The sequence below is a fragment of the Equus quagga genome, chromosome 4, assembly GCF_021613505.1.
Source record: "Equus quagga isolate Etosha38 chromosome 4, UCLA_HA_Equagga_1.0, whole genome shotgun sequence".
NCBI classification, from domain to species: Eukaryota; Metazoa; Chordata; class Mammalia; order Perissodactyla; family Equidae; genus Equus; species Equus quagga.
The window spans coordinates 76,741,751-76,885,929 of NC_060270.1; the positions used below are offsets into that span (position 1 = coordinate 76,741,751).

At 37.8% G+C, this 144,179-nt stretch overlaps 1 protein-coding gene across 1 annotated transcript; it reads right to left on the reverse strand.

Annotated features, from left to right (window-relative positions):
* Positions 1-23,876: 23,876 nt before the first annotated feature.
* On the reverse strand, positions 23,877-80,500 carry ACTR3 (actin related protein 3). The gene is made up of 12 exons (XM_046658906.1): positions 80,201-80,500; positions 57,764-57,819; positions 54,034-54,158; positions 46,787-46,897; positions 43,681-43,776; positions 42,202-42,309; positions 37,034-37,177; positions 35,107-35,280; positions 29,836-29,928; positions 29,506-29,631; positions 26,232-26,315; positions 23,877-25,109 (listed from the first exon to the last, which is right to left on the reverse strand). The coding sequence occupies exons 1-12, from the start codon at positions 80,242-80,244 to the stop codon at positions 25,014-25,016; spliced, it is 1,257 nt and encodes a 418-aa protein (XP_046514862.1). The 5' UTR covers positions 80,245-80,500; the 3' UTR covers positions 23,877-25,013.
* Between the last annotated feature and the right edge of the window lie 63,679 nt (positions 80,501-144,179).

The window sequence follows — 144,179 nt, forward strand, 5'->3', positions numbered from 1 at the left end:
AACATCCCTTTTAAAAGGTAGCCAGATTTCTAGCAACTTCAACTCTCCAGAACACAACCAGGATCCTGGAGGTCAGGTAAAAACATCACAGCATCACTGCCTCCCTGAACCACCAACTGGTGTGCACTCAAGGAGGACAGAATCATTGTAGCCTGAGCAAACCATATGCTCACAGCATTGTATCAATTTTTGAAGCCCATTCAATCTTCTGAGAGGCCCTTTTGTGCTGCAGATATAATCCCGAAAAGTGATGCAAACAAGAAGTGCTTTTGAGTTCAGAGTCGGGCATTTCCCAGTTTCGCCTTGCCAATCTTCCCAGGCAATGCTAATCTCAATTGCAGTTCTGTCCCAGATTAATATGATCAAAGGACTTGTGCCCAGTGTCTCTTGTTAACACATCATCGTTTGGTTCCTAACCTAGAGCTTGCTGCCGTCTGCCACAAATCTGATAGAGTGGTTATAGGTTGACTCGTGGGAGGGCGATCTCAACCATTGAGCAGTTGGGAAAGTCCTCCTTTATAATGTTGCTTTGGAAACCAACCTCGTAAACCCTAAAGGAGACATTTCATAAATTTCACGTATTCAGAGCAAATAGAACAAAAAATCTCTTAAAGAACCATGTCATGCTGAGGACAAGTGACTAGAGCTGGAACTGCTCCATCCTCACCCGGGAATGTCTCCTCTGTCCTCTCCTCCTCTACTGCTTTCCTAGAAAAGGACCCACCCATCACTCTTTTCCGGAGTTAACCCGCCCCTCTCTCACTTTCCATCCCATCGTCTTTTACCTCTTCTGGGAATTTGAGTCAGAAACCACTCTTTCACCCCATTTCCTTCGCCCAGCCCGTGCGCATGCTCAACGCTGCCCAGGAATTAATCCTATGCAATCTATCCTCCAGCCTTTCCTTCCACCCTCTGGCTATCACTGAGCCCTTTTTTTTTAAAAAAAAAAAAAAAACTGCTTTAAGTTTACATTTCTTGAAAACAGCTAATTATAATTATTGGGTCTGTCTCAGCACCCTCTCTTACTCCACAGCTCCTTGCAACCTGCTTCAATTCCCATTTCTCTTCTGAAGTTGATTCCTCAAAGGCCACCAGTGATCTTCCAGTTGGGAAATTTAATGTCCTTTTATTCAGGCTTTATCTTTTTCTACTCTCTGCAGCTTTTGGCATTTCTGCCAGCTATTTCCTTAACATCCTTTGCTCTCCTGTTCCCCAGGTACTCCACTCTCCGGGATTCTCATCCTGATACGGTCACCACCCCTGCTTCCTCCTTTGATTCCTCCTCCTGCTTGAGCTCTCTGAATGCATTCTGCAAAGCCCTGTGCTTGGCTCATTTCTCTCCTTTAACTGTCTTTCTTTTCTCAAGATTTCAGCATCCACCTCTTTGTGTATAACTCTTGGTCTTCACCTCAGTGCTGATGATGCTTTGAGCTAGCAATCTCCATTTCCACCCGTCCAGTGGACATTTCCATGATTACCTCCCATACACCCCTCAAAATCAAAGATACCAAACTGAACTCATCGTTTTCCATCCTAAACTTGTTCTACTCCTATCTCTGCTGTTGGCACCAACATCCATCCTCACCCCAATTCAGTCATCTCAGTCACCACCCAGGCTAAACTACTCAGCGTCGTCCGTCCTCCGCCTCTGCCCTGGTCTAGTTATGCGCTGAACTCCATCATCACCACCTCTGCACTCGCTTTCTCATAACTGTTCCCTCTGCCCTGGCCTCATGCTCCACTCTAATTCAAGCACTCATTGTCTCTTCTCTGAATGGCTATGTGGCATGCTAATTTACTGAGACGTTAATTTGTGTGTTTACGCCTTGCCTTCTCCCTCTTCTGTTCCATGAAGACAGCTGAACACTTTGTGCGTCCTTGTCTCCAGTAAAGATTTTCTGGCTTTTATTGATGAAAGCACACTTACTACCTTTGAGGGAAATAAGGGGAGAGAAGGGATGCTTTTAAGGAAAGAGGAGGAGAGACAGGGAAAAACTTAAAAGATAAAAGAAGTGACATACTATTCAACAACAACAAAGTAATACTAAGCAACAAAAAATAAATGAATATTGGTATACCCAACTATATGGGTGAGTCTCACAGATACAATGTTGAGTGAAAGAAGCTGAGGATTCTATTTATAGGAAATTCTAGAACAGCCACAGTAATCTATGGGGATAGAACTCAGAAGAGTGATTGTCTTGGGATGGGGGTGATTTACTAGAAGGGGGCACAGAGAACTTTCTGGAGTTCTATATCTTGATTGGGATGTGGTTATATGGGTATTCCGTTTTTCCAAACACATCCAACTCTACACATAAGGTCTACAAATTTCACTGAATGCAAAGTTTAAAAAGAGGGCAGAGATTGGGAAAGGGGGATGGGAGCGATTACCTGAGCAATACTGACGGCAGCACCTTGAAGAGGAAACTCCTCAGAGGAGATGGCTGTGTGGTCCAACCTGGACCTTGGGCTCCACGGGCCCTAGACTTAGTAAAGCTTCCCATATCCTAAGTCGTAGGAGGCCACCAGGCTTTACAGCTGTCAATGGAACTATGAGGAAGTGAAGGTTAGAGGTCCTTCCCAAGCCACCCTGGCACCTGGTAATCTTTCCAGATTCAAGAGCATCGTTAGGAAGGCAGGAGTGCCAAATAGCGATTGAGGTTGAATTTCTTATCAGTCCACAGAATAAAACTGGAAACCCAACCTGAAGAAAATAAAAAATGAGCATTTTTTACATACCAGACTTGGTGGACCTCAAGAGTCATAACTCCTACAAATGTGAAGACCTCTGATTTTTCTCTCAATAAATTCTTATCATTCACTCTGACAAATTAATCTTCCTAAATCACAGTTGGGGTCATCTCTTTCTCTGGCTAAAATCTTCAATGACTTCATACTCCTTAAAGAAAACTATAGTCTATACCTCTTAGCCTGAAATTCAAGGGCCTCCTCAATCTGTCTACCCTCCCAGACTCATTAGCCACCACTCCTCAGTAAGGAGAGAGTGAGAGGGACACTACATAAGAAAAGACTATTAACATCAGTCAGAGGAACTAAGTTTTAAATGCTTGTTGTCCTGTTGCTAAGAAGTCACACTCTTCAAGATTGTAATTGCTCCACAGACCATGTGGCCAATGTTCAGAGAAAGTGAAGAAATTTTAATATTTATCTAATCCAAATATAATTACAAGTGCAAATCTCTCAAAAATTTGGATTTGTTCCAGTCATGTTTTTCATAATAGCCACACACAGTAAAACCTCATACTCACATGAGTTTGGGGAATAAGTGAGCCAACCCCAGCCTTTGGGATGAGACATACTGGGTTTGAATCCCTGCCCTGCTCTGAGCATAGCAGACATTGTTGGTTGTGGATCCAAGAATCCAACATGTGCACACACACACCCTCCAAACAGCCAGTTTTGTTTCAGGGGGCCACCCTCTTCCACTTGGTCTCTCACTAAGCCAATGGAGTCATTGGAATCCATTCAACTTAGGATAGACACGTGTTGCAAATCTGACCATTGAGACATAAGGAGAACTATTCTGGGAGGCTTGTAGGACATTTTCCTTTCCCTTCAAAAGACCACCCAGAAAGAGATGTCTCTGCTGCTGCTGGATTTGATTATGTCTGGATATGAGGCCTGAAACAGCAACTGTTGTCTATCACCCATGGAAGGAGAGAGCCTGAGGACAGCCTCCAGGCTGAGAATGGTACAGCCTAAAGATGGGAAAAATGGGGTCCCTGATGATGCCAGTGGATGGCTAAACTAATCAGTCCTGGGGCTACCTGCCTATAGACTGCTTCCGCTTCCGTATAGGATGACATTCTTATTCATTTAATTAATCCATTTGAATTGGATTTTTCTGTTACTAACATTCAAAAGAATGTTACCTTGGTCAAGTGCTTCACCTTTGCTAAGCTCCAATTTTCTCTTCTGTAAATGGAGGTAGCGATGCCCAATTCATGAGTTGGTTGTTGGTATTCAATGGGAAGTATCTAAAACACTGCCTGGTTCTAGCATATTGGGTGTTCAATAGATAGTAACTATGTTTGTACTCAGCAGCCTCGTCTTCCAGGTAGCAAAAAATATACTTGTTTAAGTATTTTCTTTTATTAACCATTTTTAAGAAATTCTATTTGTTGAACAGAATTTAGTCTCTCTGAGAAAAATTACCAAGACCAGGACTTACGATCATGACTGGGAATCTCAGTTATTTTTTATTTAAGATGGCGCATTCAGGCCTTACTGACATGCACAGATCCCTCCTGTCAAATATCAGAAGAGGAGCTCAAGACACAGGTTAGAACATCTCTGGCAACACATCTGGTCCCAAAAATTAGACCCACTCCTGCAGTGGACTGGGGACAGGCAGGACTTGGCACTAAGTATAGAAAGCGATCCACCCAGGAAGAACGCCATCCTGGCGACAGTTCAGCATGAGGAAATTCCATCAGGAGCCACATAAGATGGTGATCTATAAAGCAGTGATTTATAACGTCATTTAACAATAGGGGTACATTCTAAGAAAGGCATCAGGCAATTTTGTCATTGTGTGAACAGCACAGATTGTACTTACACAAACCTAGATGGTACAGCCTACTACACACTTAGGCTATATGGTATAGCAGCCTATTGCTCTTAGGCTGCAAACCTGTACAGCATGTTATCGTACTGAATACTGTAGGCAATTTTAACTCAGTGGTAAGTATTCGTGTATCTAAGCATAGAAAAGGTACAATAAAAATACAGTATAAAAGATAAAAAATGGTACACTCCTAGAGGGCACTTACCACGAATGGAGCTTGTAGGACTGGAAGTGGTTCTGGGTGAGTGAGTGGTGAGTGAGTGTGAAGCCTAGGACATCCCTGTACACTGCTGTAGACTTTGTAAACACCGTACACCTAGGCTACACTAAATTTATAAAAAGAAATTCTTTCTTCAATAATAAATTAACTTTAGTTTACTGTAAACTTTTTACTTTATAAACTTTTTAATTTTTAACTTTTTGACTCTTTTGTAAAACACTTAGCTTAAAACACAAACACATTGTACAGCTGTCTAATAATATTTCCTTTCTTTATACACTCATTCTATAAGCTTTTTTCTATTTTTACAATTTTTTATTGTTTTTTACTTTTTAAACTTTTTTGTTAAAAACTAAGGCACAAACACACATTAGCCTAGGCCTATACAGGGTCAGGATCATCAATATCACTGTCTTCCACCTCCACATCTTCAATAACACCACGAACACAGGAATAATGCATCATGCTAGGGCATTACAACTTACAGCTATGACGTCAGTAGGCAATAGGAATCTTTCAACTCCCTATAAACTTTTTGGACCATCGTGGTATGCGCAGCCCGTCATTGACCAAAATGTCATTACCCGGTGCATGACTGTATAAAGACAGCTGGAGGGAGAGAGAGTTACTACCTCACACAATTTTTTCCTCGAGAATGTTGTTTATCTCTCTCCTTCCCATGGAGAAAGGGGAATGTTCAAATTGTTCCCAAATTCTCACTCAGGTTGGGGGACTCCAAGAGACTTTTCCCTTGATGTTTGGAGATGTCTGCATCTTATCTGCCAGTTGGATGTCTGGCGAGTCTCATTGTTGGGTTCATGAAAGGTACATGAGGTGGGGGTCCGCAGCTCACCTGGGCTGCCACTGCAGGAGTGCATCTCATGTGCCATGAGCACCTCAGAGAACTGTGGGCACGCCTCCAGGCAGAAAAGGTGGTGGACTCTCCCCAGAGCCTCACGTCAGTGGAGCCCAGGCTGGCCGCATTGTCGATGAGGCCTAACATCCCCCCTCTGGCCTAATGAATCTGTAGGATTAGAAACCAGATTGACAGCAACAACTTGAAGAGGACAGCAAATTCCCCAATCTCTCAGCCCTCATGGAGCAAGAACAGGGAAAGAGGACAAGGGCAGAGGTCAGGCTGTGGACCTCTCAGGCCCCAGTTGCTGGAGCAGCCCCACCCAAGTTGAGCTATCAGAATGGACAGGAGTTTTGAAATGACTTGAGACTGAAATTTTAATAAGCCAATTAGATCACAAAATCATGGATCACAATGAATTTAATAGAGCTGACTGGGATTCACTCCCTGCTGCTTCCTTCACATGTGTTAGTTGGGGAAAAATAAAACTGTTCCATGTGTGCACATCACTGAAGTGAGCTTGCTCCTCAAACCAGTTAGGGAGCCAAGGGGAGTGTGGGGACAGGCACACAGGTAAGTCCCTTGTCACCAGCTCAAAACTGAATACACTGACAATCATTTGGTACCAAATACCAGACACCAGAGTGTTCAGAACTACACGCAAGCAAGTGTGAACTGAGGGGCACCTGTGAGAAAAGAGCACGGCTAATTTGGAATGTGGACTTTTTATTAAACTCTTTCTGGTTACTCAAAAGTCTGTCTCAGGAGTGACATCAGCATCATGATGGAGGGAGCTTCCCCAGTAATCTCTCCTCTCCAACATACAATGGACATGATATTCATACTCCAACAGAAGACATCCAAACACAACACAAAGTGTCAGAGAGATCCACACAGCCATACAATGGAGAGCAGAGAGGCTGGAGCCCCCCTCAGAGGACGTAGAATGAGATGAGAGAAAACTTCGCTCCCTCCCCTGAAGACTGAGATCTGGGACCGTGGCAGGCCTCTGAGAGGGAAGGAACAGGAGAGGGGACATTTGTTCCCAGGAACATCAAGCATCCCTGGTGGGCCCTTGCAGCCTAGAGGGAAGCCCTCGACCGGGCCAAAAGCTTTTGTGGGGGGTGACCTTATCAGGCTAACACCCCAGGAGAGCAATAGCAAGAGCAGAGAGAGAAAACTCCAAGAGCATGCAGGAGAAAGCACCCCACCCAGCCCCACTCCACTGCCTGGGATCTCGTGGAAGGTAGAGGGCTTAGAATACATGGCTCTTGACACCCACCCAGTGTCAATAGGTGGTAACTGTGACCCAGTAACACCAGGATGTGAAAAAATGGAGCCACTCTCTCTAGGATTATGAAACATCATATTAGATCTCCAGACCAGAGAGAAAATGACAAGTACCCAGAAATTAGTTCTGAGGACACAGAAATATGTAATATAAATGACAAAGAATTCAAAATAGCTGTCATCAAAAAAACTCAACAAGTTAAAAGAGAATGTAGAGAAACAATTCAACAAGTTCAGGAGCTACTTCACAAAAGAGATCGAAACTGTCAAGAATCAATCAAAAATATTAGAGATGGAAGACACAATGGAAGAAATAAAACAAAATATGGATTCCCTGAATGCTCAAGCAAACATCACAGAGGAACATATCAGCATAATCGAAGATAGACATGTTGAAATACTCCAGATGGAGGAGGAGAGAGAACTGAGAGCAAAAAGAAATAAAGATAGTCTCCAAGAAATAGCTGACTCAATTAGGAAATGCAACATAAGAATTACAGATATTCACGAAGGAGAATGAAACAGAAAGCTTGTTCAAAGAAATAGTAGCAGAGAACTTCCCAAACCTAGGGAAGGAGATGGAAATCCATGTGGAAGAGCTTATCAGATCTCCTAAATATGTCAATGTAAAAAAGACCTACTGCAAGGCATATAATAGTGAAACTGGCAAAAGTGAATGACATAGAAAGAATACCAAGGGCAGCAAGGCAGAAGAAAATAGCCTACAAAGGAACCCCCATCAAGCTTTCAGCAGATTTCTCTGCAGAAACCTTATAGGCTTGGAGAGACTGGAATGACATATTCAAATCTTTGAAGTACAAAAACTTTCAGCCAAGAATACTCTATCCAGCAAAAATATCCTTCAGATATGAGGGAGAAATAAAAACTGTCCCAAACAAACATAAGCTAAGGGAGTTTGTAGCCATGAGACTCCCCCTACAAGAAATCCTCAAGAAGGCACTCATACCTAAAAAAAAGGGGGAGAAAAGGGTTAAAAAGCACAGAGTAAGGAGATAAATAAGTAGACAGAATCAGAGCAGGACAGAAAATACTCAAGGATAGCATTAAAGACAAAGGGAAGGAAAACACCAAAAACAAAGATAATCTTGTCCTTTTAACCACAAACTCATAACACGAGATGGAATAAGATGTGAGAAAAACAACTTAGGAGGGGAAGAGGAAAGGGATTGAATTGGTTTGGTCTAAGGAAATAAGAGGCCATCAGAAAACAGACTATCTTATTCACAAGATTTTGAATACAAACCTCATGGTAACCACTAAATAAAAAGCAGAACAGAGACACAAATAATAAATAAGGATAAAAGAAAGAAACACAACATAAAAAACTATATAACTAGACTAGTAGACCAAAATACACAGGATGAGAAACAAAGGAAATGCAGGAGAACTAGTAAATGAGTGATCAAATGGCAGCATTAAGCCCTTATATATCGATAATCACCCTAAATGTAAATGGATTGAATTCTCCAATAAAAAGACACAGAGTGGTGAGATGGATTAAAGAACAAGACCCAACAATATGCTGCCTCCAGGAAACACATCTCAGCTCCAATGACAAACACAGGCTCAGAGTGAAGGGATGGAAGACGATACTGCAAGATAATCGTAAACAAAAGAAAGCAGGTGTTGCCAGACTTATATGAGACAAAGTAGACTTCAAGACAAGCCAGGTAAAAAGAGACAAAGAGGGGCAGTGTATAATGATCAAAGGGACATTTCATCAAGAAGAAATAACACTTGTAAATATCTATGCACCCAACACAGGAGCACCAAAGTACATAAAGTAATTATCAACAAACCTAAAAGATATTAATAATAACACAATAATAATAGGGGACTTCAACACTCCACTCACATCAATGGATAGATCATCCAAACAGAAAATCAACAAGGAAAGAGTGGAATTAAATGAAAGGCTACATCAGTTGGACTTAATAGACATATATAGATCACGTCATCCCAAAACAGCAGAATATACATTCTTTTCAAGTGCACATGGAACATTCTCAAGGATAGACCATATGCTGGGAAACAAGACAAGCCTCAATAAATTTAAGAAGATTGAAATGATAACAAGCATCTTTTCTGATCACAATGCTATAAAGCTAGAAATTAATTACAAGAAAAAATCTGAGAAAGGGACAAAGATGTGGAGACTAAACAACAGGCTATCGAACAAGCAATGGATCATGGAAGAAATTAAAGGAGAAATCAAAAAATATCTGGAGACAAATGAAAATGAAAACTTACCATACCAACTCATACGGGATGCAACAAAAGCCATATTAAGAGGGAAATTCATCACAATACAGGCTCACCTTAACAAACAAGAAAAATCCCAAATAAGAAATCTCAAACTACACCTAGTTGAATTAGAAAAAGAAGAACAGACGAAACCCAAAGTCAGCAGAAGGAGAGAAATAATAAAAATCAGAGCAGAAATAAATGCTATTGAAACAAAAAAAGGCAATAGAAAGCATCAATGAAACAAAGAGCTGGTTCTTTGAGAAGATAAATTAAATTGACAAACCCGTAGCCAGACTTACAGAGAAAAAAAGAGAGAAAGCTCAAATAAATAAAATTAGAAATGAAAGAGGAGAAATAACTGGATACCACAGAAATGCAACGGGTTATAAGAGAATACTACGAAAATCTATATGACAACAAAATGGACAATCTAGAGGAAACGGATAAATTCTTAGACTCTTATAAGCTCCCAAAGCTGAATCAAGAAGAAATAGAGAATCTAAATAGACTAATCACAGGTAAAGAGATTAAAACAGTCATCAAAAGCATCCCAAAGAATAAAAGCCCAGGACCAGACGGCTTCCCTGGGGAATTCTACAAAACTGTCAGAGAGGATTTAACACCTATCCTTCTCAAGCTATTCCAAAAAAACAGGGAAGATGGAATGCTTCCTAACACATTCTACGAGGCCAACATCATGCTGATACCAAAGCCTGACAAGGACAACACAAAAAAGGAAAATTGCAGGCCAACATCACTGATGAATATAGATGCAAAAATCCTCAACAAAATACTGGCAACCCTAATACAGCAATATATCAAAAAGATCATACACCATGATCAAGTGGGATTTATACCAGGGACATAGGGATGGTTCAACATCCACAAATCAATTAATGTGATACACCACATTAACAAAATGAGTAATAAAAACCACATGATCATCTCAATAAATGCAGAGAAAGCATTTGACAAGATCCAACAGCCATTTATGATTAAAAAACCTCAACAAAATGGGGATAGAAGGAAATTACCTCAACATAATAAAGGCCATATATGACAAACCCACAGTCAACATCATACTCAATGGGGAAAAACTGAACGCCATCCCTCTGAGAACAGGAACAAGACAAGGACGCCACTCTGACCACTCTTATTCAACATAGTACTGGGGCTTTTGGCCAGAGCAATTAGGCAAGAGAAAGAAATAAAAGGAAGCCAAATAGGGAGTGAAGACATGAAACTCTCACTGTTTGCAGATGACATGATCTTATATATATAAAACCCTAAAGAATCCATCGGAAAACTATTAGAAATAATTAACAACTACAGTAAAGTTGCAAGGTACAAAATCAACTTACAAAAATTGGTTGCATTTCTGTACTCTAATAACGAACTTACAGAAAGCAAACTCAAGAACACAATTCCATTTACAATCACAACAAAAATAATAAAATACCTAGGAATAAATTTAACTAAGGAGGTGAAGGACTTATACAATGAAAACTATAAGACATTATTGAAAGAAATAAATAATGACATAAAGAGATGGAAAGAGATTCCATGCATATAGATTAGAAGAATAAACAGAGTTAAAATGTTCATACTACCCAAAGCAATCTACAGATTCAGTGCAATCCCAATCCCAATCCCAATCCCAATGACATTCTTCATGGAAATAGAACAAAGAATACTAAAATTCATATAGGGCAACCAAAGACCCTGAATTGCTAAAGCAATTCTGAGAAAAAAAAACAAAGCTGGAGGCATCACAATCCCTGACTTCAAAATGTACTACAAAGCCATAGTGATCAAAACAGCATAGTACTGGTACAAAAACAGACACACAGATCAATAGAACAGAACTGAAAGCCCAGAAATAAAACTGCACATATACGGACAGCTAATCTTCGACAAAGGTGCCAAGAAAATACAATGGAGAAAAGACAGTCTCTTCAATAAATGGCGTTGGGAAAACTGGACAGCCACATGCAAAAGAATGAATGTAGACCATTGTCACTCCATACACAAAAATAAACTCAAAATGGATCAAAGACTTGAAGATAAGTCCTGAAACCATAAAACTCCTGGAAGATAATATAGCTAGTACACTCTTTGACATCGAAGTAAAGGATCTTTTCAAATACCATGTCTTCTCAGACAAGGGAAACAAAGGAAAAAATAAACAAGTAGGAATTCATCAGACTAAAGAGCTTCTGCAAGGCAAAAGAAACTAGGATCAAAACAAAAAGACAATCCACCAATTGGGAGAAAATATGTGACAATTAAGTATCTGATAAGGGGTTAATCTCCATAGTATATAAGGAACTCACACAACTGAACGACAATAAAACAAATAGCCCCATAAAAACACGGGCAGAGGATATGAGGAGACATTTTTCCAAAGATATACAGATGGCCAATAAACACATGAAAAGAAATTCAACATCACTAATCATCAGGGAAATGCAAATCAAAACTACACTAAGATACCACCTTATGCCTGTTAAAATGGCTGTAATAACTAAGACTAAAAGTAACAAATGTTGAAGAGGGTGTGGAGAAAAGGGAACCCTCATACACTGCTGGTGGGAATGCAAACTGGTGCAGCCACTATGGAAAACAGTATGGAGATTCCTCAAAAAACTAAAAATAGAAATACCACATGACCCAGCTATCTCACTCCTGGGTATCTACCCAAACAACTTGAAATCAACAATCCAAAGTAACATATGCACCCCATGTTCATTGCAGCACTATTCACAATAGCCAAGACATGGAAACAATCCAAGTGCCCATCGACTGATGATTAGATAAAGAAGATGTGGTATATATACACAATGGAATACTACTCAGCCAGAAAAAAGACAAATTCATCCCATTTGCAACAACATGGATGGACCTGGAGGGAATTATGCTTAGTGAAATAAACCAGACTGAGAAAGACAATCACCATATGATTTCACCCATATGTGGAATATAAACAAACACATAGACAAAACAGTTCAGTGGTTACCAGGGGAAGGTGGGAGAGGGGTGAACACAGGGGGTTAAAGGGAGCACTTATGTGGTGACAGACAAGAAATCAGGTACAACTGAAATTTCACAATGATGTAAACTATTATGAACTCAAGTAAAAAAATAAAAAGTCTGTCTCTATTTCTTCCTACTTCTGTTGGTTTCATGAATACTTGCATACCTAAGTCTCCAGGGAGGAAGAGTGTTACTGTAGGTATTGGTAGATCAAGACACAGATCCCTTTCCAGCCACTGAGAGCCAGAGATTTCCGTGTCTCCACCAATCCTCTACAGAGCAGGCAAAGCCCTCCCTGAAGGCACTTTAGTAAACTGAGACTGCCAGTTTTTTTTCCCTGCTTTTTCTCCCCAAATCCCCCAGTACATAGCTGTATATTTTAGTTGTGAGTCCTTCTAGTTGTGGCATGTGGGACGCCACCTCAACATGGCCTGATGAATTGTGCCATGTCCGCACTTGGGATCCCAACTGGCGAAACCCTGGGCCGCTGAAGCAGAGTGCACAAACTTCAACCTCTTGGCCACGGGGCACCCAAGACTAAGGCCTTTTTGATATTGCTATCTCCAGATCTACTAATGTCTTCAGTGGTTTCCCTGAGCTATTGTTAATTAATGGTTTACTTCAGGTTTATTTCACTGTGACTCGACCAAAATTGTGGATGAACAAAAGAAAATACGCAGATGTTTGAAAAACAAATCGGGTTGGGGTAAAGAACTGTGTATTTACTTCTACACATTTTCAACTGCCTATGACACTGTATTTCCTTAGAGTGGAATCTAACAGCTTATCACCTGAGTTCCTGTGTTTCTCTTTTGTCTCTAATGATACTGCTAACGGGGGGCTTATTTGCACTTACTGCACATTATGGCAAACACATCTCTCCATTGACATTTAGGTGACTGCAGACAAATGGAGCTGTAAAAAGCTTCAATTGCACAGCACCTCATTGCTAAGGGTAATTTGTACTTTATTAGGCAGAGATGGAACTGTGATGAAGAGGATACCACAAGCTGTTAGGTTTCAAACTTGGGGAAAGTCTCAAGTAAACAGCTAAGTCATAAAGCTTCTTTGAGTCAGTGTAAAAGGTATTTATTGAAGATCTCTATATGTACAACACTAGTCAAAACCTTGAAAAAGATCAGGTGGAATTTTCAGCACAGACTCCACCCTTTAGGAAGAGAGATTTGTGAATGAAAAGCATCCACACAAAACCATCAACTGTGAAGAAACAGGTTACAGGGATATATGTTTCAGGTATATATTATGTAAATATGTTACACACACACACACACACATATATTTAGTGCTAAGTTGAGAATTGTCAAAATGAAAAAACATCAATTCAGTTTACTTGCTCTCATATCTGTAATATCAAATAAACTGTTAAAAATTGACATCTAATAATTATTGCAGCTGCCTTCCTGAATTGTTCCGAATGCTCAGTTAAAATCAGTTTCTCTATCCCTTTGTGCTTTACACTTGGGATGCACTTCTGTCCTAGCCCAATCAGCCTAAGACTTCCAGGAGTAAACCAAGAGTCTGACAAAGTTAAGTTTATTGACCCACTACTATGAAGGAGATGGCACATGGAGGAAATGTGAAAATTACACGATTTGGGGGAAGGGTGAAATCTAAATCAGTATCGCGATAGGCTCAGAGCACAGCAGGGTGTGTGGGACGGGCTGAACATCAAGTCTGGACTGGAAAGTGGACCTAGAGTCCTGTATCCTTGAAAACTACAGAGTTAAGATAGATGTGGAATGTTGCGTCCCCAAATCCTTTATCTGAAGCTCTGCACCTTGTTTGGAAATCGAGGCTACTTCTCTGTGTCAAAGTAAATTCTGTAAAAGTGGGATGTTTCGTTCTTGGTGCTATAATTCTTAAACAGCAAAATTTCTGAGAGTCTATGACTTTAGAGAACAAAGTTTCTCACTGACTAAGAAAGCAGTAGTCACTAGAAGGGAGTTGTTATGACATGTTACAGCTGCAGCATGTCCTTGGGAGAAATATTGTTTCCTGTTAACTCTGCAGCTGCCTTAATCTGTGTCTGATGGGGGGGAAGGCAGATTTATATTTTCTCAGTCTGAGCTAATTTTACTTTCTCACCTCCTTTACAACTAATATACACACTTCCCTGGGTTCTGGTTAGTCACTTCAGGGCTGTCTCCAAGCCAGGCTATAAATAGTGTTCTGTATCCTCACCAAGGTCTGGTACAGTGTGTCCTATGTGATGGGTGCTCAAAAATATTTTTTGGACTGAATTTTATTACCAAAAGAAAAAGTAATATTTCAAGTTCATCAAAGAGGGAACCTCAAATCCAAGCAGAGTAAGATTAGGCGGAGTAAGCGGCAAGTTAGGGAGCTCTCCCACAACAAAAAGACCCCCCCCCACACTTGCAAAACTGGAGGCAGGCCATTCTTCCTCAGCTGGAAGCAGCATTACTTTAACAGGATTTCAACAGGAATCCATTCAGCAAAGTTGCGCCTACAAAGGGAACTTTCAAAGGAAATACACAGCTCTGAACACAGGTTAGCCTTCTGTGTAAATCCCGCTTACATGAACAATATGATACGTTCAAACCTGCATCTTCCGATTTTGCTCTTTATGAATGGTCACGGTAATCAGTCTTTCTGTCTTATCCTGCCCTAGGCATACAGTAACTGCTTAAAAAGGCATAGCCTATCAGGTTTTTATTGCTCAAATAATGTATGTTCAATTATCCCAGCTCAAATATGTCATCATTAAACAATCACACCCATTATAGAGAACATAATGAAACCATTTGGAGTGGAAAACTGTTCTTAACCTCACAGTACCCCTTAAGTAAAGGGCTTTTGTGTCATAGGAACACTTTCCACTTCATCTCACCATGAGATTTTAACAGACTGCAAGGAGTTGTTTGTAAATTGGTCTGGTGGGTGTAAACCAGAGAATAGACAGTACAAAAAGCCGTTGTTCACAAGAGCTAAAGACATGACTCTAGAATGTTTCTACGCATTTAATAATTCTAGGGTAAACTTACTAGATTTGGTGAACACAAGACTTCCCATATGACATAGCAGTTCGGCCTTCCACCAAATTGCAAGCAAGAGTTCATCAGTCAACATTGAGATTACTAAATAAAAACTAAATTTAACTACTAAATGAAATCCATTCTTAAAGAACATTCCTTACTGACTGTTCTACCACAGCCTATTTATCAGCCACATCTGGGGGAACTGGCCCTCATCTCAGGGCAGACACAGAAGATGCACGTTCAGAGGCAGCAGTCATGACCGATGGATAAACAATTACATTGTTTTCATTCAATGTGTGGACCCCCTCTTGAGACCAGGAGCAACACGATACATGTACTACTGCATCTGTGTCTTAGAGCCAGGGGGCTCCTGCCTGGTGTAATCTGAAAGCTCCCTCACTCCAAAGTATCTCAAGGCTCCCTAAAATACTTATGTACTGTCAAAACAAGACTCCATCTTTCAGAACATTCGTATTTAACCTCAGGCAGCTTTGATCTCAATCTGAAGTGCCATCCCCTAAACTCACAACAGCCTTGGAGAATGGGGCGGGGGGAGACCTTAAGAGTTAGGCTTGTGCTATCCAGTCCATTTTGCAGGTTTTATGAGGGTGCTCTAGGAAAATATAACAGCACACAGACAGAAAAATGCTTGCTTGTTTGATAAAGTATAACTTTAGTTTATTTCTTTGCTTCTTAAGCTAAAATGGTCCGCGTCCACTTAGACAAGGAACTTTAATCACGTCCTCTTGCTATTGTTGATCATTTTGGAGACTCCAATGCGCCCAAGCAGGAAAGCTGCTTGGGAATAGGAAATGATCTAGCCAAGAAAGCAGGTGACCCAGAGCACACAATGCTTGGGGCTCAGAACACCATAAATTCTCAGTTCTTGTTATAAATTTATGACTTTGATCACTTAAAAAAAAAGTTACTGAGATTTTCTGTGGGAAATAACTAACCAATTTAAATTACTAGAAAACAGAACAGAGGAGGGTACATCCTGAGTAAATATGGTCTGAAATATAAAGCCAAAATCACAATCCCCTCACACACTAAAGCTCAAATATTTTGGGATCAGGATGCCTACGGTTAGATCTAAAATAGTAGGAGCAACTGGCTAAACCAATCACCTAAGGTTCAGTTTGATACACATAAAACACCACTCATGGAGTTCTAGATCACATGTTGCAAAATGGAAATCGTTTTTGAACTTTTTTCTGGGTAAAAAACCTTCATTTACACTATATATATATATATATATATATATATATATAAACAACAGGAAAATGTGGGACATGAGTTTACGGGAGCCTCAAATCTGCTGATGAATTAAAGGCAATTATCATCTCTGTAAATTAAGGGAAGGAAATCGGTCTTAAACATTTCTTTGTTGACTTTGCAATTAACTTTGCATCTTTTCAATGATCTGTGTCACCAAAGAGAAATCATACAAACTCTAACCTTAAAGCAACATAGAGAACACTAGAAAGTACTGTAAAACTAAACTTCAAGGATGAAAAGAAGCTTAGAACATTACCCAACCCCTTACCTGTTCTGGCTTTCCTTAACACAATATAAAGGATTTGGGTTCTGATATTGAAATTTTAATATATTTTGCTGTGGCTTGGACACCTTTTTAAAGTTCCAGGAGTCAATAACCACATCTGTTTTGCTCACTATTTTACTGAGCACCTTGAACAGTGTTTATAGTATATAGAATATTCCACACCAATAGTGCTGAAAAAATAAATTCCACTATGAATTACTGCCACAGTCTAAGATATTCTTTGATTTTACTTAAGTCATGGGTATATTGCTGAAAATGATACCCCTTAATTAAAAGGGAAAATGAAATGTGTTATTTCCATAACCAAGAGCCAATTTGTTTTAGATAAAGCAAATCTAATTAAAATATATTCATTTATGGATAAGGGGAGAGAAGAGAGACATCTAGTGGGTGGATTGAAGGACTAAACTCAAAAGCCATATGTGCCACTCCTTCCACCTCTTGCTAAATGTCTTTGAAAAAGTCATTTGTCTTTTTTGAGAAATAGGTCAAAAGCAAGTAGCTACTTCCATTTCCAGAATAACTAGAATGCTAATGATTGAATGAAAAGTTGTCTACTTGGGGTTTAAGAAGTCATTCTTCCCTCCTTGGGGGCGGGGGGGCGGGGGCGGGAAGAGTACTTAAAACCATTTAATTCACGCTTCCAGTGTCCTAAGGAATAATGCCACAGAGTTGCAACTTTCCATTTTACAAAGGTGAAGAAAGAGAAATAGGTAGGAAGACAGTACTGCTCAGATCAAATAACCATATTCCTTTTGAGATATATCAGTGGCAGGTGAATCCACAGAAATACAACTCAAACGTAATCCGAATGTGAGATCATTAGCAAATCCTGATCTTGTTATTAAAAGACACACATTTAGGGCTGAACCACTTTTTCACTGGACAATCTTGAAAGGGATGACTCTTTAAAGACAGCTATAAATGGATGTGTGAACATTTTTTAATTTGTGCCTAGTATGTGACCTATTTTAAAAATAGACACCACCCTGCATGTATTGCAAGTATTCTTTTTAATTACTGGATCAAAACAGTGATAGGATCAGAAATACCACTTCCACAAGTCCTTTTTGATCCAGATAACTTTATTCAACAAATACTTGTGCAATTGCCACACGCCAAGAATTGTGTTTCCTAACATTTTCACAAACTTCACTTTCTTTTGTAGCCTGAAAATGCTTTCCCAGTCTTTAAAACCAGTTGAGGTCCTTTCTAATTCACGTAAATCCAGTTATGGCACTGGCAAGTCTAACCTTGAATATTAGTGAGATCCCAAATAAGGTACACAAATTTAGCACCAATTTGGAGATATATGACCAAAATGTGCAGGGGCTCAAATACGCTGCTTGGCTTAGATCAGGACGGTTTCAAGTTCCACTGTTTCTTCTGTATACACAGTGCCCTTTTTGTTTCTTTCTTAAGAAATCATCGCCTCATAAAGTCCAATTTAGTCTCAAATAGACTCGCTGAGTTTTAGGCTCTCAACTGTGGGTATCATGTATGATTTGGTAGACTTATTTAGGTAATTTGATACCTCCCTCTGGTCAAGCAGCATTAGCACAATGGTATCAGCTCTCCCAAAAGAATGGGTCAGGGGGGCTAAGCAACGCTGCCAAAGAAATTTTGAAAAAAATATCTAATAAAACCATATGCTTTTCAGTATAAATAAAACGTAAAAAGAATCATTACCAGTAAGTTCCTATTCTGCCACTAACTATTTATGTTGCCTTTGCCAAGTCACTTAAAATACGTGAGTGTGTTCCCTCATCTGTAAAATGTAGTTGGACTAGACCAAACTCTGCAAACTGCATGTCACTGACTACCAGTTGTGTACGTGTATGATTTCAACCTTAACTGCGTCAGTTTTAAGTTTTTCAGTCAATGTTTAAAGGTGGCAGATAGCCTCTAATCTTATCCCCCTCCTCTAACTTGCTCACAATTACAACATGCTCTGTCCACCCCCCACGCCATTACCAATTGTTTCTCCTGCTGTTTTTTCCATACCTAAAACATCTTCCCCACCTACTCTCCATCTACCAAAATCTTATTCATCTTTCAAGGTCTTGGGAAAGAGAAATTAGTCTATTCCAGTAGAAACTGCCCTGTAAAGTACTTTAGTCATCTCATAAATGTACATGATATCCCAACAAAGCATTATGGCACCAAAACACAAATCTCAGATTTTCTTACTGCCAACCCTCTGAACAATAGATTCTTAAGAATTTGTTTGGGGAAGATACCATGTACTCCCAATAAGAGAAAGGATGTATAGTTCCAATTCTAATATCAACTTTCTAGTAAACCTGCAAATAAGATTAACAATCTAGTGAACTATTGAATCCTATTTATTGAAAATGGAGGAAATTTTGAATTAAGTCATCATCCCTAAATTAATTAGTTTAAAGTGGGATTTGGACAAGAGACAATCAAAACTCACCCCTAAAAACCAGAGCTAGAAATCAGGAGTGTTTCTACTGTTGATGCTGAATGTTAACAAAACATTTCCCGGCATTTCAGTTAGCACTGTGCAATGCTCTGCTCTGGAGCACACAATCATTTACACTACAGAGATTTCACAATGATCAAAGATCTAACTAAAGAACTGCTGAAGACCTACTTCAGAAAATTTATGATCACTTAATAATCCCCCACTGTTTTAGGTAGAATGTCACTTTTATTTTTAAGGCAAAAACCAGTGGAATAGAAAAATGTAATAATTCAGTCTTTTTTTGATAAATATGGCTATGTTTAGAGGAACAAAAGTTGTATACTCAAGTCAAAGTTTTAATTTCAAAATGAAAAATGGATTTTATTCACTCATTTATTCATCCTTCAACACATTTACTGAACCACTACTATGTGCCAGGCAATATGTAAGGCACTAGAAATACCAAATGAATAAGACAGATCCTACTGTGGAATTACTTTCTTCAACTATTGTTGGATATAACACTTACCACGATTTTAAGTAAGAATTTCAAGTGCACAAAAGACTAATTTTAAACCATACCCATGCTTTATTTCATAACTTTCACCTTACCTAGCTGAGTTTGTTTCCTCAAAACAACCACCACCACTACTGGTTTTTTTTAGGAAGATTAGCCCTGAGCTAACATCTGCCGCTAACCCTCCTCTTGTTGCCGAGGAAGACTGGCCCTGAGCTAACATCTGTGCCCATCTTCCTCTACTTTATACATGGGATGCCTGCCACAGCATGGCTTGACAAGCAGTGCCACGTCCGCACCCCGGATCCGAACCGGTGAATCCCGGGCCGCCGAAGCGGAACGTGCGGACTTAACCGCTACGCCTCCGGGCCAGCCGCCACCACTACCTTTATGAAGAGAAATTCTAAGATTTGTAAGACATCTCTCACTCTCTGGGCAAAATATTCCTTGCTCCTCTGAGAATGTCTTTACTATTACTCTGGCCTATAAGCTCAAGACAGAATGTTTTACTCATCTTTATGCAGAGCTTGAACCACAGTATGAAGTCAAGAGATGCCTCTGGGATTGGAGGCCCAAACTTGATGCAGTACATAGGCAGTGTAGACGAGATGCAGTGTTTGAACAAAAGTGAAACTACTTTGACTCAGCATCTTAGTTTTAATGTAATGTATAAAAGTCACCGAAAGTGATGGAAAACTGAAACACAGTAAAGAGTAATCATTTGGTAAATTAAAATAACAGAACAATATTTTTCTTCTTTCTAATTTTTAATTGTCTTCTTTCAAGTTATTTTTAAGTTGTCATTTTTTCTAAATCATCCATTTCTATTTTTGTTCCTTTTTTATTGCTTCTGTGACCACTAGAGCAGTGTTAATACAATTCTGAATTCAAATAGGTATTATTTCATTTCACCTCTCAAGTTCCAAATGCATCAGTTAAACTGGGTTATGGCCTGGAGAATACCAAAGACAACCACAGATTTTAATTTATTTCTGTTAAGATTCTATCAAGACTAAGCAAGTTATAATGAAAAGTCTGCTATGCTGAAAAAAAAATCGTGTGGAAGACGGATGAGCATTTATACACCACTTAAGAGTTATCAACAATGAATAGCAGAAATCCTTTTTCACTGAAGTATAAAAACTTTCAAGACCCTTCAGCAGATCTAAAAATTACTGCTTAAGTTTAACTCAGGTATGGTACGGACCTAATTACAAAAACAAAGTACCTATTCTCAGGATTTGCTGTGAAAGTTCCCCCTAGCTTCCCGAGAACAAGTCTCCCTTTGGCCAACTATATAGACTTAAGTGCTATTACCCTGAAATGTTCTAAGACACAAGATTCCAATCTGAGTGGGAGAATGCTTCACTCCCAGAGTTTGCACATATTTTGGTTTGTGTATATTTTAGCTAATATATTTAGTGCCCATTAACCTAAGTTGGGAATCTGGGTGCTAACAGTTAAAGAAGAGACTACAGAGGGCTATCTGAGGTACTCATGCCTAGTGATTGCACACTACAAAAGATCAGGGAGTAGGGGATCACAGGCGTCAAAGCTGGGCTGGTACAGAAACACACTGGACTTTATTATTAACAGATTAGTTCAGTACTTAGAGGAACAACAACACTCCTTACAATGGTACAAACAGACGTTTACACTACAAATAATTTCCTCAATAATGTTACAAGCATTCTTGTACTATTTTTTATGAGAGAAGAAAGTTCTTTTTTTTTTTTTTGGAAGACTAGCCCTGAGCTAACTACTGCCAATCCTCCTCTTTTGCTGAGGAAGACTGGCCCTGAGCTAATATCCATGCCCATCTTCCCCTACCTTATATGTGGGATGCCCACCACAGCATGGCTTTTGCCAAGTGGTGCTATGTCTGCACCCGGGATCCGAACTGGTGAACCCCGGGCCGGAACGTGGGAACTTAACTGCTGTGCCACTGGGCCGGCCCCAAAGTTCCTATTTTTATAGCTATATTCTCTAGGACTTCTCTGTAGAAATTAAGAATAAAGAACATAATAGCCTATCATCCCTATAGTTCAGATTATTATTTCTGAAGATATTTCTAGAAATGACTGCAAGAACAATTATTTCAATCTGTTAAAGTAGCTTTGAAAACAAACCAAAAAATTATATTGGGAGATCTGTATAGATAACTGCCTTCTCTCATCTCAGAAGACAGATCAGAAGAGGGTGATTACTTGCAGTGTATATCATTTAATGCCGTTTAACCCTTAAACAAGGGTTAAACTGTGAAAACTTGCTTACTAAAGAGTAGACATCAAGTTTGATAACCTTCATCTATTTTATTTCTGCCCATTAATATTTCCCAGTTGATCAAAGCCCTGCCTATTAAAAGGGAGACATTAGATAAAATCTTTACTACCACCAATGAATCAACTGTCAAAGCTAGGTTATATTCTCACAACTTACAAAAAGTGCACTGTGTGTTAATCCAGGTAACACTCTTACCTTATATATAAGTTTAATTATATATAAGGTCCAGAAAGTTCAAAGAATTTGTCCAAGATTATACAAATATATTCTCTACGTTTTAACAAAAATCACAGTGGAATGAGTCATATTACCAATTTGTAGAACCAGAATAAAAATTTCAATCACTGGCCTCAATTTGGTGATTTTTCAATACACTATGCTCACACTGTAGCCTGACATCAAATCAGTGGTAAAGATTTTGATTCCTCTGGCCATCCTCTACACAAATACAACTAAAAGTGCTATAAACTGAAGAAATGATATACAATGACAAGAAAGATGTACACAAATAAGAGGACTGTTTCTATCATATTATAGCTCACTCCTATAAAAAGCAGAGCAAAAGAGGTATCAGAAAACCTACAGAAAAGGTTGGGGTCTTCTTGCTTCCCCAAATGAACATGAGCTTAAAAGAGAATCCTTGACCTTCACACTTTCATATCAAACAGGTAAGAATATCTTCATATAGGGGCTGGCCCCATGGCCGAGTGGTTAAGTTCGCGCGCTCCGCTGCAGGCGGCCCAGTGTTTCGTTAGTTCGAATCCTGGGCGCAGAACATGGCACTGCTCATCAAACCACGCTGAGGCAGCGTCCCACATGCCACAACTAGAAGGACCCACAACGAAGAATATACAACTATGTACTGGGGGGCTTTGGGGAGAAAAAGGAAAAAAAATAAAATCTTCAAAAAAAAAAAAGAATATCTTCATATAAGTACATATGAGATTGTAATCTGCAGCTTTGTAAACACATCTTTTGAGCTTGTTTACTATTCAACCATCCTAGATGGAAAAGATGTATTTACAACAATGCTAATAACACTTTATTGGGCCTGGAGGATGAAATCTTTAAAGGTTTATCAATTTAGCTCTATATCAAAAGATCTTTGAAAAAGCAAAGTGCAAAAGAGTATATAGAGTAATCTCTTACTTGTGTAAAATAAGGAGGTATAGTCATTTCCATATTCAGAGATAATTACAAGGACACAAAAGACACTTCTAACAGTGTAATGAAGAGAAAATGAGACAGGCTAGGTTGAGAAAGAAACCTAGTTTCACCATCTATTCTTTGGTACTGTTTGAATAGTTTCTTTACAATGTTCATGAAATACTTTTTCAAGTAAAAAAACATCTTTGATACTGATACTACTACCACCACAGGGCATACAGTTTGTTCTTTATTCCCGCAAAGAATTAAGATTCACATAAATGATTCATATAATTTTCAATATCCAGATGCACTCTAAATAAAAACTAAAGTTTAGTCCCCAATTCTATCTTTACATTAAAAACAAACAACAAAAACACTTTAATTGTTCTTTAACTTTTAGATAGAGGTATGTTACTCCTATGTGTTATTTTCATGGATAAGGAAGTTCAAGTGTTCACTGGTACTACTGTTTAAGTTCTGAAAAGCCCAAATTATTCCCCATTTTAGTCTTCTATAAACTGGTAACATTTCCAGTTCACAAGAAATTTTCTACCATACACATTATACAGATTCCAATGAATCCTTCTTTTCCAATAGAAACAGAAATCATATAAAATACATAAACACATGACACTGCTTCCAAAAAAAAAAAAACATTAGAAAAGGTAATTCAGTTTTAATTTATTTTCATCACGTTTTCTTCATGATCCAGATATTTTAAAATGCAAAGAAAATTAACTTTCCATGATATGTCAGGGACTGGCACTAAAAAAATTTCCAGACTGCAAATGAGTTATACAAATGAAAATATCAATTGGAGATCCAGTTATCAAAATGAAAGCACTCAACATATTAAAAGTTCACAATTATTTGTTTAGAGCACATAAAAAAGTCAGCTTGCTAACCAACTGTTGTGATTTTAAAGAACTATTGCAGAAGTTTGAAGAAAATAGATTTATTAGTTAACTTATAAAGAGATTAAAGAGCTTGAAACAAGTCTTAAAAAGAAATTTGTGCCTTTATTAGAATGGTGTTAGGCTTTAAACATACCAATTTTGGTAATCAAATTATTCGTTTTTAATAAGAAATGACACTACAGAACTGCAATACTGATCCAACAGTCTTGTCTTTACTTTTCCTTTAAAGCAAGAAACAGAATGCGAGTAATCAGAAAGCACTAAGCAGGCATCAGTTAATCCAAGATACTAGCTTCTTAGTTCCAAAAGCACTTGCAAAGAAAATCATTGTGGGGGTACAGGGGATAGAAGCAACTCGTAATAACTGGAATCCCATGAGTGTGTGTGTATGCCAAGTCTCAGGAGGCTATTTTTTTAATTTATCCTTTACTTGGTCACTTTTTTCCCTCAAATACTAGTTTTTCTTTGACTTTTTTTCCTCAAAGTATAAAAAGTATGAAATATAAACAAGCTCTTGCATTGCCCACTTAGAAGTGTACAATTCAAGCATTATAGAGCTATCTACATACCGATAAATCCCATCAAATCTTGGATAATTCAATAATATACAAAATATCAGGGCACAGAAAGAACTAAAACCCACTTCTTTTTGTTACACATAAGATTCAAATATTTAATCTAAAAAAAAAAACTTAATCATTTTGGCTCTCCTCTACATTCCCATGTTGATATATTTATTAAAATATTCCTGTATAATTACGTTTGGTCTTCTTATTTCAAGTCAGGCTTAAAACTTCAAAACCAGCCATCCAGACAAAACAGGTAATCAGAAAGATTATTTCTTCCCCGCCTCCCTAACCCCCGTAACTATGAGTCAATTTTACGACATGACTCCAAACACTGGATTGTGACGACAAATGCTAGGTCCAATTTCTTCATAATCCTTTTTGGTGTGGCATACTTGGTAGAACTCAGGCTGAAAATAAAAAACATGTATTTTTATAAAGGTCAAAAATCGAGCACTTTTTGATATGCTTTAAAATAAATTTGTTAAACCTAAAATGTTTTTTATTAGTCCATCCAGGGTACTTAAATGAAGTTTGAGATTCTAGCAACCATGACTTAAAGTCAGCGAAAAATCTGTATCAGAACTGAAAATGAGCATTTAACTCACGCCCCTTCATGCCCCTCCTCAACATGTTTCTCCTAGGATTTTGAAATTTTGAGGAGTGGAAGATTGATTCTCAAATGCCCAGACTATTCTGCTGAGGCTTTCCCACATCATATATCAAATCAATGATCTTTAAGAAGCAGCATTAATCTAATGTAAAGATAAACTACACTTAGTCATGCTACAGAAACTTCTAATCAACTTGCTTTCCTCACTCAAGTTCTGGGATAGACAGACTATTTCATGCCCTCTCATCTCATTTCTCAAAGGGCAAAGTTACAAACTCAACTAAGTTATATGGCACAACGGAAGACGACTAAAATTAAGGAAGAAAGTAACTTCTAGCTCTTATTTTTAAATGGTTTTAAATCCAGGTTTGTATAGTTTTCAATAATTCAGATAAAACTTCCTTCATTTTATTCAATATTCTGTGGACTACAGGATGAAGCAGCAACATTCACTAGGCTAATGACGTTATGCTATCTTTTAAAGGGGCTTTAAGATGTTTTGGTTTGGGAAGAGGGCTTAGAACAACTCCCTTTACTCAGTTTACATTATACTTCCTGTGCAATGAAACATAACTCTTACCTTAATGCTTTTAAATATTTACACAAAAAACCAATGACCTTCTGATATCTGTATTACCACAGGGTTAAAACAATTTTCCCTACAGGTAAATTTGAAAGCTCTAAATGCTCACTCTAAAACAATGTCTAGCAAGCAAAGAAAAACACGAACATTAAATCCAAATGACTTCCACTTTTTAAAATACTATGTACATATGTATCTAATTTTAAAATTTTCCCATGCAATATTTAAATAAAATTTAAAGAAATTTCCCTTGTTCTTCTAAACTGTATAAGTACTGATAGATTCTTCTATCTAAAAAAAACCCCAAATTTTAAAAGTAAGCTTCATCTGACTCACCGTGGAAGCCAGCATCGATCCTCCAAACCAAACTGCATATCGCTGCATGTGGTGGGTAATGACTTGTACATCAATAGGTTTTGGCTAAAAAGACATGGCAAGATCAGTTCAACAGTAAATTCAAATAACAGTTTCTGTATCTTTTAATCTTAAATGTACACACATAAATATGTAATATTTCACATACTCAAACATAAATAAATAAAAATTTAATTTAAAAGATGCAAGAGGTGCATAGGACAAAACAGAATACAACAGAAACAAATTAAGCTAATTTTATTTCTTTTAAAAAGCATAACCACACTGAAGCAGGGGAAGGGAGTAAGCCAAGTAACCTGTGAACACAGCATTATGACTATGCCCTCAGGCTTAAGACAAAAACTAAGCAAATACTGAACTGTACTTCATAGGTTTATTTCTCACAGTGTATGGATTAACAATCCTGAAACTACTATATACATATTCCAGGATTGAGCAAACACAATTGCAGATAACGGAAGCCAGGTTTCTCATTGTCAGAGGTTTCTCACTGTCATTATAAATATGGAAAGGTACAAGGCTAGAATAAACCTTCTGGTACTCTGGAACTGGCAGTGTCAGTATGAATTCATGGTTTTTAATTTATATTGAGAACTAGACATAGATGTGTGTGTGTGTGCACCAAGAAGGCCTAGAAGCAGTGACTACCCAGTAGCAAGGAATATACCTAGTGTCTAAACTTAATAGAATTCTCCACTAAAAGGAACAAGGTGCCTTGAAAGACAAATTGCTGATTCCAAGACTGGAGAAGAGAAAGTGCAAGATGAGCCTAGAACATCTTGCTGTGCCAGAAAGTAAGGAAGTGCTTCAAAAATAATGGGGCCACATCAAAAGGACATAAAAACCACCATGAATGGCTCCCACTGGCCAAATCTGAGACAATCTGGGCATCAAAATTAACAAAATTAATAGTATTAATCATAAACTGATACCATACTGCAATGATATTAATGATATAGCCTATAGAATAAATGAGAAATCTGGAGTTCATACAGATATTACTGAATGAATGAAAGAATAGAGAAGGGAAAATTCTTATAGTAAATTGAAAAGAAAAAACATAGACGAAATGATGGGATTTGCAAAATACCATTTGGCAACTACCACAGTAATAACTATTTTAGGAAAGAAAAATGGATATTAAAACCAGTGGTTGAAAGTTTGATGAGAAACAGGATAGTTACGTAGTCTGAAAGTATCTCCCCATACGAATTTTATTAAATATAAAGGAAAAAAGAACTTTTACAGTAGAGAAACCTGGCAGACACAACTTTAACCAAATAATCAGAGTTAACATATGGGACAAATCATGTCATCTGTCTAGTGATATAACGTACTAAAAAGGAGATACAACATCACTTTTGTCCTATTACTGCCAAAAGTGGGTAATCTGAACCTAATCACGAGGAAACACCAGACAACCACAAATTGAGAAACATTCTGCAAAATAAATGGACTGTAATCTTCAAAAAATGTTAAGGTTATAAAAGACAAAAAAGACTGATTACTTGATCCATACTGAAGGGACATGATAACTAATTTAAACATGTCATCTTGGATTGGATCCTAGACCAGAAACAATACGTATTTTCTTTCCTTTTGCTATAAGGGACAATAATGGGAGAACTGGTGACATTTGAATCAGGTCTATAACTAGATAATATACTGTATCAAGGTTAATTTTGTGATTTTGATTATTTTAATGTCCTGTTTTCAGGAAAGACACAATAAAACTTTCAGGGGTAATGGGCCATCACATTTGCAACTCACTCTTAAATAGTTCAGAAAAAAACAGTTTTTGCATGTGTAGGTATGTGTGTACATTTGTGTATATACATATATTTATAGAAACAGAATAATAAAGCAAATATGATACAATGCTAATATTTGGGGAATCTAGGAATTATGAACGATACACAGGAATTCCTTCTATGAGGTTTTCCAACCTTTCTGTGAGTATGAAATTATTTCAAAACAAAAAGTTTAAAACTTGCATGTCATAAAAAGATATGGCTTTTTTTGTTGTTAGAAAAAGCTATTTGGTTGCAATTAAAAATTACAAATTGAAAGAGAATAAAGCCAGATTTAGATACAGATATATTAACATGTTACAAAGATTTATAAAAACGACTTATCAAATAAAATAAAAGGGAAGGAAGCAGAGCCCTCTAGCATACAGGGTTTTTTGTATATAGTTAGATATGTCAGTACAATGCTGACATCACTGGGGAAAAAAACCCCTCATTTCTTATTTAGAAATGTACAAGAAGCTTAAAAGTATGTTAAACATTTTTACTTTATTGAAACACTATACTCAAAAACAGCATTTCTTTTTTCATTTCATGAATCTGTAATGAGTCATTACAAACTAAACAACTACTTAAACATATTTTTTACTGTACTCTATGGGATAGGTTTAAGACAATCAAAATTTAAGAGCTGAAAACAGTCAGCTGTCATGTAATATTTCAACAAGCAGCAAACCCTAGAGTGTTGTATTTTACTTTTAAGTAATTTTGAATGACTGTGGTAGTCTCTGATGGAGCCCTCATTCTTGGTAATTTTCCAAGTTGAATAAAATGTGTTTTATTTAGCAATATATCCTCTGGATGAATGTTTTGTTTCAATATTCTACATTTAACAAGGATAAAACATAAAATTTATTGAAAATTTGCCTCATAAAAATAAAGCAGACATCTGAGAATTTAAAATTAATTTTGATTTTTTGATAGCAAGCCCAAAAGTCCAGGACATAACAGAAAGGTTATTTTGCTGAACCACCAATTTGATTGCAACTATGAGGCTGCTACATGGGAAGCTAGTCAGTCTGCGAAGGCAGGCTTGACCACCCAACATCAGCATCTCTCACTCAACTCTGCTTTATTGTCCCTTCTACAGGAGCATTTAAAATTTTATGGATCCATAAGGAATATTATCCCTGGAATATGAAAGGAATCTACTATATATAAGTTATCTGTATAGAGAAATACCAAAAAAATCTTTCTCACAGCTATAACTAAGGATATTTTCCAGAAATAGAGGTAATATCCAAGAGGAATCAAATGATCAAGAATATCGTGGACATAAATTTATAACATTAACCACTTTCCATGAGAATATCTAATAGGTTCCTCTTTTCTTCCTAAACAAGAGCAAAAGTTGGCAGACATTTCCCATCTCTATTACAATAATCAAGGCACCCTCAACCTTCCCACCGATAATTGAGAAAACCAACCTTTAATCTACCACCACTCAATTCCTCACTTAATTTCAGCCTGGCATCTACAGTTCTTTTCAAATCTCTTTGCAAGCGACGTCCAAAGTCCCTGAACATGGTTGAACCTCCAGACAGGACAATATTCTATATTAGAGGAGAAAAACAAATAAATAATCATATTTATTTAAAGAGAAAGAAGAAAAATTCTAAAGATACAGGAAACGGTACTAAAATCCTATTATATCCTTTTGAAGAGAGGTGTTTTTAAATTTAATATTTAACGATAGAAAGAAAATAAAGTTTTTTTAAAGTATGACCTTGAATAACAATTTTGCTGTAAAAACTGACCTTGTAGAGAGGACGCCTGACGTCAATAGGACAATTCTGAATTACTTCATCTACAACTTCTGAGATAGGTTGAGTAAAGTCCGGATTAGCAAACTGAAAAGTAAAGTTGGATATATGACAGAGATTAGATCACTACTGAGTTAATATCACAATAAAAAATTGAAAAAGTTTTCAATTCAAAAACAAAGGACTTTTAGAAACCATAAATTCTGGTCTCTGATTCAAACTGAAGACGTTGAAATCAGTGATTTCAGAAGAAATTAAAATGATGTTATATACCATTTTATAACCATCAGAATAGCAAAAATGTAAGGCCACACATATACCATGAGCTGGCAAAAATCTGGGTAAATTGCAATTCTTCATACTGCTGATAAGAAGATACACTGCTGTAACCATTTTGGAGAACAACTTGGCAATATCTAATAAAATCTAAAATGTACACACTATTAACTCCACTTCTTAGAACCCCAAAGGAACTCCCATATACGTGTGCTGTTACATAAAAACTTTGCTTATAGGAGCAAAAACAACCCATAAGTCCATCAATAGAGTACAAAATAGATAAAATGTTGTACAGTCAATTCTCCTTATTCACGGATTTGGTATTTGCAAATTTGCCTACTCGCTAAAATTTTTTTGTAAGCCCAAACTCAACACTAGTAGTGTTTTCAGTCATTCATGGGTATGTGCATGTGCAGAGCTGTGAAAGTTTGAGTTGACTGACTTGTACATTCACAGCCAAGGTCAAACAAGGCAATGCTCTGCCTTCTCGTTTCAGATTTCACACTATATATGTCCTTGTGACAATTTAATTAGTGCCAGTTTTCATTTTGTGGGTGATTTTGCTGCTTTAAATGCACCCAAGCTGAAGTGTTGTCTACTGTTCCTGAACACAAGACAGCTGTGATGTGCCTGACAGAGAAAATGTATGTGTTATAAGCTTCATTCAGGCATGAGTTATAGTGCTGTTGGCCACAAGTCCAATGCTAATCAATCGACAATATAAATTAAATAACGTGTCTTTAAACAGAAACACACACAAAACAAGGTTATCTATCCAAAGGTTGACAAAAATGTTGTTACCCAAGGCTGACAGGAACCTAACCCTGTATTTCCCCTAGGAAAAATGGGTCAGTAGTTGCTAACTCAGTGTTCAAAGTAACTTTATAGAACATCTACTGCGAATAACAAAAATGAGCTGAATACTCATTCCATAGTCAAAATAAACTGTTTCCAAATAAGGTGACACTCAAAACACAAAATCCATATAATGTTTCAGGGTTTTTAAAACAGTCAAGGCATTAGGTAAGGACATCTGTAAAGAATATTCTACTTGGGGCCGGCCCTGTGGCCAAGTGGTTAAGTTCACGCCCTCTGCTTCAGTGGCCCATGGTTTTGCCAGTTCAGATCCTAGGCGCCAACATGGCACTGCTCATCAGGCCATGCTGAGGAGGTCCCACATGCCACAACTAGGACCCACAACTAAAATATACAACTATGTACTGGGGGGCTTTGGGGAGAAAAAAGCAGGGAAAAAAAAAAAGACTGGCAACAGTTGTTAGCTCAGGTGCCAATCTTAAAAAAAAGGAATATTCTACTCATGCTTCCTCCTTTAAAATCCAAGATATCTCCTATCTTCCATACTATTATCTATCTTGTGGTAATGATCCTATTCATCTAGGATTTGGGTTCAGGATCTTCTATAATACCTTAATTCCTGTCCTTAACTTGGGGTTTTAATATCTCTAACATTTCAACTTCAAAACAACTGATGGTTCCTTAACTTGAATGACCTTTAATCCACTTCTACTTAAGCCACTCACATATACATGGCCCCATAAGAAAATCTGCCCTGACTTCTAGCTACATGAGGTTGCTTCTCTCTCTCTCCATCCTCTTGAATACCCACTGAAATGACAGAGGAAAGTAAAAGGAAAGGTAAATGCCAAAGGACAAAAAGAGGCGGCAAGGAAATAATGAATAAAATATTTCAATGCTGTTTGCAGGACAAAAAAGGAATGTTACATCTTAAGTACTTCCAGAGGGGCATACTGGTAAGTGAATTCACCCTGTAGAACCTTCAAAACTCCAAGAAACTGAACATAAAAGAAACCACACAAAGAAAGGCAAAACAAGACTTTAAAAAAAGAAATCATTAAAATTCTCTACATGGAATAAGTGAGACCCCCAGGTTCCCTTCCATACCTTGTATAACCAGGCAATTAATTAAAACCCCCATGAATAAATGAAAGGAAGAATAAATGAACAAAATGACACAAATGAAGAAACAAAACAAAAATATAGGAAAAAGATAAGTTTTTAGAGAAAAACTAATCACATTACACTACTGCATCAAAAGTGAACAACATTCACAGGTATAATGCTATAAATACTATATAATACTATTGATTTAGCCAGTAAGTATAACATAACATATGGACAGGCTGAGGGAAAAGAAGGTCTAGAAAAACAATCAACTAACCTAAAAGGAGGTTAGTAGACAAACTATGTACATTGATATATCAAGCAGCAGCAGAACAAGCACAGTATTTGGAAATCTGGAGGCAATCACGAAGAGTAATGGCTAAGTAAGAGCTAGTGATTGCTCTGCAGAACACAAAAGGGTAAGGGAGAGGGAGCAGGAGGTGAGGAGCTGCGGTTTTTGTTTTAAGCCTGTTAGTGTTATCTGACTTCCAAAACTATGTGCATATATCCTTTTAATTAAGTTTTATTTTAAAAATTGCAAAGAAAATGTGCTGTCTAAAATCTTAAAATCTCCCATACACTTACCTGCACAATGCTTTATCCTTCTGATGCATATTCCCAATTTATGACTATATGCCAATTCACCATGATCGCCAATACCTGCCTGCATCCCCCACTATCTCTAAGTAACTCAGCCTTCCGGATTCCCTCTCTCCTCTATTCTGCAACACTTTAACCTCTGCCTTGTCAAAATCCTTTGCTCCTTTCCCAGAACTGCCTGGGGGAAAATATAATATTGTATGACTAAAAGTTTTGGCTATCTACTTCAGTGGTGCCCCACTACTATTAATATGCATTCCCTAGTCACCCATTCAATTCTCCTCTCTAGGGATTATAAAAGTCACTATTCTCTCCCAGCCCTCAACCTTACATCCAATCCCTTCCCCCAACACAACAGCTTGATGCTACTTCATGAAAAAATTAAAACTATGAACTATGATGATGAATTTCCTGAACTACCTGGCTGCCCCTCTGCCGTTCCCAGCTTTTTCCCACATTTTCCTGTACCCGTACTTAACTCCTTACCTCTGTCACTGGAGTAACCTCTCTTAAAAATAATACTAACCTCAGCATTATTCTTGCAGTTGACTTCTTACCAGTTTCCAGTAGCCACTATGTTTTTCTTTCAGAGCCACCTCACAGGATGTCCACACTGTCAATTCCCAAACCTTCACTGATTCAACAAACTGCCTCTATCACACCATTCCATTGAAATGCTCCCCTAGGACCACCAATACTCTGCATGCTAAAAACCCATGAGTACTTCTCGAGTTTCCTCTATTACCTCACTGTAGCAACTGGCACTATTTAACCTCTCTCCTTGAAACATTCACTTTTCTCAACGTTAAGACCACAGTCCCCTGGCTTGCCTTCTCCCTTTCTGTGTTCAGTATTCTTTGCAGGTTTCTCTTACTCTTCATGTCCATAAAACGCACTGTTCACTGGGGCTCCATTCTTCCCCTTCTTCCCACTCCACCTCCTCTCCCTAGCCAATCTCTTCCTTTGCCCCATATATGCGGACGACTTCACATTTATTCTCACTCCAGGATACACACCTCAGTTCACAACCCTTTGAACCCAAGTGTTCATTTTTGAACCTTTTTAAAGATGCATAATCAACTCATCTCTTGTTTCTATCCCATCTATTCTTCCCCTTCAGTATTAATTTCAGTGGATGGCACATCTAGCTACTCAAGCTACAAACCTGGAAATCATTACAGATTCTTCATATTCTTACTCCCCTCACATCTAAGCAATCAGTAAGTCATGTTGATTTTAGTCTTTTTCTCTCAGCTCCTTTCTCATTCTCATTGACCTACTGACATTATCTATCCTTCCTCTGGAAAACTGCAATAAACTCACCTGTTTCCAACACAATTCACACCTCTGTTCCATTCTATCCAACTTAGTGCAGCCACAGTGGCCTTTCTAATACCATACATAAATCTATGCCACTTCCATGCTGAAGATTTCTGCCCAAGTACAGAATCCAGCAAACTCCTCTGCACAGCATATTAGTCCCTCATGATCCAGCCCACGAACACCCCCACCTGGGGATCCATCTAACTACCACTCCCTTTCTTTATACTTTTATTATCTAGCTCTTTCATATCACAGACCTCTACCAAGCTTATCTCCTCTGCCAGATATATATATTCCCCTAACATAACAGCCTGAGGAAAACACATTCATCCTTTAAGTCTCAGTTCAACTGTTATCTCTTCTAAGGAGTCTCCCTGGTTCTCCTAAGCAGACTTAGACGCTCCTTGTTGTTATGCCCTCACCAAATACATGCATTCATTAGAGCAACTCTACCTGTTTACATACTCATCTCTTATTGTTTGAGCTCGATAAGAGCAAACTAATATAATTTTTCATCTTGACTAGTCAATGCTTAAACTGAGACAATGAAAACTATATTCACTATTTGCAGAGTAAAAACACAATATTAAAAAATAATTGCTCTTGATGCTAAATAGCATACGCATTTAATAAGTTCATTAATAAAGTCAAATTTCTTATACTAAGTTACTAGAAGAATTTTTCATTATTAAAAGCACATATTTCATTAATTTAATACAGCCTGTATATTGTTAACATTTCATGGAGACAGAAGGCTATTTTGCTAATAGTTTAATATTTTGTTATGACAGTAGTCAACTGAAGGTTCTTTGCATAATCATCATTTTACACAAGGCGGGGGGAGGATGACTTTCTAGAACCTTTCCCAAAATATTTTATTTAAATGATCATAAATTTTAAAAGCTCCTCTCTTTCCATGATCCTATGTAAGCCACAAACAGGCAAAAGTCTCATTTTCTAAATTTATGAAAAATATTAACTGTTTAGCCTGTTTTAACAGTGGCATTCTTTTTCTTGAAAAATATGACTCACTACAGTATAAAACAGAAAGTTCCTGAGATTCATTCTCTTTGAATATTTTATAGCTGACTGTTATTTTCTGCTGAATATTTCAAAACAATTTCATCTAAAAATACTTACCTCTGGATGAAAAAAGATTTCAGGTCCCAAAAATCTCTCATAACCAACATCAATGGAAAATTCTTTCTTTGAGATAGCATTGATTCCAGTATACTGTTTAATCCACTTTGTTCCATCTGTATCATACTTGTTAAATTCTTTTACTAAATCAGGGCAGACATAACTATAGCGCTCCTAGAAAAAAAAGAAAAGTCACTTTCCCCTCCTGTTTTAGGAAAAGTAAAAAAGGATGGCATATTTTCAGTAAATTAGAATCAAATGAAAATACATCTTCAGAAAATAAAATTAGGAAATTAAGCTGCAAAAAATTTTATGTTAGGATATTATCATATGTGCATTACAAATAAACAGACCATCTCCTACACATAACTTCTGGCTTCATATATGACTAGAGCAAGATTTGATGAAGAGAGTTTTCTATTATTTTAATGTTATTTCATGAAAACATTCATTAATGTCATCCAACATTTTACACTGTTTCAGTAATTAATGAAGCTTGTATTCTAGAGAGGAGAGAGCATAACAAATACACAGAACTGGAGAATAAATAATTGATACAACCACACAAAATACTATAGATCTTTAATGACCTTTTTAGAACAAAAGTGATTATGGTCTAAGTAAATGAACAAATGAAAAAAGGCTGAAGATATAAAATATTAATTTTCACTATACCACCTACAAGGCTGAACTGTTGCATATTTGATTATATGCCCTAAGTAAAAGTTTCCATGAAAAATGCAGTTTAAAACGCTATGGGTTACAACATTCTACGTGCAATTTATGGACTCCTGATGGCCAGTCTCATATTGCTTTTTAAAGAAAAACATACACTTCACATATTTTTATACAATAAGGATTATATCCCAGAGACATGCAATTATAACTGATAAAAGACAAAGTGAAAGAATATTGGAAAACAAAGGACAATCTGATTATGCTGTATTAGGTCTTCTTTATGCAAACTTTGGAAGATGGAAATGTTGATCCTTAAAAGACATTTAGACTCAGTATCAGTATTCTCAAGAACAGATTTAAATCCTTGGAGTTTCTGCTACGTTTTAAAACTCTACAGATTTCCCAAAGATGTTGAAACAATAGTGTTCATATTAATTTTTTACGTATTTAATTTTGATGCCACAAACTTGGGGTGACTCTGGCAGCCATTTATTAATTCCTTTACTTTCTAGGAAGCAATAGATTCATTTTCATTCCTAACCTTTGAAGAGCCAGGGGAAATCCTATAATCGTGCAAAGATAGGCAAATAAATGAAGTTACTTTTGCCAGGGCAATCTAGCTTTTACTTATTCAAAACATACGTGAGAGACCCACTGAAATTTTTTAGGTATGTTGGCAAATGATAAATTTCAAAAGCAATGCTAAGTGTTTTGATAGTTTGTAGGAATCATAATAAAGACTTATAAAGCAGACAAATTATTAAACTACCTTACACAGCCTTCACATTTTTCGTCTATTTGCCATAAGAGTTGAGCCAACCGTCATCTCTAATAGCCAAATGAATCAACTACATCAAAAAAATTTTTGTGAAAGAAAACTGTTAGTATTAAAATAAAGAATTCAGTGAAGAAATTGAGATGTGAGGACTCTCAAGTGAACTAATTATTTATTTTCACTAAAATTCGGGAATAATGACAAAAATGTATGTTAAAGTCAGTTGATATAAATGTTACCTGTTAGTTCTCTCAAATAAATGTGACATGTGGAGAGAACAGGCAAAGGATTGTTAATCTCCAATAATTTCCTTACAAGTAATATAGAGAAAACACAAATATAATTGAGTAATGTTTCATAACAGGCTACCAAGTTTTTTTTTAAGTACTGTTCTTCACTTAAGAATTTTTCACGTTAATATTATAAATTTGATTTCAATTTCTAAATGAACTACATTCTCATCATTACTTTTACCTTTACTGCCTTAGCAGTTTCCAAGGATTGCTCTGGAGGGATTCCTACTTCTCGATCTCTCAGCAACTGCTGAATAAAGTACGTTATATCTCGTCCTGCGATTGGAATGTGCTTAATACAGCTACCAATCACATACCCTTCAGCCTAGATGGAAAAAAGAAGTGTCAAATTTACTTTCAATGCTTTGAAAATTAATACAAGCTAAATAATTAACAATTAAGAAAGACCAATTTCTCAGTTTAGTGTTTTGCATTCTCTAGTATTGCTTTTTCTCAGGAGTATTCTAGTCTTTATTCCTCAACTGTATTCCTCGCAGTTTACTTATCAGAAAATTCATAATACTGTACTGATATTATAAACCAGAACGACCACATACTTAGATTTATTCTACCACTCACAAGAGTATATAACCAAGACTGAAATGACTCAACAACATAGAAATAATAGATTTCAAAAATCTTAAATGTTTTAGATAGGAGACTTCAGATATTATTTTTAAATATTTTATAATTTCACTAAAAAATTTAGAGTGTATTGTAGGAAATTTGATCATTAATGCACAAACTAGCTATCATTTTACCTAATAAAGTAGGTATCTATTTCACAAGCCAAAGGCATTCCAAGCACCATCATAATGCCAAATAATTAAATTCTAAAGAAAGAATTCATAAATTTACTGATATGAGTAAAGTAATGCAGCACAATTAAATTTCATTAACAAAAAATATTAGGGATAGTCTCATCAGGTCATGAGACAATATTAAGGATTGGATTTATCCTCTCACCTCAAAGAGAGAACAGGACAAATTATATGAAATAAAGGTTTTCAGACAGTAGACAACAGGCTGAGTAGGACAGTGATCCCTAAGAGAAGGGAAAACAAGTAAGGTGAGTGCTACAAACATCCCATCTCACTGCCAGGCAGCAATAATCGGAGGGAGAACCCAAACAGAATCTGGTGGTCTCACTAAGTTGAGGCTACAGGATTTAGATTTCAGGACGGTCAAGGTGGCTACAGTTTGCAACTAAGACTACTAAAGTGGAAGGAGTTGCACAGACAGAGAGCTCTGGAGATCTGAAGAGAGTAACATCTTAGCTGACTAGTAATCATGACATTCATGTGAGGAAAACATCAAGAACAGAGAAAGAACCTCTGGAAAAGAGTAGGCAGAACCAGCTCCAAAGCTCACACATAACTGGGAACACCTTACGTTCCCATTAGCCAGAGTTGTAAGACCTCAAACACATGACATCGAGTCCTCAGAAGAGTACTGCCTCAAGAGTGGGAACAAAGTCGGCTTAGAGAAAAGGTTGTTCTGGACTTGCTTAGTAATGCTTAAAAGGAGCCCCTGAAAGGATCAAACTGATTCCTAGTCACTTAACTATGTCCCAGAAAAAAGCTTAAAATATTTAAAGGAGTCCAAAAATCCAGGACATTACAACGTGAACATATAGTACCCAGTCAAAAATTATAAGCATGCAAGGGAGCAGAAAAATACAACACTTGCCCAGGAGAAAAGTCAATCAATAGAGAAAGAAACATATGCCAAAGATGATAGAATTTGCAGACAAGGACATTGAAATAGCTACTATATACTCCATATGATCAAGAAGATCAATGGAAATATGAGGAAGAGAGAAATGGAAGATATAAAAAGACCCAAACAGAACTTCTAAGAAGAAAAATATCTGAAATAAAAAATACATTAAATGCGACTACAGTAGATCAGACAATAAAGAAAAAATTGTAAACTTGAAGACAAAGAAATAAAAACTATCCAAATTGATAGAGAAAAAAGATTAAGAAAAAATGAACACAGCACCAGTGAACTATGAGACAACTTCAAGCAGCCTAATGGAACTGGATTCCCCAAAGATGAAGAGGGAAAGGAGAGAGAGAAAAGTTGTGTGAATAATAGACAAAAACTTTTTAGATATGATGAAAACTACAAATCCAGAGATATAAGAAACTCCATAAACCCCAAAGAGAAGAAATAAAGAAAACCACATTTAGATACATCACAATCAAACTGCTGAAAACTAATGAACCAGGAATATATAGAGAAAATCCTGAAGACAGCCAGATAAATAGGAAATATTATATTCAAAGGAACAAACACAGGAATGACAGCAGACATTTTCAGAAACAAGGTAAGCCAGAAGATGGCAGAGTAACATCTTTAAAATACTGAAAGAAAAAATATTTTATACTTGGTATAAAATTCTATACCAAGCAAAAATATCTTTAAAAAATGAAGACAAAATAAAGGCTTTTTCAAAAGATCTACATAAGTTGAAAGAATTCACCAGCTGACCAGCACTCTAATAAATGTTAAAAGGCGTAATTTAGGAGGAAAAAAAATGCCAGATAGAAATCTGGACCTATACAAAGGAATAAAGAGCACTGGAAATGGTATGTGAGTAACTATAAAAGAACTTTATCTCTTTTTCAAAATCTCTTTTAAAGATGACTACATGTTATGGGCTGAGTTGTGCCCCTCCCCTCTCAAAATTCCTACGTTGATGTCCTAACCCCCAATACCTCAGAATGTAACTGTATTTGGAAATAAGGTCTTTAAAGGGGTCACTAAGTTAAAATGAGGTGATCAGAGTGGGCCCTAATCCAATATGACTAATGTAAAAAAGGAGATTAGGACATAAGACACAGGGGGAAGACCATGTGAAGACACAGGGAGAATAATGAGCCATCTACAAGCCAAAGAAAGGGGCCTCAGAAAAAACCAACCCTGCCAACACCTAGATCTCAGATTAGCCTCCTTATCTGTGAAAAAATTAATTTTCTATTGTTTATGCCACTCAGTCTGTGGTACTTCGTTACAGCTGCCCTAGCAAAACTAATATATTACTGGGCCAGCCCCACGGCCAAGTGGTTAAGTTTGCGCGCTCTGCTTTGGCGGCCCAGGGTTTCACCGGTTTGGATCCTGGGCACGGACATGACACCGTTCATCAAGCCATGCTGAGGTGGCATCCCACATACCACAACTAGAAGGACCCACAACTAAAATATACAACTATGTACTGGGGGGATTTGGGGAGAAAAAGCAGGAAAAAAAAAAAGTTTGGAAACAGTTGTCAGCTTACATGCCAATCTTTAAAAAAAAAACTATCACAACAAAACAAATTAGTAATGTACTATTGAGTTTCTAACATACAGAAGTAAAATGAGTGACAATGATAGTACAGACTAGAGGGGAAATATACTGTTGTACAGTCCTTATTTATGAAATAGTAAAATGTTATTTGTAGACTGTGATACATTAAAGATGTTTACTATAAACCTTAGAACCACCATCAACAAAAAACAAACAAATGATAATAACAAAGTACAGTACAGCTAATAGGTCAACAAAGAAGATAAAATGGAATTACAAAAATATTCCATTGATTCCCTAAAAGAAAGCAGGCAAAGAAAAAAAGGAACAGGAATACCCAATTCTTAATATCCTTACTAAAATTCATTTTTTCTTTTTTATGTTAATTTCTATTTGCAAATTATCTATTCTAATATTAATTCTCAAGATACTGAAATTACTGCTTAGTTGTGTAGACGTTAAGAAAAGGCTGACGTCAGAGAGAACCAGTTCAAATTCTAGCCCCACAACCTATTATTTGGTGATCTTAGGCAACTCACTTATTTGCATTTTATAACGAGTAAACTGAGGTCCTCAAAGGATAATAGAATCTACATCATAGATTTTGAGGTTTGAATGAGAATTTTAAATGAAAATTTCAAGAATCTTTATGTACCACTAAGAAAAATATGCTGACAACTAAACTATAAAAGGCCATCAAACGCTGGATACATCTTAATTGCTAAGATATTAAAATATCCTCCAATGGCTAAATAAAATGTGTTATATCCATACAATGAAATATTATTTGGCAATAATAGGAAATGAAGTACAATACATCCTATATGGATGTACCTTGAAAATGATAGGGTAAGTAAAACATGCTAGCCACAAAAGACTACATAGTGCATGATTACAGTTATATGAAATATCCAGAACAGGCAAATTCATACAGATGGAAAGTAGATTAATGGTTGCCATGGGCTAAAGTTATTAGGGGGAGAGTGACTGCTAACGGATACAGGGTTTCTTTTCAGAATGATAAAAATGTTCTAAAATTAACTGTGGTAATGGATGTACTCTGAATATACAAAAAAAAAATCACTGAACTGTACACTCTAAATAGATGAATAGTATGGCGTATAAATTATATCTCAAGAAAGCTGTTATGTAAAAAAAGGCAATTATTACTAAAACTATTATGACATCAGGAGGGTGGACTATGACATCTAATCCAAACATAGTCACTCCGAGGATGTAATCCTCAACAGAGGTTGCTTGACGCATTAAAACTAGGCATGAGAATAATGAAGAAATAAAAGTTGAAAATAATTTCATTCCTTACATGATATTCAGTATAATATAAAAATTATTTTACAAAATAAATCTTTCTATATATACCCGTCTAATAATGATTAGTATGAATTTGAGTAGTCATTTTGAATCTACTAGGCATAATCAAAAACCTAATTTATCATTAAGAATTGGAAACACATAGGCCTTGGCAGAAAAATGCTATTTCTGACAACAATCCAATCTGATGCATTTTTCTTAAAATGCTTTCACTAAATAAACTATAAAGCGCAATCATAACTGGAGTTTTTTATTCAAAAAAATAATTCCCCAAAAGTCATTAACAGACATGTGCTTAAAACTAACTGCTATTTAGTTAACCTATGTACCAGTCTGAAATCTGTTAAATAAGGATAAGAGAGACTATCAACTGGCTAACACAGACACATCCAAACTGCAAAACAGAATTCCATGCTTAAGAAAAGAAAGGAATAATACAATCCCATTTCAGATACTGAAATTCATGATTTCCTCATTATGAATTAGAAACTATTTCAAATAATTTTCTAATTATCTTGTAACTGCAGTGCAAACCTATAGCAGACGAAACATTTTGGAATATATTTATAATATTTTAATAATAATTTGAACAAAATACACCTATAGCTAAACCAATGGCCAAATTACAGCAAACATTCTTAAAAAGTGTTATTAATTCATAAAACTTAACTTTGCCAGATGTGTTATCTGATGCCCTGTTCAGTAATTTTAAAATATCCTTACCACAGGAATGACATGAGTGACACCGTCTCCACTGTCTATTACCGTACCAGTCAACGTTCGTTCTCCTACTTGTCTTGAGGTCCAGGATGCAGCTAAGGCAAGAACAGCCTTGAACAAAAAGAAATAAGATAGGCAAAAAATAAAAACAAAGACATAGAAAAAAAAATTATTGGAGTACTTTATTCAATTTTATATGTAATATCTTTGGAAAGAAAATACACAAAATTAATTTATATTATGCAATATTAAATTGTTCACATCCTACATTTTATTAAGACAAACTTACAGGCTTATATTTGCTTTTATGGGCATAATCATAAATTTTCCATGTTTTAATGAGGGGCATTTTTCTCCTAAAGCCAAAAAGATGTAGAAGACAAAATACTACAGTACTAAGATTGCCAGGACTTAAACTATGTTTATATGGGCAAGCTTCTTACAAACAACAAAGTAAGGTGAAAGTAAGGTAGAGAAGTACACAAACCACCCAAATTATTCAATACATAGACGGTTATAACCAAGTATCACTCATAAGATCAGCTCCAAATTTTTTAAGTGCAGTCTGCATTTAGGAATATGTAACAAGTGATTTAACCACAGAAAAAGCCAATGCACACTTCCAAATACTATGATTTAATTAGGAAACAAAGATAACATTTTTCTATGAAAAAGAATTTTTTTTTAAAGGTTGAAAATTAAGAAATTAACACTAGTTCTTCTGTAAAAAACTAAATTTCATACAATCCAAGCCTCAAACAAGATGTATGATTAATAATTAAAAACAGAGCTAAACTGGCTTTATTTTACCTACTTACAATATAATGGCAGAAAGGGACCTAGAAAGATATCTAGGCCATCTTCCTTTTTAACGCAGTATCACACTATACTCATTGCAGGCTAACAGAACTATACAATAGTTTATATACTTACTAAGCATTTGTGATATGCCAGATATCACATTTGCTATGGGGTTAAAAAATAAGAAAGAGGTGAGCTCTGATCCAAGGGGTGGGAGAGAAGCTGTTCCATACAGATATATATATACAAATTAAGTGCAATAAAATATTACAAGGATTTATGATACATGGGATACAGAGGGGCACAAAGGAAAGGGTGGTCAAAAATACCTAAAGGTAAGTCAATCAAAACAGACTATGAAAAATGGACACAATGAATATTACCAGGATAAAAGAATACGTATACAAAGTTCCTGACATGAAGTAAACACTCAATATTAGTTCCCTTATTTCTGTCTATGAAAGGCCTTGAAATATCCAAAGACCATTAACTTACTTTCTTTAACATTTCTCTTTCACTGTGTAAACAGTTTCATTTACTACAATATGATTTCTAAATTATCGATTCAGGAAAGAACTATGATATGCTTTGAGGTTATGAATAAAAAATATATTTTAGGAGTGAATTAAACTAGATGAAAATTTAAGAGTCAAGCTTACCTTGACTTATTAACTTGCTTACCTGCACAGCAATGTACAAGCCTGGAACATTGAAGGACTCAAACATTATTTCAGCAGTATATTCCCTGTTTTCTGGAGTATTCAGTGGAGGTTCAGTCTATTAAATTGAACAACATTTTAAATGTACAATATCAGATTATTTTTAAGTGAGAAATAATTCATTTCAAACAATGTACTTAAAAGTCATTAAAGTTAGAGGTACAAAGATAGACACACAGACCACAAAGAAAAACTACAGAACTCAAAGAGATCTATACACACATGAAAACAATATGGTTACTCACATGAAAAAAAAAAAGAAACAACTCCTGTCACACCACTTAGAAGGATTCAGCATTGAGAAAGGGAAGGAAGGAGGGAGAAAGGGAGAAGACCCAGTTACATGACCTTGTAAAGAAACCATGATAATGACAGGCCTCCAGGCAAACATACCAATGATATTTTCTAGTGGAAAAATCCTCATCTACGTAATGCTTTTAGCAGGATGTACCTGATTTGTCTACAATTACAGAAAATATGCCAAGATTCTACAAATTTATGGCACAGCTTCCTGGAAAATGTTATAGAAGTTATATAACTGGTAAGAGTATAAAATGGAGATGTTTACACAGTTCTCTTCAGTTTAAGTTATGTGACTGCATACATCACGAAACCTATGGGTTATGTCTGGGCCAGAACAAATCCTAGACAGGATCTAGGGAACAGCACTCACAATCATGGACTTCATGTTTTGACTGTGTCTCATGATTACCTGAATTGTTTAAATTATTACAGTTTGAAACTGGGTAAGACTTCTCGTTCTTATGATCCTTTGTGTTATTTCAAATATTTAAACACGAACGGCAAAATTTTTAAACTTAAAAAATACAGAAGAATTATTGTTTTGACCTTGAGGTAAAGAATGATTCCTTAAATTTAAAGAGCACAAATTACTAAGGGAAAGACTGATAAAACTTCAATTCATTAGAAATTACATGATTTTTTAAATTCAAAAGACACTATAAAGTAAAAAAAAAACCACTAGGAGCAGACTTTTTCCATATGTAAAACCTTTAATACTTTAACTACTATTTAAATGTGTTTAAACTTATTTAGCAGAGTTTGGAACTATGTTCAAGAACTAGTGATAGGTATATACAAAATTAAGCAAACTAAAAAACCAAGGCAATTAAATTATAAACTCCAAGAAAAACAGCAGTTTTATATACAATAATCAGAGGACTTCACAAAGGAAAATATATAAGCAGCTAATAACCACATGAAAAAGTGCTCAACATCATCAGTCATCAGGAAAATGCAAATTAAAACCAAAATGAGAAATCTTATACACCCACCAGAATGGCTAAAATTAAAAAGACTGGCACACCAAATGCTGGATAGAATGTAGAGCAACTAGATCACTGACACATTCTTGGTGGGTGTGTAAAAAGGTACAACCCCTTGGAAAAAGTTCTGAAAGTTTCCTATAAAATCAATCATGCACCTACCCTATGACACAGCAATTCCGTATCTAAGTATTTACACAAGAGAAACGAAAACATGTCCACACCAAGGCCTGTATAAAAGGTTCTCAATATCCAAAATACTCATATAATAGTCAAAAACTGGAAACAGCCCAGGTGATCATCAAGAGGAAAATGAATAGTTAGGCAAATCTATACAGTGAAATACCTGTGCTGGAAAAAATCAGAACAGTGGTTGCCTCTATGACATGGGGGTAGGGACTAACTAGGAAAGGGTGTGAGAAAACTTTCCAGGCTGCCTGTAATACTCTATATCTTGATAAAGGTTTAGGTTACACAGATGTATGCATCTGTCTAAACCAGGGGATGGGCAAACTACATCATGCATCCTGTAGAGCAAATCCGGCCCACCCCTTGTTTTTGTAAATACAGTTACTGGAAAACAGCCAAACCCATTCATTTAAGTATTGTCTATGGCTGCTTTCCTGCCACATCAGCAGAGCTGAGTAGCTACAACCGAGACCATATGGCCCACAAAGCCAAAAATATTTAGAGAAGTTATGCCAACACCTGGTCAAAACCCATGGAATGGTAGGGTGAATATTTGTGTATTTTATAGAATGCAAATTTCATATAAAAGAAAAAAAACTATAAACAAATAATGAACTCTAGCTGATGGTATGCATGCTAAAGTATCAAGAGGTGAGAAGACTCCATTGGCAACTCATTTTGAAGTGATTAAAAAGATAAAATGGAGTGATGGATGGATCACCAGATGGACAGATGTCATAAAGCAATTACAGTAAAATTAATTGTTGAGTCTAGGTTGTTCATTGTAAAGTTCTTTCAACTTTATGTTTATGGTCCAGCCATAAATAATATTCACAAATCACCATAATATAGAATATTGATTTAACCAAAAATTATGATATAACTCTATCGCAGGGAAGAGGAAAAGGTAGGAATTTTGTGTTAAGGGAGGGGGGAGAAAAGGAAAAGAACAGAATTCTCATCTTTCCTACCAGAAAGTTAGTAGATAGTGTCTAATATTTAAAACAACAAACAAGAAATAGGATAAACATGTTTACATTTATGAGATTATTATCAGGAAAAACTCTAAAAATTTAAAGTATTTGCCTCTAGAGAATACAAATCAAGGGTTGGGAGAGGAGAAGAAGGAGAGTGCTATATGTTTGTTTTACATCTCAAAGCATTTAATTTATTTAAGTTATGAATATGCATTGCTTTGCTAAAAGAAAAAAGTTTAAAAATTATATTACATTGTATTTTTGTTACCAAGCATTATAATGAAATATGAATAAGACTAGCTATTAAAAAAAAACTAAAGTGCCACATTTCCAACTCTCTTCTTAACCTTACTTACTGTTCCTGTCATAAAGATTACATATCAATTATGAAAAGAACTTCTTAAGTGCCTAAACTTTGGTGCTTGAACATATGACTACTCTATTGGAACCCAGTACTATATGGTCTTAAAGATGATGCAGCTTTCTAACAAAGTCTTTTAGACACATGACAATTTAAAAAACAATAAAGTATGCCTTAGTGAGTAAAGATGTGATGAAAACTTTCTCATTAAGTTTCTTCAAAAATTTCCTCAGTGAAATTATAATTTATACTTACCAAAAGAAAATAATGGTCTTCAGGTTCTGCCCTTAAATATTTAAAAATCACTTGCTCCATAAATCTTTCCATCAAGTCCCAATCTTCAACTATACCATGGCGAATTGGCCACTATTAAAACAAAAAAAAACACGCAAATTAAATCTTATTAATATCAAAAATAAATAAAACTACTAAAAAGAAAAACCCAAGGAGATCATCAGTGGATAGTAGATGAGGAAAGCATTTCTTAGGTATGATAGTAATACTGAAGATCATTCTTAGCAGCTAAATACTCATCTATGTAGAGATAAATAAAATTATTTCTACAATATATTTTCAGATGGTTCAATTAAAAAACATAATGCAAATATGCCAAAATGTTAAAAACTGTTACATCTAGATGGCAGGTCACTGTACCAGTCTATCTGGATTTCTGAAAATTTTCTAATAATGAGAAAACTTAACCCATTAAAATTAAGCCTATGAAAATTAGTGTATTACAATTTCCTTGATTTTTAATTTATTAGCTCTTTCACAAATATTTGTGTTCCTAATGCATAAAACACAATTGGTAGGTATATAACAAGAATACTCATAAATGAAGTATGTAAAATTTTGTAAGAAAAGTTGTATATATTTGGAAACATGCTTCCAAAACTGAGCCCCAGGGTAATGCAGCAAATTCGCAAAGATACCACAAAGTATTTTAAATTTTCCAGGGAAATACAGTGATACTCGAAATCAGTTCGAAACTGCACACCTCCTAGTTTAAGATAGTTCAGTTTCAATGTTAGATCATACTATCTTATCCTTTCAATAACATCACTGCTTTGAGAAGCTGGGTTGCCAGCAGTTGCTAAGATAAAAGCTAAGTACCTCCCCCCAAAAACCCATGTGAAATAAGAAATGAGAGTGGTGGTGTGTAACCTGATTCCAAGTGTGAGAAACTGTGAAGTGCCTAAGAGGCACGTGCATCCTAATAGTAACTGTGATTATTTAACAATTAAACAACAATATTCTCCTTTCAAGCAAGTGTCTTATTTTTTTCAGATGGCTACTAAGTTGCTTACACCCAGTTACTTAATAAACAGAACTGTCAGATATCTCTTTTCTTCTAGGTGGCACTGTAAAAAATCTTATTGTGGGGCTGGCCCAGTGATGTAGTGGTTAAGTTCATGCGTTTCGTTTCAGTGGCCCAGGGTTCACAGGTTCGGATCACAGGCATGGACCTACACACCACTCATCAGGCCATGCTGAGGCAGTGTCCCACACATAAACTAGAGGAAGACTGGCATGCATGTCAGCTCAAGGACAACCTTCCTCAGGCAAAAAGAGGAAGATTGGCAACAGGTGCTAGCTAAGGGCCAACCTTCCTTACCAAAAAAAAATCTTACTGAGACACTAAAGGCAGTGAAAAAGTCAGTGAATCTCTGCAATCAAATATAGTTCCACAACACATACAACTAACAAAAGATTAGTATTCTGAATATAGGAAGAATTCCTTAAACAAGCAACTTAAAAATTTAGGCAAAAAACCTAAAACGTATAACAGAAAACAAACATAGTTCCACACACAGAGTACACAGTCAATCCCTGAGGCTGAACAGATTAATGAATGAGTAAACATCCTACAGTCATTTACTCAATCATTAAACATCCTATCTATTAATCCCCCAAATCTACATTTCATCCCAGCCTTCTAGAAATCTTTTAAGGCATTATACTTATAAATTGATTTCTACTCCTCAGTCCACTTTAGGCAAGGAAAAAATGTACTTTACTACATCATTCATTTTATAACATTACTACGAGTTTGCATATTTCAACATGCTAAGTGTCATTTATTCCTTTATTCATAAATTATTATTGTGCACTACTGTGAACCACTGGCACAAATGCTAAGGACATGAACATCCTGCCCACAAGAAGCTCAGTCTAGTGAAAGACTATTACATTATAGAAATATTACATTATAACTTTTTTTTTTTTTTTTTTTTTTTTTAAAGATTTTATTTTTCTCCTTTTTCTCCCCAAAGCCCCCCGGTACATAGTTGTATATTTCGTTGTGGGTCCTTCTAGTTGTGGCATGTGGGACGCTGCCTCAGCGTGGTCTGATGAGCAGTGCCATGTCCGCGCCCAGGATTCGAACCAACGAAACACTGGGCCGCCTGCAGCGGAGCGCGCGAACTTAACCACTCGGCCACGGGGCCAGCCCCTACATTATAACTTTTTTAAGAAATAAAGCATGTAGGACAAGATGACCAGCTTGGCTTCTGAGGGAAAACAGGAAGACTCCTATTCCTATCTGACTGAGGAGGTCATATCTAACCTGAGTCTTAAAGGAGCAACCTTGTCAATTTTGTTTTCTTGGCAGGAGGAAGGAAGAATATGTAGAGAATAGAAAAAGATATATACAAAGACAAAAATTGCACAATACACAAACACTGCATTTACCAATAAGAAATATGTGTGTCAAAACGGTTAGGGGAAAGGGTGTAGAGAGATGGATCAGTTCTGGGTGTAGAGAGATGGATCAGTTCTAGGTGAAGGGGACCAGCTGCTCAAAAACTATATTTGCCTTGTATCTGGGTTTTATTCTATAAGAAAAAGGGCAATTGTAAAATTTTGAATGGGGAATGACGAGAACAGCTTTGATTTTTAGGAAGATTATTATAGCAGTTGTGGGAAAGCTGAAATGAATCTTAAAAGCATCAAGTAAGAGAGAATAAGAGCCCCAAGTGTGGTATGGATGATGTCAGGCCAGATTCAAGATTTCTGTCAGTAAGAATGAGGAAAAAACACAAAGATATCAATAGGTTTCTAGTTTTGAAGTCGGGATAGAGAGGATCTATTCATCAAGACACAAAAGTTGGGTTTTGTCTTGTCTTGGAATAAGCAAGGGTGTAGTATATATAATGAATTTTGTTTTGGAGACATTAAACTCAAGACCCAGGCAGCAGGTAATTGACAGTGGGCAGCTGGAATGTAGTCAAGGAATTGGAAGTAGAAATCTAGGTTGTGGCTGTAGACAAAGGAGTTGATAAATCACTTGGAGAAAGTCTTTAATGAAGAAATAAAAGAGAATCAAGAACAGTACCTGGGAATTACTAATATTTAAGTAGTGGGCAACATAGGAGGAACCAGTGACAACAGAAAAAAACCCAGTAACAAATAAAAAGAACAGTTCATGTTAGGAAGAGAACCAGGAGAGTAATCAAGGATGAAAGACAATCCAAGGATGAAAACTGTTACATACAACTAGATTTAATAAACAGCTTATCAAACAATTTGAGACTAAATAAGAAGTTTGGTTTGAAAAGGAAAGAGGAAAATAAAACAAGAGCTAAAAGGCTGAGGAAAGAGGGTAGGAATAAGGACTGAAACAAATTTTGTTGCTTAGGTTTGTCTGTAACATTTGGAAGACTTGAAAATGTGTTTAACAGAACAGAATCAGCACAGCGGAACACTGGGCTCTCAGCTCAGTGACTGCACCACCTTCAAAGATTTCTTTTCCATTCTGACCAGTTTACATCACTATCATCTCTAAATCCCTGAAATGCAAGTACATCCCTCTCTGATCACAACCTCCTATCCTTCTTGCATACTCTAGCATCTCACTATATCTCTTTTGATCACAATTAGACTTGCAGTCCACTAGCTGTTATAATTATTTCCTAGCCATGAAATCTCTCCCTCCCGCCCCCCTCCCCGGCAGTACACACATATACACACACACACACACACGGTTTAGATTTTATGCCCCATCACTTTGACTATTCCTAGTTCCCTGTGGCATTCCACCTAACAAAATCCAACACAGCATGATCCTACCCTAAACTTACCTATACCCAGAATGCTGATTATACTGAAGAAACATATATAACTGGGTTGATAAAACTAAGAATTCATAATTGCTGTTCTCAAATGGACCTAACTTTGTCTAGTATGCCTTCATTTCCCTAATGTTTTCATCTTTACTCTCCAAAATGATGATTTTAAATGTTCTCCCTATCACACAGATTTCACCTTCTCCCCTATTCCCCGGGCAGCAGAGATGATGTCACCACATATTTCACAGAGAAAGTAAAAGCCAACAGTCAGGAATCCAACTCCCCTTCACCAAATCCATAAAACTGATTCTATACTCATCCTTTTTTCTCTTTCACTTTTTTATAATGTAAGAGATCCTCCATGTATCGATTAGATCACCTGTGCTCTGGATCCCATTCCTCTAGCTTTCTCAAAGACCTGGATTATACTCCTTCTTTCCTGTTATTTTAATCTCTCTTTCTAATGGCTCTTTCATAGCATTTAAATATCTCTTTCATCTTAACTCCATTACTTGTCTTTTCATCTACCTCTCCCTCCCAATGACAGTCAAACCTGGCTGAATATTATTGTCATTTTTTCCTGGCCTACCATTCACCATTCATCCTACTTTAATCCAGCCTAACTACTCTTCTAAAACTATTTCTATTAATGTTACAAATGATATCCTTGTAGCTAAAGAGAGCAAATAATGTATAGGCTCTAGCTTACCTGTTATTTATCACTCCTTCCTATTTACCCCTCTTTCTCTAACTATGCCCACTCAGTCTCCTTTACAGGCTTTTCCTCTTCTATCCAAACCTAAATGGTGCATTGATCAGGCTCTGTCCTAGGCCTCTTCCCCACTATTCACTCCCCTAGGTAATCTCATCCGCTCTAGAAGTAACTGATACCTTCCAAATACTTGTCTCCAGTTCTGTCTTGTTTCTGAGCTCCAAGAGCCAAATATTTGTCTAACAATATATCAAATGCCTCACAGGTACCTCAAACACGTGTTCAAAACTAAAATTACTCTCTCCTCCTTACACCAACCACCCCAAATGTTTCTCCTTAAATGTTCTCAATCTCAAGAGATAAGGGGCAAGAAGACTATCCAGGAGCTTGGAATTATCCTCAATAACTATGTCCAGTTCGTCACCAATATCTTGTTAATCCTTCTGTTACTCCTTAAATATCTACTTTTGATTCTTGGCAAAAAAAAAAATCTTGCATACCTCAATCTGACTTCTAGATTTAACTACCATTTACAAAAAAGTAAATATAGAAAGTAGACAATCATGTTAGATGGCACAAGAAGGATGCAATTATCGGAATCCAGAATATGGCACATTTAACAAGACAAACAACCAAACTTTTTTTATAAATAAAGGTAAGGGGAAAAAACCACACACACACACACACACACACACACACAGAGAAAAGAATCTATACAGAGTCTTAAGAGACTTATCAACCAAATTCATTGAGCAGACTTTATTTGAACGTTGATTCAAACAGATTAACCAATAGAGGAAATAATCAGGGAAATGTGAGCAATCACTAGATTTTAGATAATATTTCAAGAAGTTGAGTACTGTATTTAGGTGTGATATTTATATTTTGAAAAGTCTTTATTTTTTAAGAGATAAGTACTGGTAGGTAAAATAATACCTGGGATTTACTTTAAAATAATCCAGTGAACAGGGAGGGAGTACAGATAAAACAAGGTTGGTCATACGCTGACAACTGCCGAACCTCTATGATGGGCAAGTGGGGGCTCATTACATTCCTTTCTCTCCTTTTGTATATGAAGTTTTCCATGATAAAAGTTAAATGTTTGCGTGTGTTTGTGTGTGTGAGAGAGATACACAAATGATTCCCATTTCTATCGGCACTGCCATCACAGTTGTCCAAGTCACTAATATTCCTTGCCTTAGCTTTTACAACAGTCTAGACTTCCAAGAATCATTCTATGCCCACAAATAATAAAAACAATCAATATATACTGAGTATTCATTATGTTCAAAGCACCATAATAATTGCTTTATATGCATTATCTCATTAAACTCCCCCATAATCCTGAAGTATTAATAATACCTCCATTTTTACAGAGAAGAAACTGAAACTCAGAAAGGTTAAGTCACTGAATGATATCACAAAGCTAGAAAGTGGCACAGCCAGAATTCTAGTCCAAGCAGACAGACTTCAATATTTGTGCTTTTAATCACTAATATTATTCCTTTAGTTAAACCCATTAATGTTACCTATAGGACAGAGTTCAAATTCTTTAACATGGTCTAACAACACTTTCAACCATCTTGTCCTGGTCTATCTGTCCACCCTCCTCACTTCTTTCCACCTCATTCTCTATGCTTCAGGCAAATAGGTCATTCAGTTCCAGGCTGCCTCATACCTTAAAGTCTTCCTGAATATTGGAGCCTTTGCTAAAACAAACTTGCCTACACAATTCACCCAGCTAACTCATATTTTATTCTTCAAGTTTCAGCTTGAAAGATTTACTCCTCAAAGACTTTCCTGAATTCACAAACTAGGTTAGCTACTCCTAATATATATTCCCAGAGCATCCTGTACTTTCCTTTTTCTAACTCCCATAACACTTGTAATTATTTCTTCAATGTCTCCCTTTCCACCACATTATAATAACCTTGAAGTCAAGAAAGTCATTTTTCTTATTTACCATTGTATTCTCAGCACTCAAGCTTTTTACACATGGTAGTTGTTCATTAATGAATAAATTATGAAAAGGAAAGAAAAGAGGTACAAAAGAGGAAATCTGCAATTTAGGCAAAGTCAATGTCTAAAATTAAGATTAAAAAGGTCACAACACTGTTTACCTTTTGGTTTGGGTAGAAGTAGTAACTGTGGGAGTAGGCACAGGAAATCATCTGGGTTACTAGATTTGCTCTATATCCTGAACTTTTATGATTATAGTCACAAAAATTTTTAAACTGTATAATTAAGACTTACCTATTTTGCCATATATAAATATACCTCAGCTAAAAGGGAGAGGGAGGAAGAAGGGTACAGAATGAGAAAGGAAAAAGAGAAAAATGGGAAAAGAGAGCAGCAATTCCAGATGACATAAGCTTCAAAAAAGAGAGAAATGGTATTGGTCTGAATAAAGATGAGAGGGAGATGTCTCAAAGGGGGTCAATGTGGAGGTAAGAGAAAGCCAACCACTTTGACCGTTCTCAGGTCTAGCAGGTACGGAAAAGCAAATACTGTTCATTTTATTGGGCTAAAATTTTACTCTTGGGCAAAAAAAAAAAACAGCGTTACAGCAAGATTAGGAGGGACCACAGGGAAGAAAGAATTTCTACTGTGAGGAGATTGAAGGTATTAGGCCTGTAATTGAGTGAAATACTAGATGGCACAATCATTGAACAAACTAATTTTTTGAAAGAAAATGTTATCTATAACAAATCATAAAAATATACCTTTGTTGCATATGTAGGTTTTTCTATTGCTTCATCACCAATGAAGAAGTCTAGGTCATCAACACCTTTCATCACCCTCCTTTGAGCTTGATCACCCACTTTTGCTGACTCCTTAATAGCAATACCTTTAAAATAAAAGTTATTTATACATGTCAAAAATTTTTTTTCAAGTCAAACAAATTTTAAACTTATACTTCTTCCATTATAAAGTGTTATTAACAAACCATGATCTAGTATATTTAAATTATCAAACTAAAGCACAAAAGTCATTAAAACCAATGACAAAATTCATTTAACACAATGAAAGCTCAACTTCCACCCAGAGACAAGTCTTCAAATGCAAAAAGCCAAAAAAAGAAGTACTACTATGGGAATGTTTCAGTTATATTTTTAAAAACTATGTAAGATCTATTTTGATTTGAGTAAAATTTTTTTTTCCTTGCATGCTTCTTGTTGAGGAAGATTGGCCCTGAGCTAACATCTGTTGCCAATCTTCATTTTGTTTTCCTCCCCAAAGCCCTAATAATACATAGTTGTATATCCTAGTTGTAGGTCATTCTAGTTTTTCTATGTAGGATGCTGCCACAGAATGGCTTGATGAGCGGTGCTAGGTTCACCCCCAGGATCCGAACCAGCAAACCCCAGGCTGCCGAAGTGGCATGTACAAATTTAACCACTACGCCACTGGGCTGGCACCCTAATATAAGTAAAATTTTAATCCCACCAAGTCAACATATGTTTGATGGACAATCAGAAAGAAAAAATTTAAAAACACTAACAAACAAAAATAGGAAAATTTCAAGGGGAATTTTTTTAAAAAAGCTTTCTCCATATTTCTACCCTATTTGCACTAACTATTATGGGCTAGTAATTTAAGTATAACAATGGCATAGGGATCTGTTAAACCTTGATCACATTCACAAAAGGCAATTTCAAACTATTTAGGTAAAATCCACAACAATACCCTTACATAATTCCAAAAATGCAGCATATAGTTCTAGATCTAAAACTTATTATATATTTCTTAATTAAATTGTAAGTTTCTGAATCCTTCCAATTATTCAGTCCTTCATTCAAAATAATGATCTAAATGCTCTTAAGTTGATCTGGCATTTCAACTGTTACACTTTCATTTAATAACAATTATATCTTTAATAAGGCAGGTAGAAAATACTGAAAGAGATTCCAATCCAGTCTACTCCTTCTATATGTTAGACAGCTGCTCTAGCAATTTATTTATAATGTACATAGACATCCAGATGGCTCATAAATTTCCTAGAAAACAAAGATATATGAAAATAACTTTGAACCATATCTACAGGCTTTCCAGGTCAAATATCCATGCTAATTAGTGGCAATGACTGTATCTGCTGATTATAAACACTGCACTTGCAGCACTAAAACAGGCTGAGTGAAAAAAACTCCAAAATCAAAACTCTTCTTTAGTAGGCAAATGAATTTTTAACATGATCCAACTTCTCATAAGACTGACAACAGAAACTAAAACTGCATATTTTGGCAAAGAGATGAAATAGAGAAGGGGTACAATGGTGATGAGATCTTAAGGTTCAAAAGATCAAGATTACATGGGTCTCCAACAAAAAACACAGCTACTTAAGAAGATAAGCAAAATCAAATTTTGCAAAACTGAGAGTTAACGCATCAGTAACCTCCTAAAATAAACATTTTATCACAGTATTATGCCTTATAAACGATTACAAATTAAGAGATTACAAAATCAGCCTTTTATGGGTTGGATTGTGCCCCTCCAAAAGATACACTGAAGTCTTAACCCTTAGTACCTCAGAATACGACCCTATTTGGAAATAGGGTCTTCCAAGTTAAAATGAGGTTATTAGTGTAGGTCCTAACCCAGTAAAACTCGTGTACTTATAAAAAGCAGAAATATGGACATAGACAGCCATGCACAGAAGGAAGACAATGTGAAAACACATAGGCAGAAGACAGCCACGTGACTGGAGTGATGCATATAAAAGCCAAGGAGAGCCAAGGATTGTCAGCAAACACCAGAAGCTGGAAGACACAAGGAAGGTTTCTCCCCTAGAGCTGTCAGCAAGATCATGGCCCTGCCGACACCTTGATTTTGGACCTAGCCTCCACCAGAACTGTAAGTTTCTGTTGTTTTAAGGCATCCAGTTTTTGGTACTTTGTTTCAGCAACCTTAGGAAACTAATACAAGCATACACAATCATCTAACACTAAACTCAAATACAACTGAAGTCAAGTACCAGTCCACAAAAGTACTTCTATGTTAGCAACAGAGCCAATACTTGTCATCAAATACTTAAACTTAACAAACTATCAATATACTAATACATAAGGGTGGGGAAAAAGTAAAGAAAAGCAAACCTGTCCTTTAGCATAAACAACAAACATGCATGAATAAAACTTAAGGAAAAAGACAATACTACCACCAAACTAAGACTACTATACTCACATGAATGAGCTATTTCATCAGTGTCACCTAAAACCCATTTTAGGTATTAAAGAATCAGATTTATGTGGTAGCCTAAGTTCTTATATAATCAATTCCTTAGAAAGTATACCAAAAATATATCAGAAGTGCAAAAATCAAAAAATGGAAAAAATATATAAAAGCTTCCCTTTTAAGTACAATTTTGACAATGTTATTTCTCATATCTCACACATTTAATTTTGTTCTTGCTTACAAATGACAAAACAAGTGACCTGTTCATGTCCAATGAGTGCCCAACTGAGACTAAAGATCTACAGTTTTTGGCGAGCCTAATAATTTCTACCTTGTTCTCAACTTCACTAATTTTGAGTCCTAAGCTGCTTTCACTACTCTCTGCGTGTTTATTTTTCCATTTCCTTATATTCATAAATCAATAAGAAGATAATACACAAAAATATTCAAACAATAGCGTAACTACTGCTGTGCAAAACTAATGACACTCCCAAAAATTAAACCGTCTAGGAGTTAGACCACCAAGCAATAGCTCAAAAGGCTTGTCATCTGATATGCTAAAGTCTTATCTTGGAATTAATACAAGTAGGTCAGAGGTGTTACTGTATAACGTACAAACGGTGAACTGTTTGAAAGTCAAAAGTACAAAAGTATGTCCATTAAGGACCAGATACATAACCCATGCTAACAAACAAGAAAACTAACAAACCAAGAGTGAGAGTATTTTTTAAAAACTCATGAAAGACAAACTACTGAAAGTTGATGGTCAGCAAAAGCGAAGTTAACAAAAACAGAACAAAAACACTGTAAGCATGGTTATAAGATCTTAGAAAACAGCTGAAGTCAACATCTCCTAAGATGAGATGCTGTCCTTATTTTGAAACATGGGCTCTCATCAGGGATGTCAACAAGGACAGGCCCTGTTAACAATAATCACATCCACAAACCAAAAGATAGTATTTATAGGTGTGTGATGGGGGTGCACTACTTAATAGTTACACCCACAGATCGTTAACAGCAATATCCTCAAAGCAGAAAATTGTTTAATTATCAGCTCATTCATTTTTGTCCTTAAAAAGAGATATCTGGTAGATTTGGTAAATGAAGAACTAAACAGAAAGCTGAAATGAACATTCAGAGGCGTGAAAATGACGCCACACTAGGCAAACTGTTTTTCAAGGACTAAATCTTACAGAGTGTGAGAAATGACTCTCTTTTACTTTAATTATTAAGCAAAAGATCCTTAAATCAGCTTATTTGTGGCTTAAAAGAAATACTTACAGGAAGGGATGATAAACTGTGGTTCTGTATTTCCAGCATATCCTAGTTTTGTATACCTGCAATACAAAAAGAATTATATAAGGATTTTACTAATATCTTAAAATTATAAATTTAATTCTTAGCTTTCCATTTGTTATGAAGTGAGAGTCCATTGTGGGTAAATAATATACAAAATTCTGTAGCTTCAATTCATTTAAACATCTCTACTTTCAAAGTTATATCAAAATTATAAATACCCACAGCTTTTAACAAGAAATTCCACCTGTAGAAAGTGATCCTACAAGGATATCCATACATGTATGAAATAACATATAATGAGGCCATTTGCTACAGTCTTGCTTATAAGAGCAAAAGGCTGGAAATAACCTAAATAACCATCTAATGAGAAACTAGTCAAATATGTAAATTTATACTATGGAATATTATGCAATTATTAAGAGAGACTGAAGAAGCTCTTTATGTACTGATACGAGACAATCCTCAAAATGTATTGTTAACTGAACAAAGCAAGGGGTAAAAACATATAAAATACATTTGATTATATAGGTTAACAGAATATCTCTGGAAGAGTATAAAGAAATCAGTAATTTTGATTGTCTCCAGGGAAGGGAACTGGGTGGGTGATGGGCAGGGGTAAGAAGGAGTTTTTTTTTAATTGCATATCATTTCATACCATTTTAATGCATTACTATTCAAAAATAACTATAATTTTTTAAATGTTTTGCCACAGTGGATTCAGCCTATACCGTCACAATAACAAAGTAACAACAATGATGATAAGAAACTGTAAAAGCTGAGCTTTGATAAGCAGCATATTGGGGGCTTATATAGCTGGATACCTTTTGGCTATGTGGGAAAACCTACATTATTATTAACTATGAGCAGGCTTTAAAGAGAAAGTAACAATATTTTACATTATTCCATATTCAAACCCACTAAATAGTAGGCAGGTAAAATGCTGTCACCTTCTTGGATTCTAATAATATCAGCAGAAATTTTTTTTTAATATAAAAGGGTTTAAATCTCTCTTTGCGGGATATTTTAGCCCCCAAACCAAGTTCAAGAACTGAGAGTGCCAAATAGACTAAATCATTAAAAATAAGGGGAAAACATAAATGGTTCAAAATGTGATAATGCTCTTCTGACTAAATCCCTTCAAAGATTCTCCAAAGTCCATGTTTAAAAAATAAATAAACAAAACTTCTTTGCAAGGCATACAAAAGAGCCCTTTTAGTATTCGGCTCCTGACAACCTCTCCCAGTGACCCGAATACCACACCAGACTCCCCAGCCACAAAAACTGCTGACAGTCTTTGAACAGACCAACTCATTTCGTGCCACGGAGCCACTATTAACACTGTGCCAACTACAAGAGACGCTCTCCTTTCAACGCTGGTTGCAACTGCTAAACTCTTACTCATCCTGCAAAATTCAGGTTAAGTATGACTGCCTCTATATGAAAACTCTCATAACCTCCCAGAAAGCTAATTATTTCTGCCCTTGTGAGTACAAGTATTATTTAATAATAATTCCTAAGTCTTGATTCCCTCATCTGTAAAACAAGGAGAAGTAACTCAAGATTGTTCAGAGTATTAAATAAGAGAACACGATAAAGCATTAAGCACAGCACCTGGCACAGAATACACACTCAATACATGTCAATTCTAATTACTCTTTTCATTCATTCTCTCCAAATTTTCCATTCCTCCAATAATCAGCTAAAGGTCATGCAGATACCTGAACTTTGAAATGCTTATAGTAATGATACAAATTATCCCTTTATCCAGGAACCAAAGTCAGTCTGTAGAAGATTTTCAGATTATAGCTTATATCTGAGATACTTTTATCACCTTTCCACTGCCAAATTTTTTTTATTCTTCCAAATCCAAGTCTCTTATTAATGCAAAACTTTTAAGTGTGGTAGAACAGAACTCCTGGAACAGATGGAGGTCAGCATGATTGAATAGCTCACACTCCCCTGGTCTGGGGACAGAAAAATCAGAACTAATTACTCAAATGCACAAAAACCACCATCAACTGATATGAATAATCTATTCCTATTGAATTATTGAAACTAACTGTAACCTAGTTGAAACAAGAGTGCAGAATCATTTAAAACAGCACCTGAAAAAGGAGAGGCTATAGTGGCACTGAGAGGAAGAAGGCCCAGTATACTTCGCTGCACCCCACAGTGGACAAATGGAACTGAATATGTCTTACCAAAACAAAGACTTATTTAAAACAGGGCAGTCTAAATCTGTCTGAGTCACAATACCCTAAAAGTCTACCGTCTGACCAACACTTAGTGTAAGGACTAATACCTAGTTATTCCTTCTCTAATCCTCCACTTTTATTCTCATTTGTCACCACAGCAGTTCAAGGCATTATACACGACAATACCCTAACAGAATGCCTGGCTTCTAATTCTATGACTCCTACAGGGGAGAACAGAATAATCTCCCTAAAAATTACTGTCTAATTCAAAAACAAGCCTTCAAGTGAGGCTCTGTTGCCTATATGATTAAGTACAAACTTGTTTCCATTTCTATAAAATGATTCGTTGTAAATAGTTCCTAAAGTCCCTTTCAGATAAAAAAAATTATGATTCTGATTCCTTCCGCTGAATATTAAGGTTCTCTATAATAAGCCCCAATTTAACTTTATGAGTGTCTCCCATTGTTTGCTTCCATAACCCCAGCTCTAAGCACACTGTGCTTGCTACTCACTTTTGCCTACATGACTTGCACACTTCCCCTTCACATGTTATCTGTGCTTACACTGCATCCTCTCAAAAAGCTCTCACCGTAACTTAAGACTCCTCCATGAAATCTTTCCTGAAATTTTAACTATCAGTCATTCCTTCCTTCAATAAGCTCTTTACCTCAACCACTCCTGAACATGCATACAAGCCTACATTGTTACTTTTGTGTGTGTAAATACTATCTCCCAAATACAATAGTAAGATATTTAAAGTAGAAACTACATTACAGTGGAAACTCTCTTAAGAAACCTTCATTTAATAAGTTCACCAGATTAATCAATACTGCATTCCTGGTCAAAATCAAATTCCCTAAGTTGAGCATATTCAGCAATAAATTACCTTCAAAACAAACACCAGAAGGAGGCTGTAATGAACTTAACACAAAATAGTCAATACATAATCAAAACAATGATGCTCCTCCCCCAAACACAAAAATAACTACATACAGAATATCAACTGTATGAATAAATCATAACATTTAATCATTTCTACTATATTTAAAATACCATAGGAAAATAATTTGCTAAATTTGGGGGGTCAACAGCCAAATATATTACTATGCTCTACCGCCTTGGATTTAAAACTTAAATAATATCCCAAAAGAACAAAACCATGTAAAGTCTAGACATACTGGATATAGACCACTAAATTATAGTATTTGACAATTAATCATAGAGGACAATATTTTCATCAATTTTTAAGAAACACGAGGGGAAATAGTTTACTTAACTTTAAAAGTTGTTTAGCCTCTAAAAATTAATTTGGTTCTCAGCTTAAAGAAAAATGTTCGCGGTAGAGAACACAATCTAAAAACGTTATATCCTAAAATCTGGAAAAGACTTTCTAAGTTAGGCTAAATCCTCAAAAAGTCACATTTTCTCTTGTAGAGAGAGAGCAAAGTACTAGATGACATTAAGAATCTGACTCTTTCAAATCACTCTTTATGCTATTAGCAAACAAAAAGTTGTTTTTGAAAATACTCAAAAAAATTCACAAGAGTCAAAGTTCAGAAAGTATATAAAAAAATGTTGCAAGAAAAAAAATCAGAATAGGACTGTAGAACTCTCAGACTTAAAAAAGACATTTTAACACTCATATAAAAAACATTTTAATGCTCATATAAGAGCAGAGAAAAAAGCATTTAAGTAGGAAGAGAAGGAGAGATGAGAGGAAAATCGAGTCTAGGAAGGAGATCTGAAGGAACTGTGGAGCTGAGTCTAAAAGGATGAGCTGGAACAGTAATACATTTCCAACCCTTTACATATCAATGCACACAAAATATGGTAATATTTGAAGAACATATTCAAATAAACTGGAGGGGATTTGGGTATAGCTATAAGAGGTTTGCTTGAAAACTTCACTTAAATTTTCTTTCTATAAGAAAAAGAAAATATAAATTATTAGGAAAGATATTAAATACTAAATTTGTTTAAAACTTCCAAATAAAAACTTCTCAAACATAAACTAGCTGCCATTAATCTAACTTAATTCTATCAGGTTTTACACATAAAATGGCTAATTTGATTAAGACATTTTTACAATGAACTTCTCAAATTCTTTTCTTTCTTTTTTTCTTTTTTTGCTGAGGAAGACTCGCCCTGAGCTAACATCTGTGCCCAATCTTCCTCTATTTTGTATCTGAGCTGCCACCAAGGCATGGCCATTGACAGTGGTGTAGGTCCACACTTGGGAACCAAACCCGGGCTGCTGAAGCAAAGCGTGCTGAACTTAACCACTAGGCCACCTGGGCTGGCCTCCAAATTCTTGATAGTCATCATAGAGAAGAAACTGTACAAGTAGACAGCAGAAGAGTTTCTCTCACTTTCTCTCTGACTAAAAGAAACTCCTTTCTCACAATTAATTGGCATTTGATAACTTGAACTCTTTAAATTGTAACTTAAGGATGTGATCACTTCATTTAAACTAAAAGCTCGTGGTTTTCACTGACATGTGCAAAGTTCAAATTTTTTGTAATAATGAAAATAGATTTCAAATCAACCAAGCTTTTTCTTATTAAGAATTTCTCTAAGCACACATACATGTTCCTCTCCTACTTATAACAACGTTCTTTAGAATTAAAATTAATATACTGACCAAAGAGCACAGTGAACCATTTTTATCCTACTTTTCCTAAGTGAATTTTTGTTTTGAATTAATAAATTCTGTCAGTACATTTTAATTTATTTTTCCACAACCCTTGCAATTTCTATTAAGCTCTTTTGGGTGTTCAAAGTCATTTATATAATTAAGCAACTTCAGAATACAATAGTTAATCAGATTATACAACAAACCTGCCAAGAAGCATTCACACACCCTAAAATCTTTCTAAGTTGCCTTCAGCACAAACTCTTCCTTCAGAAAGCTCAGTAGATACTTTGATAACATTTCCTCCCATTAAGCTTTAAACACAAAACTAAATGGCTTAGATTTTTCTTATATTTGCCACTTTGATAACACCATTTAGTGTAGGATCCAGACTTGGAACAAATTTTCACATTTGCAAGATATTTACCCAAATCGATCTAGAGATTCATGTAATTCCTATCAAAATTCCAATAAATGCGTTTTGCAGAAACAGAAAAATCTACCCTAAAATTCATACGGAATCTCAAGGGACCGTAAATAGCCAAAACAATCTTGAAAAACAACAAAGTTGGAAGTCTCACACTTCCTAATTTCAAAACTTACGACAAAGCTGCAGTAACTGAAACAGTGTGGCACTGACATGTAGATTAGACATATAGACTAGTGGGAGAGAAGAGAGGCCGGAAACAGACTCTCCTATACAAATAAAATCAAAAAATGATTTTTGACAAGGGTGCCATAACCATTCAAAATGGGGAAAGGATAGGCTTTTCAACACATGGTGATGGGAAAATTGGATATCCACATGCAAATGAATTAAGTTGGACCTTTAGCTTATACCACATACAAAATTTAACTCAAAATGGATCAAAGACCTACAATAGGAGCTAAAACTACAAAACTCAAAAGGAAATATAGGAAAAAAGCTTTATGACTGGATTTAGCAATGATTTCCTGGAAGTAACACTAAAAGCACAGGTAACAACAAAAAAAAATAAAGTGGACACCATGAAAATCAGTAACTTTTGTGCACCAAAGGAAACTATCAGTAGAGTGTAAAGGCAACCCACAGAATGGGAGAAAATACTTGCAAATCAGAAGAGGTTAACATCCAGAATATATAAAGAACTCCTAAAACTCAACAACAAAACAAACAACCCAATTAAAAAACAGGCAAAGCACCAGAGTAAACATTTCTCCAATGAGATACCACTTCACAACCATTAGGATGGCCATTGGCAAAAAAAAAAAAAAAAAAAAAACCCAGAAAATAACAAATGTAGGTGAGGATGTGGAGAAATTGGAACCCTTGCACATTACTGGTGGGAATGTTAAATAGTGCAGCTGCTGTGGAAGACAATATGGCAATTCCTCAAAAAATTAAACGGAATTACCACATGATCCAGCAGCAATACTATTTTGGGTATATACCAAAAAGAATTGAAAGCAGGGACTTGAACAGATATTTGTCTACCAATGTTCACAGCAACATTATGCATAACAGCCAAAAGGTGGAAGAAACTCAAGTGTCCATTGACAGATGAATGGATAAACAAATGTGATACATATATACAATCGAATACTAGCCTTAAAAAGGAAGGAAATTCTAATACACGCTACAACATGGTGGAAGCTTGACGACATAATGCTAAGTGAAATAAGCTCATCACAAAAGGTCACACATTATTATGATTCCACTTACATAAGGTACCTAGAATAGTTAAATTCTAGAGCTAGAAAGTAGGATGGTGGTTACCAGAGATGGGGGTGTGGTGGAGGTTACTGTTTGATGAGTACAGAGTTTCAGTTTGGTGGTGATAGTTGCATTAACAATGTGAACGTAACGAATGCCACTAAACTGTACACTTAAAAAAGTTAAAATAGTCAATTTTATGTTGTGTGTATTTCACCACAATAAAAAAACAACCTATTTAAACTTGGGAGCCAAAAGAAAAATGACCAACAGAGAAAAATTTTTACACCAAAAATTACCTAGAAGGTGATGACAACAAGGGAAGGAAATAAAAAGGAAAGAAGTGAGGAAAGGAAGAAGGAAAGGCAAAAGACATTAACCATTCAAAGAAAAAGAGAAAGAAATGACTATAAATAAAAAGACGCTCTACTTCATGGGATTAAAAAAATGCAAATTAAAAGTACACTAAGGCAACTTTCACGTATTCCTAGTTGGAACACAAAATGATACAGCCACTTTGGAAACCACCTAAACATTCACTTTCCATATGATCCAGCAATTCTACTTCTAGGTATACACCCAAGAAAAATAAAAACGTGTCCACACAACAGCACTGTTCATAATGGCCCCAAAGTGGATGTAAAACAAATGTTCATCAACAACAGACTAAATAAACAAGAGTGGTATATTCATACAAACCAAAATTATTCCACATATGAAGAATCAGGAAAATGTAACCCATTCTCCAAGGAAAAGACATTCAACAGAAGATAAAATGACCCAAATGATGGAATTATCAGATAAAGACTTGAAAGCAACTGCCACTATCTCAATGAAGAAAAATACACTGGTAATGACTAATAACATAGTAAGTATCACCAAAAACTCTAAAACTATAAAGAGAACAAATAGAAATTCTAGAACTGAAAAATGCAATAACATATAAAAAAATCACTGGATGAGGTAAACAGCAGAATAGAGGTGACAGAGGAAATAATCAGTGAACTTGAAGGCAGCTCAGTAGAAACTATCCAATCTGAAAAGCGAGAGGAAAAAACTTTAAAAAGAGACACAAAGAGAAAAGAATAGAGCTTCAGAGACTTGGGAGACAATATGAAAAAGGTGACATATTGAAGTCCCAGAAGAAGAGAGGGTAGTAAAAATCTTTTCTGAAGGAATAATGACTGAAAACTTTCCCAATTTAGTGAAAGACAGAAATTTATGGATTAAAGAGGCCAAGAAAACCCAATGAGAATAAATACGAAGAAAACCATACCTAAGCACCTTATAATCAAACTACTGAAAATCAAAGATAAAGAAAAAAATCTTGAAAGAAGCCAGAGAAAAATGGCTCATTAACAGGAAACAGAAATTCAAATTACTACCACCTTCTCATGAGAAACTAGAGGCCAGAAGACAGTGGAATAACATTTTTAAAATCTGAAGGAACAAAAATATCCTTCAACAATAAAAGTGAAATAAAGACATTTTTCAGATTAAAAAAAACTTACTGCCATCAAACCTGCATCAAGTCTAAAGAAAGTTCTTCAGGCTGAGAGGAAACGATATCAGAGAGAAACTGAGGTATTAATGAAGAACATCAGAAATGGTAAACAGCTAGGTAAATGTAAAAGACTTTTTTCTACTTAATTTTTAACCTACTTATGACTATATAAAGCAAAAATCATATTATCGGGTAAGGTTATAATGTATGTAGATGTAATAGCTATGACAACTACAGCATAAAAGGACAGTGAGGTGGGGAAAGCAGGAAAGAGAGTTAATAGATCTACAGAGACGCAAGGTTTCTACTCTTCACATAAAGTTTTAAATTATTAACTCAAAGTAAACAGTGAGTAGTAACTTTTCTTAAAGACGTATACTGTAATCCCTAAAGCAATCACTAAAAAAATACAGAGGTACACTTAAAAGGCCAAAAGGTAAATTAAAATGGAATTCTAAAAAAATATTCAAATAATGCAAAAGATAGAAAGAGAAGAACAAAGAGAACACATTTTTAAAAATAAATAACAAATGCTAACCATATTCAATGAATCAAAGAAGAAATCAGATGTGAAATTAGAAAATACTTCAAGTTGATTAAAAGTGAAAATAAAAAACTTCAAAATTTGTGGGATGAAGCTAAAGCAGTGCTTAGAGATATTTACAACTTTAAGTGCTTATGTCACAAAAAAATAGAAAGGTCTAAAACGAATGCCCTAATATTCCACTTAAGAAGCTAGAAAAAGGAAAGCAAAGTAAGCCCAAACTAAATAGAAGAAAGTAAATGGTAAACAGAAGAGCAGAAATCAGGTTAATAGAAAACAAACAGAGAAAATTAACAAGCTAAAATTTTAGCTGGTTCTTTCAAAAGGTCAGCTATGCCAATCAAAGAAAATAGTACAGAAACAGCCAATAGAAGGACTTCACCTAGCTATTTCTTTTTGGGGTGATGAATATGTCATAAGTTGATTATGGATATGGTTGTACAACCTTGAGAATATACTAAAAATCTGTCAATTGTACAGTTCAAAAGGGTAAATTTTATTATATGTAAATGATATCTCAAGCGCTGTCTAAAATAGAATAAAATAAAATAAAATACTACAAACTAACACCGCGTAAATTTAACTTTTATCAATCTTCTGCTTAACGAGCTACACAATCTACTGCCCATCAAATCAACTCCTAACCATTGTGCACCATTTAAAGTCCTTCTGAGGGGCTGGCCCCGTGGCCGAGTGGTTAACCTCGCGCGCTCCGCTGCAGGCGGCCCAGTGTTTCGTTGGTTCGAATCCTGGGCGCAGACACGGCACTGCTCATCGAAGCACGCTAAGGCAGTGTCCCACATGCCACAACTAGAAGGACCCACAACCAAGAATATACAACTATGTACGGGGGGGCTTTGGGGAGAAAAAAGAAAAAATAAAATCTTTAAAAAATAAATAAATAAAAAATAAAGTCCTTCTGAAATAAGGCAGGATATAAATAAATAAAAGAAACTACTTGCTGTCCCACAGCTCCCAAGAGAATACCTCAATTCCAGGTAGGGCAACTCCTAACTGATCCCTCCTTCAAATATTTCTAAACTCCTTCCTACCTTCCCTTCATCAATAAAATATTTACCACAGATTATTAAACACTGCGTATTTAATACGAGGGTGTAACTTGGAGAGAGAATGAACAAAAAAGACATCCTGCCATCAAAGAGCTTTCAATTCAGCTGACATATATTACATTGACAAAGTCTTCCCTCCCTTCCATCTATTATATCCTATTTATGCTTTTGCAAGGATTTAATCAAGTTCAGCTTCTTCATAAACCATCCTCCAGCTACTACAGCCTTTATTAATCTCCCAAAACAATTAAACACTAACGTGCCACCTTTATCACACGTACATTAGTTTCATCTCTGGAACTTAACTGTAACCCTGAAGTATAAAACCATGCCATAGCTTTCTGTACATACCATAGTGTTCAGCATAGAATTGAGAACATTGCAACAGTGAAATAAGTGATTGATTACTTTCAATACTCTTATATAATAACTACAGCTGTCATTAATTGTTTATTTTGTTACTGTTACCGCCGTCAAGTCAATTCCAACTCCCAGCAACTCTGTGTACAACCCAGAACAGAACCCTGCTCCGTCTTTCTGTACCATCTTCTCACCTCCCAGTGCTATATCAGACAATGCTCTGCTGCTATTCATAGGGTTTTGATGGCAATTTTTTCAGGAAGTGGGTGGCCAGGTCCTTCTTCCTAATCCATCATAGTCTGGAAGCTTCACTGAAACCTGTCTACCATAGTTGACTCCGCTAGAATTTGAAATACCAGTGGCATAGCTTTCAGCATCAGAGCAACAGGCAGCCGCCACAGTATGACAATGGAGAGATGGGTGATATGGTTCCCTGACTGGAAACAAACCCGGACCATGGTGGTGAGAGTGCCAAATCTTAACCACTAGACCATCAGGGCTGGCTAAGTGTTTATTATAGTCAATTATTTTGCTATGCACTTTATATGCTCTCCAACCTTTATTGTAACCCTACAAAATGGATGTTCTATCTCTGTTTAAATATTCAGAAACTACAGCTCAGAGAAGAAACCACTTCAAAGAAATGGTAAATCTAGAACTCCCGTATCTACCAGCCTCCAAAGTCAATGTTCTGTTGTAACTTAACTCATGAGTGGTTATATCCAAAATAAAACCAGAGAATGAACTAACAGTATAGTTTATCATGCTAGCTATGTGATCTTTGGCAAGTAATTTACACTTTCTGTGTCACAATTTCATCTGTAAAAGAGTAACAGTACCTATCTCATAAGGTTAGGTTTCAAGGGAATTAATAGATATAAAGCAATTAGAACAGTGCTTGGCACACAGTATCTACTATAGAACTGTTGGCTATTACTTTTAGCATCACAAATCACCATAATGAAGTCATCAAACATACTTTCTACTCTCATAAGCCTGGTTTATGATAGATTATGGCTTCATACTACCTAAAACATAAATACCAAAGTTAGCGCAGAATTCAAGGAGTTCCAAACCTCCATAATCCAGCTACAACATATCTTTTTAATTTACTTCAACTCAAGAAGCACTTACAGAGTACCCACCATCTATCAGACACTTTCTCTACTCCCTTGTACCATATCAAACATTTCACTACTCTCTCCCAATTAAACATCATACTTCCTGGTAACACATCATACCTAACAAATTCAAATTCCACCTTTACTTTCCTCACCTCACTTTGTTTCCTCCCACTGTTCTCTCACATTGTACGCTAGTCTTATTTCTGCCTATCGATACTTTACCCATCCTTAGAGGCCTATTTCAGGTATTATCTCTACCAGGAAGTCTTTCTTCATTTTCCCTGGAAAACGTAAATTTTCCTTTACCTATGATTCATAAAAGTTTCATTTATACCTGTCTAAGCATTTAGCATACTGTCATAATTATTTGTGTACATAGAAGCTTGCTAAAAGCAGGCACCATTTTATGTTTATCTTTATATTCCTCACAAGTATTGCACGTCCATTTGCATAGATGATGCTTACTAATATTTACTGAAGACCAATTTCTTCAACTATAAGCAAACTGGGTGCATAAGCTATCTCCTCCCTTCCTAGTTTTTTTATTCATATATATGGCCCAGTATCTTCTGTAAAAAAAAAAAATGAGTGCAGCTCGAATTCTTTAAATTATAATTCTGGTTTACAAAAAAAATCCTTAAAGAAAGAGCCACTGCATTATCAAGTATGTCCTATTTTTCCAAAATATTTTAATCCCACAATTACTAGACTATTATACCTCTGTTCTAATGAAAAATCCCATATTATTCACACCATCACAATTATTCTTTAAAAAAAAAACCTGCTGTTTCATATGTTTAGATTCAACACTGCGTGAAACTCACAAGTTTTTGTCCTTCGGAAAAGAATGCGTTATTCAAACTGCTAGCTAGTAACGGATCAAGCAGTTATCAAAACGAAATAAGGAATTTAAGGCAACATAAACAAAAAGGGGCAACATACTTTCCCATCCCCATCTTTTCCCACACAGTGGACACTCATTTGTTCTGCCAGAATCAAATCTCTATTCCTATTCTGAGAGTCCCACCAATGATTAAGTCTTGGCAGGAGGCAAAATTCCACATCTCCTTACACAAGGCGAGTACACTGACCCATCCCACTCCTGTGAGCTACTATACATCACACGATCTAGGTCTAGCCATTTTGAACTTAGGTCAGAACTTTGAATCTTGACTTAATAACTACAAGATGAAGTGGTGGCTTAGAATTCATACTGCTTGTGTCTAGTTGCAGGCTCCTGCAGACTTCCTGCAGCATGACTTTAGTGACAGACTTGCTACCCGGCCTCCCTGTTTCTTTGCTTTTCTGAGCCTGGTTCTCCAGCCTTCCTGTTAATTTTGTGATCTACACAAATTTTGCTTATATCAGCTAGAATTATTCTGTTGTGTGCACCCAAGATTTCTCACTGATACAGCCACAAGTTACATGTCTCTCATTGCTACTTCTCACAGTCTTCATAGCACTTTTAAATCCTACTGCACATTTTTTTAAAAAATCAAGTTTTGCTTTGTTTTTTAAATAACTTTCCCAACAGCAAGACAACTTGAAACAAGCAAGGGAGGTCCCTTTGAAAGGCATTTTGGAAGCAATAAAATTCTCAACTAGTCTTTTGTACAAATCACAAATTAACTAAGAAAAGACAGAAAAAAAGCCGAAAAAAGTCTTTTTCCTTTGCTCTGTTACCTCGACCTTTTTAGATTATTATGAAGCAAAATTTTAAAATAAACACTTTCAAACAGAAAACATGCAAGCTCTTACTAACACTCTGTGTGCTTTTTTAGATAAAATTCATCCAAATTCATCATACACTCCAGAGATAATCTCTTTAATTCTACGTTAGAAAAAAAAAAAAACTACTTTCTGGTGACCCATATGCTTCCCTTAATCTATTTGTTATTTTCAGAGTCAAATACCAAATATTAACTCCTCTGAACCTAACGTAAAAATTTCTTTTTTATAGTCCTATATTCTTAAGTTCTTCTTATTCTTAAGTTCAAGAGTTTACACAACTAGAAGGACCCACAACTAAAAATACACAACTATGCACCGGGGAGCTTTGGGGAAAAAAAGGAAAAAAATTAAAAATTAAAATTAAAAAATTAAAAATTAAAAAAAGTTCAAGAGGTTCATTTCTGTGTTTTATGCAGTCATTAATGAGAAATTACTTTTTTAATGCATCAATTATTAATTCTTAAGTTGCAGCTTCAGAAATATGTATACCTTCATTTTCAAGTTATATGTAATTAAACATCATTTCCTTAATTGAGTTGTCCTGAATTAACCAGCAACTATCAGCTTTACCACGTTAGATACAATATATGTCCTTGCAATATGCAAATGGATAATAAATAATCCTCTCATTTAACTTGCATATGTTTCAGGTTAATCAACTCAGTGAACTGATCACTAAGACCTCCCTATGTATTTCATAATTGTACTAAAAATCAGCGGTTCTACAAATAGATTTTTTTAATATGTATATGTAAATTTGAATACTACAAAAACTGGGTTGACAATTTAACCACCCTTGTTGAATATAACCCAACTGGGGGCTTTATACAGTGGGCTCTGGAATTAAGAGTGTCTCAGGGCTCAAATTCTACATCTACTAACTTAACTGTATCCACTGCAAGCAAGTTACTTAAGCTCTCTATACCTCAGTTTCCTCATCTTTAAAATGGTAATTATACAACAGTAACCACTTGACAGGGTTTCTGAAAAGGTTATAAATAATTATCTCAAAAACAAAACTCTTTTAGAGTGCCTTGAAATGGGTTGTACACATCCCATGTAATAAGTCTTTGACTGAAATTCAGTAACTAAAATATATCTAAGATTTAAATCTCTGAAACAATAAAAAAAGTATATTTCTTCAAAAAGAGCATTTTATGCAAATAGTTTCTGAACTTGGTTTAAAATGTTATGTTGGAGAACATAAAACTACAGTTTTTCATTTGTGCCATATAGCATGCATTTGTATTACAAGAGAAACACTAAAGAATTCTGATGCATGTGTTGCACCAGGCCTCAACCAACACTACTTTAACATAAATAACATACATTATGTTATTTCAACTACTATAACTCATAAATGTGAACTCCTAAGAAAACTTAACAGAATTCAAGAATGCTATCAATTAATAACTAGGAATACTCCTGAAAGACATTTCTCAACTCTGGTTTATTTGTGAGTAAACAGCAGATTAAATTATTTCTTAAAGTCTTTTTCAGCTCCATAATTCTGTGAGTCATTAGCCATCTCCCTTAATTTACTAACCTAAGTTTCACAAGTACACATTACATGCTATTTTTGTAGCCTTGAAGTAACCAAATTTTTTAAATGCTTATAGCAGAGGAAAAGCGCACTGTATCTAATTATATTAAGCTCTAAAACTTTAAGTAAGCAAATGTGTTTTGTCAGGTTAATACTAAAAATAGTTTATATTTTTACATATTTTCAAAACCAACACTAAACTGTAAGGTGTTTTGCACCATAATTTGCCTTTTTAAGACTTTTATCCTCTTTGTACCAACCCTTTATTCATACTAAATATTGTAACTGAAAAAGTCTTAAAGATACCCTTCTCAAAAACACTGCATTTCCACAAAGGGCAAGAAGCCTTAAAGGAGAGAATGTTTAAAGATGGAATGTTCAGTATGAGAAGAGATAAAGAAGATATTCTTTTGAGGTGGGTTTTATCGGTAGAGAGGACAGAGGAGTAGAAGGGAAAAAGAATACATATGACACACAAATTCAAGACTGTTCCTTTCCTGTTTGCAAGGAGTATGTAAGAATGACTTGAGTTTAAATCAATAGTCTGGAACGGTTTTGAAAAAAATTTTGAAAGAAAATTACTAAAATTCCACGAAATGGTCCTTTGGAAAAAGCAGGACGTTATTTATCCTTTTGCTCTGGTTTAAATAAGTTATGTACATATCTTTTATATATTTTATAACGTAAAGGCTCACATAAAGATATAAAACAACTAGCACACAAAGTAATCATTATCCTATTTTGACAAACCAAATTTAAAACATTAATCCAATAACATCACCTTATCTTGCACCATTACTTAATAATTCATTAATTTATAAGTGCTCGGTAAGCTATAAAGCATGTTAATGTAGTGTTATTATTACTTAACTGCTTTGCTCTTGCCTCTTTATGCTAGTGGCTACTACAGATCAGTAGTGTCATAAAAGAGGCTACAAGTTGCAATAGAATTACAGGTAAGCATTCAAATGCCTTTATTATAGGGGAATTTTGCTTCAGAAAACATACTGCTTGAAGCTACATTTTAACCATTCTACACTTCTGCCCCTAGTCCAAGCAGTTAGTTGTTTCCACATGTTGGAGGGGAGGAGGAGCATGCTGGACCAGAAGGAATACTGTGGAGGGAAATTTAGCCCTACCTCTCCTACAGATTTTCTCTTAAAGAAGTGGGATGAGATAGGAGATTGGCTGTCAGCATAGCTGACCACTCACCACTTCAAGCCACGTGATGCTCAAGAATCCAGATCACATATCCAAGACTTTTTTAAACAAGGAACATTAATATTCAATCTTTTTGTTTTCTCTTTAAATTGTCATTTTATTAGCTTCAATTTGTAAATTATAATGATTGCCAAATTTCCACTTTCATTCCTACACTTCCTGTATTTTTAACTTCCTCTAGAACATTTCCAATTACGGATCATCATTCCATATTCAATAACAAACTTCAATTCTACTCAGCTTCTTAAAACCAACTGCCTTATCATCCCACTCAAACTCACAATCTTGAAATCTTCATTGATGCCTTTTTACAATCCACTAGAATCAATTGCCAAGTCCTAACTATACCTCCAACTCTTAAATCAGCAAAAAACACTGTGCAAAGAACTGTGGTAGGCAAAGCACTGCAGGAGATAAGAAAATAAGCCTAAGACACTGTGTTCCTTCCCCTAAGAACTTCAATTCAATAAAAAATGGAGCTAACTGACAATTATAATAATTACAATGTACTGAGCTCTTACTATGTGCCAAGTACTGTGCTGAACCATTTTCATGCATCATCTGAAACAAAACACTCATAAGGTAGTTACTATGATCTCCAAATGGCAGATGGGAAAAATAAGACAGGCAGAGTTTGAAATGTACGCGGTCATACAGCTAATAAATGGTACAGCTTGAAATCAAAAACATCTCTGACTATAAAGCTTTTGCTGACCATAAATAAACAATACAAAACAATGTAATTGCCAGAAGAAAGGTACAAACAAAACAAAAGAAGCAACCATTCCCAAATTTATGTCTTCTGCTCCATTCCCACTGCCAATACTGTATTTCAGAATTTCCGCAAAGGGTGCCGAGAGGGCTGCTTAATCGTCTAGGAAGCCCATTTAAATGACTATTCCCAGGCCCAACCCTTGAGATTCTGAGTCACTGGGTACAGAGTGTTTCTGATGCAGTTTTTTTAAACCACACCCCTAATTCCTGTTTGTTAATTCATTCATTCATTCATTCAACAAAGATCTGGGTTTTTACTACACTCCAGGTCCCATTACTTCATCCCAAACACCTCTTCTACATTTGATCCTACACCAAGTACTGTCTGCAAGTATTCTAAAAGTCCTATTTTCAACACTTCACTCCTCTACTAGAGGATTTTTATTCTCTATCAAGTAAAATTATTTTGGATGAAAGCTTTGGTGACATATAATGAACACCTGGTACACAGTAAGTGCTCAATAAATGTCAGTTCCTTTTCACATTACATAACCTGGATCTGCATTATGTTATTAGCTAGTCCTCCATTCATAAGGTAGAGAGTGGTGCAACACATACTAAGAGGGCTAAACACAAGACTCAGCTACCCCCTTTCTGCTGGATATGCTTTTCCTTCCCCTGCTCTACCCAAATCCTTAAAAGGAGACCTCATAGCCTACCTTCACTAAAACTTCCTCAGCTCTTCCTGACCACAATCATCTTTCTTTCCTTACAACCTACAGAACTGCTATGACTGGAGGAAAAGCACATATCTTAACATTTGATTAAATGCAGTCTTCTACTATCTTAATTTTTTTTTTTTTTTCAGGAAGATTAGCCCTGAGCTAACTGCCACCAATCCTCCTCTTTTTGCTGAGGAAGGCTGGCCCTGAGTTAACACCCATGCCCATCTTCCTCTACTTTATATGTGGGACACTTGCCACAGCATGGCTTGCCAAGCGGTGCCGTGTCCTCACCCGGGATCCGAACCGGCAAACCCCAGGCCGCCAAAGCAGAACATGTGCAGTTAACTGGTGAGCCACTGGGCTGGCCCACACTCTCTTAATTTTTTTTAATGATTTTTAGCTCATCTCACTAAGATTCTTGAGAGCAGATTGTATTATACATTTTCATTATAACTCCAAGTGCACCTGGCCTGCTGCTAAGTATACGGTAAGCCTTGATTTGACACTACTGCTTATTTTACCTGTGCAACTAATCCTTAAGTTACTAACACCGCTTTCTGCCTTTATAACATCATATATGAATTCTCTCAAAAATATCTAAATGATTCAAAATTGTAAAAGGCTGAGGCTGGCCTGGTGGCATAGTGGTTAAGTTTGCACACTCTGCTTCGGTGGCCTGGTGTTCACAGATTTGGATCCCAGGCACGGACATATACACCACTCATCAAGCCATGCTGTGGAAACGTCCTACACACAAAACAGAGGAAGACTTGCAGAAATGTTAGCTCAAGGACAATCTTCTTCAAGCAAAAAAAAAGAGGAAGACTGGCAGAGAGGTTAGCTCATGGCCATTCTTCTTCACCAAAAAAAAAAAAAGTTAAAGGCTCATTCTTTATGTAGGGAGACTACTTATTATATAGTGTAGTGGCTCGACCACACTTACTTGCTACAATACCTTAGGCAGGTAGTTTAACTTCTCTAAATCTAAATTTTCCTGTCTCAAAATGGACATAATACTTCTCGGGTTGATATGAAAAGTAAATGAGATATTATAAACCATTTAGCATAGAGCCTGACACATAATTCTTGAGAAACATTAGCTGTTAGTATTTCCTAATAAACAAACTCTAGAGAGTAAATGTTTTCTAGAGATTAAATTTAAGCATAGTGACAAGGAAATAAGACTAGGAATTCACATATCTAGAAAAAAAATTTAAATCAAATCAGAAAGATCTGCACAGAAAAGTGTCTCTAAATAATTAAATTAAATGCATAAGCCTAGAATTTTTCAATAAGATTACTTTAAACAAGAATAAATAGCATTAACCTTATTAATAAAAATAAAGCAACATCCATAGTTCTGAAAAGGGGTTCAGGACTCCGCATGATGCAACAGAAAAAACATAGTGTTTTTGTATTTAGAAAAACTTAAGTCCAAATAGCAATTCTCATCATCTGCTAACTACACGACATTAAAAAAGTAATTTAAATTCTCTAATCCTGTTTTCTCACTTGTAAAACGAGGTAAAAATAGCTGTCACCAGATCAAACAAGATAAGGTGGTAAAAACCCTGGACAGCAGGTCCTCCACTAATGGATCTTTCCCTTCGGTGCTTAAAAATAAAATTTCTGAACTGTGTTTTACAATAAGGCTGGAAAGTTTATTAGATAAAATATATAGGCAATCCAAAGTCAACATTTCAACACAAAATTGGCAGGCAGGAAAAGAGATTGGCAGGAAGGAAAGGAGAGAGAGATTTTAGGTAAGTCTAAGAATCTGACTTCTCGACAGGACCATGTGTGTTACACTTACTTCAAACAGTAGGCAAAATGTGCCCCATGAAGGAATGAGAATTTTAATAAATGGTTTTGGTAACAACAACATACTGTGAATGTTTCTGCCCTTGGAGATGGCCAAAAAAATAGCATTATTAAATATTATATATAGAATTCCTGTAAGAAACATGAACTTCCCACTTATGTTTTCCACCACCCACTCAGCTCTTCCCCACTGCTCTCAAACAAGATCATCCTATCTGTACTAATTGCTAGAATGTGGCCACTGGATGAAGAAAATAAGCTCCTCATCCACTGACCCCAACAAAATATTTATGCTTACATTTTAAGACTGCTAAAAAGTTTAAGTCAATTAGAGAATTCCTTAATTTATTCTAGATCTGAAGATATCCAAGAATTCTACAATAAAGCTATTAATCTCTGCTAACATATCAGTGGAAATAACTTACCAATGCAGTATTTATGAGAGGGGAAAAAGACGTAAAGAAAAAGGAAATTTCACAATGCAAAGCTCTGTAACCAAGCTACAACATAATAAAAGTAAAAATGAGGAGTTCCTTTATCTGGTTTGAATGTTGAAGAAATCTGAGTGAAAACATGCAGAAAATAACAGGATAATCTTAACTTTGCAAGTGTCAGAATGTTTTAAAAAATGCTTCTTTAAAAAATTGTTTTCCTCACCACTGGTAGCAGGTTTGAGTTGATAATTTAGTTCTTAAGCAACCAGCTCCATCAATGAGAATCTCTGTGTCAAATTTTATTCTACAGTACTATTCCAATACAGACCAAAAAAGCGTGTAGATATGGTATCAATATGAAAAAAGTATTTCTTTCTAAATTCTTTTCAAAAGGAGTTATTTTTTTATGATCTGAGCTTAGGTGATTCTTTATCTCCTGTTGAGATAAAGGATCTTTGCGGGAGGATCTCTAATTTTACGTTAAGCTTCATGTTTCCTAACACTTACAGCTTTTCTTATCTAAGACTACCAAGTTTCACAGATGGCCAGTTTTTCAGTCACCTCTCCCTAACTTAAATAATGAAATGCAATAAGCAACCTGATTCAGGTGATAATTTTTCACTTACATTAAGTGGGTAATTGTAATTAGACTGAAGAGACAATGCATTCTCTAAAGCACAAAGGAACACACAAATTATAGGTGCAGTTTGAATATGGGGACCACAGTATTCTGGAACATAAAACTCCCTATTAACGCCTTACTTAGAGATGCTTATCAAAGGCCCAATTTCAATGAGCTATCCTCTATGTGCTAACAAAGCTGAAGGTGTAACTTTTCAGGAGTGGCATTAATAGGCAACAAGAAAGACCAAAAAGCCTTTTGAAGACCAAAATAAATGGATCCCTACAGGTGGAATTTCAGATTGTGACAGATGGTAAAAGAAAGTGAGGGAGGCAATGGGGAATCCTAATCAGTTCCATGCAAATCAGAATGAGTGTCCAGTTAACAACCTCTCTGTGAAATAAAACTACTGCAATAATGTAAAATGTAGTAACTGAAATATCAAAACAACAATATCCTAAGTATAGACAGAACCCTCTCCCCACACCTCCTGATCACTCAGCATGTGTTTTAAATTCAAGGTTGCCCTATCGAAGAGGTCACTTAAGGACAGTTAACCTCAATGAAATGTCTAGTATACTAACTCAAAAATAATCAAAACTGTATTTCAAAAGGGGAAAAATGAAAAGAGAAAAAGTAACGCCCTGCTTAAGATGTTACTATGCTATTTATTAGAGCAAGAATTATCTACACTAATTTTATTGAAACCCAGTAATTTCTAAAGCATAAATATTAATTATGCAGCAGTATTTTTCACTTTAACAAAACACACTTGAAAATTCCTTCTCAAGCCAAATCTAACTTAAAAACTCACTCTAAACATAAAACTACTCATCAGTTAAACTAAGAAGGAAGAGGGGAAAAAAAATACCAGTTCAGAGAAATGAGACTGGTTCAAGAAAAAAATAACTTTAATGAGCTGTCCATCAAAAAAAACAAAAAAAATCAAAGTTCCAATGCTAAAGTAGGCTGGTGTTTTCCAAGGTAAAATATTAATAAATCGGTTGCTTCCCTAAGCATGGCTGGGATTTTAGAAACTGCCACACTAGGATAAAGTTATGAGAATGAAGATTAGGGAAATTTCACAGAGAGCAAATAGAGTGAAGAGCATACCATCCTTTAAGTGACAATAGTTTGCTGAATAACTTTAAAAGAGGGGAAAAAATGGCTGGCAATCCAGCTGTCACAATCACCCCCTGCCCCCCAAAATTGGAGTATTTTGTATGTAAGTAGAGATGTAATAATGTATCAGCACAGGACACAGACAGACAAAACACTTCCAATGTTGTAACATAAAGCAGCCATTCTACATTAAAATATCCATAGTATTTTCTACTTAAGTACAAAGTGTAACTCCCTAAAATGCCTATTAATACAAAAGGAACAAGCACTTTAACGCCATTCTACTTTTTACCCTACAGATCTATGATAAACAACAACTTGAAAAGCAAGCACATCCCCTTCTAACTCTATACCTTCCTTCTCGCGGTAAGATACCGTCAGAGAATGAACGTGTACAACTTACATTCGTTTATTATCCTGGCTGCTTCCCTCCCTCCCTCCCTGTGGAACACAAATAAGCATTTTTAAGTTCACTTAAATTGATACCTAGCCCCAGTAACTCAGTCTATTTGAAATCTGCTTAATTTTGAAAGTTCTAATAAGAAGTGTTCAGGTTGGAAACGAAAAACTACCTTATAAGGGTATAAAAGACTGAAAGCAGGAAGCGGCTTTGACAAAACTAAGGAAGTTGCAGCGCGCTTGCTCACTGGGGGACTTTTTTGAGGCAGGAGAACTAACACATGACATCTTTCTCTCTCAAACTAAAATGTGACTTGTTTCACCGGTAAAAACGCAGTGGGAGCTGGAAAAGACCGGGAGTCAGAAAGGAAGAGGAGGTGGGTGGTCAGTCGCAAGCCCCGACCTAGGTTCCCATTTTCGGAGTCCGAGTCTCCCCTTTCCCCACCCACACCCTGGGCAGAGTGTTGTCACAGCAATCTTGCAAAGCCTACAAGGAGAGAGCGCTTCTCTTTTCTCGTTCCTCTGCCAGGCCCGTCCCTGAGCGCGCGATGCCCCCAGTCCCCAAACCCACGGGCAGGAAGGGGCGCGGAGGAAAAGGAGAGCCGGGTGCGCCGGCCGCCGTGACCACCCCAGCGCGCCCGCCGGCCCCCGGCAGGCGACCGTCCCCGCATCTCCTGGGGAGGCGCAGCCCAGCGCGGGGGTAAGGGCCCGGAGGGCCCGGGGAGAAGGCGCTCCCAGGGGGTTCTCAGCCCCGCGCCCCCCTCCCCGGCCCCACAGGAGAAGCAAGAGGACAAGGGAGGCCCTGGGTCCGGGCCCCACCCCTCGCAACCCGGCCAGACGAGGAATGACACCGGCAGCGGCAGCGGCGGCACCGAGCCGCACCATTCATCTCCCGGCCTCTTCCCTTCCCCACCATTTTCCCACCTCCGCCTCAGTTTCCCCACCCCCGCCCGGCGCCCCCTTACCCCGTGCCACAGTCCACCACACAGGCCGGCAGCCGTCCCGCCATCTTCCTCCTCGCCTGCTGCTGCCGCTGCCGCCGTCTGCTCCGTGCTGCTTGGGGCCAGGGATTGGCGGCGGGAGGCAGGCGCTATCTGACCATCCACGGCCGGGCCGCCCTCTCCGTCCGGGGGGGAGCCGGGACGCCGAAGCAGCAGCGAGAAAGCAGCAGGCTCGGTCAGCCGCTACCACTTCCGCAACCCAGGCGGGCAGGCAGTCCCCGCCCTGCCCCGCCGCGGCCTCCTCCCCTCAGTTCTCCCCTCCTCCTCACTCCTGCCCCCACCCTACAACTTCTTCCCCTCACGCCGCCTTTCCCAAGGAAGCCAAGATGGCCGCCGGTGCCGACGCCCCGGCCAGGCCCGGGCCGCCAGCGCTCCCGCTTCCGCCTCCGAGCGGGAGGGGCGCGAGAGCATGCGCAGCGAGGAGCGGCAGGCGGCGCCGCTCCCCTCCCGACGCGCCAGGACTCCACTTCGGGTCTTCCTAGAGGTAGGGGCGGGGAAGTCAGCCCCGGCCTCCCATTCTCCTTTGGAAGGTGGAAAGGGCTTTTAGTTTCAATTAATTGGATGCTAGGTTGAGAAAGGGATGGAACCGCGTCCCGCAGCCACAAATATCTTCTCCAGTGCCCCGGGGAAAACGGCCCAAGTGAAAAGGTTGTCAGCGGCACACAACCATTCTTATAACCTGCGTTGCTGCTTTTCTATGTGGAAAAGAGCGATTATCAGGCCGAGGGTGAGCAGTCGGGGACGGATGGACAAAGGCTTGCACCGTGGCTCTTCCTCCTTTGTGCCGTGGTTTTATTCAGTTATACTTGTGCGTTGTTACAACGTTGTTTAGATTGTAGGCCCCCCAAAAGGCAGGGCTGTGCCCACAAGGAAGGCAAACCGGGGACTAGATTCTACGTAGTATACTCTACACAAACAGGCCGTTATTCAAGGCTTTTGGATGATGACAAAGAATTCCCTCCGAAGTAGCTGAAGATTCTACTATTCTGCTAGCAGGATTATACCAAGGATTAAGGACCAAAGAATTTAATTAAAAAAAGAAAAAGGTTAAAAACTGGAAAGCCTAGAGCAATGGTTTTCAGACTTAAGCGTACATCAGAATTTGTGGAAGGCTTGTTAAAACACAGATTGCTGAGGGGCTGGCCCCGTGGCCGAGTGGTTGGGTTCGCGCGCTCCGCTGCAGGCGGCCCAGTGTTTCGTCGGTTCGAATCCTGGGCGCAGACATGGCGCTGCTCATCAGGCCGCGCTGAGGCAGCGTCCGACATGCCACAACTACAGGGACCCACAGCGAAGAATATACAACTGTGTACTGGGGGGCTTTGGGGAGAAAAAATAAAATAAAATCTTTAAAAAAAATTAAAAAAAAAAAAAACACAGATTGCTGAGCCACACCCCTAGAGTTCTCTGATTAGGTGGTCTGGAGTGGAGCCTGGTAATTTTCGTTTCTACCAAGTTCCCAGGTCGTGATCTGGGACCCGACATGGGGAAACGAGAAGGTTAATAGCTTTCCTCTCCACCAGGCTTATCTTCTGATAAACCTCATGGATTTGTTTATATGAGGCTGAAAATAAAAATATTTTTCCTAACCAAGGATGTCTAATTCACTCCAAAAGATCACCTAGTGTGGTGTTAGGTCTACCTGGCGGATGGACTATGGGTTTTCCATTCATTTGACGGATAAGTATTGCTCACCTGCTCTATTATGGCAGAGACTAGGCTGACCCTGAATATTCAGTAGGCACAAAATAGATAAGGTCTCTACTCTCATACAGTTTACAGTTTAGTGGAGAAACATACAAATTGTGTGAAGAGCAATGGAAAGCAGGGAGCTATGAGAAATGGGGATTACGGGTGGGAGAATGGGAGGGAGGCGGAAGATAGAGCAACCTTCTGTGACAAAGCGGCATTTAAAAGCGGAGGACTAAAGGATATAGCAAATAGGGGAAAGGGTGAGGAAGAAGGGGAGGCCTCCAGGAAGAGAGAACAGCAAGCGTCAAGACCCTGAGGTGAAGAAGAACTTGGCCTGTTCCACAAATGGAAAGAAGACCCAAGTGGTCAAAGTGAAGTAAGCCAGGGAAGATGCAGTGGGAAGTGAAGCCTGAGAGAGAAGGAAGAATCAGACAACGCAAGGATTTGTAGACTTCTCTCAGCATCTTAAAGTTTAGCCTGAAAAACAACTTGGAAGCCGTCAAAGAGATTTAAGCAAGGAAATGTTGTGGCTGCTTTGTAGGGAATGGATCCCACAAAGTAAACAGTGAAGCAAATGGTTTTATCACGCATTGTGTGCTGTAGTTTAGGGATAGAACTATGTGAGGAATAGCATCCAGAAGGCATCAGATATATGTGGAGGAGACTCACTTCAGGGAATCATCATCATCGATGAGTGCCTAGCACATCCACAGCTACTCACAGGAAATAAATAAATAAATAAATAAATAGTCCTCAGGGAAGGCTTTCCTCAGGGATGGTCTTCCAAGAAGTCAAACAGAAGTGGTTCTTCGTTCAGATGCATAGTTTTTTTCCCCTACATGTTAGAAGATGCTGAATGGGCATTCTTTGCTGCCTTTTCCACCCTCAGGTATTTAAGGTCATTTGGGAGGGCATTTGCCTGAAGATTGGTTCTGACAGAAAAGGGAGATGTGGCTTGGTTGGGGTAGAGTAAATGGTTGTTTCCAGCCTTTCAGGTGGTAAGGCAGGAAGGAAGGGATCCTACCAAAGGGGTCCCAAGGAGAGAGGTTAGGAACTTGAACAAGTCATTCAGGGAAGCCCACACTGGTACATCCTCAAGATGGCTGCCCACACACTGGCCTTGGGTGGGTTGTCATGGAAGTTACCTCAGGGTCAGAAACTGGAATGCCCCCAGGGTCCAAGCAGGTGACGTTACAAGTGAAGAGGGCCATGAGGGAGGTATGGCAATGTGGCAAGCCTACATCCCAGCAGATGACAGTAGGAAACTGTTGCTATGCGGGAATGCAGGCCCAGCGTTGCCAGAGCCTCCCTTTTTTCGAGTATAGTTGGAAATCTGTGTTTTTATCTGTTGGTAACTAATTCTTTGAAGGTTATATCTGACCTGTGGGCTGCCAGTTTTCAACTTTTGATTTGAAAGGCTGTTTAACATTTACTTGTGTGTTGCATTCAAATATGAAGCTCATGTTGGCACTAGGTACTATATCTCACTTTCATGGGCATGAAGAAACCTTCAACCATAGTCTCTTTTGCATAGTCAAGATTGTCTTTGTCTGTAAAGGCTGTGACTGTTAGAAGCGTTTAGAAGCTTCTGACACTTGTTAGAAGTGTCATTTGTGCTTGTTCCTCATAATATGTCTACCCACACACTTTGCTTGCTTAAGACCTTTTCCACTTCCTGCTTGCTACATGCCAAATTGGTCAGCATCTGTACTGCTGCGGTGGCTCAGCCTTCCTCAACTGTGCAGAGCCTTCAGATGCACATCCGGCCAAAGCATTTTTGACCACCCTGTTTGCATATGCGCCCTTCCTGCTCACCCTCCTCCAAATGCAGAGAAGCTGAGGATGTCAGAGCTAGGAAAGCCTCTTAGAGATTGTCTTGTTTGATATGAAAAGGAAAGCAGTGGTGGATGAGTGTGTTTTGTTTGATTGCCCTATATCCATCCTCCCTAATAGCACCCTGATCTCCTTTCAGTTCAGGTCAACCAGGTGCTTGGTTCTTGTCAATTTCCAAGCTGGTCCCCAACCTTTCAAGCATTTGGGAGTCTTGCACTATCCTTCCAATAAATCCCCTTTTGCTTAAGTTAGTAGTTATCAGTTTCTATTACTTGCATCAAATTTAAGAACCCTAAGTGATACAGAAGCCCAGAAAAAATGTTTGTGATATTCCCACTACCTTAGAATAACCACGGAACACAGTGCAGACCAAAACCCAATTCTGACCCCTTTTCAGGACCCTTTAGCTGTAATGCCACAAACATTGTTTAATCTTGACTGATATACTAGTTACCAGTTACCATGAGATTTCCTGGATCATTCTTGTGCTTTAAGGCCATTTTGGCAAATGCTCTGAATCTTAAAATGTCCAAGAAATTCACGTCACTTAATCGCCATTATTTTAAAATGGAGAACATTATTATTTTTTAAAAAATTAACTTAGGTGCTTGCTGCAGGATGACTATTTGCAAATTAGCAGACCAATCAGTTCCACAGAGGACACTGATTAAGGCAGATAGATAAATGGTCAAAATGTCCACATAGCCTTGTGATCCGAGGGGGTGGCTGTGAACTTGGGCTTCTCCCTTCTCAAGTTGTATGATCTTAGACAACTAACTTGGTATGTAGACCGTGAACTGAATGTGGAATCAAGAGACTTGAGTATGAGCTCTTTAAATCTGTTTCTTCATCTATAAAATTGGCAGGAATAACTAACCTATAGGGTTGTTATGAAGCTTGAATTTTTTAAAAGCATATTATAAATTACAGAATGATCTTACAGACAGATCAAGAGGAATATGGTTTAGTTATAAAGCAATGACTCTTTTACTTATTACTTATACAGACTAAAATATCCAAACACTTGTCTTCCTCTTCACAGAAGTTATCTTGGGGCCTGCGTGCTTACTCTTTTAATGCTGCTATTGTGCAAAATATCTTTAGAAGGTCTCCTTCAGACTTGCCTTCAGAGCCCATGGCACCTTCCTTTAAATATCTTCGTTGACCAATCTCAGCACTTTTTGGGTAGATTTGATTTTTAGAATTGGCCAAAAGCCATTTTTTCAGAGCCAAGCCAAATGAATAAAATGGCTGATCAACTAAGGCTATGTTTCATGATCAAAAGCTTTGTTGTCACTATGAAGTAATATAACTAGTTTTCATAGATGACTTATGAACTGCTTCTGACCATGGTTCTAGAAAGGAAGTTCTAAGAAGATTTTGTTCAATGCCCACATGCCAGGGAAAAAATATTAGACTCGTATATTTAATTTCAGTGGAAAATATATTCATATAGTGATAATATCTGTACAGTGTTTGAAACGAGGTGCAATTCTATGGGCTATCACCCTTGTCCCCCACACTGCCTGCAAAAAATGAATAAACTATTAATAGAAACATATTTATTTAAAGTTTTATATAAATTTTAATATAATTTTTATTTATTCACATAAATATAAATATTATATTTGTGTATAAACTTATATAAATATAACTCTCAATTTGAAAGAAAATAAAAGTTAGACTTCTTCTCACACATACATATCATATTACATATAAAAACAAATTCCAGATGGACTACAAATCTTCAGTGTGGAATAAAATCCAGACTACTTGTCATGGCCTGCTAAGCCTGCCTGGTTCCTTCCTTCCTCTCCAGCTTGTCTCTTCCCCTCCCTGACAAATTAGCCACATCAGCCTTCTTGCTCTTCTTCATACACACCAAGGCCATTCCCACCTTCATCCTCTCCCTGGACTTCCCGTCTAATTATTAGTTATTCATGAATCAGTTTAAATATTGCCTCCTCAGAGAAGCTTTTCCTACCCACCCAATCTGAAATAGCCTGCCTCACTCTACCATGTCACCATGTTTTAATTATCTAGTGAAATACCTCATTTATTTATTGGTTTATTTGATTATTGTCTGTCTTTCCTAGCTAGAAAACATCCCCACTAGAATTTGAAGAGGGCCTGGCACATAATAAGTACTTAACAAATATTAGTTGAATGAATAAGTGAACTAATAAAAACAAGACTATAAATATTTTAGAAGAAAATTTAGGAAAATATTTGTATTATCTCAAGGTGGGGGAGACTTTCTTAAGTAGGAGTAGAAACCCACAGCCATTAATGGAAAGATTTGACTACATAAACAATTAAATTTCCATTGGCTAAAGACTTTTTTAGAAATTATAGATTAGGGCCAGCCCAGTGGCATAGCGGTTGAATTAGCATGCTCCATTTGGCAGCCTGGGGTTCACAGGTTCAGATCCTGGGTGCAGACCTATGCACTGCTCATCAAGCTATGCTGTGGCAGGGATCCCACATATAAAGTAGAGGAAGATGGGCACAGATGTGAGTTCAGGGCCAACCTTCCTCAGCAAAAAGAAGAGAGATTGGTGGCGAATGTTAGCTCAGGGCTAATCTTCCTCAAAAAAAGAAAAAAGAAATTATAGATTAGAAGAAAATATTTGCATCACCTATCACAAAGGTTAATATCTCCAGTAGTTAAAAATGATGATAAAAAGGCAAATAATCCAACAGAAACATTGGCAATGGGTATTAACACAAACTCCCTACAGAGGAAATTTAAATGGCCAATTAACATAGGAAAAGAGGCTTTTCATCACTGCTAGTAAAGGAACTACAAATTAAACATGACAGATACCATTTTTCACCCATCATTCACAACATTTAAAAGGAGAAAAGATATCCAGTGCTGATAAGTGTATAGGAAAATGGACATGCACTAAACCCTGTTCCTAAGAATGTGAATTGCTACAACCTCCTACAAAGTTAACCATCAATATCTGTTAAAACTTAAAATTTGTATATATTAGTCTTAGGAATCCCATTTTGGTGAATCCTAAAAAAATAAAAATAATGATGTTGGAGAGAGAGAAGATTATGATCATGAAGAGTTATTTAAAAGTTTGAAGATTTAGAAATTATCCTTCATTTCAAGTTCCTTTGTGACCGGGTAAATGTCAAGTTTCTTTTAACTTAGAAGAAGGAGAGCCTGGATCTTGAGGGACGCTTGCCATCTCTTCCATGTATCTTTATTGACCTGCAGGGATTTGTAACAGAGATTGATATTTATGCTTTCTCCTTAATAACAGTACCTGGATTTTATTCAGGTGCCTATGTGCCTAGACACAAGACTGCATTTCTCAGTCTCATTTGCAGCTGAGTCCACACCAGCTGTGTGATTAAGTTAGCATCAATGAGATATAAAAGGAAGTAGCTGAGTGAAACTTCTGGAAAATATCTTTAAAGAAGACTGACTCAGTTAGGAGGAGCACCATTTTGGTTTTTGCCCTACACTTTTCTTACTGCCTGAAACACAGATAAAGTGACTAGAGCTCCTCGGCCATTATGGATGATTAACTGATCTTGAGACTAGAAGCCAAATCCTAGGGAAGGTGGAGCAGAAAAATAGAAGGATCTCACATCACTTATGACCCTGAAGTGCCATGTAAGCCCTGGACCACCTACTTCCTGACTTATTTTTCATGAGAGTAAAACACTTAGTGTTTAAGCCACTGTAATTTGACATTTCAATTATACACAGATAAATCTAACTCTAATTGATAATACCATGATATAATGTTAAATACAAAAAGCAAGTTCCTAAGTAATATCAGAAGGCTGTAAGCTCAAATGCTTATAGGTGGTAAACCAGTAATATAAAAAGGTGGATTAGAAAGGTATAAATAATAGGGAATGAAGAGGACCGTGTTAAATTGCAAAACCCATACTGCATCAATAATATCATTACTATGTAGGCAAGTGAATCCAGATTTTCCAGTTTTTCATGTTAAATTTCCCCGGTGTTTTGCAAACAAAACATTTTCCCCACTATATCTAGACTGCGGGCCACTAGTTTGTGACATTTGATTTGTAGTGTGATCTAATATTTGGGAAAACACCAAAAAAGGAGTAAGAGAGGGAGAAAGGAAAGAAGAGTGGGCTCGTATGTATGTATATTTATATGTGGTGTAAACAGAGAGACTATATGGAAGATTGCACGTGAAACAATGGAGACCTATAAGAAGGATGAGATTCAAGGGGGAGATTAATTTTTGTGTTAGAACTCTGTATTTTCTGTCTTGTTACAATGAATATACATTAATTTTGTTATTTAAAAAAATCTGATAAGGTGGGAAGAAAATTACTGAGAAGATACCCAAACTGGAAATCCTGTGCAAATGCCACAACATAATCATAGAAAGCTTTTAGGATAATTCAATCTGAGTGAGTTCAGTCTGTCACAGGAGCAGGTCATTAATTTAAATATTAATACCTAAAACTAGAAAATGCAGATTTGAGAGGGAAAACCCAAACATTTTGTGGGTTGCAGTGACTTCTGTTAGGTGTTGATGACCCGGAAGTCATTTACAAACATATGCACCTGCCAGTTGAAGAAAAAGATGTTTCAGGAAATGGTACCTTGATTATTTTTTAAATAAAAGATAAAAAGAAGTACATTCTTAGTTCTTTGAAATTACAATGTGGTTCAATATATACATTGCGTTTAGGTTAACATCATGGGTTTTTTTTTATTAAAATGGATTCTAGTTTTAGAGCAGCTCCAATTTTTAAATATTCATTGCTTTTTTCTACTTCTTTCTCAGTCGTTACCATCCTCTTCAAAACACATATTTGAAAAATGTTCAGGCTTCTCATCTCAATCTAAAACTGTGCATTCGGTTCCAGTTTGATGAGAAGAAACTGGATTGTTTTTTTCTGACACATCTATTTTTACCCTTTGGTAAATTTGACAACCTGTGACAATTCTCGCCTCTCTGGAACAAGTCTCCCAATTATAGAAGAAGCTAACAATGATAATATGATAAATAATAAATTATTTGACTGTTTTGAGTTTGTCCAAAATGAAGTTTATCAAACTTTTTCCTCCTGCCTTCTCTCCCCACCCCCAGCCCTGACACACACCAAGCACCATCGCAGCATTTATGCCCTAGGGAATTATGGTGCTTAAATAGCAGTCAATTCCTCTAAGGTAGTGTCAGTGTTTTCTCCACAGAATAATAATTTTGTGAAACGGACTTAGTATAACTCCCTAGTTTAGCAAATGAGGAAACTGGGATACAGAGAGTTAAGTGACTTATTTAAGGTCTCACAACAAACTAGTAGAGTACTTCTACTTAAATATATTTCCAGAGATTCATAGAAGATAAAGTCTATATTGAAAATCCACACAATTCTTGTGTAATATAGCAAATTCAATGCTGCTTTAAAATCCGGCATAATGGCTTATGGTCCAGACACTTGACGGCAATAAATGAGAGAAACCAAACTCCAGCCAGCTTAAGAATAAAAACGAATTTTTTCTTTAGAGTGAGTAGAGCTCAAATAGGTGTAAATTCCAAGGGTTAAGCCCCAGTGTAAATTCCTAATTGGGTTCAGGCATTGCTGCATGCAAAGGCTCAAAAATATCAGAATCTGCCTCTCCTCCTCTTTAGGCTTTGCTTGCCACTGTGTAGGCTTCATTCTCAGGCAGCTTTACTCACACAGTGGCAAAAATGGCTTATGTTCTAACAGTTTATCAACCCCGGTGCAGAGAGTCCATCTTTCTCAGTGGTCTCAGTCTCATTGGCTGGCTTGGATCAGGTGTCCTCCCTGAGCACTTCGCTGTGACTCCAGTTGGCCAAGCCTAGGTCACATGCCACCTTCCATTAGTCCCCCTAAAAGAACCACATGGACAGAAAGTGAAGAAGGAGTGATCACAAAGGGAAAAATAAGTGTTTATTACTCAAGAAGAGGTAATGAATGTAAGGCAATCAAACACAAAATCCATTAAAAATCCCATTTATATTTACACTGAATTATAAACTGACACAACTATTAATTTCTTGCTTGGTAGTTGGGGGTTCATGATATGTTCATTAAAAAAAATAAAAATTAACAAAACTAAAGAAGAGAATACCATAAAAGCGGAAAAAATAGAAATACACTGAAAAATATTGACTTTGCCAAGAAAAAAAAGATGCATTGCATGTGTGTGTTTATATTGTCAGCCCATAAATGAACACAAAAGCAAATGAAAAATAAAAACGTTGGATATCTGCCAAACGTTACATTAATCTAAATGTTTAATGATTCCCTCAATCCTGCACTGAGAAAGCAATCATTATATCTTTGCAGTAGCATGTGTTTATTTTGGTTTCCATTTCATCTCAAACGATGATGAGCTTGTGCTAGCTTTACTTAATACTTCTATTGGAAAGCTTATAATTATTCAGTTCATAAAGAGAATGGCCTATACCCGGCCAATTTTTATCATTGTGTAACAAGAATTCTGCTCATTCGTTTGTCTATTCGTTCATTTATTTATGTTATGTGCCAGTTATGAATCAGAAACAAGGCTGGACACTAAGATTAAAAAGATGAGTAATCCACAGCCCCACCCCTTGAAGAAGTCAAAGTGCAGTAAGGGAAACAGTCAAGTGAAAACTACAGTACAGCATGAGAAGGGATTTGCACAGGACTTTAGAAGCAGAGGAAGACTCATAGCTCATTCAGCTGAGAGAATAAGGAAGCCTTCAGAGAAAGCTTAGGGAGTGCTTTCCAAGGTGAAGAAGGATGTGAAAGGCAATTCTGCAAAGAATAACATGTGCAGTGACACACAGCCTTAAAAGAACTGTGGGAGTTTCCAAAGTGGCTTACCACTATGGCTGTGGTATGGGGTGTGTACAAGAGAAGAGTCAGTGTGAGTGTCTTCGTGTGCTAAGTTTGGACTTCATCTTGCAGTTCTAAAACCCTGGTCCCCCAACTAGAACCAGGCTGACAGTAAAGAGCCATCTGGAGAACGTGCTAAAAATAGAGATTTCCCAGGCTCCACTTCTGGAAATTTTGGTTCGAGAGGAATCTGTTTTAAAAAAAAGTTCCCTACGTGAGTCTGGAGCACATCCAAGTCTGAGAACCACTGTGTGTGGGCAATGGGGATGCATCAGAGGTTCTGGGAAAGAGAATAACCCTGTTTTGGAAAGATAGCTCTTTTGCCAATGGAAAGATGTTGTAAAGCAGGTCAAACAGGAGTTGGAGGAACCTGATAGGAGACCGTTGTGATAAAACAAATTAAGACAAGGCGAGCAGCTGCTCTGTAGCAGAGGCAATGGGGGTGCAGAGGAGGTGAATCTTCAGAGGTGTTTCTGAGAAATGTAATCCGCAGGACTAGATGATCTGTTTGATGTGGGAAGTGAAGCGTGTGGAGGGGGGCAGAGGGGGGTGGGCTGGAATTCTGGTTTGTAAAGGGTGCCCTTGAGAACTGGGAGTGAGAGGTAAGCAGCAGCAGCCGTGGCTGTGTGTACAGCAGTGTGATGTTAGCTCAAGGTGGGAGACCAGGCTGGAGCTTGCCATGGGCAGGAGGCCAAGGCTTGGGACTGGGCTATCCAAGATGCAGAGGCTCAGATCTTCGAACCCGGAAGTTGAAAACTTGGTGATGACTCCTTGCCTGGGAACATCTCCTGTCTTTGTGCCACCTGTGGTCCCTGCCTGATGTCATCTCTCATAGCCCCTGTAGTAGCCCTTAGGCTTTCTCTCTAGCTTACAAACTTCCTGAAGCTAGGAATTATGTGTGTCCTTATGTTCTCAGAGCCTAGCCTTGTGCCTGCACACATTTGATGCTCACATTTCTAGGTGAATGAATTTTATTAATTACCCAGATAATTCCAGCTACAACAGCCTCATTATATCAGTATGGGCTTTGTGCCTCATTTGTGTGTGTGTGTGATTATATAAACTTGTATTTCTGTAATTCTACGTGCTTCTTTTATTTCTTTCCAAAACACACATTTTTATGATGAATAAGAATATGCAAAATACATTGCTTTCTTCCAAACATTAATTATTGCAAGATGCCTATGTAATGAGTGAACCAGCCATCTCCTACAGATATTAATTTGTATTCCACCAAAAAGAGCTTGATTAATAAAAAATTATTTTTCAGGGCTGGCCCCCTGGCATGGTGGTTAAGTTTGGCACCCTTCACTTTGGCAGCCCAGGTGCATGGGTTCAGATCCAGGATGTGGACCTACCACTTGTCAGCTGTGCTGAGGTTGTGACCCACATGTAAAAAAGAGGAGGATTGGCACAGATGTTAGCTCAGGGTGAATCCTGCTCAAGCAAAAAAAAAAAGAGGAAGATTGGCGACAGATGTTAGGGCAAATCTTCCTCACCAAAAAAAAATATATATTTTAAGAACTTTCAATCTAATTAATTAAAGATAAGGAATAATTTTCAGTTCAGTTATCCAGATAAGCATATATGGATGCATAGAGGTTATTTTTCCAGAGAGTAGTATGATCACTTTAAAGTATCTGTTTATCTTTTTCTCATATGATGCTACATCAAATAAATAAGAGAGGCTTTTCTGAAGTCCCAAAGGAGTCACTTCCATGAAAGATAAACAAATATTGTAAGGACAGAAAGTGTAAGACTAACTTGAAAGTTACATTACTCTTGATGTATAAGCTTTTATTCTGTTCATTGATTGGATGATTCCTTTTTTGTTTATTCTTCATTATCCTTGCCTTCATTGCAGATAAGTACCTAAGTACCTTAGGTACTTTAGGTGCTCTGAGTACCTAACAGAAACATCCTACTTAAAGAGTTTGAAAACAACAGGAAACTCAAATACATAGTCGCAACTTTTCTTTATAACCTACTCTCATGATAAAGAGCAATGACAAGTAGGCAAGCTAATATCAGAGATTCCAAAGTATAGTTACCAAGCAGATATTAAATTCAGATAACCAAAAATGTAAAATAGCAATGATATTGGCAAAAACTCTTAGTTTTTTCAAAAAAATTTTTTTGGATTCTAATGCCATTTCACCCTGGTTATTTGGAATGAATTCTTACATCTAGATAATGAATTGCACCTCTCTAAGCGTATTTGACCCCTTGTTACTCCCCTGTGTGTGTTGATGTTCTAGCCCCTTGGTATGTCCTAATTATTGTGAAATTCTATAACTCTCTGTTTCCCCAATCTCCAGGAGACTGTTTTATGCTTCTCTCCTTATAACTTATGATGTGTATGTGCTAGTCCCCTAAATTGACTCAACTCCTTTTTATGACCCTGTATTCTATATGCAATTTCCATCATACCTCACTGGCTTTACCCAGTCTCTGGTTTTGGCTTCTCTGATCTGCTTTGACCTTTTGCTACCCAAACCCAATGCAAATACTGCACTAGCCTTAATGTGCTGGTCATTTGTCTACTTGGTCTCAAATCCATTCATTCCTTGCCCTTCTTTTACTCTGTATGGAAGGAAGCTGATTCCTGCCAACTCCATTTCCTACACTCACTTGCCTATGCCCAAAAGGATTTAGGACAATGAAAGATAAAAAGATAAAGTAGCAACACTGGCAGAAGAAGAGGAGAAGCCAAGATATTAAGATATTTCTCCCCATCTCTGATTCAAGGAGCTTCTGCCACGGTGGCTGCTTCTCCTGTATGATTCTCATTCTTGGTCCAGCCAGGGACAGTGGCTCCAGGGCTCTGTTAACCCAGCTCCTCTGTTGGTCTGTCCAACCCTAGGGATAGAAGATAGAGGCTTCTTGCTCTTGCTCCTCTCTAGGGTGCCCCTCCTTCCCCAGTTTGGCTTTCTGGCCCTTCCACACTTTTGTAACTAGTTCCTGGTATTAAATTCCCTCAACTGAACTACCTGCCTTGGGCTCTGATTTCTGACTGGACCCCATATCACACACTCAGGTGACAATACCTGGCAGATTGTAATTGTCATCATTGCAGAAGAACTCATGTAGGTATTGCAAGGCTCACATCCCAAAATGTCTAGCAGAGATATAAAATAACTAACAAATTTGTTGAAAATATATAATACAGTGGAGACAGAGTCATTTAATTTTTTTAAAAGCCACTTTCATTTAGTTCTTATCTTCATTCATTAGTAATCTCCCATCAATAGGGAAACCGTGAGGAATGGAGCAGAGTGAACAAAGAATCATGCCCACGCTGAATCCAAAATAGTTCCAAGTAGATTTGCCTGCACAAAAGAAAGAAAGATGTAATGAGCACCCAGAGTAGGTGACAAAACACATTTAGCACTGTTAATGTTAAATAACAATGAAGACCCCTGCTGCTCTCCCCAAGAAACTCTCTCTTGCATTAATTTGACCTTCCAACGACACGAAAGCAGTCATGCTCATTGCATGCAGGAGTCCAGGACAGTGTCAGTGGCCTAATGGCCTAGGAGTGACCCATCCTTTGAGATAGGTTTCCAGATCAGACTTTTGCACTCCATGAAAGGTTGAGACTGTAGTTTCATGACCTTGGGTAGGATGCAGTTCATCATCATGTCTAGCTTCTAAGTAAATCTTTTTCTGATTTTATTGAAATGGAGCAGAACCTAAAGCTACAAGGGGGCTAGTTTTATTCTTTAACCAGTTTCCTGGCAATGCTGCAATGAAGTACTAGAAACTGCGTGGCTTAAACAACAGAAATTTATTTTCTCACAGTTCTGGAGGCTAGAAGTCTGAGAGCAAGGTGTTGGCAGGATTGCTTCCTTCTGAGAGCTATGAGGGAAGGATCCATTCTAGGCCTCTCACGTGGTTTCTAGGGTTTGCTTGCAATCTTCGGTGTTCCTTGGCTTGCAGAAGCATCATCCTGATGTCTGCCTTCATCTTCACAGGCGGTCTCCGTATGTGTGTGTGTGTGTGTGTGTGTGTGTGTGTGTGTGTGTCTGAATCCAAATTTTCCCTTTTCATAAGGACACCAATCATATTGAATTAATGCCCCTCCTAATGATCTCATTTTAACTTGATTACCTCTGTAAAAACCCCATCTCCAAATAAAGTCACATTCTGAGGTACTGGGGGTTAGGACTCCAACATATCTTTTTGAGAAGGACACAGTTCAACCCATAAGAGGTCATTTATGCAGATTAGCTCACCTTCTCTTGCTGAACTCTCCTTTCCACACCCACATTCCCATTTCTCTCCCCCAAAGCCTTCTGGCAGACCTGTGGTCAGGAAAACATCTGGTAAACTCATTCGCACTGAGGTCTAATTGGCCAAAATTTCTTTGTCTGTTTATAAAGTACAACAGTCCAAAAGGATATAAAGCAATGATAAGAAACCGATAAGGTTTAGTGTATTGTCCCTCCTGGAAATATCTACACTTTAACAAATCACAAGGAATTATACCCATTCCTCACTATAACATAAATGGTAGTAATGCTTGGGCTTATGAGAAAAACTTGCTAAGCAACCTTTGATTTTCATTGTAATGAACATAAAAACTGCATTTTTTATTAATGGCAAATAAGGTTGAATTCCATGCATTGATACAAGGGTACGCACTCATAATTCCCTACTGAAGATTACTATAAATTTCTTCTTTAACACTAATAAAAAATATAAACACTCCTAAAGAACTGCAAACTTGATAGCTACTGCCACATTATCGATTTCATAAGTGGTTCAAAGGCAATGAAATCAGCAAGATATTTGGACCACTTGAACCAATAATGACTTTCTTTTAAGTCCATCTCCTCTAAAATTGCTTTTAAGAGTCATGTTTGCACCCCATAAAAATTTTTTTTGACTCAAGAATATGGGCTATGCTAGCACAGCTATCATATTTAAGAAAAACTTATATAAGCTGACACTAAGAACTATAAAGCAAGATAGGGAAACTTGACTTTATGTTTTGTACTCTAAAATATAGTTGATTCTTATTGTTTGCAATAGTTATAATCTATAAAGTTACTGTGAACACTGAATTAGCAAATACTGAATCAATGCTCCTACCGGAAATACAGGATTAGGTTCCTGTCAGCCTCTGGTCCCAACATTCTTGTGAACTGAACTCATAACCTTGGTTTACGTGTGTTTCTGTTTAAAGACACTTTATTTAATATATATTGATGATTCATTAACATTGAAATCACAGCCAACAGCACTATAACTCATGCCTGAATGAAGCTTATCTAACACTTTTTTCGTCAAAAGGTGTATGACAGCCTTCTTGTGCTTAGAAACACTAGACAGCACTTTAGCACTATGCATGCAGGATGTTTTTTTTTAAAGATTTTATTTTTCCTTTTTCTCCCCAAAGCCCCCTAGTACATAGTTGTATATTCTTCGTTGTGGGTCCTTCTAGTTGTGGCATGTGGGACACTGCCTCAGCGTGGTTTGATGAGCAGTGCCATGTCCGTGCCCAGGATTCGAACCAACGAAACACTGGGCCGCCTGCAGCGGAGCGCGCGAACTTAACCACTCGGCCACGGGGCCAGCCCCTACATGCAGGACATTTTAAAGTAGCAAAGTCAACAACAAAAAGGGTAGAAATGCAAAAAATATAGCATTAAATAGACCACAAAAAGGACACATTTACAATATGAGAGCTGAAACAGGAAGGCACAATGTCACCTTGTTCAACCTCAGTTGTGAACATGAGCAATCAACAGCTCAAATTTCAATTTGAAAATACCTAATATCTGCAATGCACAATACACAAGATATGCCTGTACACTCTCTAAGCCTTTAGTCCCTTCAAGGTATTGGCTTTGAGATTTCAAAAGCTTCATCTTTTGCCTTGAACGGACTCTTCTCTTAAACTCTTCCCTGCTTACGGTTTCAAAGTTTATTTTGAAATGGAAAAAGTCCAGAATCAACTCTGTGTTTTCTTTCATTCTTTTCTTAAGGCAATAAAGGCAAGATAATTAGTAGCCTGAAGAGTAAGTGAGGGGAGGGATAGAGATAACAGGAAAGAACATGGGAAAAGATGGGAAAAGAAGAAAACATCAGTTAGTGTTCAAAATACTGTCCTGCCACATACATTTTCTTTTCTCCACCCAGCTTCTCAGGTCATTCTCAAACTTGCACTGTCCAGGAGAATGGCACAGACCCCACTTCATTTGAAGAATACCACTCCGGACCAATGGAAAAGGTTAACCCCTGTGATTACATTAATTATCATTTGTGAACATATTCAGATTGAAATAAGAGCTTGCAGTCTTGCAAAATATAAGGGGATCTTTTAGACAAATAAAACTGAAATTTATTTTTCAACCAAGAGTTGAATAGCAACTTGGCACTGTTTGAATAGCATAGCTCATTGTGACTACAGCTCTGTGGCCCTTTTGCTTTGCCTGTGAAGCAGTTCTTTTAAACAATGGGGTGCTGGGCCATTATTTAGGCAAGACTCACATAAGATAGAAATCCATCAAAATGACTTGACAAATCAGAGAGAAGAGTCAAGCAAACTGTACTGCTATGCTGCTTCTAAATTGCAAAGGGAGGAGGGAGGGGGAAAACAGTGTAATTAGAGGCCATTTAAGCTCTCACATAGGAAGAACAGCACAATAGTCTATATTTGAAATTGTAGTGGGAATTCGAAGTTCTAAGGTGGTAGGGATAGGGCTGAGGGAACAAAGAGAAGGGAAGAATGAAAAGAAGAAGGCACAATATGTACTCACACTCGCAGAGAAAGTATTGGATTAGACACCTCCAAGAATCAGAAACAGCTCTAGGAGAAATGAATAGTCAAATAGCATTTCTCCTAAGTACAATAAGAGATGTCAGGCTGGAGAGAAGAATGAGAGATGGTAGAGGAGGGTGTGACAAGGCAGAAAGCACTGAAATGGAAGCAGATGGAATATTTACAAGGGATAGAATAAAAATTGGTGTTTTAAGTAAAAATATTTCACTAGTGTAAAGTCCCTAGGCATGCCATTAATGTTTAATTTAGATTACACAGCTTTATCCTGCTCACTATGTATTTTTCTAAAAATAACTTTAAAAAGTGCTGCCCAACATTCTTGGCCACTCTTTAGGGTGTGATTATGGAGCCTCATATAGACCCAGAGAGTTTTTTCTGAAGGCTAATTTCATTCTCTACCTTTGATCCTGCCAAATGGAGAAAACAAACGTGAACTGTTTCTTCTGCAAGGAACAACTCTCGAAACTGCTCCAGTTCTTAAAGGAGAGGCAAAAATACTAATGTCTCAAGTTTCTCACGTAAAAGCTTTCTCGTACAAACATTCCCTCACGGTTGTATAACACTTCATGCTTTTGAAGCACTTTCAGGTGCATTACCTCATTTGAATTTCAGTGAATTCTATCATAAAAGGCATTTTCTTTATCATGTGTTTTGCATACTGCTTTTTCCGCTGCCAAAACCAATAAAACATTAGACATGGTGAGTTAGTTTTTTTACACCCTCAATACTCGCAACCTTTTACTGTTTTCACTTTTTCTTTCCTGCAGCCTAGAGAGTGTTTTATGCTGCTGCTCAGTTCTCTTGACTCTCCAAATTTCTAATCTTTCATTTAGCAAGGTAACATGAGACCTAGAAAAAGTCCTGTTTGGTATAAATATTTGGCCCCCTGTGTCACAGCCAACTGCCCACATCATTCACTGGCAATAGGAGAGCCTCTGTGGCCTATTGAGGTTGTTGAAGAGCGTCAGGGGCTCTTAACCAAAGTTTTAAAGCCAGACTAGACCTGGCTTTGAACCCTGGGGTTACCACTTAGCAGCTGTGTGGTGTCCTCATAAAGTGGTGATACCCACTGAATGTCATTTGTAAAGTTTCTAAATGCAGCAAAGTTCCTGCCATTTGGTAGGCATTGAATGAATGTTTATTTCTCTCCCTTAACTCATAGAGGGAAGACTATCGAAGAGTCACCCACAGCTTACATGACAAGGGCTGGGGTTTGATCTTCTTCACAGACGTAGAAATGGGAAGCCTACCCTCCAACCCCAGGATAATTGTGTGCACTGCTAGACTCTGACCAGCCCACCAAGTCTTCTGAAACCAGGCAGTCTGCTGACACCCAATCAGGCACATCATGTTATTATCTCCAAATAGCCCAAGTGCATGCCATAGTTCTGAAGAAGACCATCTCAATCAGTTTCATAATTATGCAACAACAAACACAGATATCTACAGCCAACCAACATTGTTCAGATCTTTTACTTTGCTAATATGGGACAGAAACAGTTTAAGTGTTTTGTTTTTGTTTTGAGGAAGATTAGCCCTGAGCTAACTGCTGCCAGTCCTCCTCTTTTTGCTGAGGAAGACTGGCCCTGAGCTAACATCCATGCCCATCTTCCTCTACTTTATACGTGGGACGCCTACCACATCATGGCTTTTGCCAAGCGGTGCCACGTCTGCACCCAGGATCCGAACTGGCTAACCCCAGGCCGCCAAAGTGGAACGTGCGCACTTAACCACTGCGCCACCAGCTGGCCCCTAAGTGTTTTGACTTTAAAAGATCTAGCCCCTTTCTCCTCTCCTAAATCTCATCCATGAGGGACTCCTAGTCCTATGCCTCTGTCTGGGTCAGGTTCCCTGCTTTTCCACTCAGCAATCTATCCTAGGTTCTAATAGTCTTCATTTTTTCTTTAACAGCACATAGGAAGAATCAGTGCCTTAGCCTCTGTGGAAAAGTCTTGGCCTCTACTGCTTATGGAAGAAAGGAAAGACAGCCCCTATGAAGACAACATGGTAGATGTTAATTTTCTGCATTAAGGAGAGAACAAAGCTGGGAGACCTGGACTGGAAGGCAGGAAGAAGTTGCTTCAAACAGAACAACTGATCGCTCTGTGACAGACAGTGGCTCGGTTTCAACAAGGACATGCTGAGCATACATATTGGCCAAATACTGCATTAGAGGCAGACATATGAAGATGAGTAGAACATGGTCCTTCTCCTAAGGACTTCAAAGCCTAGGAGAGATGGACAAAGGAAACACACAGTGCAACACATCGTGATTGTGACTGATGCTAAAAGAGACTCAAAATGAAAAGTACTCTGGGGTCATAAAGGAGGAATGGTCAACTCTAATGGGAGTAAGAGAAGGCGTCACACAAGGGGTAGTCTGATGCTAATTAGGATCTCCATGTGGTTCTAACCAGCAGTTATTTTGTGAAAATGAAATAAATTATGGAGTTTATTAACATTTCTGGTCTGTCCTAATTCTTTTGTATTTTCTTAATGATCTTTTCAATTTATATGTAAATTTATATTTTACAAATATATGTATGTGTGTGCATAAATACATGCCTGTATGTCTATGTATATACGTGTATGTACATATATATATTAGAAATATTGTGCTTTCTTTTGTGACTCTTGCTTTTGCTTCTCTGGTGTATGTTCAAGTGTTTAAATATGCTGGAAGCTATGCTTCTATATTATAGATATAAATGGTGAGTTCTTCTAAATAAGCTGAAACTGGGGTCAGTATGCATTAATCTTTTGACATTAATGCCAAAAAAACCTTCTTCTCTTCCTTTCTAAGACTTCCATCTTTATTTTCTGCTCTGTATTGTCTTCACCATGTTTTCCGTATAGTTTGCCAGCATCGTGCAGCATGTAACCCAGCACATGCCCCAGGATTCCTTTAAAAAAACACCTGAAGAGGCCCGGTATTGTGGTCTTAGTGTGCAGCCCCTGGTCTAACTTTCAAAGCCCCATGCAATTCTGCAAATTCCAAATAGGTTTGCACTTTGGAAAGTGCTGCTGTCTTTATTGCAAGGAGATGCTCTATGCCCTGCACTGATTTCCTGATACCCTTCAGGAATATTTTCTGTTCATGGTATACCTGCTGGAGCTCTCAGCTTCAGCTTGCCTAAAGCTTTCTCTCCTTGAGGTGTCTCTGAATCATAATGATCCAAGGAGAAGAGATTTATCCTGCTCATGTTTTAAGAGGAAGAGAGCTTGAAGTAGTGTAATCTGATAAAGATTCCTTAACTGGACCAAAGACTCTACTTTTTGGGCAGTCCCAGTAAGTGCCCTCCCCAGTTGCTGCTACTTTATCATCCCATACCCCCTCTTGGGGCGTGAGGCAGCCTTGGTTGAAGCTTCCCTCACATCCCTCTATTATATAGGCCGCAAAAGCACTTTGCAAACTACAATGCATTATACAAACATAGAGTATGTTGCAATTATGCTAGAAACAGCAACCCATTAAAGAATCAAGTCTTTCTGCATAGATCACGTCCATCCCTCATTGCTTTCTCACCACTTACATGAACTACTTTGGGACTAAGTTGCCCTGTTGTTCCTGGAATCTTTAAGAGGCTACCCACGTGACTGTAGAAGGGTCCAAAGGAGACTTCAACCTTTCAGGAATATTATTTTATTAAAAAATATATATATATGATAAACATTAATTCTGAGTACATGTGTATTTTTGTTATCACCTATGGTTTTTTCTACATTTGTACATGTCTTCAAATTAAAAAATTAAGAGACCGGCCCGTGGCGGAGTGGTTGGGTTCGCATGCTCCAATTCGGCAGCCCAGGGTTTTTCTGGTTCACATCCTGGGCGCAGACAGGGCACCGCTCATCAAGCCATGCTGAGGTCCCACATGCCACAGCCAGAAGGACCCACAACTAAAAATATACAACTATGTACCAGGGGGCTTTGGGGAGAAAAAGGAAAAAATAAAATCTTAAAAAAAAAAAACTGTTTTTAAATCTCCCTGAGCAGAGCTTCATACCTGCTAAAACATACATAATTAATGGATAAGAAACAGAGACCCAATTCTGCTGAATCAACTGGTTACCAAATGGAAACTTCTAAATCTCCCCCACTTACCTTTTTTATTTTAAAAAATGTTTATTTTCTAATTTTCCTTAGCATCCCTTCCCCTATTTATGCTAAGAATCCCCACTGTGATTAGAGGAGCATATTTACAATAGTAAGCAACTGGAAACAATGGGTCCTACATGCAGACATTGAGGATGGTAAGTCTAATAACAGAAATTGTGTCAATGTAAATGTTCAATTTTAAAAGTGGCATATTGAATTGTATGTATACTATCATTAAAATTAGGCAAATGGGGCCAGCCCAGTGGTGCAGCAGTTAAGTGCACACGTTCCGCTTCTCGGTGGCCCGGGGTTCGCCGGTTTGGATCCCGGGTGCGGACATGGCACCACTTGGCAAGCCATGCTGTGGTAGACGTCCCACATATAAAGTAGAGGAAGATGGGCACAGATGTTAGCTCAGGGCCAGGCTTCCTCAGCAAAAAAGAGGAGGATTGCCAGCAGTTAGCTCAGAGCTCATCTTCCTAAAAAAAAAAACTAGGCAAATATTGTATCCATATTGTGTGTGTGTGTGTGTGCATTTATGTGTGTAGAGGGGTCTGGATAAAATTGGAAAGGAATATGAGGAAACAAAACATTACCGTATAGTCATATGGGAATTATGGGTGACTTTAAAAAAATCCCTTGTAACGATTTAAAGTCTATTTAGTAATTAAAAAAAAAAAAATGAACGTCCTTACATTTCTCTCTTCATGCAGTGGAGCTTTCCTTTGTCTCCCATTCTTTTCACTTTGTACTTTCTTTTGTGACTCTGGCTTCTGCTTCTCTGGCACACGCTCAAGTGTTTCAGTGCTAGGTGCTACGCTTCTCCTGTTATACATTCTAGCTATAAATGGCGATTTCTTCTGCATACGCTGAAAATGGGGTCAGTGCACAAATCTCGGTCCCTTGAATTTCATTTCTCTGAAGTTTGACCTGTACTGTTCAGCCCTGTAAGGATCAGCCTGCCTCCTGTTCCTGCTATACCCTCTTTACCCACTCTGGGAGGGCAGTGAGGAGACTCTGTGAGCGAATGTCCCCTTCAATTTCAGCCCTTTATTTCCTTGTACGGATGGCCCAATCTTAAATCTGTCTTGGTGCAAAACTGAAAATCACCTTCTTGTTTCTCTCCTTTGATGTATCCCATAATTCCTCTTTAGCCACCAACCTATTATTTTTTACCCTTTTATGGTATACTTTGTGCCTTGTGAGTCATGTTCCTGGAACTTTTTGCTTGCTTTGCAATAAGGTTTGCCCCAAAATCGGAGAGTTTAGAGTAATAGTGCTTCCCAATTCCCAGAAGCTTTCATTTTACTTTTGAAAATGTCATTGTTAATATGTAATCTATATGCATATATATATAATATATATGGATGCCAAAGTATGTGACAAAAATATAAAATGATGTGTTAGAATGATAAACACTGAGTTAATGAGCAAGGTTTTGATATAATGATAAACACTTGGATGGAGGAGAAACAGAATCAGTTACTAGTATAGGGGCCCTCAATGGATTGGCAATACTTTTGTTTTTGAAAAAGGGAAGCAATTATGTTACAATGTTATGATTTGATAAAGCTGATAGTGGATGTCTGTGTGTTCCTCTTTTATTCTCTCTTATTGTCTGTGTGCATGAACTATTTCACAAGTTTTTAAATTGTCATTGTTAAAACTTCTTATCCCATTGTGCTAGTCATTTGAACATTTTTGTTGAAATCTTACTGAAAATAGCAGTGAGAGAATTTTGGAAGTGAAAGGGGAGGGGGCCCAAATAAAATGGGGAGTTGAGAAATACAGGTTATGGTTGATGGAATAGGAAACAGAAGTACATATATTAAGAAAGTTACAAAGAGGAACCAAAGTAAGTGCATTACATAAAATTACAATAGAGGAATTAAAAATAGACATTCATACTGAGAGGGGAGGCTGTAAGTGAATTAAGCTCTCGTCGATCAGAGTGGGAAGGAAGTCCACAGATAAAGTCTGTCTGATAAATAAAGAAGTGGCATTATGACTGTATTATTGAGCTGTAGGGAAGTAACCATCCAGAAGAACTTAAAGACTGCAGTTGGTAGAAAGTTAAACTTGGTTGTTTCTCAAGTGTGGGCCTAGGCTTTGGGTGGAAAGCAGAGGGATGGAGCAGGGCTGGGATGGAGCGGCAAAGCATTCTTACCTTTTGCAGTAAGCTCTTCAGCACCATTCCTTTTTCTGTAAATTTGCACATGTACAAGTTTTTTGATTAAAAACTTTTTTTAGAGATAACGCAATAGTGAAACCATCAGACCCAAGAAAATGTCTCTGTCTTCAATAATCTGATCAAGTTAATATTCACTTCTTAAACTATGTTGCCAGCTTGCTAATAAATTGTTTACATCTTCATCCTTTAATTGGTATCCTAGAATTATCCTTTATTTGTTTTTCTTTCTCTGTTTCTTTGCTTTCTTTTAATTTTTACCTTCTGCAAACATTTTAGAAATGGTTTCTGTATGCAAAAATTTGAAAACTATTTATCCATGGATGGAAACTTTGTTTCGGATAGAGTATTAAGTGAAACAAGGAAGGTTCCCACAATTCAATTGGTTGAAAATATGCCTATGACAAATACATAGAGATGGAAAGTAGAGCCAAGATCTGGAGCGATGGGGAATAGAAAGTAACTGCTAATGAGATTTTGGGGGGTGAGGAGGGATGAAAATATTTTAGGCTTAGAGAGTGGTGATGGTTGGACATCTTTGTAAATATACTGAAATGACTGAATCATACACTTTAAAGGAGTGAATTTTATGATAAGTGAAATATATCTCAATAAAACAGTATGCTTATGAAAATTACTACAGGGGAATAAACTAAAACGCTAGTCATTGTGTTATACTTGGGGAATATTTTTCCTATCTTCTACTTCCCTAAAGTTTTGGTAATGTGATTTTACTTTCATAATTTCAGAAATATCTTAAAGTAACATCATTAACCTCAGTGTGTAGTACCATCTTCATGTGTCTAATTTTTTCTCCTAATTCCATAACACTTTTTGTTTTCCCATGTGCTCTGGAATGCATAATTGTTCACATTTTAATCTGTTTCTTTACAGTTTTGCATTTGGTGTTTCTCTCACTCTGGTTTGACTTTTTCTTTTTCTTTTCATTGTCTTGATGCTGCCAAATCTTTATTTATAGTTTGCTCTTTCTGCTCTGTTTTCGTCACTCATTGTAACACTGCTTTGCTGATTTCCTTAAGAGCTTTCTCTGAAATATACATAAATGCTTTAACCAATTTGTGACATCCAGAGAGAGGAGCTGGACTTTCCTGCCTTGAATCATTCCTCAGTCTAATCTGCACATGTGTTTCCTCAATCCTTCCTCAAGCCTGGGAGGCACTATTGCCCTCTTCTTTTCAATGTAGTCTCTGTGGCTCAGATAGGTTAAACAACTTGCTCAAGGTCACACAGCTGGTAAATAGCAGAGGCAAGTGTCAAACCCAGTTCTAACTTCAAAACCGGTAGTCTCTCCTCTACACCTTCAGTTTTAGTTAGGTCAATTCTATTAGAGATATTGCCAAGAAGGCCTCCAAAAGGTTATATTGACTTGTACTAATGATTAGTGAATTTTCATATTTATTGGCCATTTGTTTATTTACCATTAGTAGGTTTTCCTATGTGTATTAGCCCTTTATATAATTTCTTCTCTGAATTTCCTTGCTTGTTCTCCTTTCCTGTTCTCTTATGTATTATATGTTGTTTACAATTCTTTTTTTTTTTTTTTGAGGACGATTAGCCCTGAGCTAACTACTGCCAGTCCTCCTCTTTTTTGCTGAGGAAGCCTGGCCCTGAGCTAACATCCGTGCCCATCTTCCTCTACTTTTTATATGTGGGATGCCTACCACAGCATGGCGTTCCAAGGGGTGCCATGTCTGCACCCGGGATCTGAACCGGCGAACCCTAGGCCACCGAGAAGCAGAACGTGAGCACTTAACTGCCGCACCACCAGGCCGGCCCCTTGTTTACAATTCTTACTGATTTGTAGTACCCTGTCTATATCATGGCTAATGATTCGTTCTTTTTTATGTTGTAATTATGATTTCCTATATTGCATTCACCTCCCAACTTTTAAATGTAAAACAATTCTAATTGTTCACATTTTAATCTGTTTTCTTTATAGTTATGGTTTAGCGTCCCTCAAAGAAATGATTTTACCACCCTGAGGTTGTAAAAATATTTCTGTGAATTTTGTTCCTAGTAGTTTTGTTTCTTTTTTTAAAGTCTTTGTTTTTCCTTTTTCTCCCCAAAGCCCCCGGGTACATAGTTGTGTATTTTTAGTTGTGAGTCCTTCTAGTTGTGGCATGTGGGACGCCACCTCAGCATGGCTTGATGAGTGGTGCCGTGTCCGCACCCAGGATCCGAACCAGTGAAACCCTGGGCTGCCCAAGCAGAGTGCGAGAACTTAACCACTCGGCCATGGGGTTGGCCGCTGTTCCTAGTAATTTTATAATTTTCTTTTTTATTAAAAGATATTCAAGTCCTTGATCTATCTGGAATTTAGCTTAGAATATGGTGTAAGAGAGAATAATATTATTCTTTCTCTTAAACAATAACCTGTTATCCCAAACCAATTCATTCTATTTCTATGCTGACTTGTATGCTACCTTTGTGGAATGCTAAATATATACACACAGACACATATATATATGAAATTGAGATACACACATACAGACATACACAAGAATCTGTTTCTAAATTTTGTAGTCTGTTCTATTGACTTATCACCTATTGCTTAGCCAGTACCATGCTGTTTATTTTGATATTTGGTAGGACAAATCCCATCTTCTTGCAATATCTTTAAAAAAATAAATAAATTCTCAGGGCTGGCCCCGTGGCCGAGTGGTTAAGTTCGCGCGCTCCGCTGCAGGCGGCCCAGTGTTTCGTCGGTTCGAATCCTGGCGCGGACATGGCACTGCTCGTCAGACCATGCTGAGGCAGCGTCCCACATGCCACAACTAGAGGAACCCACAACGAAGAATACACAACTATGTACTGGGGGGCTTTGGGGAGAAAAAGGAAAAAATAAAATCTTTAAAAAATAAATAAATAAATTCTCACAAAAATAAATAAAACTTGCACTCAAAGACGCTAAATGACTTGCTCAAATTCACGTATCATTTAGGGACCGAATTCAGAGAATAATATTAGCGTCTTGAATTTGGGTCATTTATTCACTTTATTTAACAGATTTTCACTGAGCACCTGCTATACGCTGGAAGTTGATCTAGCTTCTGAGACTCCATCAGTGAAGGAAACGAAATATCCATGCCTGCATGGAGCTAACACATATTTGACATTGTTATGCATTTTCCAATAGATGTATCCTCCCTATACCTCTGCTAAATTTCCCAATTTTTGAGAAATAAACCTTAGTTATTACTTCAGCATAGTTGAAAGAGTTAGAATCTTGCACTTTATACTCCACAGCCTCTTTTTCTTCCATGTAAGTTTTTTAAACACTACAGTTTCATTTCCTTTTTTTAATGCAAAGTAGCCTGTCATCTATATCCAAGTTTGATTTCTAAATCCTCCTTGTAGAGAATTCATTGTTAAAGAGCTTAAGACTTTGTGAGGAAAATCAAGGTCACAATTAAACTGGAAAAAAACATGTTTTCCTTAAACATTCTATTAAAATAAAACAATACAGCTAGCTCATATTATGCATGTAAAATTAGTAATTAATTTTCCATTTCCATCACCATTTCTTCCTTTGGGGGAACTTTTCAGAACTTCTCTTTTATGCAGTTTCAGCAAGAGGCATGATTATTTTATTTTATAGCACGTATTACTTGTGATGAATCTTTTTTCCCTATTAGTGCTAATCACTACTTTTCAAATTTTGTGACTTGAAGTAGTTGACTTCCACTATCCAGTCCCAAAATGAGAGTAACTTGACAGGAGTTAAATATAATTATATGTTTGGCCTCTGAATTTGTGCAGATCTGGATTCAGAACCAGCTCTGCCACAGAATCACTGTGTGACCTTGAGCAAGTGAAGTAACCTCTCTTAAGTTAGGTTTCTTCATCCATAAATTGGTGAGAATAATAATAATGCTTCATGGATTATTGAGAAAATTAAATAAGCTAGGACAGGTAAAGTGAACAGCCCAGCACTTGTCACATAATGCATATTAAATAAATGTTAGCCAATGTTATTATTGAGATGTTTGTCAATATCCTCTCACCACAAAGAACGAGGGTTCATTTAGGGGACGGAAGTAGGGGCATTGTGAGGATATTCGTGGAAGTAAGGACTTTAAGAACCTCCTAGGAATTCTGGAAAAGCTAGAGTCAGGCCTCATGGGCATGGGCAGTCATTCAGGAACTAGAGGCATCCAGGGAAGAGACACTCATCTGAGTCATCTTGTTGCCGGGGCGAGTTCTGGGATCCTGTAATTGCAGTGACTCAGCATCCTTCCATCTGCATTGCACCATTCCTATTTCTACTCTCCTAGAAATATTTTTTGATTTCGGCTTACCATGACTTCTGCTTGTTCATAACTGCTTTCTAATCTTTTCTGCTAACTCAAAGCTTCAATTTATTCACAATTTGTCAGTTCCATGTCAAATTTCTAGGAGATAGTGTCTTCTTGACCGGACAGTACCCTGTTTGAACAGAGGTTCTATGCCAAACCACCACATAGGCCACAAACCCATCTAAAAATTGGTTGCTTTGGGGTTACATGCTTCTTCCTAGTTCCAGTCGACTGAGGTGGAAAAACTGAGTATTGAGGGATTAGAGAAGGGTAAGAGAGGTCACATGGTGTGGAACATGGCTACCTCTGAGGAGGAGCCACGGGCTTTGTGATTTCCGCAAAAGAGGCCATATGGTGAAGGACTTCTCCATAAGCTACATCCTGGGTAAATTATATCTAATCTATTCAACATAGCCAAGAAGGAACGTATCATTCCTCTTCCCTCTATTTGCAGTCATTTTATTATTTTGGTTGGTTTCAAACTTGGTGCAAAATGGGGAAATTATTGGCTCAGAGGATCCAGGAAAGGATTAAAAAGTAGATGCCCAAACTTAGTCTTTCGTCTCATATTACTTTATTTCTTGTTTTCAAATTATACCCTATTTCTGTCTTGTCTGATCCCCATAAACTGCGACTCTAACCTCCAGTGATCTAATGCTATCTCAATGACCTGTTTTTGGTTTACATAACACTTGGCCCATATGTGTATGGTTTATTTTTAGCTCCTTGAACCTTCCTTTGAACTCCTTTTACTTCTTTAGATTCTTAATGCTTTACTCCCTTTAATCTCAGGACTCACTGTACTTCTCCTTCCCATGTTCTGCTGTCTTCAATAGTTTAAGCACCCTCCATGGTGCTTCTCATTTCCTTTGGGATTTACCTCCACGGATTTCCATGGAAGTCCGTTCCTCTCACTTCTTCTCGGCCTCTGTGTCATTGAGTTCATGATGTTTTCTCCGCCATTGACTCAAAACAAGGGTATCTCTGCTGGAGTAAGTAATCATGTTACTCTTTCCTCAACAAAGGTTCATCTTGGCAATCACTGTCCACTTTTTCATATTCATTTATTTTTATCTCCACCATTTTGTGAAATTCATCTTCTTGTTTCTATTCAGTCTCTTCTATTGCTCCCTTTATCTCATTCTTCTCTTATAAAATCACTTAATTCTCCTGCATTCAAAGTGCAAATGCTACCAGATACTGCCTATGTTAATTTGCTAGAGCTGCTATAATGAAGCACCATGACTAGATGGCTTAAACGACAGAAATTTATGTGCTTACAGTCTGGAGGTTGGAAGCCCAAGAGCAGGATGTCAGCAGGATCGGTTTCTTTTGAGGCTTCTCTTTAGCCTGTAGATGGCTATCTTCTCCCTGTGTCCTCTCATGGTCTTCCGTCTGTGCGTCTGTGTCCTAATTTGCTCTTCTTATGGAGACACCAGTTGTATTAGATTAGGGCCCACCCTACTGACTTCATTTGAAATTAATTATCTCTTCAGAGACCCTATCTCCAAATATAATCACATTCTGAGGTACTGGCTTTAGGACTTCAACATCTAAATTTTGGGGGTATGCAATTCAGCCCTTAATACTACCTACACTTTAAAATACAGATAAAAGTATTTTTCTCCTCCATGATGATTTCTGAATCAAAAAGCCTACAGTGATAAGGTCCTTCTAGAACTTGTGTGGACGTTCTTATCCCTACCATCCATCTGGTAATCAGTCCTGTGCTCTCTTGTAACATTCTCGTTTTGCCGTATTAGGGTATTATGTATGATTTGTGCTGTTAATTTCTTATGTTCTATTTCCCAAATTGAGTGGATGAAGATGAACAATACCTCCCACTCTCTGAATCTCTATAACATCTGGTCCAGCGCTTTGCACGCCATTTGTTCTCAATAAATCAGTTTGACAATTTAGTCAATATACCCCCACTTTAGATTCTCCTAAGTTCAAACCATCTTAAAGGTTGCCACCAATTAATTGTTTTCAGTCAATTCCTAAAAGTCTATTCTCTTTGAGAAACGGTCCTGTTCAGTCAGATTAAGAACCCAATCAGGTAGGACCAGAGCAGTGATGGAACATGTTTGAGGTTGACTCTACAAGGGTTAAAACCAACTGAGATTACTGGTAAGGTTTGGATGGGGTCAGTTCAGGCTGAGGTCCTTAGTAAGACAGTGGTCAGAGAGTAGGTGATAAGGTCCATTTGATTGGCAAGGTGAGCATTAAGCAAAGGACACTCCCAAGTGGAAAGTCAGACTCTTGCTGGGGGAGCAAGAAGAGAGCATTACTAAGAGGTCAGGACCCTGGGTGAGTCTGAGGGAGAAATTCTGCATCAATACGCAGCTGGTCAAGAAGGCCCTTTTACTGAATGCTTCACTGTCTAGGTCCACAGTTGGTACATGACCCATGTACAAGATTTCATCTTCCTCACTGGGAAAAAAAACTCTTCCTAGCCCAATGAGTGTGGACTTGCAGAGATCCTCAGGTTCCACCTCACCAGAGACTTCTTCCACAGGTGCCTCTTTCAAAAGTTGGACCAACCAGTTGTAGTATCAATATGATTACAAACTCCAGACCAAGCTAAACATGTTCAGGAAAATTGGTCCAGGACGAGTCTTGCTTTCTAACACAGAGGTTCTCAAAACTGAGTACATCAGAATCACCTGAGGGCTTCTTAAAATACAAATCGCTGAGCCCCATCCCCAGACTTTGTGTTCGGTGGGTCTGTAGTGGGGGCTGAGAAATTGCATTCATAACAACTTCCCAGGTGATGCTGATGCTGCTGGTCTGAACACACTGAGAATCACTATTCTAGAGGGAAGAACCAATAGGCAGAAAGTATAGGATAGCTGATTTTAGGTAAAGATCTGGAGGAATCTTTTTTTAAGCTGTTATTACTCTCCAACCACGTACAAGTTCTTTCATGAAGAGAGCTTTCCATGACTAGAAATAAGCAGACGTTGGATGGTTGCTCATTGGGGATATTATAGAACTGATTGTTGCAATAAGTGTTGTGTCCTGGGTCCAATCCATGAAGTCAGGAGTGATCTAGGGGGACTGGGAGGGCAGAGGGAGGGGGACATGAGATTTTGCCAGGTCTAAGCCATAAGATAGAGAAGCCTAGGTACTGAATCAAATAGTCTTGGTATTATGTGGAAGAGGGTTTTAAATTTCATAAACAAGTGAGAAATTAAAGCGGTAACTAGGAAGCAAAGATTAGACTGGGGCTAGGAATAATCGGACTGACACCATTCTAGAAAGGATTATATCGCTCATAACCTAAGGGTAGGTAGAAATGAAAAATCAAAGCAGAGAAGGGAAAGCAAGGCATTTCGGGGTGGTTATCCACAAATGCTGCACATTCCACAAAGGGACCCTGTTGTACAAGTCTGGTCAAATATTTCCAGATGGGGACAATGGGTGGAAGATCAGTTGGTAAAGAAGGATCACTAAACCGAACAGAGTTGTGCTGGAATTGCTTCTCAAACCCAACTGATCCCATCAGTCACCAAGGGGGAGCTTTTAGTAACTCCATATCTCAGAGGCCCGGTGAGTTTAGGGTTAGCAGTGGAGGGTCACAAGTAGTGGGAGAGCGACAGGAATCTGTGATACCCAGGCACTTTCAGGTTGGATTCATCACCAGCCGTGATCATCTCTATCAATGTTTATGTTTGGTAATTGTCTCTAAAACTTTTTGACAACAGGAGACTTGGGCCTTTGAGGTATCAATCCCTAAGCAATTCTATCCACTCCTCTTGATGGAAACAAATTTACTTTTATGGGTTAGCCACTGAATGAACCAAAGTGCTTTCACTTTTATCTTTTTCTGCATTGAGCTACGATGTGATAATTTTGTCTTATTTTCATTAAACACATTTAAGAAGTCTTCTGCTTTTAAAATAATTGATTTGAAAACAATTGGGGAGTAATGGAAGAAGGTGAGTCAACCTTTGAAGACCTACAGACAAGAATTTGAATCCCAGCACTACCACTTATGTCACAGTAACCTTGGGGAGTTGCTTAATCTTTGTCTTGCTTTCCTTATCAGTTTATGGTAGAAAATGATGCCAACCTTGGAGGTGGTTCTGAACTCTTTGAGGTCACTGTTGTGCTCCTAGTCCTTGGCACTTAGTAATTATTCACAAAACATTTGCTGAATGAGCTAATAATTTATATGTCAACAGTTCAGCACAGGACCTGCTTAATCAAAGGAAGTTAGTGTTATTATTACTGAAAGCTTTTTCTTTTTTTGCATCATGCTCAAATGTCACATGTGCTTGCATTTCAAATTTTAGAAAAATATGAGTTAAGGAGGTGTTGGGATTTGACAGGGGACAATTGAGAGGTGGCCAAAGGGACCTTTCTTTTGATCTGTAACTTTTATAATTTTTGCGAGGAAAATATATTTATGTATTATTTGTTCAATTAGGAAAAGATAGAAAAATTTAAAAAGTAAACTAAAAACATTGCTCATATCACCTCCTGAATGCTCTGCCAGCCAGCTTAGGGATTCTTCTTTGATTTTTTTCACTTATAACACATGTACATACACATCACACGCACTCCAGACACTCAACTTTCCATCTGAGTAACATATTTACCTTTCCATTGAACAAGCTGCCTTGAACTGCATAACCCTTTTCTGCTGGAGAAATACATACATCTCTTCTTACTCAGCAGTCGCCTCACCCTCTGTCGTCTAAACCCCTTATCTTATCATGTTCAGAACAATTCTGATTAATTTATGTAAGCCTTTTATCTTATCTCATGAAGGACTCTGGTTACCACATTCTTTTTCTCCAGGGTGCACACAGAATGTGGTCGTGTATGTAACCTGGGTATAAAGTAGCCTCTTAGCCCTCTGCCCCCCCAAGGGTCCCCATCTGAATCCATCAGTCCAAAATTCTCGGCCTGGCTGGCAGGACCCTCCCGGTTGGGCCTCACTTGAGCTAGCTTTCCTCCCAGCCATGGGGAGACTCCGCAGATCCACTAGTGGATGATAAACTCCTTGGGGTGCAGCCTGAGCCTTCAAACTGTCTTTGTCTCTTTCACCCAACAGTGCCTTGGTCGTATCAGAAATCTTCCTGTTGGATGAATGAAACTGGAGTTTTGATCTCGTATTTAAAAATAAAATCATTTAGTCTCTGCTTTTTATCTACAATAAATAGAAGCTGTGGCCAAGAAGCAACTTCCCGTTTTTGTAACAAGTGATTTCCAATTGTCTACTATTTTTCAAGGTTATGTCTAACTTCTGATCAAGTTTTTAAAATGTGACTGTTTTAACTTCTCTTGGCCATGGACTTAAACCTGCCCTGAGTTCTGCTCTGAATGCCCTTTGTTTTTCCCCCTCTATTAATCTGGCTAAAGATATCTTTAACTTCTGCTTTTGCAGAATATGCTGATTTTATAGTTTATTTTCAGTAACAACTGAGTTACTGGATGGGAACATTTTGTTGGAGTAATTTTGACATCTTCTCACCCAGAGTTTTTGTTTTCGGGTATTGTTTAGTAAAACCCACTGGCTTTGGGAAGACCTGGGTTTGAATCCTGGATCTGCCATTTAATAGTGATGTAGTTGTGGACTACTTATTTCACTTTTCTAAGGTTTATTTTCTCATTTATAATATTAAAAGACAAAACTGCCCATATATAATTATTGTGAGGATTAAATGAGAAAGTGATGGTAAGGACTTAGCTCAGTGGCCAGCCCACAGGTAGTGCTTAATAAATAGCATCTCTGATATTTATCAAGGTATATATTATAAAGATATATTGAACATACATCTGTGTGTGTGTGCATGCATGCATGCATGTGCGAGTGTGTGCACTTCTTTTACTATCTCTATATACTTAATTATGCGTAGTGATATAAGTTATAAGTACCAGCAGTATCCATGCTCTTTAAAAAATATTTTAATTTTTTTTTCACTTTTCCTTCTCCCCAAAGCTCCTCAGTACATAGTTGTGTGTTTTAGTTGTGGGTCCTTCTAGTTGTGGATGTGGGATGCGCGCCTCAGCATGGCCTGATGAGCGGTGTCATGTCTGCACTCAGGATCCGAACTGATAAAACCCTGGGCCACCAAAGCGGAGCCCGAGAACTTAACCACTCCGCCACTGGCTGGTCCCTGTCCATACTTTTTTATGTTAATCACTTAACCAACAAGTCTTTGTCAAACATTCTCAATACTTGATATTCTCAGGAACTCAGAAGTACTGTACACAAAGCAGTCCTTAGAAGGAGTTTCTATGGGGCCGTAGATACATATGTGACAAACAAGTGTACAAAATTGTGGACTGCAGATCAGTGGTTCTCAGCCTGCTCTCAACCTGGACACACCCCAGGGACTGTGATTCACGGGGACACACTTGACTCTCCAGTTAATCATGGTTGTGCCAACACCTACTCGGTCCCCTGCTACCCTCACTCAATGGGATTGAAGGCGTAAGTGTGTCTTTAAGATAGGGATATTGGGTGCTGCGGCCGGCGGGGAGGGTGTTCCCATCTTCAGATCCTGGGGTGAGGGGGGTTTGCATGTTCAGATTCTGGGTGCAAATCTACACCACTCATCAAGCCAGGCTATGGCAGCGACCCATTTACTAAATAGAGGAAGATTGGAACAGACGTTAGCTCAGGGACAATCTTCTTCACCAAAAAAAATTTTTAAAAAGATAGAGATAGCTCTGATTTCATCTTCTGTTGTTAAGATGATTATTAGCACATTTCAGCACTCTCACTGCTATCAGTTACAAATGATTTGGCTGACGTTGGGAAATAGAGTCAGAAAATGGTCACCAACTGAAATGCCTGCAGGGAGTGAGGCGAGCTGAATCTGAGAACCCGCAGGAAGCCCTCCGGAAACTCGGATCAGTGCACAGGATGGTGCACGGCATCGCACCTTCTGACCAGGGCTGTGCGCACGCAGCTCTAATGAATCACAGGCCCAGCATTGCCAGCAACTCTCGGGCCTCAAAAAACCCCCCAGATGTCTGGAATTTTATGTGAAATCTCTGGATTTTAACGTTGAGTCAAACAATTTCAAAACAGCATGATACAAATCCGACATGTCTGCTGTTTATAGGACCTAGAGGCTGTCAGTTTGTGCCCAAACTTACAGACCAAACTTTTTTGATTTCAGACCCTGGTCAGTAAAAAAAAAATGTTGAACATTCAATCCAGAATATAATTTATAAATTATATATGGGTACTCAAAATCCACGAATTCAGTGTTCATAAGGCCTTCTTTCTTTCAGGAGAAAAGCAAATCTAAATAGATGTTGCCACGTTTCCCTCGTCCACCCTAGCGCACAGCCTGGGCGTGCGGGGCTGTGGAGCTGGCTGCCTGGACTCCGGGCGCTGCGTGAATCTGAAGGCCGTGGGACCTGGGGAAGCGAGAAGGAAGTCCCTCTTACTGTCACCCTGACACCACATTCACAGTTCCCTTCCCCAAAGCAACTGCTATAAATAGTTGGGGTTTCTTCTCTGTGTATACTTTTTACTTGTTTATTAATTCATTCAAAGGAAATTTATTAATAGTGACTATGCCCCAAGCCCTGTTTTAAGCACTTGGGTATAAATGCAATAAACAAAACAGACAAATACGGCTTTCCTCAAGAGACTTTACCTTCCATGGGGGCAGACAGCTCATAAACAAGTAAATATCATATAGAGAATTAAATGGTAAGTGGTGATAAGTGCTATGAAGAAAAATAAATCCGGGTGAGGTGACAGACAAAGACAGGTAGGTGGGTGTGGGGAGGGAGGGTGCAGAGAGCCGGGCTAGGAAAGCTCTCTGGGAGAAGATGCCATCTGAGCAGAGATCTGAGGAGGGGCCAGCCTCACAGTATCCAGGAGAAGCATTCTCAACACAGGGGCTGTGAGTTATGAAGACCCTGAGGTAAGAATGAACTGGAACAAGATGAGCATGAGGTCAGAACCAGGTCACATGAGGCTGTGGAGCCCTGGTGAGGAGTCTGGTTTTGTTCGACCTGTTGAAAAACCCTTGAGGGTCTTGAATGGGGGAGGGGGGTGGTTGGTGATGTGATTTAATTTTTCTTTCTTTCTTTTTCTTTCTTTTCTTTTTTTTTTTGCGAGGAGGATTGGCCCTGAGCTAGCATCTGTTGCCAAGCTTCCTCTTTTCGCTTGAGGAAGATTGTCGCTGAGCTAACATCTGTGCCCATTTTCCCCTGTTTTATATGTGGGATGCCACCAAATCATGGCTTGATGAGTGGTGTGTAGGTCCACTCCTGGGATCCAAACCTGCAAACCCTGGGCCGCTGAGATGGAGCATGTGACCTTAACCATTACACCACTGGCCGCGCCCTGATTTAATTTTCCTTCTAACTGGATTGCTTGGGCTGCTGTGTGGAGACTAGACTGCAGGGTGGAAACAGGGAGGCCAGTGAAGCAGTGAGGAGGCCGCTGACCTAGTGCGGGCAAGAGGTGACGGCTCTCCTAAGGATGAGAGCGACGGAGGAGTGAGAGATGGCTGGAATCAGGGTTTCTCCTGCAGGTAGACTCATCAGAGCTCACTGATGCCTTATTCTATGCATGCACAAGCAGATATCTGTATTTGCCACTCCTTCCATTTTTAAAACACAAAGCATAGTATACAAACACTTCTGCATCTCCCTTTTTGTCACTTGATGTTAGACAGAGATTATTGCATATTAGTCTGGATTAAAGATGCTGATCACTTCTTTTTCTTTTGTTTTAAATTTGTATTTAAGTTAATAAGCACATAATTTTGAAGACCAATTGTTCAGTAAGACTTATTGTGAAACAGGAGGCCCTCATCCCCTCCCTTATCTATTTCTGTTTCCCAGAGACACTAGTTCCAACTCTTTTTATCTGATTATTTTGGTATTTGTGTCCATTTTTCTAGATAACGCTTTTGCATTGTTACTTCTTGACTTTCTTGTTTTAGATATGATCTCTCAATTTTCCATCAGGAAGGAGTGTGGAAGATGACTCAGCTCTCTTTTACCCTTCCTGGCCCACTATCTCTAACCACTGTTTGTACCACATCTTTCTTTTAATATTGCCAAATTGTAATTTTGATTAGTTCAATATTCAGTGTTAACTGGCTGATTTATGACTAAGTAAACACTAATTACCACTAAATCTGTTGCAAACTATGGTTATTTTTATTTGCTAAACAATGTTCTGTTATCTTCAGAGTTCATAATTGCCTATTTTTTTCTTTGCTCAGTTATCTTTACATTTATCATGTATTCTACATTTAATTCTTTGACAGTTGCCAAAACCTTCTCACAACATGTTCAGACACATTAGGTACCTTTCATGAATTTCATCTTGCTAAAGAATTTTCTCCTGGAAGCTTCTGATGAGCTCTGTAGTAGAATGCTAACAAATATGGCCAATTCCCTTTCCTGTATCCATGCTCCCTTGCTCTGTAACTTTGAGTGAACTCTCCACTGGATTCTTAGCTTGACCATGTAATTTGCATTGGCCAATTAAATGTTAGCAATGATGACACAGTAGAAACTTGAAAAGTCCTTGTGCCTTGGGCTCTTGGGATCCTGCTGCCATGCACTTGCTGAATGAGGAGAAAAGCATAGCCCAGTCACCCCCATGACCCCAGCCACCACCAAGCCACCTGTCAGACATATATGAGGTCAGCTGGAACCAACCTACCCCAGCTGAACTGCCAACTGATCACAGATGCATGAGTCATGCTAGCTAAGTTCAGCCAGAAGAACTGCCTGGCAAAATTGTGAGCTAAAGAGTTATTTGATGGTTATTTTAAGACGTTGCATTTTGGATTGACTTGTCGTGCAGCAGTAGATAACTGATACAAGCTACAATGTGGTCTAGTTTGCTCTGGGGTCTAGCTACCATCCTAGGACTCTCTTCACCATTGTCCTGGAGCTGTCTTTTTGCTTTTTTCCTATATTGGATCTCCTGTTCGAAGTAACTTACATCTTCCTCTTGCTTGGTTTCCTCCTGTGACTTCCCAAGAAAGAGTATATGAGAAGTAAATTGTTTACAATCTTACACATCTGAAAGTATCTTTTTTCTATCCTCATATTTAAATGATAGCTTAGGTTGGGTGTGTAATTCTAAGTGGTTAATCACTTTCCTTTAGAATTTGGACAACCTTTCTCCACTGCTTTGTAGGTTCCAACGCTCCTGTTTAGAAGTTAAAAATCAATTTATGTCAAAGGATGATGAGAACACCACTTAATAGCCAAAAAGAAAAGGACAAAGCTGAATTTACTGCTTGCTGTGGAAAGAGAGAGAGATGGTGGTCAGGCACAGTCTCTTCCAGCAGAGCACACTACTGAGCACGTCTAAGGATTTTGGGAAGCAAGGAATTCAGGGACTGTAGACTTTCAGAGGCTTCAGTAGGTTGCCATCATCTGTAGGAGGGCAGTTCCTTGAGTGTTTATTGGAGAGAGTCCGTCCTGACTGGCTCAAGATCAGAAGTGAGGGACTGATGCTGATTGGTTGGCTAGCAAAGGCGTGTTCGTTGCGGGGAGTTGCCTTCCATCAATTAAATGAGTTTAAAACCAGTGTTAGTGGTCACTTGTTACACTACAGAACAATCTCCTTTGCCTAAGTTTCTAAGAATATTTTTATTCTCACTAACTGCTGATCCTATGTATATGACTTGGATATTATTTTCCTATTTAAAATCTTGCAGGATCTTCTCTTTGCCTTCAATGCTTGAAATTTCACAGTGTGTTGCATTGGTCTGAGTCTGTTTTCACTTGATCTCCTATCTCCTATCTTTACGTAGAATTTGCTTTTCATCTTCTATTTATGTGAAATGTGTTAATGGCTTTATAATTGAATCTAGCTTATAATTTATATGTGATAGATGTAAAATTAGTTTATGAAAGATGCCTCCAATTACAATAAGCTTAAAGTAATGCTTTCCTCCTTAAATCTTTCAATCTGGAAACTCAGATCCTTGACTATACCTTCCTCTCTATTTTCTCTCTCTCTCTCTCTTTTTTTGGTTGCTAATACTTCTTGACCAAATTTCTAATTGTCTTAGGTTTTTTTCTCCTATTTTCCATCTCCTTGTCTTTTTGCTGGGAAAATTCCTCAACTTTATATTCCAACCTGCCTGTTGGAAATTTTCATTTCTGCTATTACATTTAATTTCCAGGAACTTCTTTATATTTTTGGGATGTTTCATTTATTTATTTGTTTGTCTGTTTATTTTGAGGTAGAATCTTGTTATCTCATGGTTAGGGTAACTTTGTGAGGTTTTTGACATTTATTTTATCTTTATTTCTTCAACGTTACTCTCTTTTCTCTATTTTATTTTCTACCTTCCAAGTTAAAGGTTTTCCTCAAACATCTCGTAGTCTTTTTATCTGATAATATTTAAGAGTGGGGAACTAAAACACTGGCTGGAAGCTCTGCGGATATAGAGATGGGACGGTCTGGTGGGAGCTTTACTGTGGGAACATCAGAGTGGGCTGTTTAAAGGGGAAACTTCTGGCGTCAGTATCTTTCCAGTCATGCCTTTCATCATGGATTAGCCATATTTTCCAGAAAAGACTCTTTCAACGTCCTCCTAGGTGGGTGAAGGTCTAGCTTTCAGTGTCCTGGACTCAGAGAACAGAAAGACGGGTGTGGCGTGTTATGTCTCCGAAGCTGACATGAGGCATTTATTTAATCCCTTACTGTTAGTACTGTTCCCTCACCCTCAGCTGCAGTGCTATTTCTCCAGTGCAGAACCATCTATTTTACTCCATTCTGAAAATAAACCATCACTCTTTGCCCGTCAAGGAAGCAGCGAGTTCCGGGATGCTGCGCAGATCTGGGGATGAGTATAGGGATCCAATTCCTTCTAAAACAGGCTTCAATTCTTCTTATTGAGTCTGTACCCCTTTCACCCTCTCTTCCACAAACACCTGCTGCTATTAGTTTTTAAAGTCTTTGGATATTCTGTAATTCAGATTAGTTCTTAGTTTTCTCTACTGCTTGATTGGATTCAGTTTTCTCAGCTCTGCTTATTCTATCACTATGTATTCATCTGCTTTCCAGCTTCCAAAATGATCTCTTTTCCAGCTCTCTCTGTTTATTGGGTTTAAGCCTTAAAATATTCCTTCACTGGTTGCGTTAGTGGGGTTTCAGCAAGGCAAGAAGGTAGAAGGGTATCTTAAATCTCCTATCTTTACATAGAACTTCTTTTCATCTTCTATTTGTGTGAAGTGTGTTAATGGCTTTATAATTGAATCTCGCTTATAATTTATTTGTGATAGATGTAAAATTAGTTTATGAAAGATGGCTCCAATTACAATAAGCTTAAAGCAATGCTTTCCTCCTTAACAATTCAGAAAAGGAAAAGTAATTCAGCACTAACCTAGAGACAAGGGACACCTAATTATAAATCAAGATTAATATGTCTGGGAATATTCTTTCCATGCATTTGCATGCTCTTGCTAAAATGCAGATTGCGTAACAACCTTAATAAGAAAATTCCTAAGCCTGTGCAAACTTGTGGGAGAGATGTAGTCGTGCATAATCTCACACTAAAATCTGCCAAGGCAATGCATACTATGGAATTCATAATTTCAATTTTCATTCCACACAGAGCTCAAAGCTGGAAGCATATGTGCTCATGAATCTCTGTCAAGTTAATCATTTTTCCCTGTTGCACCAAAAGTTTAATACAGGCTCCGTAATAACCTGTCACTAGAGGAATCTGTTTTCTAATCATATGATAAATCACACACAAGGTAAGTTAATATTGTTCTGCAAGTTAATGTTGCTCTGTTAATTGCAGTCATTTTTTCCAGAGCTCTGCTTTTTGGTAGCCTTTTGGGATGACTGACTTCCTTACCCAGAATCAAGCCAGACAACAACACACTGTAACACCGCAAAAAAAAAAAAACTGGAAAGTACATATAGGTAGTTATTCCATCTTCCTCTGAAACGGCTCCTATTGTCCACCCGAAACTACGACCCACTCTCTCCATCCTCAGAAAATCTCCCCCTGATTCTGCCACCTCTTGAAAGTTGCCTTTGACCTTCCAGTGATCTTTTCTCACTTCCATCCTCTTTCATCTTTTCGCGGTATTTGCTGAGATGACTCAGACCCTCTTTATTGAAAAATAACTCAAACATTATGATCCTCCATAGAAAAGCTTTCACCTCAAATCCAAACTTTCCCTCCTTTAACCATATCCTACTGGTAATGATAAAAGCTTGTATTGAATAGTTATTTAGATGTTGTGCTAAGTACTCTACATACATTGACTTTTCACTGTCACAAATACGCTGTGAAGTATAATCTATTATTATACCCATTTCTATAAATTAAAAAACTGAGTCTGGAGAATTGATGTAATTTGCTTAAGGAAAGACACCATTGAGTGGCAGTCCATGTATGTGAATGGTTCCACCATCCTTCCAGTTACCCAGCCCAGAAACCTAGGACTCAACATTAATTCGCTCTTTGTCTTTCTCTCCACAGTCTTACCATCTTAGGCCAAGCTACCATCATTTCTCACTTGTACCAGCCTTCCAACTATTTGCATTCATGTTTTTTATAAACTATTTTCCCTATAGCCAACATGCGAATTTGAAAAATCTGTAATCGTAACGAGAGATTTTTAACAATCTTCTTTCAAAAACTGACTTTGTGTCTTCAAAATAGTCATATGAATAAAGATGTATCTTTATTGTCTGGATAACACAACTAATGAACCAAATCTGATGGACGTATGTGCAATATTGCACACACATACAAAAGATAGAGAATATACATTCTTTTCAGCAACACTTGGAATATTTACAGCTTGACTATGTCCTAGGCCACAAAGTGAGTCTCTACAAACAGCAAATAATTATTATCATATAGACTACAATCTTTGATCTGTAGCTTAGTAACGGAGAGATAGTCAACTCCGCTGTGCTGTTTTTCCCTTACTCTTCCCCCTGTACAAGGGAACTACAATTCCCAGGCTTCCTTGGGCTCTGGCATCCTGGTAGGCTCTGCCAACGGGAGACACTGGTAGTACTGACCTTAGATTGGGAGACTGAAGGGGAAAGGGTATGTTTCCTGCTTCCTATTGATTGCCACTCTTGGCTCCCAGTTTCTGTTGGGCAGTCTCCACTTTGGCTCTAATTCACTTCAGTTGGCTCCAGCTTACTGGAGGAGTAAGCTGGAGGAGGAGTAAAGCCACCTCCTTCCATTGTCCCTCCAGACCTAGAAGTGGTAATGGCTTCCTGCTGTTGCTAATTTCTGGATTGCTTCAGTGTCTCCAGTTGTCTTCTCAATCCACAGCCACCATGGAATCAATTCTCTGTACTAAATTCCCCTCTAGTTGAATCTATCTATCTATCTATCTAACTATCATGATGTATATAATTTACAAATTGCATCTAAATAATTTATGTGCTAATATTTAGAAATGAGCAACAACACAAACTACTTATCGACATTTTGGAATATAGGTAAAATATTCCTGAGAAGGAAATTTCTATCTCAGAAAGTAAGATCTAATGTTGACCATCCTCCTATTTTGGCTGACTTGTTTGTGCTATACTTACCTGTCTGTTTGTTTCAACTTGTCATTTCCTTCACCAATTTTGTATAATTCCTTGATTTTTGAAGCATCTGTAGCTCTGTCGAAACCTCCACTCATACTGCCCTATTAGCCTCGGAAATGATACTTTCATTGCCCGTGTTTGCTTCTGGCATTAACTTTATGCTGATTGGTATACTCTAAAATTTACATCTCTCGCTATGACTTCTCTCCTGAGCTCCATTCCCATGTTTACAATTGTGTACTGGACATTTCCACTCTACATTTTCAGAACAACAAATTTAACATGGCTGTAACTAAATTTATCATCCTGCTCCCCATCCTCTAGAATCTGCTGTTCTTAATCCTCTGCCTGATCCTGTTGCTTTTCCAAATATCCATCCTTGAAAACTCAGATACCTTCAGGGAAGGGACAACATTTCTTTCATAGTAATGGCTTTTGTTCCAAGCACAGAGCCTGACACATAATGGGTATGCAGTAAATATTTTTTTAATCATTGAAAGACTCCCCACTCTTTCTGATTCCATATCCCTTTCTATTTTCTATAGCTCTGTAATGCCCTCTCAAATCCATTCTCTTCCTTCTATTTCCATTGTGACTAGTTCTCTTGACTACTCGCCTGGAGAGGCAGCAGAGCAGGCTGAAACTCTTAGAGTTAAATTATAACTAATCTCATAATAATGTTTAACAAAAACCATGTTAAAGGTAAGATGCTTTCTAGTCAGCAAGAAGAGTGAGACCTGACTGCAAGGTTCTTAATGCTGTTAACATAATTGAGAAAGAATGGGTTGATCAGATGGGGAGTGGTATGCAGAACCCCCTGCAAAGGCTAATAATGCCAGCAGAGCCTAATCTAGCTCTGCCCCAGGTTGCCTCCCTGTCCCAGGGATTCAGCTTCCTCTGGTGTTGGACGTAGCCTGGTTGTTGCACCTTTTTTTTTTTATTTTTGAATTTATCTTCTCTAGAACCAAACCTAACCAACCCCTAAATCTCTGGCAATCCCACAACTATACCTTCAATTATCAAGGCTCAGGATGTAAAAATTATCAGACTCTTTTTTCCCTCTATTCCTCATACCTTCCTGGTCAATCCTTTTTGATTCTTACTCTTTTTTCTCTTTCTTTTTTTGCTCCTCCCTTCTCCTTCCTAATCATAATTTTTTAGGTGCTCATTAAAACACACTTAGATTAGTCCTTTAATTAAATCTTTTTGCCTCTTTCTGCCTCTCCAGAGAGTTCTGCCCACGGCACCGGATTCCTCATCCTGGTGTTGCTTTCATTATAGAATAATGGAAGACCCAGAAGGTGCAAAGACTCCCAGCAGCCTTCCAGTGCTGGTATTTATGATAGCCACTACCTTCCTCAGCAAACCCCACGCTTCCCCTCTCACCAGCATCGCTGCAGGCTTTAGTCAAGTGGAGTTCTCTGCCCTCCCCTGAACACATTATGTTCATACTTGCCCCCCAGGCTTTGCACTCAGGGTGCCCAAATCAAAGCCAGACTTCCAAGTCTCATTTCCTTCTTAAAACCTTTGCAGATAGACCTGGCTTACACTAATTCCTTTCTTCTCTGGTCTTTAGGCCAAAGGACATTTAGGCAAGGTGGTTTACCATGAAGCTAATGAGACTTACATTTGAGGGCCCCCTACTTGGACAGCCCCCTTCAAGCCTGTGTGCCTTGGAGGCCGGCCTGGTGGCACAGTGGTTAAAGTTCCCATGCTCCACCTCAGCAGCCTGGGGTTCACCAGTTCAGATCCTGGCTGCCAACCTACACAGCACTCATTAAGCCATGCTGTGGCGGCATCCCACATAGAAGAACTAGTAGGACTTACAACTAGGATATAGAATTATGCACTGGGACTTTGGGGAGGAAAAAAAAAGGAAGATTGGCAACAGATGTTAGCTCAGGGCCAATCTTCCTCACCAAACAAACAAACAAACAAACAAACAAACAAAAGCCTGTGTACCTAATTTTTATTTGTAATTTTGTATTTTTTTCTTAAAAAAAAAATCCTCTGAGTTGTAAAATGTAAAAGCCTTGGGTCCCACATAATCTGGATCTACCCCTGCATTTAAGCATTTAATTATATTCTTTCCTCAAAGTATTTTCTAACTGGTTGATGTATGGCTAACTTGTTTTCTCAACTTAGTATGAGCTTCTTGTTGTATAATGTTATTTGGTGCATAGCGTGATGGGTAAAAGGGACATTGGTGGAGTCCCACAGACCTGTATCCAAAAATCACCTCTGCCATTTCCTAGCTGTGAGGCAAGTTTTATTTCCAAAGTTTATTGAGCCTCATTTTCATCTGTTAAGTGCGAATGATTATGGTGAGGACCACATTATGACTTTCGGAGGCCTAATGCACTTTTGTCCTCACGGACCCCTTACTCCATAAAAAATATTACAAATCATATTTTATGACTGGGTTGGTTTAAAGACTAGTATAACCGACAAAGGATTATAATATTTTTAAAGATTATTATGAGGAATAGATGAGATAATGCATATAAAGCATTTCACACTTTGCCTAGCATGAATTCAGTGTTCAGTAAATGTTAGCTGTTATCACCAGATAGAGTCGAACTCAGAACCTGATGTGTAGTAAGTGTTCAAAAAATGGGATGTAGTCAGAAAAACAAACAAAAATGGTAAATATTCTTACCAGCTATATTTTAAATATTTATTTTGCTTATTCTTTTTTATGCCTGACAAGTTTTCCTGTTTTTTTGCTTTATTTGCAGTTGGTTCTTTGTTTTAAAAACAAGATAGACCCAAATTGAAGGACATTCTTCAAAACAGCTGGCTTAAACTCTTCAAAAGTGTTAGCGTCATAAAAACAGAAAGGTTAAGAAACTATTAATGCTAAATTCCTGATATTGCTAATTCAGTATTCATTAGTTTGAAATTATGTTAAAATAATTAGTTACTGAATACATGTAGATAATGTAGAAACACTGTGATCCATTGTTAGTGGAATGTAAATTGATACAGCTTCCCTGAAGGAATTTGGCAATACCTTTCAAAAGCAGAAATGCACATCCCCTTTGACCCTGAAAGTCCACTTCTAAGTAATTATCCTACAGAGATAGCTCCATGTGTATGAAATGATTCAAATAAAATGGAATATTCATTGCAGGTATTCATTGTGAGAAGAAAGTTTGAAGACAACATACATGACCATCTCAAGATGCTTGACGAGATGCTTAAGTAAATTATGACATACTCATACAATAGAGTAAAATGACATAACAGACTTCTTGAAATATACTTTTCTGGAAAGAGCGCCAAGAGAAGGAAAGTTAAAAGAATAAAGTGTAGCACATTGGGCAGAAGGTGCCTCCATTTATGCGTGGGGGAAATGTATGTGAGTATGCGTGTATATACATCAATTTTTGTACACATCTATTTATCTTATATGTCCATATATATCTGTATAATTCTATATATGTTTATACAAGTATTTTTTTAATACAGTGATATATGTGTATATTTGTAAATGCATAGATTAGCTCTATAATGATGCCTAAGAAAGTTGTGAAACGTTGGCTCTGGAGAGAGGATTGAGTTGCTCCGAGACAGAAGGTGAAAGAGACTCGTTTATCAACATATATCGTTTTGTGTTTTTTGTGTTTTGTGCAATTTACGGGTATTACCTATCAAAAAAAATTAAAGAATAAAGACAATGCAGAGTGTTGGGGAGCCAATCTGAAATCAATTGAAAGGGGTGAACATTTGTTAATAACTTGAGTGCGAGCAGATGGAGAGGGAGCTTGTACTGAACAATTCTCCAAATATAGGAATAATCTACTGGAGAGTCAGACAAACATGGCATGTCCAAAAATCTGTTTCCAGATTAAAGGTTATCTTTTTATGGAGTGAGAATTATCATGACTCTTTTTTTTTTTGCAAAACTAAGGTAAAATGGTTAACTTTATTAACCATTAGCCATTCATTGAATTAAACTTCAATTTAAAAAATTAGTTAATTTTTAAGAAGTTAACGGTGATTACACATCCATACTGATGCTGTCCCTGATATGGGGTCCCCTACATTAAACATATATGGGGTTAAAACCAAAGCACTCATTTCCTGCTTACTCCCTGACTCCCTGGCTCCAGAATCCACTATCCACCATGGAGACAAACGGCCAAGGCCACCCACCTGAATTCCTTATTATCTCCTCCTCCTCTCTGAAAACAGTCCCAAGGCTGAACGCAGGCCAGTGGGAAAACTCCGACCAGCAAGGCCACTGACTCCCCCTGCCCTTCTCTACTAGCAGCCACATTCCTCACAAACCTTTAAAACCCCTGCCTCCCCCTTTTTCGGGGAGATGAGATGAAACAAGACAAATCTGAGGACTCACTCTCATCTCCCTGCTGATATAACACAAATTAAAAACCCTTTCCTTGCCATAAGCGTAGTGTTCCAGCTTTTATTTGGCCTCTCTTGTGTGGCGGGTAAAGAACCTATGTTTGTAGATGGTAACAATACCATAGAATACTACTCAGCAATAAAAAGAAAGGAAGTATTGATACATGCAAGAACTTGGATGAATCATGAAGGCATTGTCTAATCAAAAGAATTCAGTCTCAAGAGGTTATGCGTTGTAACATTCCTTTCATGTGACAGTCTCAAAGACAGAACTGTAGGGAGGAAGAACACATAAGTGGTTTTCAAGGGTGAGGCATGAATGACTCTAAAGGGATAAGAGGATAGAGTTTTGGGGGTGATGGAATTGTTCTGTACCCTGATCATGGTGATGGTTGCATGAAATTATGCATGTGTTAAAATTCATAGAACTTTACATCAAAAGAAAAAAATCAAATTTTAAATAGTTAAAAGAACACACACCAAGGTCTGGGGCTCTTGCGAGAACATAACCCCGAAGTGGAGTGCATAATTTTAGCATTTAAATTTTGCTTCTATACCAAGAGTTGACAAGGTTTTGCTGGTGATTTGATTTTGTGGCCATAATTGTCTTGTTCTCTTTCACCATGATAGCCCTAACCCTCCTCGTGCGTCTTTCAGAAAGACCAGGAGTAATTCCAGGCTCATCTTTACAGAAACAGCAGCTACGTACAGTAATTGCGCTCCCATGTGAATGAGCCTGGTGGCGGACACTGGTGGACAGTCATGACACACCCAGTAACACCCTTTTACAATTGGTTGTTGCAACACCCCGTAGGTGCTGGTAAGAGGATGATTCAAGAAAACCGAAGGATCGGGATTCTCGGGCAGTGTCAGACCTGGAAGTGCAATTCCAGCACAAGTTCCTTGCCCCACAGCAGCTTAGCAACCTCACGTCTCTCCAAGGTAGAGAGGAAAATCAAGTGGAACGGGCCTTCCTGAAAACGAGGTGTGAAATACCAGATGCTGTTCCTGGTGATCGCACAAGATAACTATTTGTCCATATGAACTATGACACATTCTCCACACACCTCACCTCAGCGTTCAAAAGTTACCTATTTTCTTGGAGACGCAGGTAGAACAAAACACCTACCTCTCAATCATTTATTTCCCCTGCTGGTATTCTTGTATAGCCTAATTATTGCACACATTTGTCCCAGATTTCACCCCAAATAACCCTAGAAAGAGCCACTTGAGACAGAGCAACATAAGCTGCTCGTTCCAATCATCCCTCCACTGAGGAAGAAATTTTCGTGAAGAGATGGCCGTATAAAGTACTTCTAGGTTGAAAGGGAGGGTCCTGGAGTCAGAAGTCTTGAATTTGAATCCCAACTCTGAAATGCATCAGCTGTGTGACCTTAAGTAAGTAACTGAACTTCTCTGGCCTCTTTCTCCTCTCTGTTATTTGTAGGTGCTAAAAGAACTCATCGAACTGGCGATGAGATTAAATGCGATAATACATATAATGCACCTATACAAGTCTGATGATAATGTGTATTCAGGAAGCATGAGCTGTTTGCATATGCTAGGTCATTAATGTCATTTTCATGTATGTAAACATGAAAGGGTGGGAGCTTCCAGGAAGGTGTTTAAACCCCTGTTGGTGCTCAATTCTTTTACTCTGCTTGAGGTGACCCATTACATTTCCTGGGCCACCTGCCTGCTTCCTTGACAGGCTGGTGTCCATTCCCTCATGTCCTTTGCTTATCTGCCAATCAATCTGGTAAACTAACCGTCACTGAGACGTAGGTGACTTGATTTGACTTTGTGACTTAGAGACATGGCTTAAAAACTGTTCTTCAGGCTAGGAGCAGCTGGGGCCTTTCAGCTGCCATCAGGTAACACCTCTTTCCACACAGGTCAGCCTTGAGCCTGGCTGTGGCCTGCGTGTGAGTTGACCACCTTGCACTAGTGGCTGGTGGGGTTGGTGGGTGAGGCCACCCTTTTCATGCTCCAGGGTCCTCGTGCACATTTATGACACCTATTTTTCTGCTTCCCTTCCTTTCCTCTCACTTCCCTCCCAGATCAGAATGGAATAGGGCTCATTAAACCTTTAGAGGGACAGTGCCAATAGAGAGCTCCAGGAGCTGGGCTTGGTCTGGACAAGAATCACTATAAAGATTGACAGCATGCTCCGAGAGCCTTTAGACGGCCACTCCTTCCATTGGTGTTTCATATTTATTGCTTTCTCAGAATTCTCAACTTGCTGTTTGTTAATTTTAGGAAGACTGGGGAAAAAATCCTATAAATGTTTATTTTCTACCACATAATATGTTTACTATTTGGCTTGAAAGTTTGAGTTATGTGTTTCTTATATAAATTATAAATAAAAAATAAAAATCATGACTACTGTTTTCTGCCAAACATATGTTATTGTGCAACAATGTATTATGTACAAGAACATCACAAAAATAGGAGAGGTTAGTCCTAGTAGAAGTGGACATAGCACAATAATGACACACTATTAAAAATGGAACTGTAAATGAAAAAAGAATCCACAGGTCCCCGGAACCTGTGAACATATTATGGTATATGACAAGGGAGAATTAAAGTTGCAGATGGAATTGAATTTGCCGGTGGGTTGACTTTAAGATACTGAGATAAGCTGGATTATCTGGGTGGGCCCGATGTGCTCACAAAGTAGAAGAGAGAGGCAGAAAAGGAAGTGAGAGAGAAATTTGAAGATGCTATGCAGAAAGAGCCCTCTACTCCGTCTATCTCCAGTGACTATTGTTCTCTCTCCCTTCAGAGCTTAACTTATTGAAAGGATAGTCTATGTTCTCTGCCCAGACTTTCTCACTTCTTATTCATGACTTAACTTCTGACGCCTGACTTTGTCTTCATGTTCTATTGAAACTGTGTTCCCCAAGGTCACCGGTTACCTCCTTGTAGCTAAATCCAGTGACCATGTTTCAGTTCTTCTCTTCTGGCCCTCTGAGAACCCATCTGTCCTGAGACACTTTCACTCACCCCTGATTTGGTGGTCCCACACTCTGCCGCTTCTTCTCCCACCTCTCTGGCTGTTCCTTTTCAGTCTCATCTGAGACCAATGCGTCCTCTGCCTGTTCCCTAAATAATATGTATTATCATAGACTCTTCTTTTCTTCTACATACTCTTTCGAAAATCATCTGCATCCACAACCTCGATGAGAAAGCATATATTGATGACTCCCAAGTTGATGCTTCCAGCCCAAACTTTGCTCCTGAGCTCGAGACCTTCATATCCATTCTGGAACCTCCACTTGGTTGTTTCACAAACACCTGCATCTTAGGCTTCAATACTCCAGTTTGGGTACAAATAGTTTATTCTGGAGGGAAGTGATCCCAGCAGGCATTCTAAGGGAATGAGAAATGAGACAAGCAAAGAAGAAAAGCCAACAGAGAGTGTGTTAATGAGCAGACTGTTACTGTTGGTAACTGGGGTTCAGTCTCACCGGGGACCCTCTGAGACACTGGGTGGAAGATGCCTTGGAACTGATGCACAGAGGGATGAGAAAGCTGAGGTTTTTATTCATCAATTCCTGTCCCTCACTGTTTATGGTCACTCCTGGGACATTAACTCCCTGGAAATTCTGGTCTGACTACATATGCTCTGCAGCAAAGCTCACTCTAGTGGCCAAAGAGTAACTTCAGTCGGAGAGATGCAGAAGCTGCCTTCACATGTAGGAGCCACCCACAGGCAACTTGAATGGTAGACCAAGGAGATATGAGTGGGTCACCAACAGTGTCTACAATACTCCTCAAATCAACGTGTCCCAAATAGAGTTCAACGTCTTTACCTCCAAGTCTGCTCTTCCTCTTGGGTTTCCTATTTCAATAAATGACCCCACTATCAACCTAACGATAAAGCCAGAGAGTAGAGCAATCTCAATGTCATGCTGGATTCTCCCCTTTCCTATACCATCCATATCACATCGGTCACCAAGTCCTGTCAATTCTACCTTCTCAAGTTTTCTAAAATCTGACCATCTTGTGCATTCCAAGCCAACATATAATCTCAGATGACCATAATGTCTTACCTAGATGCCTACATAGCGCCTGCACTGGTCTTTCTATCTCCTATCTCTGGACTTTGTCTCTCCCAATCCATTTTTCAACATAGCAATCAGGGTGGCTCTAGAAACAAATCCAATCATGCCACCAGTAAATGACTATTTCCGTGGAAATAGAGGCCACACTTCCTAACATATTTTGCCAGGCTTTTCATGATCTTGCATTTCCTTAACGCTTTAACCTCATGCCTCATTCCTTTCCTATTCAATTATTCCCTAAAAAACATACATCTCTCTCCCTCACCTGCACATGTACTTTCTCTCAATCCTTCAAATATATCATTTTCTCTCCAACCTTAGGGCCTTTGCCCGTGATCACAATTAGACAATTACAAGTTGCTTTTTTCAGGAAGTCTTCTCTGATCTCCTGTGCTGTGAGATTACAATAACACCCTGTGTGTCTTCATCATGGCATTTCTCACAGTGAATTGTAGGCTGTTTATCCGTATAGATCCACCTTCCTTTCCCAAGACTGACAGCTTTATTAGGTAGGGACGATGTCAGTTTTGATCATTGTTGTGTCATCAGCACATAGCACTATCGAGATCTGTTGAAAAAAGCTCTATCCTGTGGCAAAAACAATAAATATGTAAAGTTGGCTGGCTGTTGACTCTTCCAAATGCCTGAGATCTGAGAGGTCAAAGCAGTTTTTATATTTGAATATCACATAGCAAAGAAAGACCTCTCTTTGAAGTCAGGGGGCCAGGAGAAAGTGTGATATCAACAGACCTACCTCCCACCTGCTGCTGGAGGAATTTGTCACAACTCTGAAAAGTATCCAAGAAGATATGTTTCCTGGAAAAATCAAACCAATGATCTTTCCAGAGCCCCTGTTTTTAGTAACCCAGTACAATTGGTCCATTCATCTTTCTGGTAATGATTTTTTTCTTCTCAAAGCACTCAATTCATTTTCCATTGCTGACATGTAATCCAGAAATAATAGAGGTCGGTCTAGTATAACTCATATCCGAAAAGGGAAAGTGCCAACACTCTGAAAGAAAAGCTCTGAATTAAGTATTCCCAAAAATAATTCTCAGCAAATTGGGGGATGTGAAAAGGCCTATTCAGCTGTAGATGATATTTCTTTTTGTTGTTTTTTATAAATATGGTTCCCCAATAGAAAGAATTAAGTTTGAAAACATCGCTCTGGCACAGTCTTTATAATTACATCCCAGTGTTTAAATCTGAATATTTTTTCTAATTCTATTTTCTAATAAAGTCTTGCTCAGAGGCGCTAAAATTTGAGGCTGTTTTTAAAAACCCTGAACTCCCACTCTGTGGCATGTGCAATCAAAGCAGATGAACAGAGCCTGAGTGGACATGCAAGGTGAGCAAGAAATAAATCTTGGTTATGTTAGCCACTAGGATTTGGGGGTTCTTTGTTTCTGTAGAAGAAGTGATAACTTCCTGTCAAGCCTCTGAGTTCAAAACAAGTTGAGAAGTGGACACAAGAATTAGACAGTTAGGGGCCAGCCTGGTGGCACAGCAGTTAAGTTTGCACATTCTGCTTCTTGGCGGCCTGGGGTTCATCAGTTCCGATCCCGGGTGCGGACATGGCACTGCTTTGCAAAAACCATGCTGTGGTAGGTGCCCCACATATAAAGTAGAAGAAGATGGACATGGATGTTAGCTCAGGGCCAGTCTTCCTCAGCAAAAACAAGAGGATTGGCAGCAGTTAGCTCAGGGCTAATCTTCCTCAAAAAAAAAAAAAAAACAGAATTAGACAGTTAGGTGCCAGCCCCATGGGCAAGTCATTAGGTTCATGCACTCCCCTTTGGCGGTGCAGGGTTTCACCAGTTCGGATCCTGGGTGTGGACCTAGCACCGCTCATCAAGCTGTGCTGAAGAAGCGTCCTGCATAGCACAACCAGAAGGACCTACGACTAGAGTATCCAACTATATACTGGGGAGCTTTGGGGAGAAGAAGAAGGAAAAAAAGAAAAGCAGATTGGCAACAGATGTTAGCTCAGGTGCCAATCTTTAAAGAAAAAAAAAGAATCAAACAGTTAGAGAATAAAATACTTAGGCCTATTACTCAAAGGGCCTGTTTGGAGAAAGGAGCATAAATATTAGCCAAAATCAGGCTCCCTAATAACTTCCCCTCTGAATTGACCCTGCCCAGCCCAAACTTCAAGTCTCTCCGTTACAAGGCCAGATCCTGACATAGAAAATCTGTCTCATGGAGAAAGAGAATGAGAGATTCTTGAGGAGAGGGAGGAAAGAGAAATTAAACAATTAAGCACAGGGACTAAGCTGGGCATGCGCAGTTCCTTCTCTCCTGTCTCTAGTCGTATAAGGCGTCCCTCCAAGGGAAGTATTCCCATACTTTCTCTGCCTGAGGAGAGAAACTTCTTCTCCCTGGGTGGAAAAACTCACAGCTGAAATAATGGAACATTGATCCAATTAAGCACAACAGTGAAAGCTAAAGGGTCTTACAGGAATTTATTTCACTTCAAATTAGTTTTGAAAATGACCAGCCTTGTAGATACTAAATTCATACAATGTGGCATCTGTCCTTGGAGACAGAGCGTGCAGGGCCATCTATCTTCAGGGTCCCATTCCGTTCCTGGGATTGTGGTCAAAATAAACCATATCTGGGTGATAATAGGTTGATCTGAGCTCTAAGACCAGATCTGAAGGAGAAAAAGTCCTAAAGGACAGCTTGGATAGAGGAATGTGAAAGAAAATGAGACAGTCCTATTATTTTGACTTAATAGACAAGGAGGGCTCTGGGCCTGATTATAGTCATACCAGCCTCAAGGATTGTTGTGGCTGATGACAGAAGCACATCCTGCACCCAGTTTGCCTTCCTCAACTGCTACTTCTCTCATTTACCAAATGAATGATGTTTGCAACTATTCATTTAAGTCTGGGATTTTATTGCAGTTTCATTTTAGAAGTAGTAAGGAATTTGGCTTTATGTTCGTGACAAAGAAGTGTATTGCTGAGGAAATGGGACATCACTGAAGCTGAGCAGTTTTAAGCTAGAGGAGAAGCATGATGTGGTGACAGCTTGGAAAAAACAACCAACTAATCCTATGATTGTCATGTGGGATTTATCGATTGAGTAACAAACACGTGTTTGACTTCCATGGAAACAAAATGCCTTTGGCCTCTGCCAAGTTGTGAAACACACACACATACACACACACACACACACACTTATTGAAAGTCAAAATAGTTGATAGATAGATAGTTAGAAGGATAGAAAGAAAGAAGGAAGAAAGAAAGAGGGAATGTTTTTCCTCCATTTAACAAATTTATAAACTATATAACAAATTGGGGCATTTTTGGTCAAATGCCTTTTTTATGTGTAACAGCTAAGAAACCACAAGGGCATCATGTGGAAAGAAAGAGTCTGGCATTACATCTTAAATGTTTATTTTCTTCGCATGAATATTAGAGAAAAGGTTTTTGTATCAGTTTATTTTTGTAAAACAGTCTGCTTCAACTGATGCTAAGACGTCACTTGGATGAATTACACAGAAGCTAAGAAACTGTCCGAGTAGGCCTACATCATTGCTATTGCTATTGACACTTACTCTTTCTTTTGTAGAAAACTTTTCTACTGTTTATTCATTTCCTTCACAGTTTCTTGTTTAGTACATAGGAGTCTGAATAAAATTCCCGGGAAAGTATACTTCAGACCTATTTTCAGATAGCTGTTTTTTTTGTTTTCCTGAGGTTTCATAAACTCTAAACATTAATGTTTCTCATTGCAAAAGAAACTATGTTTTCTTAAGTGTGGGTAGCTGATTATGAATAGACGTTATTTCTTCCCTGGAGAATACAAGTAGTTTAGTTTTGATAAATAAAATGACAACCTCTAGTGTTATCTTGCTTCATTCTAATATGTCAGGTTTTAGTTTGGATACAGTTGATAAATTTTATTAAATAGGTGTTTCTGAGAGCTGTAATTAGCTTCGAGAAAGTTTTAGCCAGAGAAGCACATAGCAGCTTGAAAGACTCACTCATTAATGAATACCTTTTATTGATAGTTTTAACTTCAGTTTAGATTTATGATTTATTTGGTTTCTGCTTGTTGGCAAGCACTCTATTTACACTACAAATTTTTTTGTGAATTTCCAGCGTGGCTCTGATATGTGAGTCAGATAGAATCCTGCCAGTGAGATGTGTTTCCTGGTGCTTTTCAACCTGAATTATGATTCCCTGTCTTGGATTGTTTCTGAATTCTGGTCATTCTTCCAAGGTGGGTAAGAATAGCAGGGGTCCCAGGACCCCAGGGAAAAAGATGAGAGTCCATTTTCTCTAGCAAAAGAGATTGTAATAATTTCTGCTCACTGTGGCCTGTTGAGCACAAGAATAAATACAGACAGCTGCTCTCCTTGGGCCACTTGCTCTGTCTGGTGGTCCTAAGTTGATTGATCATCCCAATTTGCCTGGCACTAAGGGGGTTACCAGAATGTGGGACTTTCAGTGTCAAAACTGGTAAAGTGCTCAGTAAACCAGGACAAGTTGATCATTGTAGGTAGTCGCAAATTCAGAGGTCTGACTACCATAAGGGAAGTGTTATGGATGTGCAAATACAGCTCAATGGCTCCAGATTTGCCTTAAAACGACAAAGTGAGATGTGTCTGCTGATGGCCCATAGAGGCTCAAGGTCTCCTCTCAACAGTGCAACTTTCTTCTCTTAAGTGCTGCTGCCGTACTGGTACTAAGGGATTTGTTCTTAACGTTAGAAGCGGGCTCTGGAGACCATGGCATTGCTTTTTCCTCTTTAAGGTTTTGATGGGTTTGCTGAAGTTAAAAAATAACATTCTCAGCCATGTATTATTTAAATAAAAGCTGTCTTTCAAAAAATTTTTTAACAGCTTTATTGAGACATAACGCACTACCATACAATTTGCTCATTTAAAGAGTACAAATCAGCAGTTTTTAGTGTATTCCCAGAATTTTGCAACTGTCACCATAATCTAAGATTAGAACAATTTCATTACCCCGAAAGAAACTCTTTTCCCATTAGCAGTCACTCCCCACACCTCTCTCCCTCCAGCACCTGGCAACCACTGATCTAGTTTCTGTCTCTAGAGACTTGCCTATTCTGCACATTTCATATAAATGGAATCATACAATATGCAGTCTTTTGAGTCTGGCTTCTTTCAATTAGTATAAGTTTACAAGGCTCATTCATGCATTAGTATTTCATCCCTTTTTATAGCTGAATAATATTCCATTGTATGCACATACCACGTTTTGTTTATCCATTCATCCATTGATCAACATGACAAATAGAAATGGCAAGCAGTAGGATATATTGGAGCATACGAGGAAGCCATTTGGTGTAAACCCAATTCAGCCTGACTTTGTTTTTCCAAAAGGCCCTGACATGGCCATTGAGCGTGCATTGTATATCTGCTTTAAACATTTGCTATGGTAAGAACAAATGCCTTTAAGATAAAGGTGCAACTTTTCCCCACATTGCCATTTCCTTAAGGATAAGCACCTTTCCTTAGGCTAGGAACTGATTGCTGTGCTCACATGTGATCACTCAGCTTGGGACAACAGAACTGCCACCCTGCTGTGTCCACTGAGACAACAGACCTACTACCTGGTGTGTCCATCAATCACTGTGCCAACAGAGCAGTCTCGTGACTATTGTAAAAGGGACATTTCAATCATATGTGAACCATCCTCTTTGGGGGTATATAACCAACCCTGTACATCCCATATCTTTGGTGCCCTTTCTTCCTTCGGGAAGAAAGGCCCTGAGCCATGCTCCTCACATTTTAGCTCAGAATAAACTTACTCATATTTTCATTTATAGACTTTCTTCGACAAACGTTTTTGTTGTTTCCACTTTTTGGCTATTATGAGTAATGGTGCTATGAGCATTCGTGTAAAATTTTTTGTGTGAACACATGTTTTCAATTCTTTTAAGTACGTATTTGTGAGTAGAATTGCTGAGTCATATGATAACTCTATATTTAACCTTTTAAGGAACTTTCAGACTATTTTTCAATGTAGCTTCAACATCTTACATTCCTACCAGCAATGTATGAGGGTTCCAATTCCTCAACATCCTCACCAAGAGGATGTTGTTTTCTCTATTTTTCATTTTAGGAGTCCTAGTGGGTGTAAAGTGGTACCTCATTATGGTTTTGAATTGCATTTCCCTGATGACTAATGATTTTGAGCATCCTTTCACGTGCTTATTGGTCATTTGTATATCTTCCTTGGGAAAATTTCTATTCAAGCTGTCTTCTACGTAGCTAAATCGAATCAAACAAAAACAAAACAAAACAAAATAAAAGTACAAGTAAGGTGCACTAAGTCTCCAGATGCAGGTTGGATAGACTTTTAGGTTCCCTGAGCATCCCCTTTTTCTGTTACTTCTGAGATAAATTAATCTTCTGACAACAGCACAGTTGTCACAGGACTTATTTCTGGCCCACATGCTCTGTAGTGAGGTGATAAACAGATCCAAAATCCTCTACCAAGGAACTCCACTCAACTTTTGTGATATGTTAGATTTTATGTTAGACTTAGAGTTCCTGCAGAACTAATAGGATGACAATCAATCTGGCCCTTGATCCCTCACTCATTGGTCAGTCCAAGCATGCAATACAATTATTCCTCCCATGGGAAGTCAGCAAGAAAGGACTGGTGAGGTCAGCTATGGGATGGACATTAGAAAGCAGAAGAAGCCTGTTATCCATCATTGCAATCTTTCTTGCATTTGGAACTCGTAGGAATGTGGACAGCTGTATTACCTGGGGAAAGGCAATTCTTTAAGCCATTCTTGTCCATCAGTTCCTGTGGTTTAGTGTATCAATTTAGTTGGAAAGCATTACAGAATTCTAAGCAAAAAAGCTTGGATGTGTAGTGAGGATGTAAGAAAAGTCCTGGAATATTCTGGTGGATGAGGCCTAACGGGGAAAAAATTAGGGTACCCTGAGGTGGGATAAAAGTACTGGGCACATATCAAGAGAGACCGGGGATGCAGGGGAATTGTATCCATTGTTGATTCTGTCACTTGTCCAGACTGTAGACTAATAGGAGTCTTGTCAGATGATCCCTTACTATTCTGCCTTAGCTCAAAAAAAGGTAGAGTAGGAAGAAGCTGCTTTTATAGGGAGGGGAATTGTGGGATTGATACATCAATAGTAGACAAAGCTTCCTGCGGGGCACATCAATCCAAGAGACCTTCAGTGTGCAGCAGACTGGAGGTTAGCAGATGAGAGTCCTCTAAGAACTTCCCCTGGAGCTGAATTCCTCTGAACCTGAATTGCTCTGGACCAAGAAAGCCTGAGCCTTGGGGCAACTCAGCAAGCTCTTGGCAGAGATGGCTGAACTTTCAGTCATCAGTATTTGTTTCCCTGCTCTTACATACAGAGTGCAAGAGTGTACCCTGAAGACACAAAACTCTCTAACTGTAACAATGATAATAACAATCGGCTGAAAGCTTACAACATTCTAAACGTCCCTAGTTTTCACAAGAATTTTTCTCTAGTTTGCTTTCCATTTCTCTGTTGATATGTTGAAACCCTTAAGGAAAAGCCACCTTCACACTGGACAGCAGGATTTTGTTTCCAGCTGCATGGGGCCTTCAGATGGTGAACTAATGACAAACAGAACACCAGACCTAAGATGTGGGATCTTACCTCCTCTCTTTTTGAATGTCAGTTCAGTGTTTCTTCCTGTTTGCTGCCCCAAACACAATTTTATCTGTTATGTTTTTTTCCACTTAGATAATATTGACTCCATTAACTGTAATTCTTTGGTTTGAAGAAGAAATAAAGTTGCGGGCAACAAAAATATCTGGGTTGTCTGAAACTTTAGTCTATTGTGATGATACTTTGGGCACTGTATATAACACTTTGGCTTAATGATCTATAATTAAATTTCTGAATGAATAAAGCTTTTATTCCCAGAATCTATCAGCTGTATCAATTTAAATTTAGTAGATTCTCATCAATTTATTAAAAAACGTTTACTGACACCAAATGTGTGCCAGGTATTTTTCTAAGTGTTAGAAATCCAGCAGTAAAAAACAAAGGCCAACAATCTGAAAAGGCCTATATCTATTAAAGAAACTGAATCAATAATTAATAACTTCCAAATCAGAAAGTACCGGGCATGGATGGTTCACTGTGAATTCTACCAAACATTTAAGGAAGAAATTATACCAATTCTCTGCAATCTCTTTCAGAAGATTGAAGGAGACAAAATAATTTCTAACTTATGAGGCCAGCATTACGCTAATACCCAAACCAGATAAAGACATTACAAGGCAAGAAAACTACAGACTAATATCTTTCATGAACAAAAGCAAAAATCCTCAACAAAATATTACCAAATTGAATCCAACAATGTATAAAAAGAATTATACAACACAATCAAGTGGAATTTGTCTTAGGTATGCAAGCCTGGTTCAACATTCAAAAATCAATTAGTACAATCTACCACATCAACAGGCTGAAAAAAAAATCACATGGTCATATCAATAGAAGCAGAAAAAGCACCTGAGAAAATCCAAAAACCATTCAGAATAAAAACTCTCAGCAATCTAGGAATAGAGAGGAACTTCCTCAACTTGAAAAAGAACATTGACAAAAAACATAAAGCTGACATCATGTTTAATAGTGAGAAGCTAGAAACTTTGTAAGATTGTGAACAGGACAAAGATGTCCCTCCCACCATTGCTTCTCAACATCATACTAAAATTCCTAGCTAATGCATTAAGACAAGAGAAGGAAATGAAAGGTATACAGATTGGGAAGGAGGAAATAAAACTGTCTTTGTTCACAGATGACATTATCATCTATGTAGAAAATCCAAAAGAATCAACAAAAAAAACCTCCGGAACTAATAAAGAATAATAGCAAGGAGACAGGGTGTAGGTTAATATACAAAAATCAATCACTTTCCTAAATACCAGCAACGAACAAGCGGAATTTGAGATTAGAAAACACATTACTATCTACATTAGCACCTGCCAAAATGAAATACTTAGGTATAAATCTAGCAAAACAAGTACAAGATCTAAATGAAGAAAACTACAAAACTCTGATGAATGAAATCAAATAAGAACTAAATAAATGGAGAGATATTCTATGTTTATGGATAGGAAGACTCAATATTGTCAAGATGTCAGCTCCTCCCAACTTGATCTGTAGATTCAACACAATCTCAACAAAATCCCAGCAAGTTATTTTATGGATATCAACAAAATGATTCTAAAGTTTATACAGAGAAGCAAAAGACCCAGAATAGCCAGCACAAATACTGAAGGAGAAGGAGAGTTCAAGGACTGACATTGAGAGACTCCAAGACTTACTGCAAAGTTACAGTAATGAAGAAAGTGTGGTATTGGTGAAAGAACAGACAAATATATCAATGGAATAGAATACAGGAGCCAGAAAAAGACCCACAAAAATACAGTCAACTAATCTTTGACAAAGGAGCAAAGGCAATATGATGGAGAAAAGACAGCATTTCCAACAAATGGACATGCACATACAAAGAAGTGAATCTAGACACAGACTTTACGCCTTTAAAAAAATTAACTCAAAATGGATCACAGATCTAAATGTAAAATGCAAGACTATAAGACTCTAGAAGATAGCATAGGAGAAAATCTAGATGATGTTGGGTTGGTGATGACTTTTTGGATACAACACCAAAGGCACGATCCTTGAAAGAAATAATTGATAAGGTGGGCTTCAATAAAATTTTAAAAATTTTCTAACAAGGGGCCCTATCCTGCAGGGCCTGGTGATCTCTGTAAGGATTTGGATTTTTTCACTGAGTGAGACAAGAAGCCACTGGGGATTTTTAAAAATTATTTTATTGAGGTCACATTTGTTTATCACATTGTGTACATTTCAGGTTTACATCATTATATTTTGGCTTCTGTATAGATTGCATCATGTTCACAACCAAAAGTCTAGTTTCCATCTGTCACTATACAAACGTGCCCCTTTACCCCTTTTGCCCTCCCCCAACCTTCTTCCCCTCTGGTAACCACCAATCTATTCTCCTTATCTGTGTGTTTGTCTGTTTTATCTTCCACATGTGAATGAAATCATACAGTATTTGTCTTTGTCTGACTTATTTCACTTAGCATAATAGCCTTAAGGTCCATCCATATTATCACAAATGGCATGATTTCATCTTTTTTACAGTTGAGTAGTACTCCATTGTGTATATATACCATATCTTCTTTATCTATTCATCTATTGATAGGCACTTGGATTGCTTCCAAGTCTTGGTTATTGTGAATAATGCTGCAATGTACATAGGGTCATATCACCCTGAATGTACCTGATCTCCTCTGAATGGAGGAAATGATATGAGTTGAGCCTAGCTACTCTCTTGAGAATAGATTTAGGAGAAGTGAGGGTGGAATATTAAGAGCAGAAACAGGGAGTCCCATTAGAGGACTTCTGTAATAATTTAGAAAAGAGATGATGTTGGCTTGGACCAGGGAGGTGGACTGGAAGTAGGGAGAGGTGGCTGGAATCTGATTACCATATTTTTTAACACAATGCTCCCATTTTATCCATTCCAAACACACATTTTTCTTTCCCGTTTTACCATATCTGAAATCAGAATGCATCTCATATTGGAGTAGCATCTTATGATTGCTATGAGCCAGGTGGCAGTCCTGATGTAGTTGTTTAGTTAGCTAAAAATCTTCCAGTGATATTGTCTGGTGATTGCCAGCATCAATCCATAGATACAGTTATCTTGTGACAAATTCTGATTTTAGGTAAGTAAATTTCAAAATTTAATATCTTTGCTCAGAAACTCATCATAGAGGTGGCTTCTCCACTTAACAATATCTTATTCATGGCCCTCATTCTTTTGCACCTAGACAGGTTTCTCCAGGCTTCTAGTCTGTTGCCTCCAAGAAGCATCACAGATTGGTGTCAGAGTTATCTTCCTGAAAATCAAGTTGGTCGTGTTGCTCAGTGCATATAAGTCTGTAATGCTGTATGGTGGCTGCAGAATTCACTCAAACTCTTTAGCTTCATACAAGAACCTCACAATCTGCCTCCCACCTATTTTTCCAGCTATATTTCCCACTGCTCCCTAACTTGTACTTCCTACTTAAGCTATGCTGAACTCTCAGTTTCCTCTGAGATCAGAATCTTGTTCCAGGTGTACACCTGTTCACCTGTTCCCTCAGCCTTTCTCCAAAGGGCTGCTCATCCTTCAAGCTCCAGCTCAAATGTCACGTCTTTTGCATAACCTTTTTGACTCTCCAAGCCGACTTAGTTATTTATCCTCTCACAAAGCATGCCACATTGAAACGCAGGTCATCTGTTTACCCATCTGTCTTCTCCAGGAGGCTGTGAGTTGGGGATCTCATTCATTTTTGTCACATAAAATCCCCTGAGCATAGTAATATACTTGGCACAGAACAGGTATGCAGTATTTGTAGGAGCCTGTTTTTATTACATTGGATTTGATGAAACACAGTTTCCTCTTTTGAAAACTATAGATAATAGTAGAATCTACCTTGTAAAGATGTTTTAGGATTTCTGAAGATTATGTAAGATAATGTGTACATGAGGTACAAAGAGCAATGCTTGGTGCGTAAGTGCTCGATGCTTGCTCTTTTAAAAATTTGTGTTGCCAGCCCAGCCACGAATGTTCAAAGTGATACTCTGACTCAGCAGGAAAAGGTAAATTGTGTTTGCTCTATTTTAAAAAGTATATTGTTCCCTTTGTCTGCCTGTCCCTGAAGTGAACTCCAGGGTGGTCCCTTACCCATGAGGAGTGAAGCCAGCCATGATGTCCCAGCCAGAGCGTGTCCCACCCTCTCCTCTCTGTTACCTCTGCCCTGGATGTGGTGGAAGGACATGGCCATGTCTGTGTCAGTTGCCAGAACTGCACTGGACACAAAACACGGAAAGACTCACCAAAACATGCCAGACATGTGAACACAGGAATGAATGAATAAAGGAAGAAATAAATGAAAAAAAAATTGTGTTGCATTGTAAATAATATTACTATTAAATTTCTATTTATCATAATGCATTTTTAACTCCATCTGAACATTGTAACATCTATTTTTAAGCTTTAGAATGGGATCTGTCTCATCACAGAAACTTCTAGTGTGTTCAACAAAAAAGAAAAAAAGTGGTGAAAAGAGAAGGTAACCCGATTTTATTTCTCTCTTGGTGACAAAGTGCTGGAATCTATGATTATTTGAGGATTCTAAATATAGAGCACTGATGACCCAAAAGCTCTTCTCAAATTGCACTTTTTTCTAATAGCTTCAGAAAAAATATTCCCAGAAGTGTCAACTCTTAGTGTCAATTTAGGTAGTTTATGCAATTTACAGTAGCTTATTGCATTTTATCACATTGACTTTATCTCACAAGAGTCTATTCATATCCAGTCAGCTTTGGTCATGATAAAAATCATGCAATTACTTGTTTAGTCTCTTTGCTAATATAGAAATAAGCAATTTAATGCTTTGGTTAAGTCACTGAAACAGACATCATCAGGTCTCTGTTAATTCTGACTAAGATGCATGACTCAACAATACTTTGACATGTACTTCCTTCTATGACTTAGGAATTTTCCTGATTGCTGAATTGATGCTGATGAATTTTAATACATGATTATTAAATTCTCCTAAGGCTTTTAAATAATATTCTTCGATATATTCATCTTGATTAGTTCTCTATTGTTCTTTTTTTTTCTGCAACGACAAATTTCGCTCATTTAATTTTTTTTATTGAGGTAACATTGGTTTATAACATTATGTAAATTTCAGTAGTGCATCATTATATTTTGATGTCTGTGTAGATTACATCATGTTTACCACCCAAAGACGAATTACAATCCATCACCATACACATGTGCCCAGTCACCCCTTTTGCCCACATGCCTCCCCCCTTTCCCTCTGGTAACCACCAATCTAATCTCTTTATCTAAATTTTTGTTGTTGTTGTTGTTGTTATCTTCTATTTATGAGTGAGATCATATGGTATTTGACTTTCTCCCTCTGACTTATTTCGCTTAGCATAATACCCTCAAGGTCCACCCATGTTGTCACAAATGGCAAGATTTCATCCTTTTTTATGGCTAAATAGCATTCCATTGTGTATGTGTACCACATCCTCTTTATCCATTTGTCCTTTGATGGCCGCTTAGGTTATTTCCAAGCCTTGGCTATTGTGAATAATACTCCAGTGAACATGGGGG

Excerpts from the sequence above, each read along its gene's own strand:
- ACTR3 (XM_046658906.1), bottom strand. The coding sequence starts at position 80,244 with ATGGCGGGACGGCTGCCGGCCTGTGTGGTGGACTGTGGCACGGG. Across the intron at positions 57,820-80,200 it reads GTGGTGGACTGTGGCACGGG|GTATACAAAACTAGGATATG; the intron begins GTAAGGGGGCGC and ends TTTGTATTGCAG. Across the intron at positions 37,178-42,201 it reads TCACTCATGTCATTCCTGTG|GCTGAAGGGTATGTGATTGG; the intron begins GTAAGGATATTT and ends TTTTCCATCTAG.